Source organism: Rhinoderma darwinii, chromosome 12, assembly GCF_050947455.1.
Source record: "Rhinoderma darwinii isolate aRhiDar2 chromosome 12, aRhiDar2.hap1, whole genome shotgun sequence".
NCBI classification, from domain to species: domain Eukaryota; kingdom Metazoa; phylum Chordata; class Amphibia; order Anura; family Rhinodermatidae; genus Rhinoderma; species Rhinoderma darwinii.
Genome location: NC_134698.1, coordinates 77,879,166 through 77,991,375, shown reverse-complemented (window position 1 = coordinate 77,991,375; position 112,210 = coordinate 77,879,166). Strand labels below are relative to the sequence as shown.

The following is a 112,210-nucleotide window of genomic DNA, read 5'->3' as shown; positions in this document are numbered from 1 at the left end:
CGCCACCACAGGAGAAATAAAGCATTACACGGAGCTTATTCAGATTGTCTGTGTAATGAAGGGCAGAGACTCTTTGGAGTTGCTTTCCACTCTGTTGATCGAGGGGGTCCCGCATTCAGGATCCTCATCTATAAGTCAGAGCGCCCTAATAGGCTGTCAGGATCCGCTGGGAGTTGTAGTTTCACCACAGTTGGAGAGCCTCTTATGTAGCCAAATGGGAGTTTGATGAAGGCGAACGTTACTATAGAGCCAAGTGCCTTTTCTGTCTTGCAATTCCAATGTTTTTCCTTAAGCGGCTCTTTGATATGTAAAGCATGGAGTACAGACCCGATTCTATGTGGGTGAGGTCACTACATATGGGGGGCGGGGTTCCCTCCACTTTATGCTTTTTATACCGGACATATCGAGCTGCGTGGCTCCGCTTTACCTTTTAACTTCCTGTGACTTCTTGTAAATTTGTATTTAACAAAAAAAAAAAAGTGCAACTCATGTAAAGTGGTTTTATTGTGTCCGGTTACGTCTGCATGGAAGGAAACACTCACCATTATTTAATCTTCCGGTCTTGAAGCGCTAGCGGCTTTGTACGTCTATGAGAAGAGCGACTGTATTCACGCCAACAGGAACCGTTATTACATGTTTGATTAAAAAGCTTGAAACTTATTGTTTACATGGGGGGAATAAATCTGAAATTTGTTATGAAATGAAGTCGTGTGTTTATTTTGCTTTTTATATAAACTGTTACGAGTGAAACGACCGGTCGCCTCTCCGTAGTAAATACTTGTGTTCCCTATGAAATGGCAGCAGCATCTTTTCTTAGAACTCTGTGTTGAATGGACAATGTGTCACTGTGTAAGGACACACATATTGACAAGGGGAATAATAACAACCAGGTATCCATTTATTCATACGCTTCCAGGAGGAATAACAGAGGAATGGCACAATGCAGAGTTCTAAGATGAGATGTCCCAGAATTTCTCATGGACCAGTATTCACTAAGATAGGCATGTCGGGAGAGCTGACAGCTCCTCTATACTACACCACACAGGAGAGCTGACAGCTCCTATACTACACCACACAGAAGAACCGACAGATCCTCTATACTACACCACACAGCAGTGCTGACAGATCCTCTATACTACACCACACAGCAGTGCTGACAGATCCTCTATACTACACCACACAGGAGAGCTGACAGCTCCTCTATACTACACCACACAGGAGAGCTGACAGCTCCTCTATACTACACCACACAGGAGAGCTGACAGCTCCTCTATACTTCACCACGCAGGAGAACTGACCGCTCCTCTATACTACACCACACAGGAGAGCTGACAGCTCCTCTATACACCACCACACAGGAGAGCTGACAGCTCCTCTATACTACACCACACAGGAGAGCTGACGGCTCCTCTATACTTCACCACGCAGGAGAACTGACGGCTCCTCTATACTACACCACACAGGAGAGCTGGGAGATCCTCTATACTACACCACACAGGAGAGCTGGGAGATCCTCTATACTACACCACACAGGAGCTGACAGCGCCTCTATACTACACCACACAGGAGAACTGACAGCTCCTCTATACTACACCACACAGGAGAGCTGGGAGATCCTCTATACTACACCACACAGGAGAGCTGACAGCTCCTCTATACTACACCACACAGGAGAGCTGACAGATCCACTACACCACACAGGAGAGCTGGGAGATCCTTTATACTACACCACACAGGAGAACTTACAGCTCCTCTATACTACACCACACAGGAGAGATGACAGATCCTCTACTACACCACACAGGAGAACTGACAGCTCCTCTATACTACACCACACAGGAGAGCTGACAGATCCTCTATACTACACCACACAGGAGAGCTGACAGATCCTCTATACTACACCACACGGGAGAGCTGACAGATCCTCTATACTACATCACACAGGAGAGCTGACAGATCCTCTATACTACACCACACAGGAGAGCTGACAGCTCCTCTATACTACACCACACAGGAGAGCGGACAGCTCCTCTATACTACAACACACAGGAGAGCCGACAGCTCCTCTATACTACACCACACAGGAGAGCGGACAGCTCCTCTATACTACACCACACAGGAGAACTGACAGCTCCTCTATACTACACCACACAGGAGAACTGACAGCTCCTCTATACTACACCACACAGGAGAACTGACCGATCCTCTATACTACACCACACAGGAGAGCTGACAGCTCCTCTATGCTACACCACACAGGAGAGCTGACAGATCCTGTACTACACCACACAGGAGAACTTACAGCTCCTTTATACTCCACCACACAGGAGAGCTGACAGATCCTCTATACTACACCACACAGGAGAACTTACAGCTCCTCTACACCACACAGGAGAACTGACGGCTCCTCTATACTACACCACAAGAGCTGACGGCTCCTCTATACTACAGCACACAGGAGAGCTGACTGCTCCTCTATACTACACCACGCAGGAGAACTGACGGCTCCTCTATACTACACCATGCAGGAGAGCTGACGGCTCCTCTATACTACACCATGCAGGAGAGCTGACGGCTCCTCTATACTACACCACGCAGGAGAGCTGACAGATCCTCTATACTACACCACACAGGAGAGCTGGGAGATCCTCTATACTGCACCACACAGGAGAACTGACAGCTCCTCTATACTACACCACACAGGAGAACTGACAGCTCCTCTATACTACACCACACAGGAGAACTGACAGCTCCTCTATACTACACCACACAGGAGAACTGACAGCTCCTCTATACTACACCACACAGGGGAGCTGACAGCTCCTCTATACTACACCACACAGGAAAACTGACAGCTCCTCTATACTCCACCGTACAGGAAAACTAACCGCTTAAGATCTCCTTTTATTGACCTTTGTAAATGAACTTTGTCACTATGTAATGTCTGATATTGTTTCATGTCCCCTCTAAATTGTAAAGTGCTGCATAATATGTTGGCGCTATATAAATAAAGATTATTATTATTATTGACCGCGAGCATACATTCATGTTTACAATGAAAGACTGAAAATCAAATACTACTTTCACACAGCTGCTGTTTGGTACAATGTATCAATGCAAGTAAGCATTGTCCGCCTGGAAGCTTTTTCCATATACCTTATTAGGACATATGAACATCATAGGGGCTTCATACTAAACGACAATATTTTAGTTTTCACCAGTAGATGCATCTTAAACGAACTCCCTGGGCAAAATTGATACATGATGTTCTGTCGAGTGCAGGATCTGAGGAGGCGGAGCATGACACAGAACAGAAACAACAAAACAGAATCTCTGTCATGCTCCGCCCCTACACTAGACTTAATACAATGTATCAGTTTTGCCTGGAGCGTTCCTTTAATTCTCGTTACTGATATCGGGTAAGGTAGCTGATGAGTAGGACTCCGCAGTCCATGGCACCTTTTAGATCAGTTTTATATTGATCTCATATTGAACAGATTCCCTCAGTTCTTGTGAGGCAGGAATGTGGGCCCAGCGCAGCCGGTTTCTCTTGCTCAGCAGCAATGCGGTTTTAATTTCCAATACGGAAGACTTATGCAGAAGTATATTAATGAAATACTGTGAGAACATCTACTCCACCCAAATAATAACTGGGGGTGCTGATATACAAGTGGAGCTGAGGCAATCTACGTGTATTGGCCATGGCTGCAAATATTTTTCTAGCGTTTCACAGGTTAAATCTACAGAACAACTGCAGTCATTTTCCAAATTCTTTGCGTGATTGTTTGTGTACCAATTTCTAGTTGTTTTTTCCATATCCAGAGTGGCTTAAAAAAAATAAAAAAATATCAGCTGGTTGCCCTTGGAAACAGACAAAAGTTAAGCCCCACCTTGCTGTCAGACATGTGACCTTACAGCATAGTCCTGGACTCCTACAGTGCACTGCTTCTTGGTAACCGGAATCCAGCAGAGTACTAAATTCAGTTAACGGGCCACCATGGGAACAACTTATTTATGCCTAGTGCAGGGCCTGAGGGGCAGAGCTTAACACGGATTCAAAGAACAAAGAGAAAAATTTGTGTCATGCTCCACCCCCTCAGGCCCTGCATTAGGCAAAGCACAGTTGGCCTTGCTTGTCAATACTGAGCAGAAAAACTGGCCTTGTTGCCCACAGCAGCCAGTCTGAGTTCAGCTTTCTTTTCTTAAATTGCACTGGAAAAATCAAAGCTGCGTTGTGATTGGGTGCTACGGGCAACAAGACCAGTTTTTTGTTAGACCGCTTTCATAAATAAGAACCAGTTTATTAGTTTTACTTGGTGGTTTCCTTAAAGACGTGCGTAATTGTGAATACTTGAGACCATATATAGACTTCCTATCGTTGGTAAAGTATGAGTGGGTGCAACCGGGCTTGCAAGATGCCCATCCACCTAAAGTGCTGCTGTGGAAGATCAGGGATAACAGTGAACACTAGAAGCTAAAAAATATAATTACTATTAAACGGACTGCTTATAGGGGCTCTCCAGACTACACAGCCAGACTGCTGTTATAGGGGGAGGTCCAGACTACACAGGCAGACTGCTGTTATAGGGGGAGGTCCAGACTACACAGGCAGACTGCTGTTATAGGGGGAGGTCCAGACTACACAGCCAGACTGCTGTTATAGGGGGGAGGTCCAGACTACACAGCCAGACTGCTGTTATAGGGGGGAGGTCCAGACTACACAGGCAGACTGCTGTTATAGGGGAAGGTCCAGACTACACAGGCAGACTGCTGTTATAGGGGGAGGTCCAGACTACACATCCAGACTGCTGTTATAGGGGGAGGTCCAGACTACACAGCCAGACTGCTGTTATAGGGGAAGGTCCAGACTACACAGGCAGACTGCTGTTATAGGGGGAGGTCCAGACTACACATCCAGACTGCTGTTATAGGGGGATGTCCAGACTACACAGCCAGACTGCTGTTATAGGGGGAGGTCCAGACTAACACAGGCAGACTGCTGTTATAGGGGGAGGTCCAGACTAACACAGGAAGACTGCTGTTATAGGGGGAGGTCCAGACTACACATCCAGACTGCTGTTATAGGGGGAGGTCCAGACTACACAACCAGACTGCTGTTATAGGGGGAGGTCCAGACTACACAGCCAGACTGCTGCTATTGGGGGAGGTCCAGATTACATAGCCAGACTGCTGTTATAGGGGGGAGGTCCAGACTACACAGCCAGACTGCTGTTATAGGGGGTGCTACAGACTACACAGCCAGACTGCTGCTATTGGGGGAGGTCCAGATTACATAGCCAGACTGCTGTTATAGGGGGGAGGTCCAGACTACACAGCCAGACTGCTGTTATAGGGGGGAGGTCCAGACTACGCAGCCAGACTGCTGCTATAGGGGGAGGTCCAGACTACACAGCCACATTGCTGCTATGGGGTGTTCCAGTTATTTTTAGTATAAATCTCTATTGCATCATTATTACTGAAATTGATAACAATATTGCAAAAGTAGGGCTGATAAGTTTCTGATTTTCTGCCATAGCCTGAATTCGTGTGTTGTCTTTGCAGACCACAACATGTGTCTCATTATTGGATTGGTCCAGTGGGTGAGACCCGGGCTACACCTAGACTTTTTGTAGCATTAGTGATTGATTTTAACTGTCCAAATAAATACATTGAGTTGATGCAATCTTGTGGACTACAGCTGTCATTGAAAAGTTAAAATCAGTAGCGCTACAAAATGTCTAGGTGTAGCCTTAGCCTAAAGGGAACGCTTCTCAAATAAAGCCTTATTATGGAGTTGCTTTTTAAGCAGTTATCCAATATATACTGTTAGGTTGAAAGATTATCCTACATTTAAAATACAGGCACCAAAACTTATCAAAAATTAATCTCTGGATCAGAGCTGGAAATAGTGTAAAATGCTGAAACTCCCACGTTATGATCAGCCTTCCATATTAAATACTGTCTCTTTAAATTTTAAAAACGTAAACATCAATTATTCTTATTACTATTTGTATTATTTATACAGCGCACACCCTGATTATCACCCCAGCATTTCCCGTTTTACTACTTCTTGTTATAAATCATATCAGTAAATACATGTCAGTAAAATATCTCACGGGATTGGTAAATATGATTAACTTGGAAAGTTAAATTCTATACTGCTGCAGAACCTCTTGAATAGTCAAATGCCTAAGAGACTGCAGCAGCTGAGGCTGGATCATATAATGACAAGGAGTAACAATCTGGCAAATATTTGTGAATTTTAGTCCAGTACTCAGGCTGGTTGCAGGAGGACAAAATATAGGAAGGGGGTAGTGACAGGAGAAGGGAGGAGGGGGGCTGTGAACTGGAGTCCCAGTTGTAAAGTAGAATTCCAGTCCCTGCAGTTGCACAGGGTTGCCGCTAGCGGGCAGTAGAGATCAGTTGCCTTTGTATCTTTACTGCTGCAGCAACCTCACCTCAAAAAAAAAGATGGCAGGACTTCAGAAACAGCTGTCAGCCGGGAAGGAGCATCTCTGCAGCTAGCCTGGACCCAAACATGAGCTTCAAGGCAGCCTGGAGTGAGAGTATCAGCACATCCAGGCCACTAAGGACAGTCCATGAGCATTCAGCCTCCTGTAGCCGGCAGCAGATGCATGATCAGCAGTCCCCAGCCACACAGGAGATCAGCCACTAATCTCACAGCAAAGCTGTCAGCTCCACGTCCAGAATAAGAGCCCATTTTAAGGAGCCAGAGCAGAGAGGAAGCCTGCAGAATGAGGTAGGAGCCCCCTCCCTCTCCTGGGTGCATGACATGTATGAAGGAGGAGTGTGGATTGTAACAATATGAATACAATGTTGCAATGTCAGCTGTGCAGCGCTGTCTATGTATCACTGTCAGATCTCCATTCATTGTGCTTGTGGACAGATCATGCCCATGAAGGGGGGTTGGCAAAGGGACCCCTAACCACACTGCCCACCTCCTCATTCCCTGTCACTATGCATGGACCCAGCACATACACAATGGCACTGATAAGGAGGGGGGGGGGGGCTATTGTGCTGCACAGTTTAACCCCCTATGTCCATTTCTCATGCTTTTTAACCCCTTGCACTGCTTCAAATTAGCCATATCTATGGGCAATATGGTGTAGGGGGAGGGTTAGCTTAGAAATGTCATGGTTAACTCTTCACAGCCTGGTGCAGCATGTAGTGGGGCTGTATTGATTGCCTCTGCATGGCAGGAAAAGGGTTACAACCTTCATTCCAGCAAACCAATGTAAATGTGTCCTCTATAGTGACATCATCACTGGATATAGCCGGTGTGTGATGCGGAGGACACCAGCAGATATGCATTTGCAGTAAGTAATTATTTTTGGCTATCAATTTATGTGAAATCCTCATATATTCTTATTGTTAAAGTGAAGATGATACAGTGGTGGGGGAGGGGGCATAGGTGGGTGTCACTTAGGTTATGATGTATAATATATATATATATAGATCCAGCTGTGTGAGCGGGTGTATGTGGATATATATATAGTATGTGTGTGTATGGATATGGTGACCCTGTAGTGGAGCGCTCCTGCCTCTGGATGACAATATACTTCCCACGGTCTTAAAGCCGCATCTGACCATTTTTTTCTGCACTGGCATTTTCCTCGGCAGCCATACTTCTAGGTCCAGGGGCTCTGATTTAGAGGCCTCTACCATTTCCCATCATTCTCTGCAATGCATTGTATACAATGGAAGATTATTTACAAAATACATCATCTAATCAAAATAAATATTCATATGTGGAAGATATTTCTGATGATTGGTGACCATATGTGCAGCTGCATAGGGCCCTGTAAGTTAGGGGGCCGCTGTCACCATAAAAGCAGTTTCCTACTGTCTAATAAATTGCATAGAAGTGACTGAGATGATGAATTTCATAGGTCACAATCACTGGTGGATTGTCAGACGGACATAATAGGGGGTGTTCTTGGAGGGGGCCCATATACTGTTCTCCGTGATCGCCCCTGGTTATGCTCCTTTACACGTGAGGTTTTCGTTATGAGCGCTCATAGTCTTTCGGACCTGAATGCTCCATTAGTCAGAGTGTCCCGGCCGCTATTGTCTGATGTCCACATGGTCCAGTCATAAACCGGCCCTTTAATTGTCGATAAAGGAGGCGGAGTTTATTTCATAGTAACATGTATAACCATAAATATATATTGTTCAATCTGATTGATAGCGAGAACCTGTACTGAGAACCATAGTGTATATGGTGCCAAAACAATCGCTCTTGATCCTGGTTGGATTTTTTTTTGGACAGCTTTAACGGAGTTTCACATAAGAACGAACATGTTTCGCAACTTCTATATAAACTCTCAGCCGTGCATTATTTCCATAGATAGGGGATAAGCAGTCACCATACTATTTAGTGCCGCTTATCTCCATGGGAGACAGTGTTAATAATCCAATATTAAATTGTTCACAGAAAAAAAATCTGTGGGGTCGGTCTACAAATATCTAATGTGTAAAGGGGGTCTCCCCTCAAGAAACATTGTCACATATCTATAGTGGGGAGGGGGTTAATAATCGTTCACAAGAATAGGGGGGAATGGAAAGGAATGCAATGCATGATTTAATAATAAGGGAGATAAACAGCTGCCTGATAACTTTGGTGCTGCTTATCCATTCGTTAGAACCATTATATTGTTGGAGAATCCGATTGTAAATGGCGCGACCTGACAACAAATATACATTGTATATTGGCAGATGCTAAAGGAGTTGTATTAGGAAAACACAGCTGCTTTCTTCTAAAAATAGCGCCACCCCTGTCCACAGGTTGTGTGTGGCATTGTAGGTCAGCCCCATTCACTTAATCAGAGCTAAGCTGCAATACCAGACACAACCCACGGACAGGTGTGGCACTGTTTCTGGAAGAAAGCGGCCATGTTTTTCTAATTCTAGTCAACCCCTTTAAGTAATCTTCAGCTATACCGCAAGTGTTGTGCAACTCGGGGCCACGGTGACACACGACAGTTGCACAATTTAGGCAGACGTGTCCCATGACAGGATAATGGGCCACATCCGGGTCTATGAAGTCCAGCAGAAGACAATCCCATCTGGATCTAACTGTGGAGCACATCACTTGCTTCCAGGGTTTATTACATTTTTGTATTCTCCCCAAATAACCCCTCTGTCCCCATGATAAGACCTGTCAGTGCAATGATAACACAGGAGTTTATGTTGCCGTTAAAGGGTATGTATATTTTAGCAACCAATTTTTATTGCTCCAATGCATCTCAAATCAGACCTAAAGCAATTTTACAAATAGCCTTGATTAAAAATCTTCTATGCGGACCGATGTGTCCCCATGGTAACAGACTACATACAAACCCTGTGTGTAGTCTGATCCTGCTGTCCTGTGTTATTCTCTTCCATCTGCCCTCTGACTTCAAGATAAGACTGCACATGGTTTGTATGTAGTCTGTAACCATGGACACACATTGTTCTACATAGGAGCTGTATACATGAAATGGTAGGAGATTTTGAATTAAGACTGCAAATTTGCTTATTTTATTTTCGGTGCATTGGAGCAATAGAAATATTGATTGCAAAGTATACACACCTACTGGGATTTTTTTATTTTTTTTTAACGATGTTTAATTTGTCATGCATAAAGAAAATGTGGTTGCAAAAGTCTACACACCCTATAAAAGGGGCACTCACTAGCTCTGTATATCTGAAATGTGGGCCCTTGTTTACTCTGGTGGTCCCTAAGAATTGTGGCACCACTGAATATAGCGTATACTGTGCGGTTACTTGCTTGGTTTCATACTCCATGCGTGAAGTCACCAGTGAATGATATTAGTGTAACAGGACGTGTTTGTAAATTTGTGGATAAATAGGCCCAAGGTTTATAAAATAGCAGTGTCTTGTGATCCGGAGACCTTGTGTAAATGTTGAGTCTGTTCCGGGCTTCTCGCTGTAATTCATTGCGGGTGACAGAGGAGCAAAAAATAGCTGTAAACCAGCAGCGTAAAGAGCGTCTCACGTTACCGTCATATTTATCAGGGGGACGTGGAGGATGCTGTCAGATATAGACAGAAGAAGTATTTATAACACGGGTATATTACAAATGTTTTGTTTTTCCCAGGTTCTTGGTCTTAACCCCATCCCCACCATGTACAACCCGTTTAATAGACCTAATCGCATTTGAAGGAACCCTAAATTCCAGCATTTACTTCTTTATTATCTCCTCTCTTCTGATCCTCTCTCAAATTCCAATCGACACTATGAAAAATAAAGAATTGGCCAATTTCCCCTCCTTCTCACAAGCTCGTCTCTGGCTGTAAGGCATCTGGCTGCAGCAGGAACCCTCCCCCACTTCGATGTCTACAGTAGGAGATGAAGAATGCTAAGCCCCCTTCTGAACATTGATGGCCTAGTGGTAGGACACACCGTCAATCTGTTAACTCGGAAAGGGTCCTTCACTCACGTGAGTGACTGCTGAGGATCCCATTGGTCAGACCCCACTGAGCACGAGAACAATGGTCCGCTTTAGAGTATTACCCGATATAGTGCTGCGCTGGGGCTGAGCTGCCGTATCAGACAGGGTGCACAGACCAGAGCAGCGATCTGCCTGGTAACACTTCAGGGTACCATGTCTGATTGGTTTCGGGCATTGATAGTATTGGTGGGGATTAGGTGGAGACCCGCACCAATCATTAGTCTCCCGTGGTCCTGTCTTGGGAGAGACTTTGTCAGACCAATGGCTATAATGACGTCTCATGAGTAGAGCACGGAGAGGTTAACAGGACCTAAAGGGACATAGCGCTCTGTTCCGTAATTGGAAGGGGGTGGGCTTCAGCACCCGGACCCCAGTACTACTATCTTTTGACATCCCATTAGGGTAAATGGGCATTATAGTGCGTTCTCTTGCTTGGGACCACCTCTATAAGCCGTAGCAAAAAACACTAAGTGCGGCTCCCGTTGTGGCTGCATTTAACACCACATTCCCCCCACAACGGCCACCCTCAGATGGGACAACCCATTTTTAATGTTGAAAGTGTCCTGAATCGGGTCCTTCAGACGCCTTGCGTTCCAGCCCACCCCCCGACCCTTCTACTGTGAGTGACTCCACTGCATCTACATAACAAAGTAGAGCTCATGGGTGGTCACCTGCTGGCCACACCCTCTGTTGCTAAGCAACAGCCTGAACTTATTCACTATCTAACAATCAGCACAAATGAAACATTATTCATGAGGGTCCAGAGTCTCCAGAGATGGAGATAAAGCAATGCGCGATGGTCATTCCAATAATTGGCCTTCCATGTAATTCACGGACGGACTGGGTTCGACAAAGGGAGAGCCGCTTTTTACGGAGCCCCCCCTCTATGCATCCATACGACCTTATACGCCTTATGGACCGGGGTCGTCTTCGTTACTTCAGCCAATCAAAGTTTTCTTTTTGCTAATTACAATTCCCTATAAACTGCTAAAAAATTAAGCAGCGTCCGATATTGAATTTCCACAATGACGTACACAGTGGAGCCCCATTACTATGACCACCTCCTACTTTCGACATCGGCAGCGCGTAGCCCATGAAGGAGGTGATGTGTCGCGGGCTTGGTGGGTATAAGGTGTGCGCTAGTCTGTCTGATCACATATCACTCGTTGTTGCCATGGGTAAAAGGTGATTATCGGCTTTCGGGCCACGGGCGTCGGTATTTCTCACACAGCGCAGTTTGTGGACTGTTCGCGTGCTGCTGTGGTGACCGTCTATCGTGAGTGGGCAAATGGCACCATTGGGAATAACCGACATGGAAACTGCGGAGCACCAAGTGCCATAGATGTGAGGGGTGAACGTCGGCTAGGAAGGTGCGCGAGGGTCGAACCCCCCCCCCCCCCCCCCTACAGTGGAGCAGCTCACCGTGAATATCAACCAGGGGGCTACCAGACTTGTGTCTAAACCAACCGTTCAGTGAACCCGACTGCGTATGGGGCTCCGAAGCCGACGGATGGTCACTGCTCCTATGTAACAAAGGTGCAGCGGGAAAAAAAAGCTTCAATTTGCGCGGCAGTATCGGAATTGGACCACCGTTGATTGGCACAGGTTGTCTTCTCCGATCAGTCACGTTTTCTGCTTCATGGAACGGATGGACGTTGGCGCGTCAGGCGAGAAACATCAGAGAACAAACACCCGGCAGCCATTGCTTATGGTCTGGGGAATTTTTTCATGCCATTCTCTGGGCCACTCGTCCATGTGGACGGCTCTGAACCGATTTGGGTATGAATCCATCGTTGCAGATGACGTCCCCCCCCCATACATGCTGATTGTCTTCCCTGGGGCAGATGGACAATGCGACATGTCACACGGCTAGAAATGTTCGACAGTGGCTGGAAGAGCAGGACCAAGACTTCCAAGTACTTCCCAGGCCCCCTAATTACCAGACTTGAACCCCATTGAGCATCTGTGGCACCTCGATTGTCTTGTTCGCTCTATGGATCCTCCTCCACCCACCCTCCAATTGTGGGGTGCTCTGCAGTCAGCGAGGTGCCAGATACCGGAGACCACCGACCAGCAACTCCCCGCCCGTCTAGCGCTGTCCGTGCTGCACACGGCGGTTACTCTGGATATTCGCTGCTGCTCAGAATAACGGGACTGTATATACATCTTCATGTTCAATGCATCCCCCTGGTCCCATTCGCCTACTACCCTGCCTATGCAAGTGTCCGTCTTCAATGCACTTTGACATTCCATTCATGAACCAGGAAGAACTGGATGAACAAAACTTCAGGTCCCACCAAGTGGAGAGACCACAGTGCGTAAATTTGTGAAGGGCGCTTAAATAGTAACAATTGATCATCCAGAGCTGCGATCTATGGGGGCTCCGCAATCTGTCAGACATATCCTGGCACTTTGACTGCCTGCATTGTGCCCACTTGATATAGCCCTTAGTCATTTGTGTTCTTACCCAGAATTCTGTGCTGTATGGACGGATCATGAAGATCTTTTTCTACTGTACCGCAGACATAGAGCAGCTGCTGCTGACGTTATATCTTTCATTGAAAAGCTCAAGATGAAAGCGACACAATGCGAGCTGATGAAAGTCTCGGATATTGTGCTGAGATCACGCAAATCCTTGGATTTTATTGACACTGATCTATAAACACACAATGGGGCAGATTTACCATAGACGTAATGGTAAATACCAGCCCCATAGTACCATCCCCTCCCAGCGGTTATGTGAATGATTACAATCGGTGTTCAGCACTGCGGAATAAATTGGCGCTATATAAGCAGCAGTAAATCCATAAAAAAACGTGATTATATTTGCTGCCAGCAGGGGGAGCTCATTTGAACTAGTGCAGCAGATTTCTTGTCTCGCTGTACGGCTGCTGCAATACTGTCATTTTCCTACAAATCTGATGTTCCATATTCACTAATGCACCCGTAAGACATGTCGTGCACATGCACCATTTTAAATAAGGCGTGATGCGCGCCATGTAAACCACGGCCCCCCCCCCATGTAGCTGCACAAGCTGCAAAACGAAGGAAAAATGGTGCATAAACTTTCATAAGTCCTGCCAGCCTGTACCCTGGCAACACCGAAAATCTGCCCAGATGATCCATTTATACGTGTGCCCCACCTTGTCCTTCCCTATGTCCGGTCTTTCCCGTTTTCTGTACTGATGTGGACAGCGTCTCATTTGTTATCATGATTCATGTTTTTGGTTTTTTTTCGTCCTGGATGAGAATTGGCTCCTGGATCCTTGGCTGTAGATAAAGTGGCACAGGACGACCGTAGGGTGCTCTTGTGTGGTAAAACGCGTCACCTTTTTTATAGTGTGACAAGGGGGCTGCTGCGCTGAAGATTTATGGAACGCGTTTAATCCCTTGAGCCGTGCTCAACTGCCAAGACTCTCCGGGCAACTTTCCAGGTGTTTTAAAATGTTTAAAACTCAAGACTTTGCGCGAAGAAGATGCCACCCTGCCAGGCTGCAGTATACAGATGAGGTACATATATACTCCTCTGAATGAGATATTCTTTACCCGGCAAAGTTACGGAGAATCCAGGGATGAAAAATGGCACATACCAGTTTCCATGGACGGCTGATGGTTAGAGCGAAGATGCAGGGTGTGTATATTTTTGCAATTCTATATATTTTACTGCTTTTATGCATATAAATTCAAAGTGAAGCAGCTTTGCCAGGGAGAGAGATATATATGTCAATCACAGGGAGGAGGGCACGGGCACATCTGCCTGGCACATTGCACTGGACACAAGCCAATGTATAAGATATGAAATCTCTAACGTGGCTGCGATTTTTAATAAAAACCTTACAGCCCGTGCTACAAGTCCCAGTCAAAAACATATGATGCCCTCCGTTAGGACAGCACGGTCTTAGTAACGGGTTCCTTTTAAGTTGCGCTATAAGTCACGTTCTGAGACCATCCGCTTAAATGTAATCATTTAATGTGACGCAATTGTCAATTGAACGTATTCAGCAACGCGACGGCCGGTGAAATTTACGGCAAATTTTGCAATGATAGTTGCTGCACGTAGGGTCCCACTGGCCCCCAGCAAACAAGTCTGAGCCTTGGACAAACATGATAACTGGGCCCAGTCGCAACAGGCTCATGAGGTCCAGGAGAGATTGTGATGCAATTAAGGTATAAGGCTGGATCGTGGCCCCTCCGTGTCATCTCCTCTGGTGGGCTCAAGGTTTGGGGCATACACATACACGTACCTCCCAACATTGGAAACCTTATTAGTGGGACATATTATGAAGCCCCCTTTATGTAACCAGAAATGGCCACAAATCTTCCCATAAACTTTTGGGTAAATTTGCATAAGCTCCGCCTCATTAAAAATCCAATTTGCGGGATAATCACATGAAAAACAGAACGGTTGGGAGATAGAGACAGACTATGTGGGTGCTATGCGGCCCCTGGAGAGAACGGGCTTTGCCCTGGTTGGTCTCCTCTTCTTTGCTATACCTCGAAACATGTGTATCACCTTTGTGGGACATTATAAAGCAACCCCTGCCTCCCCGAACTGCCCAGAAAAGCCCAAAAAAACTCCTAGAAGAACCCACTTTTGAGCATATTTGCATAAGCGCCACCCTTTAAAGGTCCGTTTCGTGGTACAATCCAGTGAAAAACTGGACCTATGGGAGGTATGCCTGTGCTATTAGGGGCCGAGAACCTGTGCAGGATTCCCTTCTCCAGGGGAGCTGCACTGTAAGCAAACGAGGGTGGAGAAGTGGCCCTAGGGTCATGAAAAGGGTTAATACCCCAGACACCAGGCCCTTCTATCCAGGGTGGCAGGAAGTCAAGGCTGTCAACAGCACAACATTTTTCATTCACTTCTATAATAGAAAGTCATGACTTTAATCACTTTGCGCCACCACATGCAATTCAGGTGGGTGATGATATTGCGCCAGTTATACGATTTCCGTGTACGGCTGCTGCACCACCGCCAAAATCCTGACAAAGTCGTTGTCTAGCATCAACCGAAAACCTGCAAAATGTCTCCTCAGTGATCGGTCCGCGCCGGCCACAATGTATCCATGCGTAAAATAAATCATTCTGTTTCCATGACAACCTGCTGTGCCAATGTCTCAATATCCCGGCACCACGGTGTCACATCACTGGGGGTTTTGTGAGGAGACGGAAGCTGAAGAACTGCGGGCCCTAATATCACCATACAGAATGAGGGAATCTCTGAAGTGTTACTTTCTATTTTTGTAGAAAACATATTGGAAAATTGTTTTTTCTTTTTCTTTGAAAGTGCGAATGTAACTGAACATTCCTAGTAAAAGCGAATCCTGAACTTCATTGTAATTTTTTTTGCTCTGTTACAGAGGAAGTATAAGAAATATAAAAAATCTCTTACCTGTGCAAATTCATATACTTGTATATAGTAGTTATATTCTTGTATATAGGAGCAGTATTATAGTAGTTATATTCTTGTATATAGGAGCAGTATTCTAGTAGTTATATTCTTGTATATAGGGGGCAGTATTATAGTAGTTATATTCTTGTATATAGGGGCAGTATTATAGTAGTTATATTCTTGTATATAGGGGCAGTATTATAGTCGTTATATTCTTGTATATAGGAGCAGGATTATAGTAGTTATATTGTTGTATATAGGAGCAGTATTATAGTAGTTATATTCTTGTATATAGGGGGCAGTATTATAGTAGTTATATTCTTGTATATAGGAGCAGTATTATAGTAGTTATATTCTTGTATATAGGGGCAGTATTATAGCAGTTATATTCTTGTATATAGGAGCAGTATTATAGTAGTTATATTCTTGTATATAGGAGCAGTATTATAGTAGTTATATTCTTGTACATAGGGGGCAGTATTATAGTAGTTATAGTCTTGTATATAGGGGCAGTATTATAGTAGTTATATTCTTGTATATAGGAGGCAGTATTATAGTAGTTATATTCTTGTATATAGGGGCAGTATTATAGTAGTTATATTCTTGTATATAGGGGCAGTATTATAGCAGTTATATTCTTGTATATAGGAGCAGTATTATAGTAGTTATATTCTTGTATATAGGAGCAGTATTATAGTAGTTATATTCTTGTACATAGGGGGCAGTATTATAGTAGTTATAGTCTTGTATATATGGAGCAGTATTATAGTAGTTATATTCTTGTATATAGGAGCAGTATTATAGTAGTTATATTCTTGTATATAGGAGCAGTATTATAGTAGTTATATTCTTGTATATAGGAGCAGTATTATAGTAGTTATATTCTTGTATATAGGAGCAGTATTATAGTAGTTATATTCTTGTATATAGGAGCAGTATTATAGTAGTTATATTCTTGTATATAGGAGCAGTATTATAGTAGTTATATTCTTGTATATAGGAGCAGTATTATAGTAGTTATATTCTTGTATATAGGGGCAGTATTATAGTAGTTATATTCTTGTATATAGGGGCAGTATTATAGTAGTTATATTCTTGTATATAGGAGCAGTATTATAGTAGTTATATTCTTGTATATAGGAGCAGTATTATAGTAGTTATATTCTTGTATATAGGGGCGGTATTATAGTAGTGTATATAGGAGCGGTATTATAGTAGTTATATTCTTGTATATAGGGGCAGTATTATAGTAGTTATATTCTTGTATATAGGAGGCAGTATTATAGTAGTTATATTCTTGTATATAGGGGCAGTATTATAGTAGTTATATTCTTGTATATAGGAGGCAGTATTATAGTAGTTATATTCTTGTATATAGGGGGCAGTGTTATAGTAGTTATATTCTTGTATATAGGGAGCAGCATTATAGTAGTTATGTTCTTGTATAAAGGGGCAGTATTATAGTAGTTATATTCTTGTATATTGGTGGCAGTATTATAGTAGTTATATTCTTGTATATAGGGGCAGTATTATAGTAGTTATATTCTTGTATATAGGGGGCAGTATTATAGTAGTTATATTCTTGTATATAGGGGGCAGTATTATAGTAGTTATATTCTTGTATATACGAGCAGTATTATAGTAGTTATATTCTTGTATATAGGAGCAGTATTATAGTAGTTATATTCTTGTTTATAGGAGGCAGTATTATAGTAGTTATATTCATGAATATAGGAGCAGTATTATAGTAGTTATATTCTTGTATATAGGGGCAGTATTATAGTAGTTATATTCTTGTATATAGGAGCAGTATTATAGTAGTTATATTCTTGTATATAGGGGCAGTATTATAGTAGTTATATTCTTGTATATAGGGGCAGTATTATAGTAGTTATATTCTTGTATATAGGGGCAGTATAATAGTAGTTATATTCTTGTATATAGGAGCAGTATTATAGTAGTTATATTCTTGTTTATAGGAGGCAGTATTATAGTAGTTATATTCTTGTATAGAGGGGCAGTATTATAGTAGTTATATTCTTGTATATAGGGGCAGTAGTATAGTAGTTATATTCTTGTATATAGAAGCAGTATTATAGTAGTTATATTCTTGTATATAGGGGGCAGTATTATAGTAGTTATATTCTTGTATATAGGAGGCAGTATTATAGTAGTTATATTCTTGTATATAGGGGCAGTATTATAGTAGTTATATTCTTGTATATAGGGGCAGTATTATAGTAGTTATATTCTTGTATATAGGAGCAGTATTATAGTAGTTATATTCTTGTATATTGGAGCAGTATTATAGTAGTTATATTCTTGTATATAGGAGCAGTATTATAGTAGTTATATTCTTGTATATAGGGGCAGTATTATAGTAGTTATATTCTTGTACATAGGAGCAGTATTATAGTAGTTATATTCTTGTACATAGGAGCAGTATTTATAGTAGTTATATTCTTGTATATAAGAGCAGTATTATAGTAGTTATATTCTTGTATATAGGGGGCAGTGTTATAGTAGTTATATTCTTGTATATAGGGGCAGTAGTATAGTAGTTATATTCTTGTATATAGGGGCGGTATTATAGTGGTGTATATTCTTGTATATAGGAGCAGTATTATAGTAGTTATATTCTTGTATATAGGGGGCAGTATTATAGTAGTTATATTCTTGTATATAGGAGCAGTATTATAGTAGTTATATTCTTGTTTATAGGAGGCAGTATTATAGTAGTTATATTCTTGTATATAGGAGCAGTATTATAGTAGTTATATTCTTCTATATAGGGGCAATATTATAGTAGTTATATTCTTGTATATAGGAGCAGTATTATAGTAGTTATATTCTTGTATATAGGGGCAGTATTATAGTAGTTATATTCTTGTATATAGGGGCAGTATTATAGTAGTTATATTCTTGTATATAGGGGCAGTATTATAGTAGTTATATTCTTGTATATAGGGGCAGTATTATAGTAGTTATATTCTTGTATATAGGAGCAGTATTATAGTAGTTATATTCTTGTTTATAGGAGGCAGTATTATAGTAGTTATATTCTTGTATAGAGGGGCAGTATTATAGTAGTTATATTCTTGTATAGAGGGGCAGTATTATAGTAGTTATATTCTTGTATATAGAGGCAGTATTATAGTAGTTATATTCTTGTATATAGGAGGCAGTATTATAGTAGTTATATTCTTGTATATAGGGGCAGTATTATAGTAGTTATATTCTTGTATATAGGGGCAGTATTATACTAGTTATATTCTTGTATATAGGAGCAGTATTATAGTAGTTATATTCTTGTATATAGGGGGCAGTATTATACTAGTTATATTCTTGTACATAGGAGCAGTATTATAGTAGTTATATTCTTGTACATAGGAGCAGTATTTATAGTAGTTATATTCTTGTATATAAGAGCAGTATTATAGTAGTTATATTCTTGTACATAGGGGGCAGTATTATAGCAGTTATATTTTTGTACATAGGGGGCAGTATTATAGTAGTTATATTCTTGTATATAGGAGCAGTATTTAGTAGTTATATTCTTGTATATAGGGAGCAGTATTATAGTAGTTATATTCTTGTATATAGAGGCAGTATTATAGTAGTTCCATCTTGTATATAGGAGCAGTATTATAGTAGTTATATTCTTGAATATAGGGGGCAGTATTATAGTAGTTATATTCTTGTATATAGGAGCAGTATTATAGTAGTTATATCCTTGTATATAAGAGCAGTATTATAGTAGTTATATTCTTCTATATAGGGGGCAGTATTATAGTAATTATATTCTTGTATATAGGGGCAGTATTATAGTAGTTATATTCTTGTATATAGGAGCAGTATTATAGTAGTTATATTCTTGTATATAGGGGCAGTATTATAGTAGTTATATTCTTGTACATAGGAGCAGTATTATAGTAGTTATATTCTTGTACATAGGAGCAGTATTATAGTAGTTATATTCTTGTATATAGGGGGCAGTGTTATAGTAGTTATATTCTTGTATATATAGGGGGCAGTGTTATAGTAGTTATATTCTTGTGTATATAGGGGGCAGTATTATAGCAGTTATATTCTTGTACATAGGGGGCAGTATTATAGCAGTTATATTTTTGTACATAGGGGGCAGTATTATAGTAGTTATATTCTTGTATATAGGGGGCAGTATTATAGTAGTTATATTCTTGTACATAGGGGGCAGTATTATAGTAGTTATATTCTTGTACATAGGGGGCAGTATTATAGCAGTTATATTTTTCTACATAGGGGGCAGTATTATAGTAGTTATATTCTTGTATATAGGGGGCAGTATTATAGTAGTTATATTCTTGTACATAGAGGCAGTATTATAATAGTTATATTCTTGTATATAGGGGGCAGTATTATAGTAGTTATATTCTTGTATATAGGGGCAGTATTATAGTAGTTATATTCTTGTATATAGGGGGCAGTATTATAGCAGTTATATTCTTGTACATAGAGGCAGTATTATAGTAGTTATATTCTTGTATATAGGAGCAGTATTATAGTAGTTATATTCTTGTACATAGGGAGCAGTATTATAGTAGTTATATTCTTGTACATAGGGGGCAGTATTATAGTAGTTATATTCTTGTATATAGGAGGCAGTATTATAGTAGTTATATTCTAGTATATAGGAGCAGTATTATAGTAGTTATATTCTTGTATATAGGAGCAGTATTATAGTAGTTATATTCTTGTACATAGGGAGCAGTATTATAGTAGTTATATTCTTGTATATAGGGGGCAGTATTATAGTAGTTATATTCTTGTATATAGAGGCAGTATTATAGTAGTTATATTCTTGTATATAGGGGGCAGTATTATAGTAGTTATATTCTTGTATATAGGGGCAGTATTATAGTATATTCTTGTATATAGGGGGCAGTATTATAGTAGTTATATTCTTGTATATAGGGGCAGTATTATAGTAGGTTGTGCCAATATCCTACTTTTTTTGACAGGACATGACGTTTCGCTCATGTCCTCACTTTTTTGACCCAGGAAAGTACTCCGAACAGTTGTCACCTTCTTCCTCCCATACACACATCTCGTCAGCTCATACACATATAATTAGGGGTCAACAATGAGAGTTATTTTACTGAACCTCTTTTTAAGAATATCGCTACCATGTAACTTTGGAACGTTGACTGTATTATTCAGGTTAATACGAAGCTTTACTGGAATTATTCTTGACGTGATGAATGACTGGCTTTGTTATATTGCTGGTGTAGACTTCGAGGCTCAGTTCATCAGAAGAAAAGCCCTTTTTGAGGACGCTTTTTTTTCAATATATGGATAATTTTTCTTTCCTCCAGAGCAGGCAGTTTCTTCCACTGGAGTGAAATATAGGATAGCGGGGTCACTATGGGGGATGTAGGGTACAGTCAGACCCAGGGTCTAGTGCCACTAGTGTTATAAATGGCATGTGATAGTTGAGGGACCCCAATGCAAAATCTGTAAGGGCCCTTCCCATTTAACTTTTTTAATCCTGCCATGCTCCTACATGGTGAGGGGCCCCTCAGGCACTCCTATCCATATTGTAATAATCCTCTGCTCTGAATTTTGGGCATTTCGGTCGGGTCCCTGGCAGATCTAGTCCACGTTGTAACAGATGAGGTGGCAGATTTCTCCGGCGCTCTGATGATGGACGTTCTCCACAGACTTTTGTTCTGGCTTCAGACATCTGTGCATCAGATGGACAAAGGCACCCAGCAAGGCATTGTGGGTAGTGGCATGGTGCTGGACGCCTGAAGTGCTGGCAGGCTGCGTTAGTACCAGGTATACAGGGCATCTAGTAAAACCTGCTGTGTGATACAATGTAACAACTCCTCCTGTCATCAGCACAGAAGCTGAGATATACAATGTCTGATCTTCCTGAAAGTGGCGCGCGTGCTAGCTTGGCACAGACCTGGCATGTGAGTAGCCTGGGATCCGTCTCTTGTGGCATTCCTTTTGTTTGTCTGGCACTTGGTTGTGGAAAAACTTTTTCATGCAGTAACTTACAACGTAATGTTTTAGAACTATTATTACTAAGCTCGGTCTTGAACCAGGACGTCAGATCTGCAGAAAAAAAAAATAAGGTCATTTATGGGGTTAAAACACATTTTTTGAATACTTCAAGTGTATTGAACATTTCCGGCAAAAATCAAAAAAATCCCTGAGTTCATTTTCTTTCACGTTTTCAAAGAAACAGAAATTTATGGAAAAGTAGAGTGACCACTAACGGCACAGGTTATTACCCAGCTTTCCAAGAGCCCTGAGAGGCAGATTTACTTGGTTATTAGACTGCTCCAATAGGAACTCATATCTCCGCATAAGTAGATAAGGCACCTGGGAAAGCTGGGTGATAAGACTGTGTTCACACTGCCATCAGAGCGGAGCGTTTGTCGGCAGTTTTGTCTCATTTGATGGCAAACATGAGAGCGTGGAGTTCTATTCTTTCCGTCAAAACTTCAGACACCACGACAGAACCGCAACCTACCCTATTGTAAGTCAATGGGGTGTGTTTGGCTACTTTAAAGGACAAACTGATACATTGTATTATGCCTAATGCAGGGTCTGAAGGGGCAGAGCATGACACACATTCTCTCTTTGGAGTCCTTTGATTCCCTTTGTCATGCTCCGCCCCCTCAGAACCTGCATTACACAGTGTATCAGCTCTCTTTTGATTTTTACCTTTGTGACATTGTCTTGTGACATTTTACGCAAGAATTTTTATTTTTTTTCATAATCTATTAATCCTTTGTCTCTTCTCATCGTGATTTCTCTGCAGTTTTATTTCACACTCATCTCTAAATAACATAAAAGCCACAGTCGTGTGATTTCCATTTTCTAGAAAGGAGGGGGATGATTTTATTTTTAGCAACTTTTAACTATCACAGAGGTTTCCAAGACGAATTATTATACATTGAGGTGACAGACAGTGTTTCCCCCCATAACAGTGTCAGACACAGTCCGGGCCGCCCTCCTTAGGTTGGCTGTGCCCTGTAAGGGACCTTGTATTGGCGCCACCCACCACCCCCCACCCCCGCTTTATAGTGTATCCTACAGTGCCCAAGTAATACAATCATCGATTGCCCAAGTAATACAATCATACAGTACCCAAGTACTACAATAATACGGGGCCCAAGTAATAGAATCATACAGTGCCCAAGTAATGTTATGCCCAAGTAATACAATCATGCAGTGCCCAAGTAATACAATCATGCAGTGCCTAAGTAATGATGTGCCCAAGTAATAGAATCATACAGTGCCCAAGTAATACAATCATGCAGTGCCCAAGTACTACAATAATACGGGGCCCAAGTAATAGAATCATACAGTGCCCAAGTAATGTTATGCCCAAGTAATACAATCATGCAGTGCCCAAGTAATACAATCATGCAGTGCCCAAGTAATACAGTCATGCAGTGCCCAAGTAATAGAATCATACAGTGCCCAAGTAATAGAATCATACAGTGCCCAAGTAATACAATCATACAGTGCCCAAGTAATACAATCATACAGTGCCCATGTAATACAATCATGCAGTGCCCATGTAATACAATCATGCAGTGCCCATGTAATACAATCATGCAGTGCCCAAGTAATACAATCATACAGTGCCCATGTAATACAATCATGCAGTGCCCATGTAATACAATCATGCAGTGCCCATGTAATACAATCATGCAGTGCCTATGTAATACAATCATGCAGTGCCCATGTAATACAATCATGCAGTGCCCATGTAATACAATCATGCAGTGCCCATGTAATACAATCATGCAGTGCCCATGTAATACAATCATGCAGTGCCCATGTAATACAATCATACAGTGCCCATGTAATACAATCATGCAGTGCCCATGTAATACAATCATGCAGTGCCCATGTAATACAATCATACAGTGCCCATGTAATACAATCATGCAGTGCCCATGTAATACAATCATGCAGTGCCCATGTAATACAATCATGCAGTGCCCATGTAATACAATCATGCAGTGCCCAAGTAATACAATCAAACGGTACCCAAGTAATACAATCATACGGTGCCCATGTAATAGAATAATATGGTGCCCAAGTAATACAGTCATACAGTTCCCAAGTAATACAATCATACAGTGCCCAAGTAATACAACCATACGGTGCCCATATAACACTGCTCATTATCAATAAACTAGGTAATGTACGGATGTAGCCATCTTTATCTTGACTCTGATAACTTATTGCAGCGTGATATCACAACAAAAGCCATTGAAAAAGTCAAGATAAAAGATCGTGCCACTGTGTAGCGTTAAAAGTCAAGATAAAGACGTCTACATCTGTATCTGAATTTTGGGCACCAAGGGTGGAATCAGAAGTGCAAACTCTGGGTGCTCAGACCATTAGGGCAAGTGGTGCTCCCTTTAGTAGTGACAGATGATGCATCCTGTGCAACCGCACAGGTGGCACCCTCCTAAGGCCGACATTGGTCCGAATATAACCCTGTACATTGTCTGTGACGTGTGCCCCCAAATACAGTGCCAGAACATTGTGCCCACCATACAGTGCCAGCGATAGTCTTGGCTGTGTTTGGTATTGCAACTCAGCCCGATTCAAGTAAATGGCTGTGCGTTGCAATACCTGACACAACCTATGGAAAAGAGTGGCGCTGTTTCTGGAAAAAGTCAGACCTTTTTACTAATCTCCGATAACCCTATTCATATCTTATCCTGGCTGTTTCTTTACCCTATAGAAGATTTATATAATTTTCTATGACTTCTAATAATCCAGAATTTATAATAATCCCCAACACCCTCGAGGTCCCTGTACGTTCAGTATATTTGCGCTCTTCATTTTCTTATCCTACCTTGTTGAGCGCTTGGGGTAGGGAGATTAGATTGTAAGCTCATCCGGTGACCGTGTCTGATGTGAGTGCATTCTGTGTACCATGTGGCGGAATACGTCCGACTATATAAATAAAATATTTCCTCCTGTTTGGCGTCCTGGAATCTGAGGCTTTGCGTTCTTGCAGGCGACCGGTTACACGTCTATTTTTGCTTTTTACACTCCAGTCTGCCGGCCGCGTTATCCGCCGATGGCAAGACGGCAGCTACTGCATTAATCAGACCTACAGGAACGGTCACGTGACTCTCGCTTTTCGCTGCTCTTCTGCGGCTGGGTAGAGCAGAGGCTGTCGGAATCGTCTGTGTCCCTGAATTCTGCGCACCCATCCTCCCTCTTCATGTCATTCCCAAAATGCACAGCATCCTGACAATGCCGCAGCCCTGGATATGACCCGCTGTTCTGCTGCAGACCTGCATCCCCCCCTATATGTGCGGGGGTGACCAGCTGCACAGGCCATGAATGCAGCGGACGATTTCAGGTAGGACATCATTGGAGGAGAATTTTTGTTTTATTTTTTATTTTTTTGCATGTATTATTCTATGTATTGTCAGATGTGCAGAGTCTATGGACAGATCATATAAAAATGTCTGCGTACGCCGAAACGGTTAACCGTGACTTTTTTTTAAATTCTACTATTCTGTTACAGTCGCTTTGATTATTTGGGCATATAAATTAAAAAAATATCTTATTTTTTTGCAATGTGCAAATATTTAATATTTTGCAGAAATTTTAAGGTTGGATATATTTTCCGGGGGAGGGGCTGATATTTTTTTTAATTAAAAAATATATATATATTGTGCAGTATAGTTTGTATAAACGGTAAAATTCCTGTAATCCGATATTCGATAATCCTGAAATTCGTAGGGTCCGGCACAGAACTGCAGAGATCACACAATATAAGGCCGTCCGTACGCATGGCGATACTATGCCAAGCGCATGGTTTCAATGTTTCACCTGTACGTGCTGCAGCAATTTGCAAAACCGCAGTAATGCGCCGTAAAACACTAGCGCTACGTGTACTGACCGCCTAAGAATCCTCGTTACTAGTAGATTAGTGATCCCATTAATTCAAAATAAAATTAATTCTACTGTTTTGCACTTGTTTTTTTCTTAAAGGGGTTGTCTGGTAAAAGGAACCCCTTTTCATATGTCCTATTAGGACATATGACCATCATACAGGGGGGTTCCCCGCTAAGGACACCTCTATTAGAAACCCAAAAGTATGAGTTTCTTCCTCCAGGCCGGCCTCCTGGGATGACACTTCATCCCATGTGACCGAGGCAGCCAATCGCAGGCTGCAGTGGTCTTATAGTCTGAAACGTCATCTGCTTTAAGGCCGGCTAAATGCTACAGTTTTCCGCAGCAAACATTCCAGGCGGAAAACTGCACCATAGTTTGGTGCGTTTTTTTGCCTGGAAATTCCTGCGGGACACAGGAAGGGTGTCCACCCCGTGTGAACTCAGTTGTACAATGCTGCAGAGATTATGTGCCCATATACCCATGTGATCGCTGCAGCCAAGACCACTGAGGCCATTGGCTGCAGCGATCACATGGGTATATGGGCACATAACCTCTGAAGCACTGTAAACAAAAAGTGACGGGGGGGCTCCGGAGTCGCTGCGCTGGAACGCCGGGGGATGAGTAAAGGGTATTTTCTTGTTTTAGGTCACTTCTCTCTCAGGTTTATACAGATTTTGAAAAGCCCCTTTTAATGGGTAAATTCTATATATTTCTCTATGATCATCTGATAATCCAGGATTTTTTATAATCCATTATCCGCAGGCCCAATAATGCCGGATTAAAGGAATTTTACAGTGTATAGATTTGCTTTTGACTTTTTTTTTTTTGTAATTTGACCCGTTTATCAAAAAAAAACAAAAAACACCTTTTTGGACCCCGAGTGTTTCGGCAGCGCAGCGGGGGTCTATCTCATAGTCAAAGAGATTTCAACCAAGGACCCCCGAGGCTACGACCCATCATGTTTCTGAACAAAATTGCAGAACTGACATCGTATTACACTGCGGATGCATTTGCCTTGATTTTGGACCATTGCTCCACAACAGAGGCAGCCACAGTGCCCTCATAACAATGCCAGCCACAGTGCCCTCATAACAATGCCAGCCACAGTTCCCTCATAACAATGCCAGCCATAGTTCACCTCCTATAATTGTCACCATCCATTCCTTCATTACAGTGCCAGCCACAGTGCTCCCATAAAACAGTCAGAACCATGGCCCCACCACGGTGCCCCCATAACTGAGCCAGCCACAGTTCATCTCCTGTAAAAGAGCAAGCCACCATGCTTCAATTACAAAGCTCCCATAAAATGGTCGGCACCATTGCTTCACAACAGAGTCAGTCACAGTGCACCACCTATAATTGTCACCATTCATTCCTTCTAACCGTGCCAGCCACAGTGCCCCCATAACCGCGCCAGCCACAGTGCGCCTCCTGTAAAAGCCAGCATCCATTCCTCAAGTGCCAGCGACAGTGCTCCCATAAAACAGTCTGCACTATTGCTCCACAACAGTGCCAGCCACAATGCTACCATAAAAAAGCCCGCTACCAAAACTGCAACATGCTTCCACAACCGTGCCAGCCACAGTGCCCTCATAACAAAGTCAGCTACCTACAATGATTTCATAATAGAAAGCTGCAACAGTGGAGACACGGCATGAAGCCTGTGACTGAACCATGGCCTGTAGACTCCGCTTGTACCCCTTAGACTTGTACCCTGTAGATCACACGGGCCACAGGATGACAACCTATAGTTTAGAAGACGGGCACCAGGTCGTCTGTGGGCATTTTACAGACTGTGCTGTGTTAGGAGGACAGAAGTCCTCATAGAACCACAGCCGATCTCCAGAACCGGATCACGTTACAGCCGGCGTTGGCGTTCCTCAGCCGCATACCCTGGTGATCTGATCTGTGTCATTCAGGAGATATTCGCCCGCTCCTAAACTTAGCACTCACTCCCTCCTTAACCTGGGCACAGTTAGAGGGATTCTGCACGGTCGGCCGGAGAGCTTATTGACAAACACATTAATAGGGAGGGGTCCCCATATTGGCACCACTTAACCCCCCATTGGCTATGGGAGATCACCAATATGAAAAGTGAACACCATGAATGTATTAGGGAATTGCATAAAAAGTAACGGCATAATGATTTCAGATTCCCCGCTGCTTCCCTGTCAGCAGACCAGATGTTTTATGACAGCCGCTGCCTACTGCTCCATACACAGGGTACAGGCTGCTGCAAACCGCACGCGTCTTCTACTGACGGATCTGCCGAAAATTGAATTTTACTTCTAAAATCCTCTTATCGGCGGCCCCCAGCCGTTCTGATAATTCGTATACTAGGGAATTGCTATTTATGCATTCCCACAATATAACCGTGAAGCCGTGTTTACATTAGATTTCATTTCCTGGAATTTGATTGAATTAGAAATTCTCAACTATAGGCAAAAACACACACATATCTATATATATCTCCTGTAATCCAGCATCTGATAGTCCGGAAATTCTGATCGTCCAGCGGCTTTCATAATCCGGACCCTTTCAAAACCAGAAGATTATGAGACTCCTGGAGGATCCCGGTCCTTACTGTTAAAGTCTATCAATGTCCGATAATCCAGAATATTTGATAAATATTAAGACGTGTTAACGCCGGATTAAAGGAATTTTAATTAATTTTTTTTTTTCTCTGTAAAACGAAGGTGGTCGTGAACGAGAGCGGCCTCCTATATACAGTAAGAGGAGTTACAGGATGATGGGAGTTGTTCCTAATCTATGCAGCACCCGGCTCGCTGCATCACGGAATAGATTGGGCTGGAAGGCGGCGGCGGTGGGGGGGGGGATCGCTGATAACTGAGCTTTGTTACAGGATGGAGGCGGCGGACTGATACACGGGAAATTATAATGAGGGAAAGAAGGGGGGAGACCGGGAATTGTGATATTTTAGGATGCAGCTAGGAATTCCGCGGTGTATGGAGGACGGTTAATTAACGCAGAGGTGGGGGAGGGGTGGCGGCATATTATTTGCATACAGATTCAGCGCTGAGGATGATGATGACCTTATCCGTTCTTACTCATGGGGGCTTTAATAAGACGCCAAGTTAAGTAAAAAAAACAAAAACATTTAATAATAATTATTTTAAGTATATTACAAAATTCTGCAACTTTCTAATATACTTTTGTGTTTTGATTCCTCACCATTGTCAAGATCTCTGCTTGCTGTCAGAATGGGAACATTCTTGTTTGCAACCAGAGGCTGAACAGACCTAGTACTACTCACAGCTGTGGGTTTGTTACAATAATATCCAGTCTAGACAATCTAACTTGATTCATTTTACCTGCACTGATACATTGTAGCAAACTATCAGGACTCGGAGCGATTTTTGTGCTGCTGATGCGTATCGCTCACAGAAGATTGTCTAGACTGGATACCATTGTAACAAACCCTCAGCTGTGAGACGTATTAGGTCTGTACCGGTTTTCAGCCTTTTGGGTGCTGGATTATCAGGAGTTTTGGGGCTTTCTATTCTGGATTGATGGAATTTATCTGTACGTATGAAGGTTTGAGTTCTTTGTCGGGGTTGTTCGGTCTCCGCAGCCTCAGAATTGATCTGTTATGTGATTCTTTGTCGTGTCTCCGAATAGCTGCAGCCATTTTTAATAATTAATCTCCAATTTCCTCTTCTGTAGAATGACTTAATCATGAAGGAGTTCTGAATTCTGTTTATATTCCTCTGGTGTCTCTGAAAACTTAAAGGAACACTCCGGGCAAAACTGATACAATGTGTTATGCCAAGTGCAAGGCAGGGGGCGGAGCATGACACAGGGATTCTCTCTTTGCTGCTCTTTGAATGCCTTTGTCCTGCTCCGCCCACATGAGCCGTGCACTAGGATGACGGAGAGCATAGGTGTTGGGTGGAGCGTTGCCTTTAAGAACTAGATGAACACAATGTTAAATTCTCTCGTGATGAATTAAACTGGATTCCTGAATAAAGGGATCGCTAAAATATGGCATCACTTTCTGATCAGCGGGGGTCTCTGATCTTGAGAATAAAGGGGACACAACGCTAAGGTCTTTTTTTTTTTTTTTGTCTACATTCAGTGGCTGGAAACCTGTACGCTCCTATTACTTATCAAAGCTGAAAGTTTGTCTAGAATAGACACAATTGTAATAATCTTCAAACCATAGTCACCATTTTGAAGGCAATGGAGAACTGTCTATAGTCACCTGGTCACCCACCTACATAAAAGTATATGCAGACTCTTTCCTGCTCTCTCCTCAGCTGATTTGCCATTCAGAAGCCAGAGAAAGCTGTAATGACAGCCATATTGGTTTTTCCTAGATCTAAAAGTTGGACTGAAATATATAAAAACAATAATTGGTATATTGAGTCATTACTATACGTAAAAGAGGAGCCATTGTCCTTCTAGAGACAGAAGAGGAACAGAAAATCCCTCCTCACATGGTGTTTTTATTAGGCGGACCGTTGGCGTCATTGAAAAGTAGTATAAATATGCGATTTTCAGACTTTCCGGACGATCAGATTCCGGATTAAAGAAATGTCACAGAATTTTTTTTTCCAATTTTTCTTTGATAGAGGGCAAATTCAGGCAGCGGTCTTTTGTAATACTTTGGCTGGACATGGCAGCCTGGTAGTGCCAGGTACGGAGCGGTGACAGCGCTTACAGTGTCCCGAACTGCAGGATGAGGCTGTGTCTTCAGGTGACGGGGGCCTTAAAACATGGTCCAATGTGGTCTAATTCAGCCATTTCTGAGTTATATCTGCATCTGGGAAAGCTGGATGGCAACTAATATGGTCAGTATGGTGGTCACAGGGTTGACACTCCGCTTTGTCCGGCTAGTTATACAGAGTATGGGAGGAACCGCTTAATAAAAAGGCTGATCTGACATTCAGGGACCTGGGAAAGCGGAGTTGCAACTGCCATGACAGTTCACAATGTTGTCACTCCGCTTTCTCAAGCTTGTAATGCAAAGTAGTGGGATGATCTGCCATTCAGGGACTCGGGAAGGCTGAGTTCCAGCTAAATTTGTCCACCGTGACCGTTCACAATGTTGTCACTCAGCTTTCTAGGGTCAGTTTTGAAGAGTAGTGGGATGTACCGCTAAATAACTAGGCAGATCTGCCATTCAGGGACTTGAGAAAGCTGAGTTACAGCTGGATTTGGCCACCATGACCGTTCACAATGTTGTCACTCACGTTTCTCAGGCTAGTTATACAGAGTATGGGATGAACCGCTGAATAACTGAGCTGATCTGCCATTCAGGGACCTAGAAAAGCTGAGTTACAACCAATATGGCCGCTATGACTGTTCAGAATGATATCACTCTGCTTTCTCAGGCTAGTAATGCAGAGGAGAGGGATGAACCGCTGAATAACTGAGCTGATCTGCCATTCAGAGACTTAGAAAAGCTGAGTTACAACCAATCTGGCCGCCATGACTGTTCAGAATGATATCACTCTGCTTTCTCAGGCTAGTAATGCAGAGTAGTGGGGTGAACCGCTGAATAACTGAGCTGATCTGCCATTCAGGGACTTAGAAAAGCTGAGTTACAACCAATATGGCCACCATGACCGTTCACAATGTTGTCACTCAGCTTTCTCGGGTCAGTTATGAAGAGTAGTGGAATGAACCACTGAATAACTAGGTTGATCTGCCATTCAGGAACCCAGGAAAGTGTGATCTAAGTGAAAATAACATCTGAATAGACTATTATACGTTTATTTTGTTATTTTAAGGGGAAGTTCTGTTTGTTAAATTCCATAATTAATTCCCCTATATCCCCTCCCCCGCTGATCCTCGTCTGATATAGCGCTGTCCGCAATGATTCATTGAAGCTGCAGCAGAGAAGAAATCTACAGAACAAGGACTTATTTGGGTAGAAAACTTCTCCCGGGATCTTAGAAATCTGTAATGTGCTGTGACAAACACATGCTGCAAATTCTTTCCTTGTGAGGATCACAGCCAGCTGTTTACATGTTGAGGAGCCCACTACATACCAAAATCACCCATCACCCCCAACATCCTCGCACTCTGTACAGTCCTGCCACTGTCTAATATACTCTGGGTCTCAATTCTTTATCCTTTTCAAGATCTCTGCTTACTGTGCGGTAAATAGAACATTCTTGTTTCTTGAAAAACCCTCCAGACCCGATCTTACAAAGCTCAGGGTTTGTTGCAATGTATCATTTTACCTGCACTGATACATTGTAGCAAATTGTAGTATGGATTCACAGTGGCAGGGTTTATTTAGCTTTTTTGCTGCAATTATTGCAAAATCCTGGGGGAAAAAACGCATCGGTTGCCCAAAATAGCGGCAAACAATGCTGCAGCTTTGCCGTGATTTTCCAATGATCATGTAAAATCTCTATTAAACTTGCCAGTGTGAATACACCATTAGGTCTGTATTCAGCCTCTAGATGAAAATAAGAAAGTTCACATTCACTGACAGCGAGCAGAGATCTTGAAAATGATGATAAATCAAAACGCAAAGTATATAAGAAAGTTGCAGAACTTTTCATTATACAGGGAATTGACCGCTCTGGAGATAATATGACATGAAGTTGTGATCATGGGGGGGAGTTTTCTGAACTTCCTGTCAATCATCCCACTTAAAAACACTATAGTCAGAATTTTCCCATGAAATGGCTGATAACAGAGAACAGAAGCTTGAATTCAATCGCATAGTAAATAGAAGTAAAATAAACGAAAGGGTAAGTTTCGAAGAAATACTCGAGCAGGACAACAATGACAATCTGTAACCACAAGAAGCCGCTTACCTGAGAACCAACCCCCCCAGCGCTGGACAGTGGATTCTCAAGGAGAAGTAAAGTGGGGGAGGGGTGATTCATAGTAACCGGACCCCCATTCTTCCTTATAGGCACCCACACAGCCATAGAGCTAAATTAGAAAATTCTGTCTGCCTGCAGCTGCCACTAGGGGGAGCTAACCGCATACTGATTATACACAAATTTAAAGAGGACCTCTCACCTCTCCTGACATGTCTGGTTTTAGTAATTAACTATGTTCTCCATGAAATGACAATTCTGAAGCATCTTTTCTTCGAACTCCTTCGTTCCTCTATTATTCCTCCTAGAAATCTATACATAAATTGACAACTGGGTGGTACCAGTTGGGAGGGGCGTGTCTCCATGCTGTCTGACACAGTCCAATCAGAGTTGATAGATTAAGACTGTATAGAGATGCACCCCTTTGACAAGGGGGAATGGTAACACCCAGCTGTCAATTTATTCAAAAAATTCTAGGAAGAATAACAGAGGAATGGCAGAATCCGAGTTCTAAGAAAAGATGTTCCAGAATTGTTATTTCATGTGGAATACAGGTATTTCCTAAACCAGACGTGTCAGGAGAGGGGACAGGTCGTCTGTAATGGTAGTGGTATATAGCTGTATTCCGTGAGCCCCCTAGTGGTTGTTGCAGGAATACAAAATGGCAGCGTCTTCTGTATATCTTGAATTACCAGTGATTTTCACTACTAATAACTCAAAAGACTTATTATGATCCTGCCTCCCCCGACCCGGAGCATTTCCTCCTCGCCGTCATTGCTGCTGTAAATACCTTATTAGATATTGAGAAAGTAGAGCAATCTGCGGCGGCGCCTGCAGAAAAACGTGACACTTCTTTGGCTCGCTGCACTCGCTCTGCGCTCCCTGATACGTCTCTTACTGATTTCTAGAGAAGGTTCGGCGCTTTACTTCAATGCTTAAAGAAGAAATTATTTTATGACTTGACTACGGAGCTGTTAATAATTCAGAATCCGCTGACATGTCTGATACGGAAACACCTTTGTTGTCGGCAGATGTGAAAGCAGAAAGTTATATGGGAAATAAACCCGGATTATAAAGTTTGTGTTCATTGATTTGATTTTTTTTCCAGTTTATTAATAGAATCTACATAAAAAGTTGAGTTATTGTATATACATTACATTACTGATCCTGAGTTATATCCTGTATTATACTCCAGAGCTGCACTCACTATTCTGCTGGTGGAGTCACTGTGTACATACATTACATTACTTATCCTGTACTGATCCTGAGTTACATCCTGTATTATACTCCAGAGCTGCACTCACTATTCTGCTGGTGGAGTCACTGTGTACATACATTACTTATCCTGTAATGATCCTGAGTTACATCCTGTATTATACTCCAGAGCTGCGCTCACTATTCTGCTATGGAGTCACTGTGTACATACATTACATTACTTATCCTGTACTGATCCTGAGTTATATCCTGTATTATACTCCAGAGCTGCACTCACTATTCTGCTGGTGGAGTCACTGTGTACATACATTACTTATCCTGTACTGATCCTGAGTTACATCCTGTATTATACTCCAGAGCTGCACTCACTATTCTGCTATGGAGTCACTGTGTACATACATTACATTACTTATCCTGTACTGATCCTGAGTTATATCCTATATTATACTCCAGAGCTGCACTCACTATTCTGCTGGTGAAGTCACTGTGTACATACATTACATTACTTCTCCTGTACTGATCCTGAGTTACATCCTGTATTATACTCCAGAGCTGCACTCACTATTCTGCTGGTGCAATCACTGTGTACATACATTACATTACTTATCCTGTACTGATCCTGAGTTACATCCTGTATTATACTCCAGAGCTACACTCACTATTCTGCTGGTGGAGTCACTGTGTACATACATTACATTACTTATCCTGTACTGATCCTGAGTTATATCCTGTATTATACTTCAGAGCTGCACTCACTATTCTGCTGGTGGAGTCACTGTGTACATACATTACATTACTTATCCTGTACTGATCCTGAGTTACAGCCTGTATTATACTCCAGAGCTGCACTCCCTATTCTGCTGGTGGAGTCACTGTGTACATACATTACATTACTTATCCTGTACTGATCCTGAGTTACATCCTGTATTATACTCCAGAGCTGCACTCACTATTCTGCTGGGGGAGTCACTGTGTACATACATTACATTACTTATCCTGTACTGATCCTGAGTTACATCCTGTATTATACTCCAGAGCTGCACTCCCTATTCTGCTGGAAGAGTCACTGTGTACATACATTACATTACTGATCCTGAGTTACATCCTGTATTATACTCCAGAGCTGCACTCACTATTCTGCTGGTGGAGTCACTGTGTATATACATTACATTATTTATCTTGCACTGATCCTGAGTTACATCCTGTTATATACTCCAGAGCTGCACTCCCTAGTCTGCTGGTTGTTATTACCACTGGTATTTGGGCACTGTATGGTTCTTATGTGTTCACTGCACAACACTAATCTCAAGTAATTATATGGCACTATTATGTGGACGCTGTTTGGTACTGTTATTTGGGATTTATAAATTTACACATAGCCCTGATATTTACTTCATGGCACTTTTATATGGTCACCATATGTCACTATTATCTGGGCACTGTATATGGCAGTATTATGTGGGCACTGTATATGGCAGTATTATGTGGGCACTGTATATGGCAGTATTATGTGGGCACTGTATAATACTGTTATTTGAGCACTATATGGCAATGATGCTTGTTCAATGTCTGGCACTATATAATGCAGGGACTGTATGGCAGTATTATGTGTCATTTGGCGGTACAGCATGGCACTATTACTTGGGTAGTATTATGGCAGTATAATCCATGCATGTTTTGCCCAGGGGCCTCCTCAGACTTTGATCCAGCTCTGTATACTTTTGTTACTGGAGGATATAGCTTAAAAAAACAAGACAAAGCGTGATGTGCGCATTCAGGGTCCTACTACTTGTCGTCCTTTTCACACCCCCACACGTTCGGATCGCTCACCCCACTGGCATCAGTTTGCAGCTGCCACGCTTTGAAACCTCCGAACTATAATAAGGAGTCCGAGCCAAGAACGTCGCCAGCAGCAGAAGTTTTCTTAGACCTTCATATTGGAGCAGCAGCTGGAAGGACCCGGGAGGTCACTGGAGATGAGTCCTTGAGGAGTCACTTCTCAGTCCTAGAACTTAGTGAGTGATTCTGAAGGAACAGAAGCTCAGCGTAAACTTTTACTGGAGCGCGGCCAGGACTGCGGACATTTCATCTGTTATTATAAGGATTCCAGAGTTCTCAACATAATTCCCAGTTCTGAAGAAATCCTGGAGAACATTAAAGGAACCTTCAGATTTGGGTTTATAACCGTTACGTCCACTTCGGATCATTAAGGCCGATCTCCAGGATCCCCTTGTTGAGACGCATGCGCCTCCAGTATATGCAAATACTTTTTTTTTTTTAACTTCAGTCCCACCTCCAAAGTCTCTGACCGTGCCCCAATAATGATGACCAGTGTACCTCCACAGACTGTGACCAGTGTCCCCGAAATCATTGACCGACATAATTCCCTAATATGACAGCTAGAATGCCTTCACAATCAATGGCAGCTAGAGAGCCCCTATAATGACAGCCAGAGTGCCCCCACCACCACTGACCACCAGAGAGCCTCTGTTATCACAGCCAGAGTACCCCCATAGTCAGTGACAGCCAAAGAGAGCCCCGACAATGGCGGCCAGGTTGCCCCACAAACAGAAAGTTCTCCAAAGTAAATCAAAGCCAGAGAGCCTCTATAATGACAGGCCGAGTGCCCCACAGAAAGTGCCAGCCAGAGAGCCCCTATAATGACAGGCCGAGTGCCCCACAGAAAGTGCCAGCCAGAGAGCCCCTATAATGACAGGCCGCGTGCCCCACAGAAAGTGACAGCCAGACAGCCCTTGTAATGACAGGCAGGGTGCCCTCAGTCAGTGTAAGCCGGAGAGCCCTATAATGACAGCCAGGTTGCCCCCACAATTAGTGACAGACAGAAAGCCCTCCAAAGTAAATCTAAGCCATCGAGTTGCTATAATGACAGGCCCCACAGTCAGTGACAGACAGAGTGCCTCTATAATAACAGGCTGAGCGCCCCAATAGCCCGTATAATGGCTGCACCTCCACGTCTATAAGGACTGATTCACACGAACGTTGTATACGTCTATGCGCTGTGCGTGAAAAATAACGGACAGCACACGGACCTATGCAACTCAATGGGGCTATTCAGACATGCGTTGTTTTTCACGCAGCGTGTGTGTCGGTGAAAACTCGGGTCAATCAATGGGTGCGTGAAAATCCTGGACAGCACATGGACGTCTTCCGCGTGATTCACGTACCAGTTGCTAAGACCGGTTGTCTTCAAGTGACAGGCTGCACCAAGATAATGGTAGTGGGGGGGACGGGGGACGGTCACTTCTTAATTAGACAATTGCCATTCAGGAGTCCAGGAAAGCTTAGTGACCACTCCTGTGGGCTGATACCCAGCTTTTCCAAACGGATATCAACAAAAATGTCTGAATATTATTTTTAAGAACTTTTAAAATATTTTTTTCTGAGGATTTTTAGGGGAACTGCCCTCGTCATACCGGTCACATTGCCTGCGTCTAATTTGTGTCCCCTTAAATATGGGAAGCTCCTCTGCGATTCTGACGAAAATAGAGGCGTGAATATCAAGTAGATGGCGCCCGGCGCGTATCGCATGTCCAGCACATTTGTAGCCCTATTAATAGCCGCCGCATTACCGTATAATGACTACCAGCAGATTGTGAAATGAAAAGGAAATGGGCTGTGGTTCAGAACGGGTGAGAGCGCACTGGGTGTACTTACTTTCAGGTTGAGTTCTTCCCTCCTGCAGATGTTGGTGATATGCAGTTGCCGCTCTGGCCGTTTTTGTGGGCACATTTAAAGGGCCCATAAGCATTAACCGTGGCCACACCAGGACAACTTGCCCCCAATTCAACCAACTTTCTGATATCTGAAAAACTTCTGTGACAATTGGAAAGTCTTTGCAAATCTAATGTATGTGCATTGCATGTGGGCTGTCATGTGGACGTCTATTTTCTGCTACCACCACTGATTACATGTCGCAACACTGAAAATAGTAACAAAGAGAAACATTGAAAACAAAGATTCCCTCGGAACTGGCTTTATGACAAAGAATTTCTTAGACTAGATACAACGGTCACGAACCTTCAGCTGTGAGAAGTATTAGGTTTGTGCAGGTTTTCCGCCTCTAGATATAAACAACAATGTTCTCGTGTACTGGCGGCAAGCAGAGGTCTTGACAATAGAGAGGAATTGAAACAAATTATATTAGAAAGTTGCAGAATGTTTTATTGTACGGACTTTTGCAACTTTTATGTATTGCTTCAAGGCATTTCAAATAAAAGTGATTGATAAAACATCTCCTACTGTTTGAGTATACAGCTCCAATGCAAACCTATGTGTCTCCATGGTTACAGACTACCAACATACCCTGTGTAGTCTTGCGTTACTCTTCCATCTCCTCTTTTTTGGTCTGAAGTTTATCACGAAGAGGCGGCAGAGGGAGCCCAGTAAGGTGACTGCAGGAATTTTGGTTTGTAGTCTATAACCATGAAGACACATGGGTCTGCATAGGGGCTGTATACACAAAACGGAAGGATATTTTTTAATCAAGACGGTTTCCAAGCTTGTTTTTTATTTGTTATTTTAGATGATTTGGAGAGAGTTGCAAAAGTATAAACACCCCCCATTTTTTTTTTTTTATTTTTTTTTTTAAAGAAATAGAAAAAAAACCTTTATCGCTTAGTGGCTTCAAGTAATTCGCCCAGACCCATGCTGTAAATTGTGGCGGTGCCTTTGAGGACTGCACCGTACTTTAGGACATCTGGTGAATGACACTGTAATCACAGACAGGACAGTCATCTTCGTACGGCCGCCCCCGATTGCTGTTTTATCAGAAACACATCCATTCACTTGCAAGTAATTAGCTTTTAATTATAGCAGGGAGACCAGCGAGAGGATGCCAGCTGCACTCCTCAGAGATCGCCCCTGCCAGCTTGTCAGAAATCCAAAACTCCGCCATGGTGTTTTCATCGCACCTTTCCCACCAGACAGATATTTTAATATTATTAATTAACACCCAACATTAAAAAGAATCCTTAAAAAAATATAAATCCTTCAATTATCTTCTTATTTCAAGTTCCATTTAGCTGTTTCTTCGTGATCTCTGTTTCTGGGAAAGCCGGGTGAAGACCAAAGTGGCTGCTATTATATTCTGGTACATGGGTGGTCGTTGTCACGCAGCTTTTCTGGAAAAATCATGGACTGATCTGTCTAGTTATACAGCAATAAGGGAGCTGGGGATAAAGCACTTCACAGCTATGCAATTTTGTTGTTCAGGTGCCAGGAAAAGTTGGGTGAAGACCAATATGGTTGATATTACAGGGTTTTTTTGCAAAGCTTTTTTTTTTTTTATACGATTCCATAACTAGCAATCAGGAAAAGCTAGGTTCGAACCCATTTGAGAGCTGTAACGGCAGCCATATTGGTTGTCATTCAGCTTTCCCAGAAACTGATGGAAGAATTAGCTTAATAGAAATGTTTAACAGCCCAACAGAAAATTATAACGCAAAGCTACAAAGAGTGTCTCTCTCTCTGGAGGACCCAGCCTGTCCGCATGTTATATGGACAGTGTAGAGATGAGCGAACTTATGAAAAGTTCGGTTCGGCTAGTTCGCCGAATTCCACGAAAAAGTTTGATTCGGACCGAACTAGTTCTGACGAAACTTGTAATTTCCGTGCGCCGAGCATGGCACTGTCCAGAGTGCTGAAAGAGTTAATGGGCTGCACTAACTCTTTCAGCAACCTTGACAGTACCATGCTCGGCGCACGGAAAATACAATTTTAATGTAATAAAATAAATAAATACGTTCATACTTACATTCCTCCTGTCCGGCCTCCAGCGATGACGTTTCATCCATCTCGCTGCAGCCAATCACAGGCTGTAGTGGCGGTCACGCACGTCACGTGACCGCCTCTGCAGCCAATCACAGGCTGCCGCGGCCTCTGCAGCCAATCACAGGCTGCCGCGGCCTCTGCAGCCAATCACACGATCCTCTCCTGAAATATTCTGTGCTGCTGTGAACTCTGCTCTTACCATTACGTAGCTCTCAGTCTGTTACCTCTCCTCCACTCCTGCCTTATATAGTGGATCGAGGGGGTTCCCCAGCAGCATTTAAAAGAAACAGGATCCTGACCTGTCCAGAGTTTAAGGCAGCACAGAGTATTTCAGGAGATGAGCATGGCTGGCCACGGGCAGCCGGTCGTTTTTCCGAGCCGTGCTCCCATTATAAAGTATAGGAGCACGGCCCGTAAAATAAAAAAATAGAACATGTTCTATCTTTTTAACGGCACGGGCATCTTCCCGTGAGAAAACGGGAAGGCACCCGTGGCTAACAGAAGTCTATGGGCCCGCTATTTCGGGTCGTAATTACGACCCGTAATAACAGGTGTTTTTACGGTCGTGTGCATGAGGCCCCGTAATGACGGGTGGCTACATGTGTGCACCCGTCATTACGGCAGCGTTGCTAGGCGACGTCAGTAAATAGTCACTGTCCAGGGTGCTGAAAGAGTTAACTGATCGTCAGTAACTGTTTCAGCACCCTGGACAGTGAATTCCGATCAGAATATAGAGTAACCTGTAAAAAAAAAAAAGACGTTCATACTTACCGAGAACTTTCTGCTTCCTCCAGTCCGGTCTCCTGGCCGTTGCCTTGGTGACGCGTCCCTCTCGACATCCGGCCCGACATTCCTGGATGACGTTACAGCCCATGTGACCGCTGCAGCCAATCACAGGCTGCCGCGGCCTCTGCAGCCAATCACAGGCTGCCGCGTCAGGAAAGAAGGTCGGACTGGAGGAAGAAGAGGGACTCGTCACCAAGACAACGACCGGGTACGTATGAAATGCTTTTTATTTTATTTTTAATCAGCAGCCTCTTTTCTCTATCAGTGATTGATAGAGACAAGTGGCTGCCGATTTGTATAATATTTTTGACTGGGTTCGGTCAAAACGTGTTCGGCCGAACCCGGTGAAGTTCGGATTCGCTGCGAACCAAACTTTTCCCGATGTTCGGACCGAAACTGGGTTCGGTTGTCCCGGTTCGCTCATCTCTAGGACAGTGCATTGATTTAAATGGGCACTGTGTAATGCTTCATTTCCCCTGTGGTGGCGCTGCAGAAGAATTTAACACTTCTTGCCCGGTTCCTATACAGCTAATCACTTAGGGGCCCAGCAGCAGAATGCCCTGCGTTTAGCTTATTTTCAGGGGCTCACTAAAAATTGGGGTTGTCCAAAGCAGATTCCGCCTTTTTTTTTTTTTTAACTTTTTTTTAACTTTTTGAAGTGTGGCAGGAACATCCAAACCCCATAGAGATGGACAACAATGGTCTCCATTTAACCATCTATGATTGGTCTGTTTCCCACCCCTGAAGGAGTTAATACTTTATTCCGATGTTCTAGACGTGAATGATATGATCGAGCTGTTTCGGTTCTTTCACCATGAGCGCGTGAACTTCCTGCTCGGGCGACTTTTGGTAGAACATCCTTTTCCTGTGTGTTCTCTCGTGTACTTCTGTCTTCATACAAACAAGTGATCCCGTAATCAAAGAGTCCAACAAGCGCAACACTGTCATGCAAGCTCCGCTGCGGGCGTTCTGGCCGTCCCATTGATTCTGAGCGCACGTTGGGTGTCTGCGCTGTCACCATGGCATCAAGGTAAGCCCATAGTCTGGGAACTGCCCATATCATTCTACATCATGTATCCGTCTCATGTAGCGTTCCCCAATCATTGGCTGTGAAGCTGTTCCAAAACGACAACTCTCATTGCACTCACAATTGACACAATTCTGCTGGTTGACGTTGGAAACAGTCAGCAAGCTTGTAGACAGACAACTTAGCTCCTATAACGCAGGGCAGCAGTTACTTTTTCCAACATTAGATTACATTACAGTGCCTGGTTTATAGATGACACTTCCTAAAAAGCAAATCCCCAAAGTCATCCCTGTGAAGATACTGAACAAGCAGAGAATTCTAGTGATGTCAGCTCTGAAGCCTGCAGAATTGTGAATGCAGCTCAGGAGTATAATACAGGATGTAACTCAGGATCAGTACAGGATAAGTAATGTAATGTATGTACACAGTGACTCCACCAGCAGAATAGTGAGTGCTGCTCTGGAGTATAATACAGGCTGTAACTCCGGATTAGTACAGGATAAGTAATGTAATGTATGTACACAGTGACTCCACCAGCAGAATAGTGAGTGCAGCTCTGCAGTATAATACAGGATGTAACTCAGAATCAGTACAGGATAAGTAATGTAATGTATGTACACAGTGACTCCACCAGCAGAATAGTGAGTGCAGCTCTGGAGTATAATACAGGATGTAACTCAGGATCAGTACAGGATAAGTAATGTAATGTATGTACACAGTGACTCCACCAGCAGAATAGTGAGTGCTGCTCTGGAGTATAATACAGGCTGTAACTCCAGATCAGTACAAGATATGTAATGTATGTACACAGTGACTAAATTTTTAGTAGATTAATTCTATGGGCATAACCTTTAAGGAATAGGTTAGGAATGTCCCGGCTAACTTCTAAATATCTAAGGATTTTGTTTTCTCCCAATTGAAATTGGGTGAAAAAATGTCAGTGATAAAATATTTAAACAAGAAAAAGAAGAGTGTGTATATGTATCAGGGAAATTGTCAAAATTGTAATGCTCAGGTATATACAGGAATTGTGGTTTGTAACGCTGGTTAAGAAGCCGCCTTAGTTCTGCCGTGAATGTGCCGAGGTCTGTCAGTAAGAAGAAATACGGTGAACCTAAGTTCTCAGTTCTCAGTCTTATACTTGTGGTTGTTACCTATTTCCTTTACAAGTCTGAATTATTTTCCATTATTTAAATTACCACAGAATATAAAATGCATCAAACTTTCCACTCCTGCTAATATGACCTAATATTATAGTTATATTCTTGTATATAGGGGCAGTATTATAGTAGTTATATTCTTGTATATAGGGGTCAGTATTATAGTAGTTATATTCTTGTAGATAGGGGGCAGTATTATAGTAGTTATATTCTTGTATATAGGAAGCAGTATTATAGTAGTTATATTCTTGTATATAGGGAGCAGTATTATAGTAGTTATATTCTTGTATATAGGAGCAGTATTATAGTAGTTATATTCTTGTATATAGGGGCAGTATTATAGTAGTTATATTCTTGTATATAGGAGCAGTATTATAGTAGTTGTATTGTTGTATATAGGGGGCAGTATTATAGTAGTTATATTCTTGTATATAGGAGCAGTACTATAGTAGTTATATTCTTGTATATAGGGGCAGTATTATAGTAGTTATATTCTTGTATATAGGAGCAGTATTATAGTAGTTATATTCTTGTATATAGGGTCAGTATTATAGTAGTTCTATTCTTGTATAAAGGAGCAGTATTATAGTAGTTATATTCTTGTATATAGGGGCTGTATTATAGTAGTTATATTCTTGTATATAGGGGCCAGTATTATAGTAGTTATATTCTTGTATATAGGAGGCAGTATTATAGTAGTTATATTCTTGTATATAGTGGCAGTATTATAGTAGTTATATTCTTGTATATAGGGGCAGTATTATAGTAGCTATATTCTTGTATATAGAGGTCAGTATTATAGTAGTTATATTCTTGTATATAGGGGGCAGTATTATAGTAGTTATATTCTTGTTTATAGGGGGCAGTATTATAGTAGTTATATTCTTGTATATAGGGGGCAGTATTATAGTAGTTATATGCTTGTATATAGTGGGCAGTATTATAGTAGTTATATTCTTGTATATAGGACAGTATTCTAGTAGTTATATTCTTGTATATAGGGACCAGTATTATAGTAGTTATATTCTTGTATATAGGGGCTGTATTATAGTAGTTATATTCTTGTATATAGGGGGCAGTATTATAGTAGTTATATTCTTGTATATAGGTGCTGTATTATAGTAGTTATATTCTTGTATATAGGGGGCAGTATTATAGTAGTTATATTCTTGTGTATATAGGGGGCAGTATTATAGTAGTTATATTCTTGTATATAGGAACAGTATTATAGTAGTTATGTTCTTGTATATAGGAGCAGTATTATAGTAGTTATATCCTTGTTTATAGGGGGCAGTATTATAGTAGTTATATTCTTGTATATAGGGGGCAGTATTATAGTAGTTATATTCTTGTATATAGGGGGCAATATTATAGTAGTTATATTCTTGTATATAGGAGCAGTATTATAGTAGTTATATTCTTGTATATAGGGGCAGTATTATAGTAGTTATATTCTTGTATATAGGGGCAGTATTATAGTAGTTATATTCTTGTATATAGGGGCAGTATTATAGTAGTTATATTCTTGTATATAGAAGGCAGTATTATAGTAGTTATTTTTGTATATAGGAGCAGTATTATAGTAGTTATATTCTTGTACATAGGGGGCAGTATTATAGTAGTTATATTCTTGTATATAGGGGGCAGTATTATAGTAGTTATATTCTTGTTTATAGAAGGCAGTATTATAGTAGTTATATTCTTGTATATAGGGGCCAGTATTATAGTAGTTATATTCTTGTATATAGGAGGCAGTATTATAGTAGTTATATTCTTGTATATAGGGGCAGTATTATAGTAGTTATATTCTTGTATATAGGGGCAGTATTATAGTAGCTATATTCTTGTATATAGAGGTCAGTATTATAGTAGTTATATTCTTGTATATAGGAGCAGTATTATAGTAGTTATATTCTTGTACATAGGGGGCAGTATTACAGTAGTTATATTCTTGTATATAGGAGCAGTATTATAGTAGTTATATTCTTGTATATAGGGGGCAGTATTATAGTAGTTATATTCTTGTATATAGGAGCAGTATTATAGTAGTTATATTCTTGTATATAGGAGCAGTATTATAGTAGTTATATTCTTGAATATAGGGGGCAGTATTATCGTAGTTATATTCTTGTACATAGGGGCAGTATTATAGTAGTTATATTCTTGTACATGGGGGGCAGTGTATAGTAGTTATATTCTTGTATATAGGGGGCAGTATTATAGCAGTTATATTCTTGTATATAGGAGCAGTATTATTGTAGTTATATTCTTGTATATAGGGGCAGTATTCTAGTAGTTATATTCTTGTATATAGGGGGCAGTATTATAGTAGTTATATTCTTGTTTATAGGGGCAGTATTATAGTAGTTATATTCTTGTATATAGGGGGCAGTATTATAATAGTTATATGCTTGTATATAGTGGGCAGTATTATAGTAGTTATATTCTTGTATATAGGACAGTATTCTAGTAGTTATATTCTTGTATATAGGGACCAGTATTATAGTAGTTATATTCTTGTATATAGGGGCTGTATTATAGTAGTTATATTCTTGTATATAGGGGGCAGTATTATAGTAGTTATATTCTAGTATATAGGTGCTGTATTATAGTAGTTATATTCTTGTATATAGGGGGCAGTATTATAGTAGTTATATTCTTGTGTATATAGGGGGCAGTATTATAGTAGTTATATTCTTGTATATAGGGGGCAGTATTATAGTAGTTATATTCTTGTATATAGGAACAGTATTATAGTAGTTATGTTCTTGTATATAGGAGCAGTATTATAGTAGTTATATTCTTGTTTATAGGGGGCAGTATTATAGTAGTTATATTCTTGTATATAGGGGGCAGTATTATAGTCGTTATATTCTTGTATATAGGGGGCAATATTATAGTAGTTATATTCTTGTATATAGGAGCAGTATTATAGTAGTTATATTCTTGTATATAGGGGCAGTATTATAGTAGTTATATTCTTGTATATAGGGGCAGTATTATAGTAGTTATATTCTTGTATATAGAGGGCAGTATTATAGTAGTTATAGTTTTGTATATAGGAGCAGTATTATAGTAGTTATATTCTTGTACATAGGGGGCAGTATTATAGTAGTTATATTCTTGTATATAGGGGGCAGTATTATAGTAGTTATATTCTTGTTTATAGAAGGCAGTATTATAGTAGTTATATTCTTGTATATAGGGGGCAGTATTATAGTAGTTATATTCTTGTATATAGGGGCAGTATTATAGTAGTTATATTCTTGTATATAGGGGCCAGTATTATAGTAGTTATATTCTTGTATATAGGAGGCAGTATTATAGTAGTTATATTCTTGTATATAGGGGCAGTATTATAGTAGTTATATTCTTGTATATAGGGGCAGTATTATAGTAGCTATATTCTTGTATATAGAGGTCAGTATTATAGTAGTTATATTCTTGTATATAGGAGCAGTATTATAGTAGTTATATTCTTGTACATAGGGGGCAGTATTACAGTAGTTATATTCTTGTATATAGGAGCAGTATTATAGTAGTTATATTCTTGTATATAGGGGGCAGTATTATAGTAGTTATATTCTTGTATATAGGAGCAGTATTATAGTAGTTATATTCTTGTATATAGGAGCAGTATTATAGTAGTTATATTCTTGCATATAGGGGGCAGTATTATCGTAGTTATATTCTTGTACATAGGGGCAGTATTATAGTAGTTATATTCTTGTACATGGGGGGCAGTGTATAGTAGTTATATTCTTGTATATAGGGGGCAGTATTATAGCAGTTATATTCTTGTATATAGGAGCAGTATTATTGTAGTTATATTCTTGTATATAGGGGCAGTATTCTAGTAGTAATATTCTTGTATATAGGGGCCAGTATTATAGTAGTTATATTCTTGTATATAGGAGCAGTATTATAGTAGTTATATTCTTGTATATAGGGGGCAGTATTATAGTAGTTATATGCTTGTATATAGGGGGCAGTATTATAGTAGTTATATTCTTGTATATAGGAGCAGTATTATAGTAGATATATACTTGTATATAGGGGCCAGTATTACAGTAGTTATATTCTTTTATATAGGAGCAGTATTATAGTAGTTATATTCTTGTATATAGGGGGCAGTATTATAGTAGTTATATGCTTGTATATAGTGGGCAGTATTATAGTAGCTATATTCTTGTATATAGGACAGTATTCTAGTAGTTATATTCTTGTATATAGGGGGCAGTATTATAGTAGTTATATTCTTGTATATAGGGGGCAGTATTATAGTAGTTATATTCTTGTTTATAGGGGGCAGTATTATAGTAGTTATATTCTTGTATATAGGAGCAGTATTATAGTAGTTATATTCTTGTATATAGGGGGCAGTATTATAGTAGTTATATGCTTGTATATAGTGGGCAGTATTATAGTAGCTATATTCTTGTATATAGGACAGTATTCTAGTAGTTATATTCTTGTATATAGGGGTCAGTATTATAGTAGTTATATTCTTGTATATAGGAAGCAGTATTATAGTAGTTATATTCTTGTATATAGGGGGCAGTATTATAGTAGTTATATTCTTGTATATAGGAAGCAGTATTATAGTAGTTATATTCTTGTATATAGGGGGCAGTATTATAGTAGTTATATTCTTGTACATAGGGGCAGTGTATAGTAGTTATATTCTTGTACATAGGGGGCAGTGTATAGTAGTTATATTCTTGTATATAGGGGGCAGTATTATAGTAGTTATATTCTTGTATATATGGGCATTATTATAGTCGTTATATTCTTGTATATAGGGGCAGTATTCTAGTAGTTATATTCTTGTATATAGGACAGTATTATAGTAGTTATATTCTTGTATTTAGGGGGCAGTATTATAGTAGTTATATTCTTGTATATAGGAAGCAGTATTATAGTAGTTATATTCTTGTATATAGGGGCAGTATTATAGTAGTTATATTCTTGTTTATAGGGGGCAGTATTATAGTAGTTATATTCTTGTATATACGAGCAGTATTATAGTAGTTATATTCTTGTACATAGGGGGCAGTATTATAGTAGTTATATTGTTGTATATAGGGGCAGTATTATAGTAGTTTTATTCTTGTATATAGGGGCAGTATTATAGTAGTTATATTCTTGTATATAGGGGGCAGTATTATAGTAGTTATATTCTTGTATATAGGAAGCAGTATTATAGTAGTTATATTCTTGTATATAGGGGCAGTATTATAGTAGTTATATTCTTGTATATAGGGGCAGTATTATAGTAGTTATATTCTTGTATATAGGGGGCAGTATTATAGTAGTTATATTCTTGTATATAGGGGCAGTATTATAGTAGTTATATTCTTGTACATAGGGGCAGTATTATAGTAGTTATATTCTTGTACATAGGGGGCAGTGTATAGTAGTTATATTCTTGTATTTAGGGGGCAGTATTATAGTAGTTATATTCTTGTATATATGGGCATTATTATAGTAGTTATTTTCTTATATATAGGAGCAGTATTATAGTAGTTATATTCTTGTATATATGGGCATTATTATAGTAGTTATATTCTTGTATATAGGGGCAGTATTATAGTAGTTATATTCTTGTATATAGGGGGCAGTATTATAGTAGTTATATTCTTGTATATAGGGGCAGTATTATAGTAGTTATATTCTTGTATATAGGGGCAGTATTATAGTAATATTCTTGTATATAGAGGCAGTATTATAGTAGTTATATTCTTGTATATAGGGACAGTATTATAGTAGTTATATTCTTATATATAGGAGCAGTATTATAGTAGTTATATTCTTGTATAAAGGACAGTATTATAGTAGTTATATTCTTGTATTTAGGGGCAGTATTATAGTAGTTATATTCTTGTATATAGGGGCAGTATTATAGCAGTTATATTCTTGTATATAGGGGGCAGTATTATAGTAGTTATATTCTTGTATATATGGGCATTATTATAGTAGTTATATTCTTATATATAGGAGCAGTATTATAGTAGTTATATTCTTGTATAAAGGACAGTATTATAGTAGTTATATTCTTGTATTTAGGGGCAGTATTATAGTAGTTATATTCTTGTATATAGGAGCAGTATTATAGTAGTTATATTCTTGTATATAGGGGGCAGTATTATAGTAGTTATATTCTTGTATATAGGGGGCAGTATTATAGTAGTTATATTCTTGTATATAGGAGCAGTATTATAGTAGTTATATTCTTGTATATAGGGGCAGTATTCTAGTAGTTATATTCTTGTATATAGGACAGTATTATAGTAGTTATATTCTTGTATATAGGAAGCAGTATTATAGTAGTTATATTCTTGTATATAGGGGCAGTATTATAGTAGTTATATTCTTGTATGTAGGGGCAGTATTATAATAGTTATATTCTTGTATATAGGAGCAGTATTATAGTAGTTATATTCTTGTATATAGGGGGCAGTATTATAGTAGTTATATTCTTGTACATAGGGGCAGTATTATAGTAGTTATATTCTTGTACATGGGGGGCAGTGTATAGTAGTTATATTCTTGTATATAGGGGGCAGTATTATAGTAGTTATATTCTTGTATATAGGAGCAGTATTATTGTAGTTATATTCTTGTATATAGGGGCAGTATTCTAGTAGTTATATTCTTGTATATAGGGGCCCGTATTATAGTAGTTATATTCTTGTATATAGGAGCAGTATTATAGTAGTTATATTCTTGTATATAGGAGCAGTATTATAGTAGATATATACTTGTATATAGGGGCCAGTATTACAGTAGTTATATTCTTGTATATAGGAGCAGTATTATAGTAGTTATATTCTTGTATATAGGGGGCAGTATTATAGTAGTTATATGCTTGTATATAGTGGGCAGTATTATAGTAGCTATATTCTTGTATATAGGACAGTATTCTAGTAGTTATATTCTTGTATATAGGGGTCAGTATTATAGTAGTTATATTCTTGTATATAGGGGGCAGTATTATAGTAGTTATATTCTTGTATATAGGGGGCAGTATTATAGTAGTTATATTCTTGTTTATAGGGGGCAGTATTATAGTAGTTATATTCTTGTATATAGGAGCAGTATTATAGTAGTTATATTCTTGTACATAGGGGGCAGTATTATAGTAGTTATATTCTTGTATATAGGGGCAGTATTATAGTAGTTATATTCTTGTATATAGGAAGCAGTATTATAGTAGTTATATTCTTGTATATAGGGGGCAGTATTATAGTAGTTATATTCTTGTATATAGGAAGCAGTATTATAGTAGTTATATTCTTGTATATAGGGGGCAGTATTATAGTAGTTATATTCTTGTACATAGGGGCAGTGTATAGTAGTTATATTCTTGTACATAGGGGGCAGTGTATAGTAGTTATATTCTTGTATATAGGGGGCAGTATTATAGTAGTTATATTCTTGTATATATGGGCATTATTATAGTAGTTATATTCTTGTATATAGGGGCAGTATTCTAGTAGTTATATTCTTGTATATAGGACAGTATTATAGTAGTTATATTCTTGTATTTAGGGGGCAGTATTATAGTAGTTATATTCTGGTATATAGGAAGCAGTATTATAGTAGTTATATTCTTGTATATAGGGGGCAGTATTATAGTAGTTATATTCTTGTATATAGGAAGCAGTATTATAGTAGTTATATTCTTGTATATAGGGGGCAGTATTATAGTAGTTATATTCTTGTACATAGGGGCAGTGTATAGTAGTTATATTCTTGTACATAGGGGGCAGTGTATAGTAGTTATATTCTTGTATATAGGGGGCAGTATTATAGTAGTTATATTCTTGTATATATGGGCATTATTATAGTAGTTATATTCTTGTATATAGGGGCAGTATTCTAGTAGTTATATTCTTGTATATAGGACAGTATTATAGTAGTTATATTCTTGTATTTAGGGGGCAGTATTATAGTAGTTATATTCTGGTATATAGGAAGCAGTATTATAGTAGTTATATTCTTGTATATAGGGGCAGTATTATAGTAGTTCTATTCTTGTATGTAGGGGCAGTATTATAATAGTTATATTCTTGTATATAGGAGCAGTATTATAGTAGTTATATTCTTGTATATAGGGGGCAGTATTATAGTAGTTATATTCTTGTACATAGGGGCAGTATTATAGTAGTTATATTCTTGTACATGGGGGGCAGTGTATAGTAGTTATATTCTTGTATATAGGGGGCAGTATTATAGTAGTTATATTCTTGTATATAGGAGCAGTATTATTGTATTTATATTCTTGTATATAGGGGCAGTATTCTAGTAGTTATATTCTTGTATATAGGGGCAGTATTCTAGTAGTTATATTCTTGTATATAGGACAGTATTATAGTAGTTATATTCTTGTATTTAGGGGGCAGTATTATAGTAGTTATATTCTGGTATATAGGAAGCAGTATTATAGTAGTTATATTCTTGTACATAGGGGGCAGTATTATAGTAGTTATATTCTTGTATATAGGGGCAGTATTATAGTAGTTTTATTCTTGTATATAGGGGCAGTATTATAGTAGTTATATTCTTGTATATAGGGGGCAGTATTATAGTAGTTATATTCTTGTATATAGGAAGCAGTATTATAGTAGTTATATTCTTGTACATAGGGGGCAGTATTATAGTAGTTATATTCTTGTATATAGGGGCAGTATTATAGTAGTTTTATTCTTGTATATAGGGGCAGTATTATAGTAGTTATATTCTTGTATATAGGGGGCAGTATTATAGTAGTTATATTCTTGTATATAGGAAGCAGTATTATAGTAGTTATATTCTTGTATATAGGGGCAGTATTATAGTAGTTATATTCTTGTATATAGGGGCAGTATTATAGTAGTTATATTCTTGTATATAGGGGGCAGTATTATAGTAGTTATATTCTTGTATATAGGGGCAGTATTATAGTAGTTATATTCTTGTACATAGGGGCAGTATTATAGTAGTTATATTCTTGTACATAGGGGGCAGTGTATAGTAGTTATATTCTTGTATTTAGGGGGCAGTATTATAGTAGTTATATTCTTGTATATATGGGCATTATTATAGTAGTTATATTCTTATATATAGGAGCAGTATTATAGTAGTTATATTCTTGTATATATGGGCATTATTATAGTAGTTATATTCTTATATATAGGAGCAGTATTATAGTAGTTATATTCTTGTATAAAGGACAGTATTATAGTAGTTATATTCTTGTATTTAGGGGCAGTATTATAGTAGTTATATTCTTGTATATAGGGGCAGTATTATAGCAGTTATATTCTTGTATATAGGGGGCAGTATTATAGTAGTTATATTCTTGTATATATGGGCATTATTATAGTAGTTATATTCTTATAGGAGCAGTATTATAGTAGTTATATTCTTGTATAAAGGACAGTATTATAGTAGTTATATTCTTGTATTTAGGGGCAGTATTATAGTAGTTATATTCTTGTATATAGGAGCAGTATTATAGTAGTTATATTCTTGTATATAGGGGGCAGTATTATAGTAGTTATATTCTTGTATATAGGGGGCAGTATTATAGTAGTTATATTCTTGTATATAGGAGCAGTATTATAGTAGTTATATTCTTGTATATAGGGGCAGTATTATAGTAGTTATATTCTTGTATATAGGAGCAGTATTATAGTAGTTATATTCTTGTATATAGGGGGCAGTATTATAGTAGTTGTATATGTTGAAACATTTTACTGCTAAATTGTACTGGTAGCAGATCTGTAAATGTTTCTATGGTTCACTATCTCTTCTTCTTTTCTTTTTTTTTTTACTACCGTCTGTCTTCATTCTTGTATTTTGTGTTTAGGATATATGTTTTGTACTACCACCTGTACTATTTACAATCCGCTTGCTGTTACATCGTATTCCTGACTGTAATCCTTTGGACGACCTGTATTGAAGTGTCTGCTTTCTGTCTAGTGGCTGATAACCGAGAGAGAGTAGTATTTTACATTTAGACAAAAATATTGAACCATTTATGTATCTGTGTCTACTTCTTTGTGTGAATCTATGTTACTTCTAATATAATTTCCGTTCACAATATTATAACACTTAGAGCCAATCCAACACCTCCAGATCAGCTGAAGGTAAATTTTTTAGCTATTTACATTAAGGATTTATTTATTGTAAAGACGTCATTTAAATGGATTAGGATCATTTGATGATCCGTGGGCAAGACCTTAGTTTATTATAATAATTAACACTATAGTTGATAAATCTTTCCCTAGTGATGATTTGCAGATTGTCAATAACTTGATTGCTGTCATCTTGTGGCCGTAAGTGGAAGTACGCTCCAGTAATTGTCCCCGTGTACTACTTCTGGCGGGTGATCTATTGAGGTTTTTCTTATTTTTAATTATTATCCTCCTTTTGCACACTGCTAGAATCCCATATGAATGGACTTGCATGATCTATATATCTCCATGGATGTAATAAGTAATCAAGGGGTCCCAAATCAAGAACACGTATATGACCTATCTAGCTTGTATTATACTCCAGAGCTGCACTCACATTTCTGTTGGCTGTTACTGGAAACAGTCAGCAAGCCTGTTGACCGCTTAGCTCAGCTCCTATAATACAGGAGGAGGGAGGCGTTTTTTTTTCTCTACATGAGACGACTACAATGCCTGGTATAAAGACATTATTTCCCAGAATGGAAGTCCCAAGAACACACAGAGACTGAACAAGCAGGGAATTCTGGGAGATTTCAGCTCTGGATCCCCCAAAATGGTTCCGTTCCTTTTTTTTCTTTTGTGCTTGCTATTGGGAAAAGAGACACTATGACAATTTCTACATGCTCTTAACATGTTAAGGGCGGAGGAGGAGTAGTTTACTGGAAATATAGTGCAATATTGATTCCATATGGATTAACCCTTTACAACCAGTGTCTTCAGTGATAAAGTTATTGTTACTGATCTTGTCGTACATGTTTATGCCTGCTTGTTGTCGGGGCAGGAAATTGTAGTCGATATGTCACGTTCAAAAACACAAAGTAAAAAATAGGTGGACGGTCTTCACCTTTAACATTCACCAGCTATACATTAATGGACTGAATTAGATAATAAAAAAAAATGGCAATGTAAAAAATTAGAGCGTCATTTTTTGATAAGGGGTGGATTGTTATACCTTGTCTATCCTGCAGGGGCGCTGCAGAGAATGAGTATAAGCAAGAGGCAGAATACAGCGCCTGCCTTGGGTTGGTTGGTGCCTTGTGCAGGAGCTACTATAGACGTCCCCCTTTCTTTATGGCATAACAGAGTGCCCAAATAATACATTCATATACTGCCCAACTAATAAACTAGGGGGCATAGCGGTAGTCTGTGCATCTGTCTTTCCATAAATTTGGACGCCAATTGTGGGATTAGGTTGCAAACTCTGGGTGCCTAGGGCAGCGGGGGCCAGGGGTGCCCTCTTCAGTAGTGACAGCCAGGACCCACGCCAATCTCTAGAACGGGGCATCCTAAACCCCGTTCTTCCGATCTGTGATGCGGCTAATGCGTGTGATTCTCGACCATGAAGAAGAAAACCGCGTATCTCGCTGAGCTACTCTGTTCCCGTAACTCCCATAGTTGTGAATGGCAGTTACGTAAGCAGCGTAGCATGCGGGCTACGCTTTTTCCGTAACTACCATTCAGTTGTATGGGACTTACAGAAACAGCATAGCTCAGCGAGATACGCTGTTTTTGTAACTCAAGACCATATAACCTTTTTTATGGTCGGAATTCACCTCATTCAGCCGCAACACATAGCGATAGAACAAAGTTTAGGGGGCCCCGTTCTAGAGATGGGTGCGGGTCCTAGATGTGGGACCCGCATCTATCTGACATTTATGACATCTAATGTGGAGATGTCCTAAATGTCCCTGCTGGGAAAACCCCTTTAACCATTTAACGGATCATCAATAACTTCAAGAAGAGAGGTTCGATTGCTGTGGAGAAGCTTCAGGGCACCCATAAAAGTCCAGCAAGTGCCAGGACCGTCTCCTAAAGAGGATTAAGCTACGGGATCGGTTCTACACCAGCGCAGAGCGTGCTCAGGAATGCCATTAGGCCGGTGTCCGTGCATCTGCACGCACAGTGAGATGAAGGCTTATGGAGGCTGGCCTGGTGTTAAGGAGGGCAGCAAAGGAGCCACTTCTCTCCAAGAAAAACATTGAGGACAGTCCTCTGCAGGAAATACCGGGATTGGACTGCAGAGGACTGGGGTAAAGTTATTTTCTCTGATGAAGCCCCCTTCAGATTCTTTGGGACATTTGGAAGAATGATTGTCCAGAGAAGGGTGGGCGCTACCATGAGTTCTGTGTCATGCCAACAGTAAAGCATCCTAAAAACCATTCATGTGTGGGGTTGCTTTTCATCCAAGGGAGTGGGCTCAAAACTATGCCTAAGAACACTATCATGAATAAATGGTATCTAAGCAGCGCATGCGCCGTTCCCACACAGACGGCGTACGCTATAGTGAATAGAACGGCTCCCGTTCGCATTCTCTATGGGGTTGTATGTGCCGTATTCCATCTTTGTATGTGTCGTTAATCGACACATACAGAGATGGAAAAAAAAATGGCAGCCCCCATAGAGAAGTAAAAGAAAGAAAAAAGTAAAACACAAGAACACAAATAAATAAAATGTATTTTAATATCATACTAAAAGCAAATTTAAATAAAACATTTTTTTTTTCGCGCCACCTTCCCTTTAACAAGAAATAAACATTTTAAAAAAAAAGCCCGTCAGTTCTGTGAATATCGTTTTCTGCTGCCGGCGATCAAGCGTTTTACTAATAAGGTGCTAGTGCCATTTACTGTTGTGTCTGAACACATGAGCTGCAGGACGACGACTCCACCAGATCACATTTTTCACCTCATAAAAAAAAAAAGCGCGGTAATCTGACTTTCACCAGAAGTCACTTTTGACCACATCGTCTCATGAGAGCGCTGGGACTGGGGGGCTAAAGTGCTGAGTTCAGGAACACTACGGTGTTAGCCCATGTACCTGGGTTTGCTGCATGCGACTTGTGTGGTAGATGGCGGTCTCCTTATTTATACGAATGAGCTGCTTGTTCTTAAAGGTGACAACTTTTTCCTGACAATTTTGGCAAGCGGCTGGCGCTCAACAGGGCAATGCATTTCTATTTTAAATGAACGCCTCGCCTTGCGAACCTGCAATGGTGAAGGGCTTTCTAGGAGGAGACCCTAGGGTTAGAACCCGCATGTTCCTCACTCATCTAATTCATCCGCAGAGAACGTTACCAGTGTACTACCTCTGCTGTGGAGAGCCGGCCGCAAATTCTTCCAAAGATGGCATGTTCTTATTCCTGCTGGAAGTGACGATTACATTTGGTCTTATGGGAACAATAAGAAAGCTCAGAGATCAGCCTGAGCTTGTGGTCTGGTGCTTGAGCTGCACCCTAAACAGTGAGTGTCTTCTGTGCAGACCCTGGTTCAAGTCCTGATGTGTGTCCTTGTCTAAAAGGGAACTCTGCTGGGTGGTGTTTATGGAGGCAGCACAGCAAGGTTGTTGCTGCATAAGAAAGTTACTTATGCAGCTGTCTCTTTTCAGACAGCTGCATTTATATAGTAGATTATTGGATTTCAACAATATACTCATCACTCAAACAGGTATCAGAATCCATCACTCCATAGGTGGCACTTTGGGAAAGGGGGAGCTGCCCAGGCTCACCAGGAGACAACATGGGGGTTAGAACCCACATTGTACAGAAGTGATCCCTGCGCTCAACTCGGATCACACAAGCTGTGAGCTAGCTGCACAGCAGCCTTACAAGGACACATTTTTCACCTCTTTTAAAAATGCGTAATCGGGCCTTCAAAGAGAAAAACCTTGGATGACATTGGGGAGGGCAGCATGACAGCGTGGTGGTTTGGGGCTTAAGTGCCTAGGCCTGGTTTGGCCTATGTCCCTGGGTTAAAAGCATTCTGCATCCTGCATGCTGCTTGTGTGGTAGCTGGCAGTCTCCTCATTTATATGAGTTTGCTGCTCGTACTTGAAGGTGACAACATTTTTGGCAAGCGGCTGACAATCAACAGGGCAATGCATTTCTCATTTAAAAGGGTGCCTCGCCTTGTGGACTTGCACTGGTGAAAGACTTTCAAAACTGAGACACGAGGAGGAGATCCTGGGGATAGAACCAACATGTCCCTTACACTTCTAGTTTATCAGTAGAGAACATTACCAGTGCTCTACCTCTGCTGTCAAGAGCTGGCCACAAACTATTCCAAAGATGACATGTTCTTATTCCTGCTGGGAGTAATGATTGAATTTGGTCTTATGGGGACAATAAGAAAGCTAAGATGCCACTGTGAGCTGGTGGTGTGATGAGTAAGTGGTGTCTAAACAGTGAGTGTTTTCTGTGTAGTCCTTGGTTCAAATCCTCATGTGTGGATTGTCCAAAATGGTACTTTGCTGGGTGGTGTGGAGGCAGTGCAGTGAGATTGTTGCTGCATAAGAAAGTTAATTATGTAAAGAAAGTTACTTATGCAGCTGTCTCTTTTGAGACAGCTGCATTTATATAGTAGATTATTACAGATTTCAGCAATATACTCATCACTCAAACAGGTATCAGAATCCATTCCTCCATGGGTGGCACTTTGGGAAAGGGGGAGCTGCCCAGGGTCACCAGGAGATAACATGGGGGTTAGAACCCACATTGTACAGAAGTGATTCCTGCGCTCAACTCAGATCACGCAAGCTGTGAGCTAGCTGCACAGCAGCCTTGCAAGGATGCCCTTTTCACCTCTTTTAAAAACGGGTAATCGGACCATCAACAAGAAAAACCTTGGAAGACATGGCGGTGGCTTGGGGGTTAACTGCTTTTAATGCTGGAGACCCTGGGGATAGAACTCACATGGTCCTCACGTCTCAAATGTATCAGCAGAGATCTTTACCAGTGCGCTACCTCTGCTTTCGACTGTTGGCAACAAATTCTTCCAAAGACGACATGTTCTTACTCCTGCTGGAATTCACGTTTACATTTGGTCTTATGGGGACAATAAGAAAGCTCAGAGATCAGCCTGACCTGGTGGTCTGGTGCTTAAGCAGTGTCTTCTGTGCAGACCCTGGTTCAAATCCTGAAGTGTCGCCTTGTCTGAGAGGAGACCTACCTGGGTGAAGGCGGTGTAGTGAGGAGGTTGCTGCATAAGAAAGTTATTTATGCGGCTGAACCAGCTCTCTTTTACAGAACATTATTGCAGATTTCAGCAATATACTCATCACTCAATCAAGTATCACGTTACGTTCCGTCCCCGTCCCCCCCCACCCCCTGACGCCTGGACTGAGTATTACATGCTCTGTGGTCTATAGCGGGGAATAAATAATTTAATGGGTCATAAACCAGCAGATCATCATCAGCCCAGTGATAATTTTTTTTCCCGTTGTCCACGAAGACCCGGATTCTGTTGCGTTGTCTGTGCCCGGCTGGTGCCAGTTGTAACATCTGTTATATTGTATGAATAGCGTTTTACATTTTTTTGTAATCTAATACTGGTCATATTGATTTGTGCCAAGTTACAGCGATTCAGTAGCATCTGCCGCCTCGCCAGTGAATTTTCCTGACTACTGTTCTCTGTGGGCTGCGAGCCATCCAATGACTTCGTTATTCATGCTCTCACCAGGGGGCGACAATGAGTCACATGATGCCCTTTATTCAGATGCCCCTATTGGTGATATATAGGTTTCTGGGAAAGCTGGTTTGCAACATGGCCACCACGGCAGCTTTGTTACCAAACTTTCCTGGGCTCCTGAATGGCAAGTATGCTTCGATATGGGAGCAGGAGTAAAGGAGACCTTTCAGGTGCCTGGTTAAGCTGGGTAACAACCACATGGGAGCTATAATGGCAGCCATATGAGTGGTCATCCCGGTTTTCCATATAACTCTGAAACGACCAAACTTAATTTTATTTCTATTGGGTGTAAACCAATATGGCTACTTGTTGTTTCCCCGGCTTTCCCAGAGTCCTGAATCGTAAATCTGCAGCGATCCATCCCCTATTCAGACACAACAAGGCAGATTAATCTGGATGATAACCCCAATGGCAGCCATATTCGTTGTCACCCAGCTTTCCCAGGAACGGATATAACTACAAAATCAAGGAGTACGATAAAATGGGAAATACACTAAGAACATGGCGGTTCCGATTTATAGGAAAAAAAAAAAAGAGGGAATTTTCGGAAACAGACTGAGTCTAGCCGAGCCTCCTGGAAATAGACTGGAGACTGTGGTCTGGCTTGGGGCAAGTTCCAGATATTTGGTGGTTGGCATTGGCCCATGGCACGGCCTGAGCATAGACTAGAAACTAACATCGTGTTACCTCACCACACAGGGGTTAACCAGAGCAGTAAAGTAAATAGAAATCCATGAGCGGGCACCACCAAAATAGAGCCGAGCACGAGAGGAAAAGAAACTTGTAATTTTAGCAGGTTCAGTAGTGAGAACAGTTTTTCTCCTTTTTCTTTGCAGAATGTGATGAAACCTAAAACTCTGGACTGAATATTTTTGGAACTTGCATTTTCTATAAGTAACAGTGATAAATAGTTATATATTAATATAATGTTGTGGTCAATGCCAGGAAGCTGCAACGTAAGCCTTTGTGTTTGATCGTGGTCTGAGGGATTTTTTGGTTTGCATTGTCCTGAATGACAAGAAAGGGTGGACAGGGGTGGCCGGCCAGTGAGTCAGTGACCTCTATGGGGTGCAGATATCTGCATACAGTGAACCCATCTGCACAGGGCGTCCACAGTTGTAGCAACGACCCAAACGGAAGTGATTTCAAACGGCCATTTTTTGAAAGAGTAGTCAACCCCAATTGGCCAGAAGTTGAAATGACAAATCGCCGATCGATCTCGGCCTTGATCTGCGGCAATGAACGCCTTTACCAGACTGCACCCCACAACGACCGGGAAAAATCCAACATGGCAGATCAACTTTTCCAGCGATATCGGTCCTCAGTCCGCGTCTGTCACGCTCATTCTTTAGCAATGGCCAGTGGCTGCCTCGACCAGGCAGGACGGGGGTCAAGGGATCCTCCATCTGGAGAGGGGGGGGGTGTGGGTGTGGGTGTGGGTGTGGGTGTGGGTGTGTGTGTGTGTGTGTGTGTGTGTGTGTGTGTGTGTGTGCGCTGAGGGGTCGACGCTTAAAGGGATTGTCTTATCATAGACAATCCCTTTTAATACGGGACCCTCCAGAGAACCCCAGCAAACAGCTGATTGTTCAGGAGGAAGTCGTGGCCAGATAGACATGGGGAAATGGGGTGTTACGTGGCCGCTTCCGTTCTTATCGGAGGGGCGTGAGTGGCGATTAGTCCGAATAAGGTGTTGTCTCTTAATGGCGACTTTCAGTTTAAACATGTAAAGCATATTCATTACAGAATTTAAAAAGAAAAGTTTTGCAGTTCTCGAACATACTTTATTTATTGCTATACCAAAGTATTTAAGATCTGCTGCTTGCTGTCAGTGAATGGTAACTTTCCATTTGTTGCTTCCAGTACATGAGAATCTCTCCTGGTCTTGTAATGCTCATACAGAGCTCTGAGAACATAATTGTAATGAGTCGGGCATCCATGTGGGTATCACATGGCCAGAATCACACGGGTGCACAGCTCTCTGAAACGTACCAGAGCTCTGCCTAGGCCAGATTTTCATCCTCTGGAAGTGAACAAAGATTTCCATTCAATGACAGCAAGCAGAGCTCTTAAACTATGAAGAATTGATTTACAAAGTATAATGGAAACAGAACGGCAGTCATATGACCCAAGGAGCGTCAGATTTGATCGGTCTGTGATCCGGTGTCTTGTGCACTTGGTCTACTGTACAGTCTATTTTAGGGGCAGCAGAAGATGCCAGTGCTAAGGGGTCATATATAACGAGGGGGCGTACATACCATAGAGGAAGCCTTTGCAGCTGCTCGGGGGTCCATGAGAAGAAGGGGCCCAGCTCAGGTTCTCACAGCATCATTAACAAACAATGGGGGGGGGGGGGTGTGAATGGCCAAAAGTAATAGGGGGGGCACAAAATAGTAGACTGTACTGTGATGGTGGCGTATGATTGCATTGACCGCATCACCAGGAAGCCCCCTCAGCTGTACGTACCCATTGCTGTATAATAACTGGCGCTGTATAAAATTCTTAAAGGGAGTGTCCATTTTTATATAGAGTGTAATCATTGTCTAATAAAAAGTACTGCAACTTTCTAATATACTTTGTTTAATTTCCTAACCATTTTTATGATCTCTGCTTGTTGTCAGTGGATACAAACATTCTTGGCCCAAAACCTGTCCAGCTGATGATTTGTAACAATTGTAGGTCACAGCAGATTGCCCAGACTGATACATTGTAACAAAACTATATCAGCAGGACTAGGTCAGGAAAAGGTTTTTCAGTCTCTGGCTGTATATATATATATTTCCATCCCCTGACCGCAAGCAGAGATGTCTCAAATAGTGAGAAAGTAAAACACAAGTTATATTGTAGATGTAGAGAGTTTTATTATGCATCTAATTTACATAAGATTCCCTTTAATTTAATTACCATTACTTCCAAAATGACAGGCCCAGTAGTTTGCTGTGGGTGACTGAATTGTTCTTATTTGCCCTCGAATATGATCAGCAGTGTGAACAGAGGCAAAGGATGCTGGGTAGGACAGAGATGGCAGTCAGCGGGGGTGGAGAAGGATGATAGAGAATATAGATCCTGATAGGCATTAGATAAACTACACCTTTATAATACACTAACATTTCTATAGTCCAGCATGTTCACATAATTATCTGTTTCTGGGAAAGCTGGGTGACAACTGATATTTGTAATGAGAGCCATATTGTTGGTCATCCAGCAATCCCAGGAGCAGATATATATATATATATATATATATCTGATCATTGTACTTTATGGAGACTGATCTAGCAATACAACAATTAACCTCTGAATCGAGACAGCAGAGGGCGCTATTGCCTTGGAACACTCCAGTCACAACTTCTTTCTATCAGGGGTGTCATATCAACATAACACTTCCCACAGCTGAGGGTTTGTTACAATTATATCCATTCTAGACCATCCTCTGTGATATAAACCCAAGTAGCGTGTATCTCCCTCCTGATCTGATAGTTTGCTACAATGTATCAGTCTGAAATTCATGGCTGTTTCGCAGAGGATTGTCTCAACTGGATTGTAGCAAACCCTAAGGGTTTTCAGTCTCTAAACAAGAATGATTAAATTCACTGACAGCAAGCAGAGATCTTGATAAGAGAATCCACTTGGAATTTTGCTTTCTGCCTTTGCCTACTATTGGGGGAACATATTATAAATTAAATACATATCCTGCTTCATATATCGTCTGGCACAGGTGACCGCCGCCCCCCCCCCCCGACTTTTAAGTTGCCAACAAGCCCTGAGTGGGAGAGTGCTGGCATGAACCAATAACAGGGGGCCTCATTTTTCTATCTATGGGGCCCTCTTTCTCTGTACGCCCCTCGTAGTATTGTGTATATACATACTGGCAATGACCATCTCTCTCAGGAACCTTTCATTGTATGAATGGCGGCCACCTTATGTGTTATGTGGGGCTGCGGGGGAAGGGCATTACGGTCTCTACATTTTAGATTTGGATGCCCCAATGAATTAATGGCTAACGCTTTTCTCTCTTATTTTTCCAGTGAACAGAGTATCTGCCAAGCTCGTGCTTCTGTCATGATCTACGATGACACCAGCAAGAAATGGGTGCCAATCAAACCCGGTCAGCAAGGCTTCAGCCGGATTAACATTTACCATAATACTGCCAGCAACACCTTCAGAGTAGTCGGAGTAAAACTTCAGGATCAGCAAGTATGTACAGTCCGAAAACATGGCTGCCATAAAATGTATACAATAACCCGCCGCCACCACCAGGGGGAGCCGAGGAGCTTACTGCATACCGCTCCCATTGATCTCAATAATAATTAGTCTCCGGTCAGCTCCCCCTAGTGGCGGGTGCAAGAATCCAGAATTGTATGTTTTTATACAGAAGATTTGGAGCTCTGTATCAGAAAAATGGAGTGTTCACCCTTCTACTGATATAATATGATATTACTCCGCTCTTGATTTTTAACCTTTTACAATCTTGCAAAGCTGGCAACCCCTATGGGTGAATCTGATGCATGGAAAAGACATACAGGAGAAACGCCAGTGTGCTGGGGTGTGACATGTCATGAAATGCCAGTGACACCCAAAAGTAGGTGCAGTGGCATACATAGAAGATAGGGGACATCATAGCAAAGATAAAAATGAGGCCCCTTTCAGGTGCTGCCTGACACCAACATATTTCTAATCAGCCCGAACACTCAGGGGTCAGCAACCTGCGGCACTCCAGCTGTTACAAATACAACTCCCAGCATGCCCTTCCTCCACCTGTCAGGGCATGCTGGGAGTTGTAGTTTCACAACACCTGTAAACCATGGCCCGGCAGATGCCCAAAAAAAGTGTCATATTGCCAAATGTCGGGCAGGTATATGACGGTATACCATTTTATTTTTTTTGCGGTTTAAGAAAATGTAGTCTGGTGCGCATTACTTTACAGCGGGTCACCGCAAAAATACATACACACATATATATTTTAAACGTGAGGGCTTACGTATAAGATATGATGAGAATATTTCTTACAAAATAGCAAAAAGTTTCAACTGTAGCAAGCAGTGTTATCGCCGCCACGGCAGTCTCTTACTTCTTCTCACTTCTCCATTAGTGGTTATCTGGTTCCTGTGTGAATATATATATCAAGGACCATGGTCTTTGCGGAAAAACTTTTTTTTAATAGCGTAATAGTCCACTTTTTAAAGGGGTCATCCAGTTGCTAAAAATGGACGACCTATCCTGAGGATAGGACATCAATAGCTGATGGGTCGGGACCCCCGCCGATCAACTGTTTTGAAGGGGGTGCAGCAATTGTAAGAGCTTTCCTTCCCCATCATTTCTACTTGCTCATTGTGAATCTTCGACACGCATTTAGCGGCGATTCACAGGTATTGCAGCTGCCTTCTCCTATTCACTTCAATAGACGGCTGCAGTACCTGTGAATCGCCACTAAATGCGTGTCGACGGTTAACAGTGAGCAGTAGACCCCGATCATCAGCTATTGATGGCCTATTCTGGGGCAAGGCCATGAATTTTTAGCGACTGGATAGCCCCTTTAAAGGAGTTGTCTGGTTTAGAAAACCAATTTTAGATCTCCTATTAGGAAACACTGGGTCAATAGAGGAGGGTCCGTCATTCAGAACCTCCATCAATTATCCAGACCAGAGAAGCGTTACAAAGAGCGTCTGTGGCTTTGGAGGACCCGACCCGTCCATTCATTATTGGACAGCCCATTGATTTTAATGGGCAACATGTAATGCTTCATTGGGCCTGTAGGGGTGCTGCAGGGGAATTGGACACTTGCTGCCAAGTTTCCATACAAATTAGTGACAACCTGTGATTAGATTATTTGTGGGGGACTCTAACAAAAATAAATGTTGAATGAGGAGAACCCCTTTAAGAACCACTTACACGCAATAAATGTTGAAACCACAGAGCGGTTGAATTTTACTGATTGCGCCATTTTTTTATGGTGGCACTATAAATCGCCATAAACAATTTTATCAGTTTTTCTTCTACATTTACGCTGACCTAATATGGTTACAAGTGCTCGAAAACAAGCGAATCTTGAGGATATTTGACCAGTGTAAACGGTTCTTTAGAGAAAAACCTATACATCTAAAATAAGATAAAATATCAAGCAACTTTACTATTAGATTTAAAATCTATCATTTTGTGTATACAGCTCCCATGCAGAGTTATGTGTCTCCATTGTTACAGACAAACAAACCCTGTATAGTTTGTTCCTGTAGTCCTAGTTCTTTCCATCTGTCCTTTCATTAGGCTAACAGACATTTGATAGGTGTACATATCCTGTAATCATTGTATAATGATCACCATTTTAAAGATCTCTGCTTGCTGTCTGAATTAAAGCATTCTTGTTTGCAGCAATAATCTGAAAACCCAATGTAACCTAGTCCTGAGGATTTGTCACAATGTATCAGTGCAGGCGATCCTGTGTGAGCAAAACAAAGCAGCAAACACAGATCCCTCTCCTGTCCCAGAGTACAGACTGATACATTGTAACAAACTGCAGCTGTATGAAGGGTGCAGTAGGTCAGGACAGATTTTCAGCATCTAAAAGTAAACAAGAGTATTTATTGACTGACAGCAAGCAGGGATATGGAAAATTGAGAAATTGATATAAAAAATACATTAGAAAGTTGCAAATACAATTGATATATTATAGTAGATATATAATAATGTATACTGGACATATACAGTACTTTGTGAGGACCACCCAACTAGAAGACTATTTTTAATGCAATTTTGGGTGGTCGTCTCAAAGAGGTTTCTCTGTATGTAAAGACTGGACTACCCCTTTAAGTTACACTCAATCTGATTGGTTGAGACAAACAATTATTGGACTCCCAAAAAACAGACATTTCTATAATCCGTGGGACCATAAATTATTACTTGCACCCTCTAAGTGCCGTCCTCGTTCTTGTGTAACTTTCGATTGGGATCGTCTGTAATATCACATTTCTTCCTTTCAGGTAGTCATAAACTATTCACTTGTGAAAGGTCTGAAATATAACCAGGCCACGCCAACCTTTCACCAATGGAGGGACGCCCGGCAGGTCTACGGCTTGAACTTTGCAAGCAAAGAAGAAGCCACAGCTTTCTCCAACGCCATGCTGTTTGCGCTCAATATCATGAATTCACAAGACGGAGGTAAACGATAAAAAGTCATTATTCGGAATCGTCATGTCAGCAGAACTTCATTCATTTATCTACGTGCCGACTTGTGTCATACAATTTCCTTTCTGAGGGTTTGCCACAGTTGTATCCCGTCTAAACCTCCAGATTGATACAATGTATCAGTGCAGGTAAAATGTATCAAACTATCAGAGATATTTGTCCTGCTGATGTATTTAGTACTGGATATAATTGTAACAAACCTTCATCTGTGATTAGGTCAGGATGGCATTTCAGCCTCTGGATGTAAAAATAATAATCATACTAATAATATGATTCCATTCACTGTCAGCAAGCAGAGGTCTTGAAACCGTGAAACATTGAATCACACACTATACTACAAAGTTGCTGAAATTTTAAATTATACAAAGATTACATTTTATTTTACATACTGTAAGGCCCCATGCACACGACCGTACAATTTGTCCATAATTACGGTCCGCAATTACGGACCAATTCACTTCTATTGACCACGGACACTTTCTCGTATATTTGTGGCAAGGTGTCCAGGTCGTAGAAAGCCTCTGCAAAAAGGTACGTTGAAAAAGTAGACTATGTCCTATATTGTTTAGTTTTCATGGATCCCTCCATAGACTCAAGTCTATGGAGATCCGTGAAAACGGAACCCGCACAGCGGCACCTCGGACGTGAAAAACATCACTTTTTTCACGTCAGAGTTTTGCCACGTTCGTGTGAATCTGGCCTAAGAGTTGACACAGATTGCAAAGCAATGATCCTATAATACAGATTTGCAGAAAGTTTTATATTCCGTTCTCCAAAAATTACACATTTTTCGGTTAATATTCCTGTTTGGACGGCAGAAATCAATTTATCGGCTGTCAGACTGTTTTACTTCTTGCTTCTTAGGCTGGGTTCACACGACCTATTTTCAGACGTATTGGAGCCGTTTTACGCCTCGAATTACGTCTGAAAAGACGCCTCCAATACGTCGGCAAACATCTGCCCATTACTTTCAATGGGTCTTACGATGTTCTGTGCCGACGACCTGTCATTTTATGCGTCGCTGTCAAAAGACGGCTCGTAAAATTACAGCCTCGTCAAAAGAAGTGCAGGACACTTCTTGGGACGTTTTTGGAGCAGTTTTCTCAGACTCCAATGAAAACCGCTGCGAAAAACGCGAGTTGCTCAAAAAAAGTCTGAAAATCAGGGGCTGTTTTCCCTTGAAAACCGCTCCGTATTTTCAGACGTTTTTTGTGAAGCGTGTGAACATACCCTTATGGCAAATGGGTAAAAGAAAAAAAACAACGTAAAATATAGCAAAAAGTAAGGAAATAATAAACATTATGAAAAATTTTTTGCAAAAACAAAGATTACAAATTCTATGTAAAATATAGCAAAAAAAATCAAATAAAACATTTAAAAAAGGCAAAAAAAATAAAAATAGCAAAAAATTTGCAAAAATTATTTTTTTTTAAATATAAATGAATAAAGTAGAAGAATACATTAAAAATTAGAAAAAAATAGTTGTAAATTAATATTTTTGTATTTTTTTCATCTCGTTATACCGGAGCCGGTATTTTTCTGTATTTAATTCTGACAAGTGACATGTGACGCTGGCTATAGGGAGGTCTGATCCTGGACAGCCTCGGACTATTTGAATACATATATGGTCTAGCTCGACTTCTGTTCGCTTTTCCTGTCACCACTGCTCTGATTGGAAGACTTTCTGTCCAAAATATCCCTGGGAGTTTTTTGGGGGCTTAATTCTTGGCTTGTTTTCAATGGCCATTTTCTGCCGGTGTCTCTATTTTATGTACATGGAAATCCTTTATTTTGACTGAATTCTGGAGAGCGGGCAGGCACTCTATATATTGTATCGGGCAGATCTTTATACCCGATGAGTCTTTTGGATTTATTATTGGTCTTGTCCTATGCAAGAATCAAACTGAAGGGCTATTTCAATGACCCTCCTGCGTGGTCCCCACTTGGCTGATAATTCGGGTCATTTAATATGCCGGGTCAAAGGGTTCGGCAAGGTCGGCTCAAACAAATCAGCTTGGCCACTATCAACCTGACCTGTGAGTATGCTTCAACTTAACCCCTCGATGCCATTGGACTGGTGACTGCTGCATATCTGATGCCCGCACACCATTTAATTACAAATGTCCCAATGTCTTATTACCCAACACAGACTGAGAAGTAATTGCAAATTGGATTTTAATATTTTTGCTTCTTTATTAATAATAAATTTGAAAAAATGAACCTACAGCCAAAAATCTCGAATTTAGAATGCATCATTTATCATTTTACTGAATTAAAGCTGCACTCTTACCTTATTTAAAAAGGTCCTGTCCTGCCTGATCTGTTGCCTTTTGAAGTAAAAAAGTGTGTCGTTTAGCGCTATTCTTGACGTCAGCACAAAATACAGAAATCCTACAAAAATCTGACGGACTTCATTATAAATCACTGAGATCCATCAGGATTTGTTGGTATTGGTGTAAAAATAAAATCAGTCATAGCTGTCATGTTATAAACAGAAGCCGTGACCATAGAGCCTTAAAAAATAGAAAATGGATAATAATAATAATAATAATAATAATAATAAATAAGAAAACAATTAGCATGACTAATAATATACAGAAATAGATGATATATTTATTACTATTACGCATTATTATTTTTAATGAATATATTTAGTAATACACCAAGCAATGCTTATGAAATATAATACTAAAAAAATCTACCAATGTATATAAAAAAAAAAATACTATTTAATATTGATAATTATACATTGCTGTATATTAGTATTATATTAAGCATTATTATTGTGTATTCTATATTCTTATACACTATATTTTATTATTACTCTAATGCATTTTTATTATTGTTATTCTAGTTGTTTATTTCTATATATTATTGGTCCTACCAATTATTATTTGTTTTCTAATTAATATAAACAAATGACTATTTATTTTTACAAATTAAAACAATAATATTACATTTTCTTACAAATAAACATGGAATATATTTCCCCGGATTAAAAAAGACCTCATGCACACGGGCATATTGAGGATCTGTACCCCCGCTGAGTTGTACAGAGTCGTAATGCAACACACCTAAAAGTCTACGGGGTCCCACTGTACCCCTGTATACCTTCTTTTCATTTCATATGGATGTATACAGAAGCTTTTTCTAACGGATTCCAAATGGCGCCATACGGAGGCACCGGCGTCCGAAACATATGAATCCATAGCGACTCCATCAGGTTCTGTTCACACGACGCGAAACAGCGGATAATCTGTATCATTTAAAGAAATACGAGCGCCGTTACTGATCCATGGAGATAAAGGTTATGTCATTGACGGCAGGCGTCTTCATAACCGTTACATAATGGAAATGGAATTCGGTTTTTTGATTAAATGTGACCTGAGGTGTTTTACATACCAGAGCGTTGAGTGCTAAAAATATTTCCCAATAAGATCTGTAAAACAGAAATAGATGGTTGTATTTAGAGCGGTGGAACTCTAGAAGAGAATCCCTATTCATGGCAGGCAGAGCAAAAAAGGGGAAAAACTGTTCAATATTCTGCAGAAAGTAACCCAGACATCCCTGAAAGAATTGGATACTTTGCAAAAGAATGCAGAAAATTGTAACCTTTTTTTTGTTAACCATTTTTAAACATTTTATTATTATTATTATTATTGCTCCAATGCATCTAAAATGACAAAATAAAGCAACTTTGCAAATAGTCTTGATTAAAATTCTCCTACCGTTTTAAGTCTGTAGCTCCTAGGCAGACTTGTTTCCATGGTTACAGACTACAAACAAACCCTTTGTGTAGTCTGATCCTGCAGTCATGTGTTACTCAACTCCCTCCATCCCCACTTCTTAACTTACAGGTGGTAGAGGCAGGGAGAGCACGAGTTGGAAGGGCGTATGTATTAGCAGCCCATGAAGTTGCTATGGGGCCCTTGGAGAGAGGGGGCCCAGTCCTGCTTGGTTCCATAACCTTTTGCTACTGGGTGGCGAGAACCTGTGCAGGACTCCCCTCTCCAGAGGAACTGCATCGTTAAAAAAAAAAAATTTAAAAATCAAAATTGGCCCCAGTGTCAGAGAGGTAAACTAACACGGCACCATAATGAGGGGCCCAGTTTGATCTTTGCAATTAGGCCCCTTTTTTCTATGTACGTTAATGCAGAGTGAAGTAACACAACCGCAGGATCACACAACATACAGGTTTATGTATTCTTTACTTTCTGTACAGTACTTTGTCTACTTACGGTAATCTGTAAATTTGCACATAGGTCTGCATAGGAGCTGTATACACAACAGTAGGAGATTTGTTTTTTGTTTTTTTAATAAAAACGGTTTGCAAAGATTGTTTGTTTTTTTCACCTTGGATACATTGGATCAATAGTAAAAAAAAAATGACTGCAAATGATTTTGCAACCACAGACTGCAAAAAGAATTGAATATTTTTTTTTGTATATTTTCCACTATTACAAATCACCAAGTGCTATATTTTAATGCAAATGAAATTGAACTTTCGCCGTCACATGCCATGGATTTGTCGTGGGACTATAAAGGCCTATTTTTAACAGACCATTTAATTAACAATCCATTGAGCAGTTTCAGTAACCGGATCTCTTGGCTGGCATTTGTATTGCCCATACTTCTTTGTCTAGTGATCAGGACACCTCCCCAGAGACCACATTTGCTCTCCAGACGACTGGATAATGATGGATAAAAGTTATTACAGGGTCTCTCATCTGTAAATTCCTTGTATATTAGAGTAAAATGCGATTAATGTAGAAACCAATGGTCCGATTATCCAGTAAAGAAGTCCAAGTGCCAAAATTAGCAAGAAACAGCCCCATGGTCCGGTAATATCGGGGTCTGGACTGGATATATAAAGTACAGACCTGTTGCCTCAATGACAGAAGCATCAGTGCAGTGTTGATCAGTGACTCTTAGGGGGTGTGAATACTTATGAAAACGCCGAAGTTTGTTTCAATTTGACATTTTGATAGGACGGTTGGCACTAAATTGGCCACTTTCCTAGTTTGCTAACCTTCAGAGCCAATGTTATTATACTGCATCAGCAAAGCCCACCTTGTCATGTGAGGAAAGCCAACCTAGTCATACCAGCAGAGTCTACATATCATGGGAACCCACCTTATTATACCTCCAGAGCCCGCTGCACCATATCTCAGGAACGGTCTCACTAGACCGGTACAACCAACTTTTGGTTGGCTCTGCTGGTATGATGAGGTTGAATTTCGATTCTTTAGTTGGGTTTGCACCACTCGCGTAGTCCTTCTGATGAAGGTTGGCTTTGCTGGTATGACTAAAACAGACAACGTTGTATCAGCAAAGCAGACCTTATGATATCAGAACCCACCTCAACATACCAGCAGAACCATGTTCTCTTCTCTTTGGACCCGATCATTCCAGCATGTCCCCTTATCATATCTAAACCCAACCTCATCATTCCATCAGTGCCAACCTTATCATACCAGCCTTACCCACCACATCAAATCTGAGCCCATCTCTTCATAACAGCCATATCTAGGGCCATCTCTCCATACCAGCCATACCCATTGCATCATAACGGAGCACACCTCATCATACCAGCCAAACCCAACACTTTATATCTGAGCTCACCACATCATACCAGCCATACCCACATCATATCTGAGCCCATCATACCAACCATACCCATCTCATTACGGAGCACACTTCACTATACCAGCCATACCCATCGCTTCATAACTGAGCTCACCACATCATACCAGCCATACACACATCATATCTGAGCCCATCATACCAACCATACCCATCTCATTACTGAGCACACCTCACCATGCCAGCCATACCCACCACATCATAACTGAGCTCACCTCATCATACCAACCATACCCATCGCTTCATAACAGAGCACACCACCACATACCAGCCATACACACGTCATATCTGAGCCCATCATACCAACCATACCCATCTCATTACTGAGCGCACCTCACCATACCAGCCATACCCACCACATCATAACGGAGCTCACCTCATCATACCAACCAGACCCATCTCATTATAACTGAACATATTGTCATCCAAGCCCAACTTCCTAATTTTTCCATCTTCACACCACGTTCTTATAAGATAATGACTATTATCAGCTCATTATGGAGTGATTTCAAGGGGTACCAATTATGGTAGGGGTGTACAACCATCTGCCATCAGTGCTAAAGGGGGGCGCTTGAGGGTATGATTACCATGAGTCTTAATATTAATTGTATATTGCGGTTATTAATTACTTCATGCTTGGAGCAATTATTTGGTCACTGTATGTTGTGGTTATTTAAGCACTACATGGTGCCATTCACTTAGTAATTGTGTGGCACTGCTGCTTAGACAACACACAGTATAGTATTTGTGCAATAAATTATGTCGTTGGCACTGTAAAGTGTTATTTGGCCAAGCTATGGCACAAATTCTGTAAAATTGGGCACGGTATTTTAGGTTTAATTGTACAATAAATGACTGTATAACCTATTAGAGGAAGGGCACCAGCAGAATGTACCCGCACAGGGCACCATCAAAATGTGTGGCCAGCCCATTCAATAACCCAGCTGGGTAGAAGCACAAAAAATCCTGTATTTCCATAGGATGTTTGGTTACTTCATATAGAATGTGCCCCTCTCTATAGGTTGAGTTCTCTCTCTTCTCTAAGTCTCACTTGCGATTGAGTCAAGATAAAAATGTTTCGGAGCTACCCATTAGCAATATCATAGGAATGTGACTGGACCAAGTATATCTGAAAGACCTCAGTATGGTGGAGGGTGACAGGGGATTTTTTTAAGTATTCAGGAGGGGAGGGGGGAAAATATCTCAATTATGGAATCTTCTCTCACCACGAGTGATGAAAAGCCATGAGAAGAATGGAATCAGTCTGCCGCACTTGTGTCTTTAACCTTGTCATCTATACAGCTCGTAGAGTTTATACAGTAAATTTCCTCCGATGGTCTAAAACAGTCATGAAACTTCAGGGTTGAGAGGAAGAAATAAAAACATCCAAAATGTCTACTGAAGGTCTTCTGAATGGTGGGATTGAATGTTGGCCTCAATGTAGAACGGAGGACAATCTCGATTTTCTTGTTGACCGATTCAGCAATCAAGAAAACCCGATACTTTAACATGGACCTGGTGCTGCAGGTACCACCACCTTGTGTTTCCAGTGCTAAAATTTGAAGGGGAACCACCTGAATAGTCAATGTTTCGACCAACAAGGACCTTTATCAAGCCATGTGCAGGCCAAGTTCTCATATGAAGAACCAACTAACCATGTAGAGTCTGTAGGGGCAACCAGGAACGTTTGGGGCAATGGAAAGCCTCAGATGGACTTATCTGGTGCACGCGCTGGCACACCCCAGACATTTGTATGCCCTACCTACCCTCTACTGTCATGGTTAGAAGGAACAGTGATCTCAGGAAGCCCCCCGGAATAGACATTCTACTTTTTTGTTATTTGGCCAAGTAGAATGTTCCCTACCATGGTGGCCACATGACGGATATCCAAATTTATTGTAGAATGAGGGCAATATTACCCAACAAGTTATTGAGAACTTAACCTCCTCTAAACGGTTGAAAGGATTTCTTTCACAGACTTTAGTACAGAGCATCGTTCCTCTTTTCCTTTATCGCACACACAATGTTCGGGTACGTGCGCACACAAACTCAAAAACTTCTGAAAATACAGAGCTGCTTTCAAGGGAAAACCGCTCGTGATTTTTGCGGCCGTTTTTGGAGCTGTTTTTCTATAGAGTCTATGAAAATCGGCTCCAAAAACGGCTGAAGAAGTGACATGCACTTCTTTACAAACCGGCCGCGAAAAAAAGGCCCGTCGGAACAGAACGCAGTTTTTCCCATTGAAATCAATGGGCAGATGTTTGGAGGCATTCTGCTTCCGATTATTCAGCCGTTTTTTGGGACGTTTACGCCCCGAAAACACTACATATGCACATACCCTTAAAATCTTGGCAGCATTGTGTCACCACTAGGGGGCAACCTATATACAGCTGTCTATTGACCTAAATATGGGCCCCCTAGTGGTGGCACCATGCCGCTGTGATTTTTTTACTGTGTTTTATGGTCTTTATATAGTTTGAGCTAACTCAACCTTACGGATGGGGGTAATAAATTATGACAGAATGCACTAAAACACGGAAACAGTTTATATACATGGCACAGAAATAATGAATAAATGAAGTACCGGTAATTAATTATCCCTCGGTGCAGATGTATTGCAACAAAACAGATGTACAATAGCCGTAGTGTAAAAACAAAGCAGCCCATGAAATAATAATAGCCTAAAAAGGGAGAGAAGGAGCCATGGCTGGATATTAAATTATCCCAAAATATAAGAGGCAATGAGCTCGCTAGAATAAGAATGAAGAGGAGACAGATGGAAAAGTGAGACAATTAATATTTAATTTAGAAAATTCTGTATTTAACCGAGCGTAAGGTATCGGCTTCTGAAGTGGTTGCTACTCTGATGTCAATTCGTTTTTTTTATATATATATTTGCCCCACCCACTCTCTTTTTTATTTATTTTTTATTTTATTTTTAGTGTCTTTTTTATTATTTTCATTTCTAGTGCCCCAAAAAATGCCTTAATAGAATTTGTGATAAAATATTTAAGCAGAGATGCCGTCCTGCGCTGTAGTGAAGGATTTGGTTACGCCGGTTGTAACCTGGCACTCTATGGGAGGGCAGGTAAGGAGGGGGAATGAATAGAATCCATTGAACATTGCTCAGAGGCCTTGTGTAGCATGGTCAGCAAGGAATGGGTCCTTCATTGCTTCTGTCTGTGCCACTGCGACTGCTTCGTCCTTTGCAGAATGTCCTGTAGGTGATATTATTATGGCAATTTTTTTTTTATCGTAATTTATCTTTATTTTTTTACGTGTTGATTATTTTTTATGTTCTGTATGTAACTATTTTCAGTGGTTTTTTGTAACTTGTCTATTTGAACAGTTTATGATTATTTAGCGTTAATTCTTCTATTAGGTGTGATACAGTTGATTTGGACTTCTGGCTCATTGCTTTTTAACTTTTGTACACTGTCACTTTAAATAATTTGCATGTTACTTTAGCGCAGCCAATTCATAACAATGCAAGAATCTTTATTATTAGTAAATATTGTGACAAAAAAAACTTTTGTCTGGCCTTAAAGGGGACCTGCCACATTTTAAATTTTATTAATTAAAAGTTACGTCAATGGGCAGACGGCACTCTGCAGCGCTAGAAGGAGAGTGGTCAGAGTGCAGCGTCCTAGAGAGAATGTAGCAGAGCTGAATTGGTCATTTAACTGGCTCTTTTGTGCACTGTTGTCACGAAGGGTCTGTGGAACCACAGGGCCGTACCGCCTTGGTGGTATGGCAGCTGGCCAACAGGGCGCAGGTCAATGTCTATAGTTCGTATAGGTACCTGTGGCAGCTCAGACAGCAGCAGGGCAGGCTTGGCTTGAACTAGGCAGCAGGTAGATGTCAGGCGAGGTGAAGCAGGTCAGGCGTGGAATACAGCACGACACGACTTTGGCTTAGCACAGTGCTCGACCAGGATAGTATGGAATGCAGGGAACAGGAACACAGTAGGAGGCCATCACATAGACAAACTAGGAAACAATCAACGCTCAGGCATCGAAGCAGGGGGCTGGACCCCTCTTATAGTCCAGGGTACTCACGGGTTCAAAGTTCATCAAAAGTCTGGTGCGCGCACTGCCCCTTTAAGAGCGCGCCCTACAGGATCCGGCTGAGGTGAGTGGAAGCGAGTGCTGGCGTCTCCTGAGGAGGAGGCTGGGGCCAGCGCTTGCCGACTCGTGGCTGCGGCTGTCAGGGGGAGGTTGGAGCTGACGGCCCGCAGCCATGGACATTACAACTGTGATCTGATGAGTTAAGAGAATGTAATAGGTTTACCTGTAGTATTGTGGAAAACGACAGATAATGTGGTGTGATACAGGGTTGCAACAAATAATCATTTGGCCCCATAACACACACACACAAAGACCTGCAGATATATACATACATATGTATACTCTCACACCTTACAAACAGCAGCGCAAATCTATACACACACATATACATATATATATATATATATATATATATATATATATATATATATATACACACATACATATATATATTTGCAGAGATTATTATCTAACCTATTAGGGGAAAGTGGCATAATCAGGGAGGAGAGGCGGGAGATGTAGCTGCAGCTTCTCTCACTTTCTGTTCAGCCGCGTGCTGTGGGGGAGGAGGAGCAGCAGGGAAGCTTCTGAATGGCTCAGACTCTGGGATGTATGGGCAGAAGGGAACTACATCACTCCAGGAAGAGCCTGTCCACTCAAAGCATGCAAGGAAAAGGGGATGTCAATGGATGGAAAATATGCAGGTGCCCTTTAATGCAAAAGTCCTGATTTTATGAGACGATCCCAATTTTCTCAAACGAACATGGATGATCTTTTTTAGAAAGTGATTTGACCTCAGCCTAGCTGGGTAGATTGGGCATGATTTGGGCATGGCACACATATACCCATTGGATTTTATTTTGGGAATGTGTGGTAAGACCTTACTTTAGGATTTACTTTTGTAGGGGTTGTAAAAGATTTAAAAAAAAAACATGGCTGCTTTCTTCCAGAAACCGCACCACACCTGTCCATGGGTTGTGACTGCTATTGCAACTTTGCTCCATTAAAGTAAATGTGGCGGAGCTGCAATACCACACACAACCTGTGGCCAGTTGTGGCGCGGTTTTAAAAAAATTTTTTTAAAAAAAAGCAGCCATGTTTTTCTAATCCTGTACAACTTCAAATTCTTCCTCTTGGCTTCCTTTCTAGAAGATTCCAGGAACAAGAAGAATTTCATAGTATTTTCTGTGGCTGGAAAGAATTATTGTGGTGATTAGTGATGCCAGGCTAACTAGGGCATCTGCTTTATATTCCGCCACCGCAGCTGAATGATTGGTTCTCGGTCGAGCATATGATACAATGTTTATGTCTTATAAAAATACACGTATCTTTCTCCATCATAACGGCTCATTTGCATATCGGCTCAGGGGAGAGGGGATTATGAAAAAATCGAGAGCTGAAAATCTATTTGTGTTCTCGGATGTGGCAGCGTCCTGTAAAAGCGCAAAATTATCCTGTCTGTCGACTTCCGGCAAAGAAGAAATTTGGATTTCCACTTAAAGGGGTTGTCCGGGACTTGGGACATAGTAAAGAAATGGCGGGAACCTGTGGATAATCAAGAGGAGACATTTACTGTTAAAAATTTCACCGCTGTCGGTAAACTGCAGCCGCATGTACACGATTTGGCTGTAGTGAGGTGTCCTCCATAGTGACGTCATGTGGCACAGCCATGTGACCACATCATCCAATTGTCAACAGTAAAACTGCCTATATGAACCAATCAGAGTAGCTGTCATTTATCCAGAGCAGTTTGCGATATGAAAGCTACGTTTTGAGTGGTTGTTATGGGCAACAAGCTTTCCTGACCGTTTTAATATATAAGGCCCAATGCATTAATGGGGCACTAAATTATTTATAGCTGGAGGGCCTCAAAATTTTCCAATTTCGAAGTTCATTTTCTCTCTCATCTTCTTCAGGTCCTGCAGCTCAGCGCCAAGTCCCGAGCATCCAAAATGGACCCTCACTGGATGAAATGGAGATCCAGAGAAGGTGAGAGGGGAAGCACCGCCTACTTTTTTTTTGTTATAAAAGATTCCAGGGGCGTTCGTTCCTGGGCGCCAATACAAAACCTGTAACTGCGCCCCCCCCCCCCCCCCCATCTACTATGTACCCTTTATAATATTGGGGTCTTTGGGCCTCCTGATGCAGCTCTGGAGTATAATACAGGATATAACTCAGGATCAGTACAGGATAAGTAATGTAATGTATGTACACAGTGACATCACCAGCAGAATAGTGAGTGCAGCTCTGGAGTATAATACAGGATGTAACTCGGGATCAGTACAGGATAAGTAATGTAATGGATGTACACAGTGACTCCACCAGCAGAATAGTGAGTGCAGCTCTGGAGTATAATACAGGATATAACTCAGGATCAGTACAGGATAAGTAATGTAATGTATGTACACAGTGACATCACCAGCAGAATAGTGAGTGCAGCTCTGGAGTATAATACAGGATATAACTCAGGATCAGTACAGGATAAGTAATGTAATGTATGTACACAGTGACTCCACCAGCAGAATAGTGAGTGCAGCTCTGGAGTATAATACAGGATGTAACTCAGGATCAGTACAGGATAAGTAATGTAATGTATGTACACAGTGATTCCACCAGCAGAATAGTGAGTGCAGCTCTGGAGTATAATACAGGATGTAACTCAGGATCAGTACAGGATAAGTAATGTAATGTATGTACACAGTGACTCCACCAGCAGAATAGTGAGTGCAGCTCTGGAGTATAATACAGGATGTAACTCAGGATCAGTACAGGATAAGTAATGTAATGTATGTACACAGTGACTCCACCAGCAGAATAGTGAGTGCAGCTCTGGAGTATAATACAGGATGTGACTCAGGATCAGTACAGGATAAGTAATGTAATGTATGTACACAGTGACTCCACCAGCAGAATAGTGAGTGCAGCTCTGGAGTATAATACAGTATGTAACTCAGGATCAGTACAGGATAAGTAATGTATGTACACAGTGACTCCACCAGCAGAATAGTGACTGCAGCTCTGGAGTATAATACAGGATGTAACGCAGGATCAGTACAGGATAAGTAATGTAATGTGTGTACACAGTGACTCCACCAGCAGAATAGTGAGTGAAGCTCTGGAATATAATACAGGATGTAACTCAGGATCAGTACAGGATAAGTAATGTATGTACACAATGACTCCACCAGCAGAATAGTGAGTGCAGCTCTGGAGTATAATACAGGATGTAACTCAGGATCAGCACAAGTGTTGATCTTTAGATGTAGCCATATAGGCATTCAGTTGAATGGAGTTGCAGTACCAGGAACAGACACATTTTGCCAGTGAAGTGGATAATCAGAGCTAGTTAATGGTGGCATCTAGATGAGGGCTAAGAAAAAATATTCCTCTAGAAGAAAAATCTTCAAGGGGGGAGGGGGGATTGATGGCTGAAGAAAATGAGCTGTCTGCAGCCTGTGACTGGAGATGAACAGTTGGTAGTTCTGAGCTATTACGGTGTCTGAGGAAACCATTAACCTCTTTCTATCCGAAAGAACACAAAGGGAGTATTAACTACATGTTCCAATGCCTTTTTTTCCTATTAAATAGGGGTAGGGTCACAGCGAGCAAATTAAAGAGGTTTTTCAGGATTAGAAAAAAAAAATGTTAATCTTCTCTCAAAAACAGCACCACAACTATGAATTGGTTGTGTCTGGTATTGCAGCTCAGCTCTATTGAAGTGAAAGGGGTTGAATTGCAATACCACACACAACCTGTGAACAGGTGTGGTGCCGTTTTTGGAAGAAAGCGGCCATATTTTTCTAATTCTGGACAAAACATTAAAGTTTTTTTTATCTGGGCTTATGCTACTGTGCCTTTAAATTGGGTATATGCAAATGAGCAACATTTTGCAGGTGTAGTACTACAAATGACTGGAGCCTTACAACAGCAGTCTCCAACCGGTCTCTCTCCGGCTGTCAGGAAATGATGGGGGTTGTAGTTTCGCAAAAACAGCTGGAGAGCCAAAGGTTAGAGACCCCTGCCTTACATAGACAATGTAAGAGGGGAGTCATTTGCATATGTCACTGGTCAAGGTCTAGAGGTCAATCTCCAGATCTCGCCCTAAACCAGCATTGGTAGAAGTAGGGCCGGGCAATTATGATCTAAATAGAAATCACGATTAATAGAACATAACCTCGATCACAATTATTGAACGGTTATTTAGGCCACGCCCCCTATTTGCATGCTACGCAATTGAATATTTATCCCGTGCCTGCTGTATACTACTGTATATAATATACCCCGACACTGCCCGCACACAGTATATTGCCCCCATAGTGCTCCACACATTATAATGCCCCCATAACTGTCCTCCACACAGTATAATGCCCCCCACAGCTGCCTCTACATAGTATAATGCAGCCCATAACTGGTTTCCACGCAATATAATGACCCCATATCTGCACCCCACACTGTATAATGCCCCCACAGCTGCCCCCGATAGTGTCTGATAAAAATAGCAGCATACATACTCCCCTAACCCCATTCCAATGACGAGTGGAGGAGATCCCTCTGCTCCGGGAAGCTCCGCGCGGACGGGTGCAATGACGTCACTGCCTCGCGTCCAGCGATACATATACTGAATGGTGGAGCAGGGACCTTATGGCTTCCTGCTCCACCATTGGATCCAACTGTATCTGCGTCCTGAAGATGCAGATACAGTTTAAACTTAATTGATCAAACCGAAATTGGCAAGATGACGTCCATTAATTGCGCTGAACTTAGATTTCGATTATTTTTCCATTAATTGCCCAGCCCTAGGTAGAAGTCATAATGGCCAGTGCAAGGAAAACATATGGGCGACCATGAAGTACAAGGTAGCACCAAGTCTTCCAATGCAGACTCTCTGCTTTGACTAATAATGAAGGGGGGGTTCTTAGCAGGGGGACCCCCACCTCTATGCAATCTATATACCCTAATAGGTCGTATGGACAGGGGATATCCAACCCTTTAAAATTCAGTTCTGTTCTGCAGGTGGGATAATGTGGATATAAATCGCCCACAAAGTCTGGTGACAATTTCTCCTTAAAATAAATGAGACGCTCAGGAAGCCGGGTGACACAATGAGTTTTAACACTTTCAAATTTAGATTTGTGTGTTTATTCCACCTACATACAGACGTTCCCATAAACAAAACAGGTAATTCAGAATGATTTAAAGGGGACGCGTCCATTTTTTTCTCACTTTTTTTTTGCGTTATTTCAAGCAAATTTACGTCATTTTGATCTTCCCCACCCATATGCTTATTGATCCCCCCTATTTCCATGATGTATTATGCATTAATCAATTCTGACACGGGTACCTCACCCCTTAGGGTTCAGGCAGGCCAAATCCATGCTATAGCTAGATCTATGTATCTATCGATGTATCTATCTAAAACAAGAATACTGGTGTATGTCATGAGCAGATCCGGTTGCCAACTACAGGTTTGTCGGTGGTCCCAAACTTGTAGCTCTCCAGCTGTGGCAAAACTACAACTCCCAGCAAGCTTATTTTCCTTCCTCACACTTATTAATTTCAGGGCGAGAATCTTTATAATTTAATTGGAAAGTATAAATTATTTTTCATTGCATTACCCACCACTGGCATAAATCCTCAGATGGATTATCCTCATAAACCGATTCAGCAGACTGTGAAAGGAGGGGGGCATCTAGTGGTAGACCTGGGGTATTGCACGTGTCTTGTATTCTGTGTTCCTGTATGAAGCCTGATATGATATCCAATTATCTTTAATATCTCATCATTCAGGCAATTAATGGAAGCGCAGCAGCGACAAGAGACGTTGGAAAGGAGGACATCAACTACAGGCAAGTGTGATCACGGAGCTGTGTGTGTGTTTTGCGGGCGCTCTGTGCCCTTAAATTGACGCTAACTAAATTAATAGCATGTTCTTAGGGTGACGTCTCCGCTTGAATAAGAATTTTCTATAATAATATTTGCTAATATAACCTGAATTGAGAAAATTTTTATAATTCTGCAAAATAACCAAACGTACAAACAAAAAAATGGTAGATTCGCTGTTCTGTATTCCATCTTGGACGTATGAGTCATGTGACATGAATGGGTAGAGCCTCTTTTAGTAGCACATGATGTATTTTGAATAACTTGATGACAAAAAAACTTACTTGTAGGAACAGACACTTACCAGTGATGGCGCTCACGCTCAGTGCAGTATGTCCTCATAGGGTTAGACCGGCAGATGACAGCATCACGCTGGTGTTTCCATACTGTACATCTATAGAAGCTGTTCCACATTGAAACTCAAATCTACATAAAAAGTTGAGCAACTTTTTAGATACTTATCTTTACTGATTTTGTACCGATCGGGAGTTGTCGCTTTCTCTACTCCTACATTGTTGCTTTCAAACCTCTGCTGGTTGCCCTTGGAAACAGACAGCAGCTTAGCTCCACCCTTGTTGATAAGTGACCTAACAGCTGAGCTCTAACTACATAGCTCCCACAATGCACTGCTTTCTAGTAACAGGAAACCAGAGGAATTCTAAATTTAGCTTTAGACCTGACTGGAGAAGAAAACATCATGTAACTCAAGCAAAGTACTGACAAAGTTACTTAACATTTTATGTGGATTTTAACTGTGGATTGTTAGGAGTTGTGGATTAGATTATTTTACAGAAGCGCGTCACTGATCTGTGATCTTTAGAAACTGTAGGAGTCCATTTTAAAGGGGTGGAGGGGACTAACAATTCCTCCCGGCACTGTGACATCCCCATTTTCTTTAGGGGTGTAGTAGAAAAACATGGGCCAACTAGTTTGGGGGTGTATAGTACAAAAATATGGGCTAACTAGTTTATTATAAAGGCATCTTTAAAGTGATGGCATTTAAAGGGACGCCCTAGTGACAGGTGCCCTTTAAGACTTAAAGTAAACTCCACTTTTATTTCCTCACATTTAAATAAGACATGTCAGATGATTGCATTGGTGGGGACTAGAAGCTGGAAACGCCACCTATTGCTTGGAGGGAGTGTAAAGTTGTCAGGTGCTGTAGCCTGGAGATTGCTGTATCTATGTGGTTTGTTGAGGGCAAATACGTAGTAGTTGGGGGGGGGGGGGGGGGGCTGAGTTTACTCATGTCAGGAAATGGGTAAATGGAGCCTCATATCAAAATGACCATATATTCTCTATTGAAGTCGGTTTTAGACCACCCCATGTCTCGTCATTAGCTCAGTCTGCTGTTCTGTCCCTCCCCATGCTTTACACTGCAGCTCTGCTTGCTCTGGTTCGTTCTTGTACATAACTCTAAGCTCACAGGAAGTCAGTGTATGGAGCGCTGGCTTCCATTAAAAAGACAAAATTATTATAAAACTACAAGAAACAAAACTACTAGAATATCATCAGGTTACTTACTGCACATAGACTAATGAGACTTAAGGGGGGGGGGGGAGGGTCGTTATGATAAATTCGGCTTCTCTACATCCTAAATCTGAGGGCCCCATAAGCCGTCCATTACACCAAACCTCCCATGATTTATTATTAATGCTGATATTGATGAGGAACATAGTGCTGAGCGAGAGACTTCGATATGTCCGATCAGCAGACAGTATCACACATGAGGTGCTTGGATACACAGGATCAGCAAAAGTATCACAAATGGGAGGCTTAGATGCACTGGCTCAAACAAACAGTATCACACATGAGGTTTAGATACACTGGCTCAGCAAACAGTATCACACATGAGGTTTAGATACACTGGCTCAGCAAACCGTATCACGCATGAGGTTTAGATACACTGGCTCAGCAAACAGTATCACGCATGAGGTTTAGATACACTGGCTCAGCAAACAGTATCACGCATGAGGTTTAGATACACTGGCTCAGAAAACAGTATCACACATGAGAGGTGGAGATACACTGGCTCAGCAGACAGTTTCACACATAGGAGGCTTAGATACGCCAGCTGATATAATAATTGAGGTGAGGTTCTCTTCCTCTTTGTTCCTGGTGGAGAGAACACACTGTGATGGTGTTTTATGTCGGGCAGTGCATTTCCTTTCCAATGCTATAGTATGTGACTGAGGTGTTCGTCTGTTATGCTGTCCTGCTGTTAATGGGCTGGAGGTCTGAATACCCAACACAAGTATGGTCTATATTAAGAAAATTTAAAAAAAGATCCATTATCAGCAGTTAGCCTACCTGATGACAGTTTCCAGGTACCCACATTTATTTTATCTATACTGCACAAAAACTGCGCTGAAAAGGAAGTGAAAATACTCTGTGCACTTTACTGCAGAATATGTTAGTGCCATATCACCAACGAGAGCGAAAGGAAAGGTCAATGCCTTATAAATATATTCTTGAAATAACTGACTGATCTTGACCAATGTTATTCAAAAGTGGAGCTTCCTTTTAAATGGGGACGGAGTTAACATTTTAGTAATACAAGGCCACATGGTAACACTCATTAAAGGCTATGTACACCCTAAATAGTCTTTATTAAAAATTTAGACTTTTTGAGATACAGCTGCTTTGTATTTTGTATACAGAGCATCTGTATCTAGTGCTGGAACTTGAATCCGTCAGATCAGCAGGACTGACTGGTTCAGTGTCAGGCGGGTCCTCGGTGTCTGACAGTTCATAACTTAGATGTGATCGATAACCGGTAGATCCTGCGTGTTCGAGACCCGCAGGACCCACTGACACTGAACCCGTCAGCACCGCGGACATGACTGATACAGCTTTCAGCCCCAGATACAGCTGCTCTGTACACAGGATACAAAGCAGCTGTATCTCAAAAAGTCTAAATTATTTGTAATACAAAGTATTTAGAAAGTTGCCCAAAAAAGAATCTTTTTTTTTTTTTATTCCAAAAAATAAATTATATATATTATATATATATATATATATATATATATATATATTTTGCCTGTGTGTGCATAGCCTTTAAGGAGTCCTTTAGACTCCCTACTGCAGCCCCAATTTAGTACCCTGCAGCGATGCTATTTTGAGTGTCAGGGAACGTAAATTTCTGGCAACGACCGAGTTCCCTCCATGTCACTGGCAGCTACAGGGGCAGCAAATGTAGTTCTATAGCTAGCGGATTCTGCAAACCGCTCCTCATAGCTCAGCTTTTTGGGGCCCTGTGATTGGTCGGGAAATCACACCAGAAATTTTGGGCTTTGAGTGGAATAAGGGCATGTGCACACGACCACGCCAAATACGCCTGAAATTACGAAGCTGTTTTCAGGAGAAAACAGCTCCTGAATTTCGGACGTTTTTGTAAATACTCGCGTTTTTCGTGGCGTCCATTACGGATGTAATTGGAGCTGGTTTACATTGGAGTCAATGAAAAATGGCTCCAATTACGTCCCCAGAAGTGTCCTGCACTCCTTTGACGCGGGCGTAATTTTACACGCCGTCTTGACAGCGACGCGTAAAATGACAGCTCGTCTGCACAGAACATCGTAAAGCCCATTGCAAGCAAATGGGCAGATGTTTGCCGACGTATTGGAGCCGTCTTTTCAGGCGTAATTCGGGGTGTAAAACGCCTCCATTACATCTGAAAAGAGGTCGCGTGCACATACCCTTAGGCTTTAATAGGCTCCAATAATATATAGTATGTCCCTTTGCTCTACCTGGTTTAATAGGTTGTAATTCTAGTTCATGTAGTGCTTTTGGCTCTTTATAGTTAACCCTTTCTGTAATAACCTAACTGAAAGACTGTTGAGGTGCATGCTGGAGTTTGCATGAGTGAGTCTTTCATGTCCTTATTTGCCTGTCTGAGATGTTGTGAGGTATGCATTAACATTAGGAAGACCCTTAAAAAAAACAAAAAAAACTGTCCCTTTAATTTTTTAACATCAGGCTTGAGGCAATCCAGGCCTGAATAAAGACCCTTAAAAATCTACGGAAAACTGGAATACTGGAAAATGACGCATCCTGTGCTATAATGAAGTTACTTAAAGGAGTTATGCAGGATTAGAAAAACATGGTTGCTTTCTTCCATAAACAGCGCCACACATGTCCATAGGTTGTGGGTAGTATTGCAGCTCAGAACCATTCTCTTCAATAGAGCTGAGCTGCCATTCCAGACAATCCATGATGTGGTGCCGTTTCTGGAAGAAAGTCATGTTCTTTTCGAGTCCTGGAGTACCCCTTTAAGAATGTGATTTCCTTAAAGCGGGTTTTTCCTTTTAACAGAGATATGTTTCTTTTGTATCTATATGTAGAGAACATTGGCGACGTCTCCCCTCGAATATCTTCGACCATGGAGACAGGGCACGCTACTGCTATGGGGCTGCTACCTACTAGATGCCATTAACAGGAGTTCATTGCAATCCCTATAGATCCATATCCAGTGAGCTCCCCCTAGTGGTAGCTGCAGGCAGCCAGAATTATATCATTAATCAAGTCAGAAAAATAGAACTGCCCTATACAGATATAATATGAAATCAGCACAGAAATGGTGCACCATAACTTTTAATAAAGGTTTAGTGCATTTGGCAGAGCGCTTGGGCCCATTCTGAGCCATGCTTTGGGGTCCTATGATTTCTGTGAAAGGCTCATGCTCCCCTTTGTGTCTAAAAGTGGATCCTGGATCTGAGAATTTAAAGGGATAGTACAGAATTAGAAAAACATGGCTGTTTTCTTACAAAATCCGTGTCACACCTGTCCATGGGTTGTATGGTATTGCAGCTTAGCCCCATTGAACTGGATTGGTTTGAGCTGCAATACCACACACAACCTGAGGACAGGTGTGGCGCTGAATTTGGAAAAAAGCAGCCAACTTTTTCTAACCATGTACAACCCATTTAGACCGATTGCAAGATATATATATTTTTATATACACACCAGAGTTTGCCTTTAAATGAATCAACATAGTTCTTATACTATATAGTATATGTTTTTTAATTTACAAAATAAGCCCCAAACTTATGCCTATGCCCCCGGATATATACTTATGCCCATTGTGTAACATGAACGTGTATACAAAACGTATCCAACAAAAACAAATGAAATGGGCACTCACAAAGATGAGCTTGGCGTGACAAGCTCCGTAAACATGCCCATATTTCTATAGTGAGGTATGGATGAGCGGCTGCTAGGCACATCGGATGCCGCTTCTCGTGAGGAAAATAGGATCAAGCACATTAAAATCAAACCTGTCTGATCCATAATTTCCCGATAGCAGACATCGTGTGATGGTCTGCCAGTCTGCATAGACGAGAGGTAGCCACAGATCCATTCAAAATCAGAGGGATCAGCTGACAAATGCCACTTCTCGGGCCGGCTTCAGGACCAGTGGTCAACCTATATCTTCAATGGATGATGGTTGAAGATCAGCCCTCAATGATCACAACCTCATTCTTAATACCCCATTTCATAGTCATACCATTTAGTTCATTTTTTCAATGATACATTTGTATATTTGCATATTACATTATGATTGGCAGACCTGCTGCAACCAATCAAATGAATCCCATAGTAGACACTGAGGAAGAACCACCCCAGAGGAGCCCAAGTGTTCGACACTTGCTTTGTGGGCTTCTTCAACTCCTATAAGTGGCTTTTCTTGGAGACTGACTTTCACCAATGTCTTTACAATTGGATACAAAAATATTTTATTTTTGTTAAAAGTGGAAAATCCCTTTAAGTATTTGCTGCTTCTTTTTTTTATTATTTATTCTCCTCCCATACGTGGACCCCTCCTTGTTTCTTTTATTTGACTTGTAACCATGAAAGTCTGTGCATGCCGCCATCTTTTATTTTCTGTTTCCATCTGTCTCACTATCCCAGCTTTCCTGATCACTCTGCCTGATTTGTTGCCCTTGATAAATGCCCATTTTGCTCTTTTCATTTTATTTTTTCTTCTTTTAGTTTCCACCCTTCAGATAAACGTATCTTCCTCCCCTACCCACTGCCAGTCTCCTCCTCCTGACTACAATAACTACAGAACATCTCCTTCCGCTGGCGCTATCCCACCACCATCTTACGCCAAAGCTATCTCTTCAGCATCTCCTGTCCCCGAACCCAGTAATTTATCCACTCAAAAGTCCTCTAAGAGAACCAACGAGTCCCCAGAGTTGCCGTCTAACAGTCTATCTGGATTTGAGTCTTCCGCATCCCAAGCTTCTGCCTTTTCTCCAATCTGGCCAAGTAATGGGACTCTATCCCGAAGTGTCAAGCAAATATCCTTATCCCCACCACCACCAAACCCCTCCAGTTCCCATTCTCCATTAACTTCTCATCAATCTGTAAAACATCCCTCTATGTCCTTTACATCCCGCTCGTCTTCTCCTACTGTGGCTCCACCAGCGCTTCACCAGAACATGTCTCCACAACTCCTAATGCCAGCAACTCTTCCCGTGATTCCTGCCCAGAACTTCAGGAGTAGAGGAGGTCCTGACAAAATGGTCCAAAACCCAAATGTTCCTCATCAGATAGGGCCAGATGACCAAGCAGATGAACCACACTCAACTCAGATTCCATTAAGTTCTCAGAAAGCCCAAGTTAAAAGCTCTGACCGTTCCTATCGGTCATGCTTAGAAACTGTACCCCTCCCTCAGTTGCCAGTAATTGCCAGCCCGGCTGGGACCCTGACTCATGCCTCCGCTCAACCTTTCCACACCTCCTGTCAACCTTCTCAACTATCTTACCAGTCCACATCACATTTTGTTTCATTACCTCCCCCCTATGCTGCTGTATCTGAGCTGAATTTGTCCAAGAGGACTACACATTATATGACATCCGCCATTTCCCAGTTAAGTAAGTACAAGTCTTTCAACTAGTGGCTCAATAAGCAGAAAATGTCATGGGACAAGAGAAAAAGCATGCATCTCACATAGTATTTTTCTAATCCTCCAATTTAAAGGGGAGCTCCATCGATTTGAAGTTTTATTTGGTCTTTAAGGTAGCAAAAAAAAAGAAACCTGCCTGAAAAAGCCAGACAGGTTACATAGCTTTATGTGTACGGAGCTTGAGTTATATCATGTTATATGTACATCCAGAGCTGCATTCAAAATTCTGCTGCTACCTGGTGAAGCTGGCCCGGCGATCAGCTGATTATTGTAGGTCCGACTTCAGAAATCCTCGGCAATCAGCCGATTGTTTTTGCTCTGGCTTTAGAAAACCCTGGCGATCATCTGTTATTATCGAGGGAAGCTGCAGCCAGCCACTACACTGGCTTCTACAGGGAATATGTAGTATTACACAATGGCCATTCAAATCAATGGCCGACCAAGTATCACATGGATAGGCTTGTTCCAGCAGAGCGGGAGCAGTTCTCTCTGGCTCAGAGGGGGAGGGGATTGAGGCGTGGTGCACCGCTGTGATATTCACATGCGAAAGGGGTCATCTCATGGACAACTCACTGTTTCGTAGAGCTTAGCAGAGGGGAGAACTATCTCTACAGAAACTGAACCAGCAAGGAGCTGGTTTGGAGGTCAATGTCCGTATCAGACAAGGCTGGACAGATGCTGAGGTCCATTGGGCTTGTGTGCCCATAGTGAACTGTAACTACATGCTCAACGCTCATCCAGTAGAGGATGGGGTAGACAGGGGGCGCACTGTGACTGAGAGCTAACAGGGAAACAGCAGAATTCTGAAAGCAGCACTGGATGTCATTGGAGTATGATGTGAGTCAGGATTAGTACAAATTCCGTAAAGTAAACCAAAAGTGATTAAATTTGAATTCTTATGGTTACCATAATGAAATTATAGTGTACGACAGTACAGACATAGAAATATGTGACACAATCATTAGTTCTATCGCATGCAAAGTATTGTGGGTAGGAGGATGTTCCAATTTCTCCTGTCCCCAGTTGGTGGCTGGGGTTCACTAACTTATTTACAAGTTCTTAGTATTTTTTCAAAGTCACCACCAAAAGGTATATCACTTGACCGTAGGTTTCCGTATCTTAGATTTGTCAAATTCAGCTATTTAAGCTAGGGCTCCGCAGTGACATGGCGCCACCCACAAATTGCGGTACAATCGTTGGGCTCCTTAGACACTGCCTAGATATCCGTATTCCCTTATGGGGAAAAAAAATCTGATCTTTCTATAGGGAAACATTAAGGTTGTGTTATGGTAATCCTGTGATTTTACCGCAATGACATTGGGCCCTAGACCATTTCCTTCTGGGACTGTTACTATACCTCATATTTAGCAACTAGACCATGTCCTAATATATATATAAAATCAGAATGGATCCAGCGCGCCCATGCAATACATGGACGGACATTCATTTGATTGGCCAGCATGTAATGCTTAATTTCCCCTGCAGAGGCTGACCGGAGTTTCCCCCGGCGATCACAGCTAATCAGTGAAGCCGGATCTGCTTCTCTTTGATAAGCGGTGGTCTTCATGACAAAACTCTTTATTGTGATTAAAGGGGTACTCCATCTGCAGACAGATCTCCTTGACATTCATGCGCCTTCCTGCAACTTTCTTTGTGTTGCCTTTTTATATCCTAATAAGTCATACAATACACACACTCGGGGTGGTGTTTTTGATGCCAAGAATACTGTAGACTGCAAAAACATCAAAAAAGTCAGACCCCATCATAAGTCAAAGGGATCCCTGTTATACCTCTCATGGCACGGCTAAAAACAGAAGCCATGACTGTAGTGTGAACAGAGCATTACAGCCACGTGAAACCAGCGTAGTCTATCCCATGTTCTCTCAGAGCAGCTACACTAAAGGCCCTTTTACACGGGCCAATGATCGAGCGAGCAAACAAACGATCATATGAACGCTCGTTCCCGATCATTGACCTGTGTAAACAGGGCAACGATCAACCGATGAACGAGCCAACACTTGTTCATTGGCTGATCGTATTGTTTATGCAGCGCAAAATATCTCCCTGTATGGGGATGAGCGATCGTAGTAACGAGCGCTCGTCCCCATACTAGCTCCTTGTGAAAAGAGCAAACGAGTGCCGATCAACGAGCTGTCTGGTTGATCGGTGCTAGCTTACACAGCCCACACCGGGCTGTGTAAGAGGACCCTAAGGTTCCTCTTACACGGACCGTGTAAACTAGCGCCGATCATCAGACAGCTCGTTGATCGCCGCTCGTTTGCTCCTTTCAAAAGGAGCAACGATTAGTAATGTATGGGGGAGATCGATCCTTACTGCGATCGCCCGTCCCCATACATTTCCCATCACATCTCACGGTTTACACAGGGAGACATGCTGCGGACAACCATAATATATCTTGCAGCATAAACGATACATAAGTTGGACATTTACTATGCTAATTAGTGTAGTTAATATGCAAAATAGCCAATCTAGTGCTGACCACAGGTGAACGATCATTACATATCTAGAAGCCATATTTAGGTCTGCCCCTTTGGAAAGTGGTGTGGGTGGGTAAGCATATATTTATGATTTAATATATGTAAGATTTTTTTTCCCCCTACAGATTTTGTCTTTTCCATAGCAGGAGAAACCATCAAACCCTTTTTTTATATCTTAATTTTGCCATTTTCACTTAATTTTTCCTTCATTTCATTTTTTGCAGTGTAGAACAAAAAAAGCGCTTATTGCCACATGGAAACCATCAGTAAGCTGCTGTTGACTGATCTGTTCTTACGTCTCTTTTTATTGCGGTCAGTGGACTGTAGCAGGCTCATTGAGTCATGAACATTTCAATACCCTCTGCCACCCGGCTCATTAACACCTGAATATCCAATGCAATGATCAGGTATTAAATATAAGGCCAGGGTCACACACGCACAGTTTTGATGCAGTTTTTTGCTCGTTTTTTTTTTAAGCCAAACACAGGAGAGGCCACAAAAGCAAGAAGATGATGTATCAGGCATTTCTTTATGCATTTCCTTCCTTTTGGATCCACTGTTGGCTCAAAAAACTGCACGTGTGATCCTCGCCTTAGGCTATTTGGATGTTCATGTGTTAGCGAGCTGGCCTGTATGGCGCCGCACAAGACAGAAAAATAAAATAGAAATAAAGCAATAATAAGATTACCCTGCAGCGACCCTGCTTGCTTATGGTTTCCAGACAGCAACAGATATTTACTGCAATGCACATAGCAAAGATGGTATGGAACAGTAGGAACAGCTCTACCCCAGTAGGTCACTGACTGTTTTAATAATGCCATCAATGCTGTACCTATAAAAGCCCCTGGCAGGGTAGTACTTGTTGTCTCTATATCCGTACCCACCACTAATTCCCTTTACCTAATAGACCTCATTTTATTTTGAAGGTCCCATGGTCCCACCTGGCCATCCCTCACTTACAACTATGGTAACTTCAGTTGGGGTAGCACCGGCTCCAACCAGTGGACCTCCACCTCCGCCACCACCTGGTCCTCCACCGCCATCAGGAGCTACCCCGCCACCTGCCCCTCCTCTACCAGCTGGGGGAAGCCAAGGGGTGGTATATGAAGACAGCCCGGCGTCCGGGCTGGCAGCAGCTCTGGCCGGTGCCAAACTGAGGAAAGTACAACGGGTGAGCCGCATATATTCATGTAAATCTCATCATATTGAGAAATTACCTCGAAGAGGCCGAGGAATGGAAATTATATAAGATACAGTCCTCAGAGAGAAGAACCTAATGAGGAGACTCCGCAGCTAAATATTTTTTTATATGTTTTCTCTTTGAAGTCAGAAGATGTTTCAGGAAGTTCTAGTCCCTGCGGAGCTTCCAAAACGGATGCCAATCGAACAAGTAGCGGAGGAGGAGGGGGAGGATTAATGGAAGAAATGAATAAACTGCTGGCGAAAAGGTTCGATTCACTAGAAGTCACACTGAATGAATGTCCTGCACATTATAGCATTATATTACCCCAGTCACCGCTGATAAACTGTTAATAGCAGTATTATAGTAGATATATTCTTGTATATGGGGGGCAGTATTATAGTAGTTATATTCTTGTATATAGGGGGCAGTATTATAGTAGATATATTCTTGTACATAGGGGGCAGTATTATAGTAGTTATATTCTTGTATATAGGAGCAGTATTATAGTAGTTATATTCTTGTACATAGGGGGCAGTATTATAGTAGTTATATTCTTGTATGTAGGGGCAGTATTATAGTAGTTATATTCTTGTATATAGGGGCAGTATTATAGTAGTTATATTCTTGTATATAGGGGGCAGTATTATTGTAGTTATATTCTTGTATATAGGGGGCAGTATTTTAGTAGTTATATTCTTGTATATAGGAGCAGTATTATAGTAGTTATATTCTTGTATATAGGGGGCAGTATTATAGTAGTTATATTCTTGTATATAGGAGAGGTATTATAGTAGTTATATTCTTGTATATAGGAGACAGTATTATAGTAGTTATATTCTTGTATATAGGGGGCAGTATTATAGTAGTTATATTCTTGTATATAGGGGCAGTATTATAGTAGTTATATGCTTGTACATAGGGGCAGTATTATAGTAGTTATATTCTTGTATATAGGGGGCAGTATTATAGTAGTTATATTCTTGTACACGGGGGCAGTATTATAGTAGTTATATTCTTGTATATAGGGGCAGTATTATAGTAGTTATATTCTTGTATATAGGGAGCAGTATTATAGTAGTTATATTCTTGTATATAGGGAGCAGTATTATAGTAGTTATATTCTTGTATATAGGGGCAGTATTATAGTAGTTATATTCTTGTATATAGGGGGCAGTATTATAGTAGTTATATTCTTGTACACGGGGGCAGTATTCTAGTAGTTATATTCTTGTATATAGGGGCAGTATTATAGTAGTTATATTCTTGTATATAGGGAGCAGTATTATAGTAGTTATATTCTTGTATATAGGGAGCAGTATTATAGTAGTTATATTCTTGTATATAGGGGGCAGTATTATAGTAGTTATATTCTTGTACATAGAGGCAGCATTATAGTAGTTATATTCTTGTATATAGGGGGCAGCATTATAGCAGTTATATTCTTGTATATAAGAGCAGTATTATAGTAGTTATATTCTTGTATATAAGAGCAGTATTATAGTAGTTATATTCTTGTATATAGGGAGCAGTATTATAGTAGTTATAGTCTTGTATATAGGAGCAGTATTATAGTAGTTATATTCTTGTATATAGGGGCAGCATTATAATAGTTATATTCTTGTATATAGGAGCAGTATTATAGTAGTTATATTCTTGTATATAGGGGCAGTATTATAGTAGTTTATATGCTTGTATATAGGGGGCAGTATTATAGTAGTTATATTCTTGTAGATAGGGGCAGTATTATAGTAGTTATATTCTTGTATATAGAGGACAGTATTATAGTAGTAGTAATATTCTTGTATATAGAAGCAGTATTATAGTAGTTATATTCTTGTATATAGGGGGCAGTATTATAGTAGATATATTCTTGTACATAGGGGGCAGTATTATAGTAGTTATATTCTTGTATATAGGAGCAGTATTATAGTAGTTATATTCTTGTACATAGGGGGCAGTATTATAGTAGTTATATTCTTGTATGTAGGGGCAGTATTATAGTAGTTATATTCTTGTATATAGGGGGCAGTATTATAGTAGTTATATTCTTGTATATAGGAGAGGTATTATAGTAGTTATATTCTTGTATATAGGAGACAGTATTATAGTAGTTATATTCTTGTATATAGGGGGCAGTATTATAGTAGTTATATTCTTGTATATAGGGGCAGTATTATAGTAGTTATATGCTTGTACATAGGGGCAGTATTATAGTAGTTATATTCTTGTATATAGGGGGCAGTATTATAGTAGTTATATTCTTGTACACGGGGGCAGTATTATAGTAGTTATATTCTTGTATATAGGGGCAGTATTATAGTAGTTATATTCTTGTATATAGGGAGCAGTATTATAGTAGTTATATTCTTGTATATAGGGAGCAGTATTATAGTAGTTATATTCTTGTATATAGGGGCAGTATTATAGTAGTTATATTCTTGTATATAGGGGGCAGTATTATAGTAGTTATATTCTTGTACACGGGGGCAGTATTATAGTAGTTATATTCTTGTATATAGGGGCAGTATTATAGTAGTTATATTCTTGTATATAGGGAGCAGTATTATAGTAGTTATATTCTTGTATATAGGGAGCAGTATTATAGTAGTTATATTCTTGTATATAGGGGGCAGTATTATAGTAGTTATATTCTTGTACATAGAGGCAGCATTATAGTAGTTATATTCTTGTATATAGGGGGCAGTATTATAGCAGTTATATTCTTGTATATAAGAGCAGTATTATAGTAGTTATATTCTTGTATATAAGAGCAGTATTATAGTAGTTATATTCTTGTATATAGGGAGCAGTATTATAGTAGTTATATTCTTGTATATAGGAGCAGTATTATAGTAGTTATATTCTTGTATATAGGGGCAGCATTATAATAGTTATATTCTTGTATATAGGAGCAGTATTATAGTAGTTATATTCTTGTATATAGGGGCAGTATTATAGTAGTTTATATGCTTGTATATAGGGGGCAGTATTATAGTAGTTATATTCTTGTAGATAGGGGCAGTATTATAGTAGTTATATTCTTGTATATAGAGGACAGTATTATAGTAGTAGTAATATTCTTGTATATAGAAGCAGTATTATAGTAGTTATATTCTTGTATATAGGGGGCAGTATTATAGTAGTTATATTCTTGTATATAGGGGCAGTATTAGGGTATGTTCACACGTAGTCAACCAAAACGTCTGAAAATCCAGAGCTGTTTTCAAGGGAAAACAGACCCTGCTTTTCAGATGTTTTTTACCAACTCGCATTTTTACCAACTCATTTTTTTACCAACTCGTTTTTGGAGCTGTTTTCATTGGAGTCTATGAGAAAACAGCTCCAAAAACGTCTGAAAGAAGTGTCCTGCACTTCTTTTGACGAGGCTGTATTTTTACGAGTCGTCGTTTGACAGCTGTCAAACGACGACGCAATAAGGGTATGTTCACACGTAGTCAACCAAAACGTCTGAAAATCCAGAGCTGTTTTCAAGGGAAAACAGACCCTGCTTTTCAGACGTTTTTTACCAACTCGCATTTTTACCAACTCATTTTTTTACCAACTCGTTTTTGGAGCTGTTTTCATTGGAGTCTATGAGAAAACAGCTCCAAAAACGTCTGAAAGAAGTGTCCTGCACTTCTTTTGACGAGGCTGTATTTTTACGAGTCGTCGTTTGACAGCTGTCAAACGACGACGCGTAAATAACAGGTCGTCTGCACAGTACGTCGGCAAACCCATTCAAATGAATGGGCAGATGTTTGCCGACGTATTGTAGCCATATTTTCAGACGTAAAACGAGGCATAATACGCCTCGCATACGTCTGAAATTTGGCCGTGTGAACATACCCTAACAGGTCGTCTGCACAGTACGTCGGCAAACCCATTCAAATGAATGGGCAGATGTTTGCCGACGTATTGCAGCCCTATTTTCAGACGTAAAACGAGGCATAATACGCCTCGTATACGTCTGAAATTTGGCCGTGTGAACATACCCTTATAGTAGTTATATTCTTGTATATAGGGGGCAGTATTATAGTAGTTATATTCTTGTATATTGGGGTCAGTATTATTGTAGTTATATTCTTGTATATAGGAGCAGTATTATAGTAGTTATATTCTTGTATATAGGGGCAGTATTATAGTAGTTATATTCTTGTATAAGGGGGCGGTATTATAGTAGTTATATTCTTGTATATAGGGGGCGGTATTATAGTAGTTATATTCTTGTATATAGGAGGCAGTATTATAGTAGTTATATTCTTGTATATAGGAGCAGTATTATAGTAGTTATATTCTTGTATATAGGGGGCAGTATTCTAGTAGTTATATTCTTGTATATAGGGGCAGTATTCTAGTAGTTATATTCTTGTATATAGGGGGCAGTATTCTAGTAGTTATATTCTTGTATATAGGGGGCAGTATTCTAGTAGTTATATTATTGTATATAGGGGGCAGTATTCTAGTAGTTATATTCTTGTATATAGGGAGCAGTATTATAGTAGTTATATTCCTGTATATAGGGGCAGTATTATAGTAGTTATATTCCTGTATATAGGGGGCAGTAATTTAGTAGTTATATTCTTGTATATAGGGGGCAGTATTATAGTAGTTATATTCTTGTATATAGGAGCAGCATTTTAGTAGTTATATTCTTGTATATGGGGGTAGTATTATAGTAGTTATATTCCTGTATATAGGGGGCAGTATTTTAGTAGTTATATTCTTGTATATAGGGGGCAGTATTTTAGTAGTTATATTCTTGTATATAGGGGGCAATATTATAGTAGTTATATTCTTGTATATAGGGACAGTATTATAGTAGTTATATTCTTGTATGTAGGGGCAGTATTATAGTAGTTATATTCTTGTATATAGGGGCAGTATTATAGTAGTTCTATTCTTGTATATAGGGGGCAGTATTCTAGTAGTTATATTCTTGTATATAGGGGGCAGTATTACTACTATTACTACTATTACTACTATTCTAGTAGTTATATTCTTGTATATAGGGGCAGTATTCTAGTAGTTATATTCTTGTATATAGGGGGCAGTATTATAGTAGTTATATTCTTGTATATAGGGGGCAGTATTATAGTAGTTATATTCTTGTATGTAGGGGCAGTATTATAGTAGTTATATTCTTGTATATAGGGGCAGTATTATAGTAGTTATATTCCTGTATATAGGGGCAGTATTATAGTAGTTATATTCTTGTATATATGGGCAGTATTATAGTAGTTATATTCTTGTATATAGGGGGCGGTATTATAGTAGTTATATTCTTGTATACAGGAGGCAGTATTATAGTAGTTATATTCTTGTATGTAGGGGCAGTATTATAGTAGTTATATTCTTGTATATAGGGGCAGTATTATAGTAGTTCTATTCTTGTATATAGGGGGCAGTATTCTAGTAGTTATATTCTTGTATATAGGGGGCAGTATTTTAGTAGTTATATTCAAGCAGTATTTTAGTAGTTATATTCTTGTATATAGGGGGCAGTATTTTAGTAGTTATATTCTTGTATATAGGGGGCAGTATTTTAGTAGTTATATTCTTGTATATAGGGGGCAGTATTATAGTAGTTATATTCAAGCAGTATTTTAGTAGTTATTCTTGTATATAGGGGGCAGTATTTTAGTAGTTATATTCTTGTATATAGAGGGCAGTATTATAGTAGTTATATTCTTGTATATAGGAGCAGTATTTTAGTAGTTATATTCTTGTATATAGGAGCAGTATTATAGTAGTTATATTCCTGTATATAGGGGGCAGTATTTTAGTAGTTATATTCTTGTATATAGGGGGCAGTATTTTAGTAGTTATATTCTTGTATATAGGGGGCAGTATTGTATTTTCTTTCTTGTACAGAGGAGTTATAGTAGTTTGTGCTGTTAGATTAAATTCATTCACATCTGCTTCAGGGTCTCGGCCCGAGGTCCTGTCGGAGCTTCCCGTCAGATCGGAGCCCTGACAAACAAACGGAAACCATAGGTTTTCGTTTGCATCACCATTCATTTCAATGGCGACGGATCCGGTGCAAATGGTTTCCATTTGTCCCAGTTGTCAAAGGGTTCTGTCGTGTTGGCGGAATGAATACCGTAGTAGAGACAAACGGAAACCATTTGCATCAGATCAGTCACCACTGAAATTAATGGGGATGCAAACGAAAACCTATGGTTTCCGTTTGTTTCAGTCAGGGTTCCGATCTCACGGGAAGCTCCGACGGAATACCAGAACGGAACCCTGACGCAGATGTGAACGAAGCCAAGTTTGTCGACTATTTGATAGATTTGGACAGCGACTACAGGAAAGCATATGACTAAATAAACAGAGGATTGGCCAATGGAAAAGATGAACACAATTCAATAACGATATTTGTTACAGAAGAAAAGCAGCACAGACAGAAAAACCTGGGGACAAAAAAGAAGATGAATGCCAAAACGTGAGTGACTAGAACTCTTCATACATTTCAGTCAATCAGGCTCGCATCACGTGATGCCCTTCTATAGAATTATCCCCGTTTCATCTCAGTCTGATATTCTCTATAATTGTTGTCGTATGTACACGGTCATATCATATTATAAATATATCTATATAACGGTTCTCCTATACATTTAGGAAGATGCCAGTCTCTCGTCTTCTCCCAACACACGGGGCCCCACACCTCAGAACTCTGCAGGTAACAATCACTAATGTGCCTATGTACATATGTATGGGCGGATGGATGAATGTATTTAAAGGGGTTGTCTAAGATTAGAAAAAAAAACAACTAATTTTTCTAGAAACAGCGCCACTCTTGTCCATAGGCTTTGTTTGGTATTGCAGCTCATACCCATTCACCTTAACTGCCAGCAGTTGCCACTAGGGGGAGCTTACTGTATACTGTTTATACGTGGAACTTAAAGGGGTTGTCCACTACTGAACAACAGATGAGGCCATAGTCCTCTGCTTCCGGCATACGTCCAGTGCTCGGAGTCAGCTGGAGCAGCTTAACGGTGCGGTGTCCGGGTGTCGGACCCCCACAGATCATGTACTGATGACCTATCCGTTGGATAGGTCATCAGTTGTCCAGTACTGGACAACCCCTTTAATGGTAAAATGGTATGCAGCAAGCACCTAGGCTCCCCCTAGAGGCAGACTGAGTATTGAAATCTATATCTATGCAGGGGATTTGGAGCTTTGTATCAGAAAACCACAGGTCAGACCGCAATAAGGATATATTATGACATTATTCAGCTCAGAATTTGGGAGCCAACAATGACATTATATAAAAAGTGGACATTCCCTTTAAGGCATCCACTACCATTCCCTGTCTGGGTTTTCTAATAATTCTAGTTTGTAATCTTATTACAGACTTGGGTAAAAAACCATGGGAGAGAAGTAATTCAGTGGAAAAGCCTGTGGCCTCATTACTGTCCAGGTGAGTGCCCGCCCTAGCCGAAGTCTTAATGCATGGAATAAATCTTGTATTGTGCTCTATTCATGTGCTATCTCATTCCATTGCCATAGAACCCCACCAGTGGTGAAGAGTCCTGAAGCTAAGAGCCCCATACAATCCCAGCCACCCTCTAGGTACCAAAGCAAACTGCAGCTCTTTGACTGTATCATCTTGTGCTGTGCCGACCTTTGTCTCCACGTGTTGCGTGCTACGTAAATCAGTGTAGTTGTTAGTGTTGTGGTTTTGTTTTGTGTACCCATTACCTGAACACAGTTGGGTAGCAGATTTTAAAGCCTCTATCTTTTGGACACCAGTTTACGTATAGAATTAATTTTCGTAAACATCGGAATCACTTTGTACATACATGACTTTACTTATCCTGTACTGATCCTGAGTTATATCCTGTATTATACTCCAGAGCTGCACTCACTATTCTGCTGGTGGAGTCACTGTGTACATACATTACTTATCCTGTACTGATCCTGAGTTATATCCTGTATTATACTCCAGAGCTGCACTCACTATTCTGCTGGTGGAGTCACTGTGTACATACATTACTTATCCTGTACTGATCCTGAGTTACATCCTGTATTATACTCCAGAGCTGCACTCACTATTCTGCTGGTGGAGTCACTGTGTACATACATGACATTACTTATCCTGTACTGATCCTGAGTTACATCCTGTATTATACTCCAGAGCTGTACTCACTATTCTGCTGGAGTCACTTTGTACATACATTACATTACTTATCCTGTACTGATCCTGAGTTATATCCTGTATTATACTCCAGAGCTGCACTCACTATTCTGCTGGTGGAGTCACTGTGTACATACATGACATTACTTATCCTGTACTGATCCTGAGTTACATCCTGTATTATACTCCAGAGCTGTACTCACTATTCTGCTGGAGTCACTTTGTACATACATTACATTACTTATCCTGTACTGATCCGGAGTTATATCCTGTATTATACTCCAGAGCTGCACTCACTATTCTGCTGGTGGAGTCACTGTGTACATACATTACATATCCTTTTCTGATCCAGAGTCATAGTCTGTATAATATTCTAGAACTGAATTCACAATTCTGTAGGATTCAGAGAAAAGCTCTCCCAATAATTCCTGCCTGTTCATTGTCTGAAAGACCAAGATATGTGCAATTTCCATCCTGGGAAGTGTAATATTTACACAAATGTAGGAAAACACACCGCCACTCTGCATTTTAAGCACTAAGCTTTTAGGGGTGTCTCTAAAGGACAAGCTTGATGACTGTTTCCAGTCAGCAGAATAGAGAGTGCAGCTCTGGAGTATAATAGACTTTTACCAAGGATCAAGTTACTCAACTTTTTACATAGATTATATACAAACTGGGAAATCGGCGTATAACATAATAAAAAAATAATGACTTATGTAAAGAAATCTTGATCGTTGTACAATGCAATTCCTCATGATTTATAAGATCTCTGCAGTCAGTGAAAGGACAAATTCCTGTTTATAACTAAAGGCTGAAAACTCATTCTGACCTAGTCCTGCTGACACAGCTGCAGGTTCTTACAATATGCCATCCAACTGGAGCACAGGACAGACATTTGTGCTGCTGCGATGTGTAACTGACAGAGTATTGCTTAGGCTTAATATATTTCAGCAAATCCCCAGCTGTGTGAGCAGAGTTTCTTTCCTTTGACTGTAATGAAGAATGTTTCCATTCACTGATGGCATGCAGAGATCTTGAAAAAGGTTTAGAAATTTGAATAATCTTTTTTTTTGCAAAGTTTCAGAAGTTTTCCATATACAATGATTAAGCTTTACTTACATAACACTAGACAAATCATCAATGTGTGAGGGGGTCCCTGGTTCCTAATTCCTCTGTGGTTTTGCCTCAGACCAAACAATGGCTGCTCTCACTGTGAACCAACATTGGGTGCCTTTTAAATCATGCCCGAATTTCATCATTCTGTATGGCGATCATATTGTCCACGGGTGACATGGAATACACAGCAGCATTGCATTTCAGTGTAGCACTACTTTTTAGCATTTTTTTTTTTTACAGCTTAAAGCTACATATACCATTATATAACTTTAAAATACTTTGCTTTTTACAGCTACCAAACCTATACTCCAGTTACACCCAAAGCTGCATTAAAAATGTTGACACTGTCTGCTCACTATACATAGCAAGCCTTAGGCTACATTCACACGAGCGTATCAGATTCACGCACGTGAAAACCGCGTGTGAATCTGGTCCGTGTGTGTTGCGTCATGCATCAGTGCACTTTGCGACTGGCATGTGTTTTTCACGCACTCGCAAAGTACATTTTTAGTTTTTTTTTCAAACAAATTGATGCGTCGTTTTCACACACCCATTAACTTCAATGGGCGCATAGGTGCGTGAAAACGCACCAATTTAGGACATGCTGTGAGTTTCACGCAGCGGACTCTCCATATAATACTGCCATACAGTGGCCAAAGATTGCGGTCAAACAATATCCATATAATACTGCCATACAGTGCCGAACGAATACTGTCAATCAATGTCTATATAATACTGCCATACAGTGCCCAAAGAATACTGTCAATGTCTATATAATACTGCCATACAGTGCCGAAAGAATACTGTCAATCAATGTCTATATAATACTGCCATACAGTGCCCAAAGAATACGGTCAAACAATGTCCATATAATGCTGCCATACAGTACACAAAGAATACGGTCAAACAATGTCCATGTAATACTGCCATACAGTGCCCAAAGAATACATCAATGTCCATATAATACTGCCATACAGTGCCGAAAGAATACGGTCAATCAATGTCCATGTAATACTACCTTACGCTGCCAATAGAACACTGGTGTATAATCCTATACAGCGTTCACATAACATTGTCACACTATACCACCATACAGTACAGAAGTAATAAAATTATAAGTTGGCCAAAAAAACGATCACAACAAGTTGTCTAATAGCAAAAGCCAACGGTGGAGCGGAAAGGTATTTCACACCAGTTTTTAGCTTTAGCATGGGCTTCACGGGTCCTTACACACCTGGTACTGTCAGGATGGGGGACGCCACGTGGAAATTACCCCTTTTTGTCCCTGTACGCTGTGTATTTAGGGTCATCATTGCACCAGATGGTTTAGTACCAGCAGGACACCCAATAAAGAAAACGTTTTCTCCGTCAGTATCTGCACAGCAGTCAGTGGCGATACTGGATCTTACCAGGCGAGAACTTATGGGAAAGATTTTCGTACTTCCCACTGCTGCGATCCGTTCCCAAGAAATATACAGGAAAAACATGAGCCTAAATATATGGAGACCGGTAACAATCCTGCTCCTCAGAGTACTTGCATTGGACTCATTGCGGTGTAAAATGTCTGGACCACTAGTGCAAGTAATAAACATGTTGAGAGTTGTAGTGGAAATGGTCATGTCACTTAACGGTGTTACATTTCGAGCAGGATGAAGCCTGTAAACAGCAGCAATGACGTATCGACGGACGCCTTAGATTTCGACCGAATGAAGCAAGTGAGTACACCGCAATAGCCGCCTATTCAATGTTTGGATTTCTGTGTAGCCAGAAGGAGATGGATTGGCCGAGAGGCCTCAATTTCCAATATTTACAATGTGTGGACCCCCCCCCCCCCCCAAAGAAACAGGGGGCTCTGTAGTGCGTGCAGATGTGTCCACTATCTCTTTATGAGGGCATCTTGTATAAATAAACTTTTTATATGAAGTTCTACAAATTTCTAGTATGCTTTTTTTCCCCAATTCATCTCCACTTTCAATATATCTGCTTGCTGTCAGTGAGTGGACAAATTCTTATTTAGACCCAGGGGCTGCAGATTGACCAAATACTTCACACGTATCTTCTGCGGGCTAAACACAAACCGTACAAATCTTTCTCCTGCCCTGACAGTTTGCTATAATGTAGCAAAGCTGTGAGAACTATAACTGTGAGAAGATACTTTATATATATAATAAATAAATGTTTCCAGCAGGCAGAGATCTTGAAAATGTTGAATTAAAATACAAAGTATATTAGAAAGTTGTAGAACTTTTTATTCAATGATTAAGCATTTTTCATACAAGACTGGACAGCCCCTTTTAAATCTACGTACGCCATGCGCAAATACTTTACATCAAGTCTCCAGTCACTTCATAAAATAAGTCTTTGAAGTCTGGAAATGTTATATGCTGGTCATCTTATGCTATATGGCAGATCTGGAGTGATTATGCTGTGCATTAGTAAAAAGGTATATTTTCCTACATGAGGTTGCTGTACTACATCTACCATAATGCAACACAGCAGGTAATACTGTGAGTACAGAAACTAAACCTGTAGGAGGCAGCAGTGAGCTGCATGATCCTGGGAGATCACATTGCCGATCAAAAATGGTAATGGATTCCTAAGGAAAGGTTTTCTTACTTTTCTCTTAACTGGTTCCCAACCGCTGGCTGTATTTTTATGGCCAGCGGTCAGGGTCCTTAAAACCCGCGCCATAGACTTTTTACGGCTCGGGTTTTAACTTGCTGCCCGCGCGATCGGGCATCTGAATGTCGGGTCTCCGGCTGTCAGTGACTGCCGGGGACCCTGAGGAGAGGATAGAAGCAGCTTTCGCTGCTTTTGTCTTCTCCTATCTCTTCTACACAGCACTCAATGAACGCTGTGTATAGGAATAGAGGCAGTGGCAGCACCGCTGTCTCTATTGGTCCCGGTGATCATGTGACTGGTCACATGATTGCCAGGATGCTGTTACTGACAGACTGCTGCTGGGTCTTACCAGACCCAGCACAGCCCTATTAGGGACAATCGTCACTATGAGAGGGCTGATTTCCCCTGTAACTGGGGCTGCTGTGCAGCTCCAGCTACAGTGGAAAAGAAAGAAAAAAAATATATAAACTTCCCCAAAGGTCTTTTTTGACCTTTGGGGGACAGACCATAGTAATAAAAAAATAATAAAGTAAAGAGCAAAAAAAATTAATAAATAAATACACATAAAATACCCACCGCCAAAAAAAACGTCCCCCCCCCCCCCCGCCAATCATTTTTGTAACGCTAGCGCTGACCCAATTACCCTAATATAGACATGTAATATATTAACATTTACGGTAGACAATGACGATCACAAATAAAAGGTCTATTTTAGGGTAAAACTATGTTATTACCAAAAAGATAAAAATAGCTGAAAAGTAAAAAAGCTTATTTTTTTTACTATTATTTTCAAACTTTAAGATTAATAATTCTAAAATAGCAAAAATGATAAAAAAAAAAAAAACAGCATGGTCTACGGAAAAAACATCACAAAAATCACGTCGATAGCCCAATAAAGAAGTTAGCGCCGTTTAACTAACACGTGCTAAAAATGGCTAAACGGTGTCTGGTCCTGAAAAATAGCCCGGTCCTGAACTTAAGGGATCCACGTTAAGTTTTGTATCAAATTGTTTTTACTTTTTTAACATTTATATTTCTTCATCAGGAAATACTAGAGGAAGTTGTTAGAGAGTTACATAAAGTCAAAGAAGAGATTATTGATGGTAAGTTTTTGTCCTTACTGGTTTGTGTCTTACATTATAGCGTTATTGGCCGTGACCGGGCTGCACTTGTCTCTAGGTTTTGGCTACAGAGCCGTACAATCCTGCATAGAGCAATGTGACAATCCATCATTTCTGGTTGCCCCATACGCAGATTCCTGTACAGTCCATTCTAAAGGGACTATATAAGGAAAGGGGCACTTTGTAAACTAATTTAAAAAAATGCTGCAATATTCACATTGACCACTAGAAGTCACCAAGTAGCACAAACTCCTGACTGGTAAAACAAGATCATCTCACTTACAGCCTGCAGTAAAGACAAAAGCTGGCCATACATTTTAGATAGCTGCTGACCTGACAAAATGCTTGTTTGACAGACAGCTATTCCTTCCGACTCCCCCATACACATGCACGCTTAGCCAAGCGTGAATCTGTGCTCAGGGAGAAAGCCAAAAAAAACTGAAAGCTTTTACCCGTCTTGTGTGAATGCACCCTACAAAGCTGTAGGATCTCATTATCACTAGTAGGCAGAGTTTTAAAGAGGATGTCCCACCAGGACAACCACTTTAGGCGAAGTTCACACCTAGCATAAATACTGCAACTTTTTGCAGCATATGTGAGAATATATTATTACACTGAATTTAATGAACTACTATGTAATACATGGTTCTCCGGAGTAAGAGAAATGCAATTCTTTCCCATGATGGGCACACGGACTGGGGATTCCTAATAAAACATTCCCTTTAAGCTTGTCGGACTTGTCACCCAGGAGGCGGGATCTTTGCTGCCTGATTAGCCAACCTTGCCATCTAGTGGATCAAACCACCTGGAAATTACAGGATTAAAAAAAACATGGCTGCTTTGTTCAGGAGACACTGCCCCACCCATCCATGGTTTGTGTCTGATATTGCTATCCAGTCCCATTTAAGTGAATGGAGCTGCAATACCACACACAACCTGTGGACAAGTGTGGTGCTGTTTATGGAGCAAAACCACCATGTTTTTCTACCCCCTTTGATACACAATATCTTAGTGTTACTTAATGAGGCATGTAGACCATACCCAAAATGACATTGCTGTTGTATTGCTGGAGCCAAGATAAGCAGGTTTCACACTAATCTCTCTCACCCTCTCTATACAAAATACTAAATCAGCCTATGTTTTCATTCTGTTTTTGGAGGAAAACCACCATGTTTTTCTACCCCTTTGATACACAATATCTTAGTGTTACTGAATGAGACATGTAGACTATACCTAGAATGACATTGCTGTTGTATTGCTGGAGCCAAGATAAGCAGGCTTCACACTAATCTCTCTCGCCCTCTCTATACAAAATTCTAAATCAACCGATGTTTTCATTCTGTTTTTTTTGCAGCTATCAGGCAGGAACTGAGCAGAATCAGTACAACATAATAAAGGAAGGAGTCGTCCGGTTCGGGAATGTACAGTGGAGTCCAAGCAGGGCTGATGATTTGCGTGTTATAATGGTCACTGAATAAAGGGGACTGCACCTGCACTCTGTTCCTATCCCCGTAGCAGACACACTTTGAAGCTTGCAGCCTTGGATTTTGCTTTAAGTCTTACCATGAAAGAAAATTATTCAAACATTTTACATTTCTGGATTTTCTTTTCAGAGTTCATCATCTGACTTTGCACACCGAGATTCGTCAGCCTTTTTTTTTGTATGATAAATTTGCTTATTTAAATGTATTATTTTTCATTTAGTAGTAGTTACAAAAAAAAAAAAAAAAAAGAGAGAAATGTGAGCTATTTGCTTTATTAGGATGACTTCAGAGTAATTTAACTGGTAGTCTGCAGTGTTAGGACCCTTACTTGCCAACAGAATTTTATTGCAGATTCACGAAAGAACCAGACACTTTACAACGATCGTATGGTGACAAAATAAAAAAGACAAAAAAAAAAAAAATGACACTTCATCACAATATTACAATGGTACATCAGTGCACCACAGTAGCTGTATTCATATTGGTAATAAATTGTTTATTGTCCAGACTGGTATTTTATTTCTACACTTATTACCCTGAAGATGCCCTTAAAGGGATATTCCCAGAATCAACATTTATCACATTTTAGGTGATCAGTTTCTGATCGATGGGGGGACTGCACCGCTGGGACCCCCACTGATCACAAATCCCCAGTTCTTCACTGTACGCCTGCAGCTACGAAAACTTGAATGGAGCAGCGGGCGATCAGGCACGGTACCGATCCATTGAATGTCTAGACTGATGAAGATTGCCAAATACAGCATTCAGCCGTTTCCTTTAGTCCCATAGACTTTGAATGGAGTGGCAGGACAAATGCTCGACCGCCGATCCATTCAGGCCCCTCCTCACTGCGGGGGATGCAGTAATAAGAACGGGGGCGGGGTTCAGGTCACCTGTTCTAGTGATCGTGGCAGTCCCAGCAGTCAGACACATCTATCCTGTGGATAGGTGATAAACGTACATTCTGGGGATACACTTTAAGGGAGAATCCAGGATTTCGAGAGGTATCTAATTAGGTTTGGAAATCCCCTATCAATCTGAAGGGTCCCCTGATCAGTTGATCCACAGGTAATGGGTGAGATAGTCCTCAGTACTCCCCTACCCACCCATGGAAGAAACTAAAGGGGTTGTCCAGGCATGGAGTCTCTTTTTTTTTTTTTTTAAACTGATGGCCTATCTACGGAATAGGCGATCAGTATATGATTGATGGAGGTCCGACACCTGCACCCCGCATCGTTCAGATGTACCGGCGGGCACCGGAGGCTTTGCTATGGTCGGTGTTGGAAGTAGATGGATCCGTACACTGTATAGCTGCAACTCTGCGCCTATAGATTTGAATACACTATACGGTGACCGGAGCCATCTGCTCGGAGGCAGCCAGTATAGCTGATGGGTGCAGGGTACGGGTGTCGGGCTCCCACCGATCATATACTGATGACCTATTATGTGGATAGGTCATCAGTATGAAAAACAGCCCCCATACTGGACAACCTTTTTAAGCATTACATGAGGCCCATTGAAATGAATGAACCAAGACATCCAGGGGAAGAGCTGAGCTTTGAAGAAGCTCCCTGCTCTGACTAATAGGGGGGCAGCCCTCTACTAAATTCTTATGACTAAATAGAGCATATACAAATGGGAGATACCGCAGACAAAACTCATACACGGTGTTATCCCTAGTGCAGAACCTGAGAGGGCAGGGCATGACAGATTCCCGTGTGTCCTGCACCGCATTGTGCATAAGGGCTTGTCCACACGTAACGGAATTAGTGCAGAAAATGGTGCAGCTTTTACGGCTTTTTCCTCAATGCTGGGGGATGGTGACATCTCCTCTGAAAAACGCAGCAATTCAGTCACCTTCCACAGCTGGAATTGACATGCTGCGGTACGGAAAATACGCACCGTAGGTAAATTTCTGGTCGGAAATTTTACGCAGCCTGTGGATGCGACTTCTTAGATCTCACCCACTTTGCTGCTACTGTATTCTGTTGCGTATTTTCCATCCGCAATTCTGGTTGGAAAATACGCAGCAATTCCGCTATGTGTGGACAAGCCCGAACCGTATCAGGTTTTCTCGCAATGTTCCTTTAACTTTAGCTAAAAAAAAGCTTAACCTTTATTCGCCCTATGCACATGTAAAGTCTAGGTGCCCACAACCGCCATAAAATCCGTGGGTGGTGAGGAACTTCAAAGACTTGCATACAATGTGGTCACCGCAATCTCAACTCCGTGATGAGGTTAAGGAGAGCGCTGAACTAAAGGCGCTTTTACACGAGCCAATTATCGGGCAAACGCTCGTTCATTGGCGAATTGTATAGTTTATGGATAAAATATTACCGTTGTTGGCAGTAAACAGGCAGATGCGCGGCTGACATTATGGAAATTTATTGGGACGAGCGATCGTAGTAATAGTCGCTCGTCCTCATGCATTGTTCCTTGCGAAAGGAGCAAACGAGCGCCGATCATCGAGCGATCTCGTTGATCGGCGCTTGTTTACACGGCCCACGTAAGAGGACTCCTAGTGTATGCGTTCTCTGTGCTGAAGCAAATTTGTGTAAATGGCGCAACTTTACAATTAGTCTCGATTAACATATCTCATACCTTTATGTAGCGTGTAACCGTGGAAACACACAGGTCTGTATAGGAGCTGCATAGCGAAAACAAACCCGTTTGTGGTCCTGCAGCCATTTTACTCACTTGCATCCCACTACTCCGTCTTCAGCAGTATCTGATCAGAACAGGTCAATATGATTCACATGCAGCATGCTATATATCCCTCCCATTGCACAGCCATGTCAGTTTGAGATGGGGAGACACGGGGACATAGACTAAAGCATTGAAAGAAGGAAGAGGAGGGAGGTGGCTTCACAGGGAACACCCACTGAGCTCTAAACTTGCAGCTCCACAAGCAGACATGCAGGTCTTGAAAATAAAAGCAGCAATACAGAAGTCAGCCAGCAACATCGTCCTAGTAGAACCTGTCTAGGTATACAAATATCTAAACTTTCCGTGATAAAGTTGAATATACCCTTTAAATACTAGGAACCCTTCGTAGATGTAGCACTTGCTAATGAAATCCCTTAAAGAGGTTGTACAGGTTTAGAAAAACAGCTGATTTCTTCCCGAAACAGCGCCACACCTGTCCACAGGTTGTGTCTGGTATTGAAACTCAGCTCCATTGAAGTGAATAGGGTTGAGCTTCAATACCACGCAACCTGTGGTCATGTGTGGTACCGTTTTTGGAAGAAAGCAGCCATGCTTTTCCAATCTTGTACAACCCCTTTAAAGTAACAAAGTTTTGGTAAATTAGTACCGAAATATAAAATGAACAGTCAGACAGGTGAAATTGAGGGACAGGTGGAAGTAGCCATGTCTGGATTTATTGGCATCGCTTGTGCTACATGAAGCTAAGCAGAGATACAGCTCAGTGTATAAAACGCGTACATGGGCTAATCAATATAATGGAGGGCACCCCACCTGCAGTCTGGGTGTAGCTATAGGGGTGAAGCTGTAGCAGTCACCCCTGGCCCTGATGCCTGAGGAGGCCCAAAGACCCCTCAGAACCTTAAGACACCAGTATGCTCAATGCCACATGGTAGGTGGGGGGTCCTGATGGATTGGGGCCCAAGAGCTTCACGTTACGTCTCTGCCTGCAGTTTAATAGAAATCGTTTGTACAAATGTAATTCTTTTTAACATTATATAGTTTTGCTGCCCAACAGAATTAATTTCAACTTAAAGGAAATTTCCATATTTGAACATTAATTTACAACATCACACGTTTATAATCTACATAAAATGTGGAGTAACGTTGTAAATCCTTTGCTCCTCATCTTGTACAGATTTGGAGTTACGCGATATTTTCTGCGCCATACAAGTCTAAATTCTTAATTCAGAATTCTGTTGGTTTCCTACTACCAGAGAGCAGTGCATTATGGGAGCTCGGATGACCGATGCACAATTCGGGCTCAGCTTTTGAATCACATGACTGACCGTGGCTGGAGCTACATTTGCTGTCTGTTTCCAATGGCAAACAGTAGAATTTTAAAACACATGAATGGAGAATAGGACATTATAATAGTAAAGCAAAATAATCTACAAAAAAGTTGCTACAAAAAGTTTGTGTACTTTGCAAATAAATTGTGAAGTGTTGGTAACACCACTGTGATCCTTAACCCCTTCCCTCCTCAGCCATTTTTCGGATTTTCACTTTTGTTTTTTCCTCCCCACCCTCCAAAAGCTATATTTTTATTTTATTTTTTCCGTCTATATAGCCATATCAGGGCTTGTTCTATGGTTGTAGCTTTTCATGGCACCATTTATTGTACTGGGAAGCTGAAAAAAAAATATTTGGGGGTGAAATTGGCAAAAATCTGCGATTACGCCATTTTGGGGGGGGGGGGGTTGTTTCTACGGTGCCCATCAGGCGGTAGAAACGACATTCACCTTATTCTACAGGTTGATACGATTACGATACCACCAAATTTATATGTTTTGTTTTATGTTTTACCACTTTTTAAAAAAAATAAAACTATTTGCTAAATTAAAAAAATCTTGTGTGTCGCCATATTCTGAGAGCCATAACTTTATTTTTCCATCAATTTAGAGGTGTGAGGGCTTAAATTTTGCGGGGCAAGCTGTAGTTTTCACCGATACCAGTTTGGGGGATATGAGACTTTTTGATCACTTTTTATTTCATTTTTTTGGAGCGCAGAGGTGACCAAAAAACAGCAATTTGCGGGCCTATGTATATATTTTTTTTTTTACGGCATTCACCGCTAAACAACGCTATATTGTGATAGTTTGGACTTTTACGGACGTGGCGATACCAGTTATGTTAACATTTATTTTTTTTAACATTGATCTAGGGAAAAAAATATGAAAACTGTTTTGTTTTTTTTTGTTTTTTTTTTAACTTTTAATACTTTCTTTTTATGTTCCAAAAAAAAAAGAAACTTTGTTTTTTACTTCTTTTATTAGTCCTCCTAGGGGACTTGAAGCAGCGATGGTTGGATTGCTTGCATGATATACTGCAATACTAATGTATTGCAGTATATCGTGATTCTGACAGTCTCTCGTGAAGCCCTGCCGGAGGCAGAGCTTGAAAGGTGTACAAAGATGGCAGACCTGGGGGTCTTTATAGGCCCCCAGGCTGCCATAACAACCGTTGCTACCGGCCGATCGTGCCGCCGGGGGCGCGATGTCGTGTTTGAGGGGGCGGCCCCCGATTCTAACACTTTAAATGCCGCAATCGTGATTGACCACGGCATTTAAGGTGTTAAACGGGCGGAATCAAAGTGAACTTTGATCCCGCCCGTTAAAGTGAGGTGTCGGCTGTGTAACACAGCCGTCACCCGCTGTGTATGGAGCAAGCTCAGCCCGTGAGCCCGCTCTATGCTTCCCCTTAACCCTTATCACGTACACCAATAAGATCAGGAATCAGAGGGCGCCCGACTGCTGGGCCTGCTATACATGGGTGGGAGCAGGAGACACCCCTAACTTTCAGAAAGTGGTGGTCTTTATGGGACAACCCTTTAACCCTTTCCCGTCCGCATATGCTTATTTACGTCTGGAAAGGGTTTTTAAAAATGGCGACCGCTCAGAAGCCGAGCAGGCGCGATGGCCGTCTGTGGCAGGTCTCGATAACAATGCACTAATTTTGACATATACTGGAATATTGTGATATTGCAGTCTATGACATAAGCAATCTAACGATCGCAGGTTCAAGCCCCCTAGGGTGGCTAAAAAATAGTAATTAAAAATTTGGAAAAAAAAAAAATTTGAAAATATAAAAAAAAAAAAATCTAAATTACCTCCCTTTCCCTAGACCACATAGGAAAATAAATAAACAAAAATAAATACATAAAGGTATCCTCGCATCCGAAAACGCCCGAACTATGAAAATATTTTTCCAATGGGGTAAACGCCATAGCGGGGGAAAAAGGTCCAAATGGTCAAATCTGAGTATTTTTGCCACAATTTTTTGATAAAAAGTGAAAAGTCGCCTTACACAGAAATATAAAAAAAGTTATGGGGGTCACAATATGGCTATGCAAAAAAAAAAATTTGTTTCTTTCAAACATAACAAAAACTATATAAATTCGGTATCACCGT

The 112,210-nt window shown here is 40.7% G+C and overlaps 1 protein-coding gene across 6 annotated transcripts; it reads left to right on the top strand.

The window, feature by feature from the left end:
- The first annotated feature begins 6,421 nt into the window (after positions 1-6,421).
- EVL (Enah/Vasp-like) lies at positions 6,422-106,605 on the top strand. 6 transcript variants are annotated; one of them, XM_075844210.1, is made up of 15 exons: positions 6,422-6,760; positions 62,279-62,447; positions 65,228-65,405; positions 77,059-77,131; positions 80,930-80,988; positions 87,014-87,901; positions 91,358-91,602; positions 91,758-91,879; positions 98,002-98,059; positions 98,236-98,296; positions 98,971-99,037; positions 99,127-99,189; positions 102,519-102,585; positions 104,538-104,595; positions 105,968-106,605. In XM_075844210.1, exons 1-15 carry the CDS (start codon positions 6,756-6,758, stop codon positions 106,003-106,005), a joined length of 2,151 nt encoding a protein of 716 aa, XP_075700325.1. In that variant the 5' UTR covers positions 6,422-6,755; the 3' UTR covers positions 106,006-106,605. The 6 variants fall into 6 exon arrangements, with proteins under 6 accessions (XP_075700325.1, XP_075700322.1, XP_075700326.1 ...); XM_075844207.1 differs by lacking the exon at positions 6,422-6,760 and adding an exon at positions 7,240-7,337; XM_075844208.1 differs by lacking the exon at positions 6,422-6,760 and adding an exon at positions 25,044-25,254.
- Positions 106,606-112,210: the final 5,605 nt, after the last annotated feature.

Bases quoted from the DNA above. Each gene is read 5' to 3' on its own strand.
- EVL (XM_075844207.1), top strand. From the start codon at position 7,306: ATGCGGAGGACACCAGCAGATATGCATTTGCA. The intron at 98,060-98,235 runs GTGAGTGACTAG...CTATACATTTAG, and splicing joins AAGAAGATGAATGCCAAAAC to GAAGATGCCAGTCTCTCGTC. The intron at 99,038-99,126 runs GTGAGTGCCCGC...CCATTGCCATAG, and splicing joins GTGGCCTCATTACTGTCCAG to AACCCCACCAGTGGTGAAGA.